Source organism: Halichoerus grypus, chromosome 1, assembly GCF_964656455.1.
Source record: "Halichoerus grypus chromosome 1, mHalGry1.hap1.1, whole genome shotgun sequence".
Classification (NCBI taxonomy): Eukaryota; Metazoa; Chordata; class Mammalia; order Carnivora; family Phocidae; genus Halichoerus; species Halichoerus grypus.
In genome coordinates, this window is record NC_135712.1 from 209,587,621 (window position 1) to 209,730,662 (window position 143,042).

General features: G+C 40.7%; 7 protein-coding genes, 2 long non-coding RNA genes, 1 other non-coding gene and 2 pseudogenes across 12 annotated transcripts; 9 read left to right on the forward strand and 3 right to left on the reverse strand.

Moving 5' to 3' along the window:
* The first annotated feature begins 258 nt into the window (after nucleotides 1–258).
* On the forward strand, nucleotides 259–3,048 carry LOC118552867 (zinc finger protein 639 pseudogene; annotated as a pseudogene).
* An 840-nt stretch (nucleotides 3,049–3,888) lies between these two features.
* On the forward strand, nucleotides 3,889–19,680 carry LOC118552899 (zinc finger protein 426-like). Its single transcript, XM_078055879.1, has 8 exons — nucleotides 3,889–3,993; nucleotides 4,230–4,300; nucleotides 11,641–11,688; nucleotides 12,164–12,249; nucleotides 13,095–13,221; nucleotides 13,812–13,892; nucleotides 14,775–14,857; nucleotides 15,317–19,680. Exons 3-8 carry the CDS (start codon nucleotides 11,664–11,666, stop codon nucleotides 16,583–16,585), a joined length of 1,671 nt encoding a protein of 556 aa, XP_077912005.1. The 5' UTR covers nucleotides 3,889–3,993; nucleotides 4,230–4,300; nucleotides 11,641–11,663; the 3' UTR covers nucleotides 16,586–19,680.
* A 1,600-nt stretch (nucleotides 19,681–21,280) lies between these two features.
* On the reverse strand, nucleotides 21,281–32,492 carry LOC118552902 (uncharacterized). The gene is made up of 2 exons (XR_013441565.1): nucleotides 31,986–32,492; nucleotides 21,281–21,807 (listed from the first exon to the last, which is right to left on the reverse strand). It is a non-coding gene; the product is annotated as an uncharacterized LOC118552902 (long non-coding RNA).
* A 143-nt stretch (nucleotides 32,493–32,635) lies between these two features.
* On the forward strand, nucleotides 32,636–33,176 carry LOC118552903 (uncharacterized). Its single transcript, XR_004925732.2, has 2 exons — nucleotides 32,636–32,952; nucleotides 33,048–33,176. It is a non-coding gene; the product is annotated as an uncharacterized LOC118552903 (long non-coding RNA).
* A 2,868-nt stretch (nucleotides 33,177–36,044) lies between these two features.
* Nucleotides 36,045–42,623, reverse strand: ZNF177 (zinc finger protein 177). The gene is made up of 5 exons (XM_036119658.2): nucleotides 42,538–42,623; nucleotides 41,801–41,927; nucleotides 41,264–41,356; nucleotides 40,685–40,767; nucleotides 36,045–40,146 (listed from the first exon to the last, which is right to left on the reverse strand). Exons 1-5 carry the CDS (start codon nucleotides 42,568–42,570, stop codon nucleotides 39,040–39,042), a joined length of 1,443 nt encoding a protein of 480 aa, XP_035975551.1. The 5' UTR covers nucleotides 42,571–42,623; the 3' UTR covers nucleotides 36,045–39,039.
* On the reverse strand, nucleotides 42,538–71,062 carry LOC118552901 (zinc finger protein 559-like). Of its 3 annotated transcripts, none has more exons than XM_036119662.2 (6): nucleotides 71,001–71,062; nucleotides 65,966–66,028; nucleotides 65,273–65,353; nucleotides 64,492–64,618; nucleotides 63,290–63,372; nucleotides 42,538–42,623 (listed from the first exon to the last, which is right to left on the reverse strand). In XM_036119662.2, exons 2-6 carry the CDS (start codon nucleotides 65,966–65,968, stop codon nucleotides 42,552–42,554), a joined length of 366 nt encoding a protein of 121 aa, XP_035975555.2. In that variant the 5' UTR covers nucleotides 65,969–66,028; nucleotides 71,001–71,062; the 3' UTR covers nucleotides 42,538–42,551. The 3 variants fall into 3 exon arrangements, with proteins under 3 accessions (XP_035975555.2, XP_077912034.1, XP_035975554.2); XM_078055908.1 differs by lacking the exon at nucleotides 42,538–42,623 and adding an exon at nucleotides 56,069–59,174; XM_036119661.2 differs by lacking the exon at nucleotides 42,538–42,623 and adding an exon at nucleotides 61,579–62,754.
* A 6,125-nt stretch (nucleotides 71,063–77,187) lies between these two features.
* LOC118552906 (uncharacterized) lies at nucleotides 77,188–90,530 on the forward strand. Its single transcript, XM_036119663.2, has 6 exons — nucleotides 77,188–77,731; nucleotides 81,517–81,606; nucleotides 82,546–82,672; nucleotides 85,447–85,545; nucleotides 86,067–86,250; nucleotides 86,602–90,530. The coding sequence occupies exons 2-6, from the start codon at nucleotides 81,559–81,561 to the stop codon at nucleotides 88,058–88,060; spliced, it is 1,917 nt and encodes a 638-aa protein (XP_035975556.1). The 5' UTR covers nucleotides 77,188–77,731; nucleotides 81,517–81,558; the 3' UTR covers nucleotides 88,061–90,530.
* A 9,767-nt stretch (nucleotides 90,531–100,297) lies between these two features.
* On the forward strand, nucleotides 100,298–106,786 carry LOC118537633 (olfactory receptor 7E178-like; annotated as a pseudogene).
* A 1,119-nt stretch (nucleotides 106,787–107,905) lies between these two features.
* LOC118537637 (small nucleolar RNA SNORA62/SNORA6 family) lies at nucleotides 107,906–108,060 on the forward strand. The gene has a single exon (XR_004918221.2). It is a non-coding gene; the product is annotated as a small nucleolar RNA SNORA62/SNORA6 family (small nucleolar RNA).
* A 6,749-nt stretch (nucleotides 108,061–114,809) lies between these two features.
* LOC118537632 (olfactory receptor 7E24-like) lies at nucleotides 114,810–115,793 on the forward strand. Its single transcript, XM_036095269.1, has one exon. The coding sequence runs from the start codon at nucleotides 114,810–114,812 to the stop codon at nucleotides 115,791–115,793; it is 984 nt and encodes a 327-aa protein (XP_035951162.1).
* Nucleotides 115,794–123,585: 7,792 nt separating this feature from the next.
* Nucleotides 123,586–129,640, forward strand: LOC118537631 (olfactory receptor 7E178-like). The gene is made up of 2 exons (XM_036095268.2): nucleotides 123,586–123,695; nucleotides 128,576–129,640. Exons 1-2 carry the CDS (start codon nucleotides 123,586–123,588, stop codon nucleotides 129,516–129,518), a joined length of 1,053 nt encoding a protein of 350 aa, XP_035951161.2. The 3' UTR covers nucleotides 129,519–129,640.
* Nucleotides 129,641–140,699: 11,059 nt separating this feature from the next.
* LOC118537636 (olfactory receptor 7E178-like) lies at nucleotides 140,700–141,686 on the forward strand. The gene has a single exon (XM_036095273.2). It carries the CDS (start codon nucleotides 140,757–140,759, stop codon nucleotides 141,684–141,686), a length of 930 nt encoding a protein of 309 aa, XP_035951166.1. The 5' UTR covers nucleotides 140,700–140,756.
* Nucleotides 141,687–143,042: the final 1,356 nt, after the last annotated feature.

Sequence of the window (143,042 nt, forward strand, 5' to 3'; positions counted from 1 at the left end):
TGCCCTACATTGGGCTCCTTGCTGGGCAGGAAGTCTGCTTGAGACTCTCTCCCTCTGCCCCTCCCCAAGCTCTCTCTATCATAAATAAATAAAATCTTAAAAAAAAAAACTAGACTTCTTCACCTATATAACACTTAAACCTTTGTACAGGGGGCCTAGAAGGCAGGGCGTGAGGCACGCAGGGGGGAGAGGGGCTAGGCTGGGGCAGTGCCCAGGAGCATAAGGGTCACAGTACTGCAGTCCTGGGGTCCTGGCATTTTTTAGCATCTGTGAAAGCTTCCTCATAATTCATTTCTTCTCACTACAGTATTAAGAATTATACCAAATTGAAAAGATATGAATGAATATCCTAAAACAAGAAAAAGTAAGACATTAAACTCTTCTTGTTACTCAGATTCCTCTGGAATAAGCAGAATTGCAGATGGATTCAATGGAATTTTTTCTGATCAGTTATAGTATTTGTTCTATAAGAAAACCAGACTAAAATATTTTGACAAGAGGATGACTCTGATACAGAGACATCAAATGATTTGCCAAAATTTGCAGATGGAATCAAGGCCAGAAATAGAAATCCTAACTACCTGGTTCCCAGTTCTGTACTGAGAATTCTAGACCACACTGTCTTTTGTGAAAAAAAAATCTGCTGATACTGAAATCTGTGATGAAGAGTGTGACTCACCTGAATCGGTCAACAAACAAACTCAAGAGGAGAGTCCTAGAGAAGTTCACACTGCTGAAGATGTTCCAATTGTTGCAGAAGTGCATGCAATTTCTGAAGAGTATGATTTGGAGACAGAAAACAATTCCTCTGAGAGTCTCCAAGACCAAACTGATGAGGAGCCACCAGCTAAAGTTTGCAAAATTCTTTTTTTTTTAAATTTTTTATTGTTATGTTAATCCCCATACATTACATCATTAGTTTTAGATATAGTGTTCCATGATTCATTGTTTGTGCATAACACCCAGTGCTCCATGCAGAACGTGCCCTCCTCAATACCCATCACCAGGCTAACCCATCCTCCCAACCCCCTCCCCTCTAGAACCCTCAGTTTGTTTTTCAGAGTCCATTGTCTCTCATGGTTCGTCTCCCCCTCCAATTTCCCCCCCTTCATTTTTCCTTCCTACTATCTTCTTTTTTTTTTTTTAACATATAATGTATTATTTGTTTCAGAGGTACAGGTTTGTGATTCAACAATCTTACACAATTCACAGAACTGACCATAGCACATACCCTCTGCAATGTCTATCACCCAGCCACCCCATCCCTCCCACCCCCCACCACTCCAGCAACCCTCAGTTTGTTTCCTGAGATTAAGAATTCCTCATATCAGTGAGGTCATATGATACATGTCTTTCTCTCTTTGACTTATTTCGCTCAGCATAATACCCTCCAGTTCCATCCACGTCGTTGCAAATGGCAAGATCTTATTCCTTTTGATGGCTGCATAATATTCCATTGTATATATATACCACATCTTCTTTATCCATTCATCTGTTGATGGACATCTTGGCTCTTTCCACAGTTTGGCTATTGTGGACATTGCTGCTATAAACATCGGGGTGCACGTAGCCTTTCGGGTCCCTACTTTTGTATCTTTGGGGTAAATACCCAGTAGTTAAAGTTTGCAAAATTCTTGACAGGAGCCAAGCTTTGAATGTGCCGGCCCAGCAGAAGCGGCCTTTACTGACTAATAGCAATGACTTCTGTAAATGTGAACTTTGTGAGTTCAACAGCAAATATTTTTCTGCCATAAAGCAGCATATGATGCTGATGCACAAAGATACTGATTCAAATGTGTGTCGAATTTGCAAGGAAAGTTTCTCTACTAACATGCTTCTGATTGAACACACCAAACTGCATGAAGAGGATCCCTGCATTTGTAAATACCGTGATTACAAAACAGTGATTTTTGAGAACCTCAGCCAGCACATTGCGGACGCCCATTTTAGTGACCTTTATTGCTGTGAGCAGTGCAATGTACAGTTATCTTCAAGCAGTGAACGCTATCTACGTTTCCAGGAGCACAACTGTGATGAATAGTACTAGTGCCTGTTTTGTAAACATGAAACCAATGATCCAGAAGACTTGCAAAGCCATATGGTAAATGAACATGCATGTAAATTAACTAAGTGCTAAGTATAACAATGGAGAACATGATAGTACAGTCTCTTAAGCAAAACTGCCTTTTTTGGAAAAAGATTTTATTTATTTATTGAGAGAGAGGGCACATGGGGGGGAGGGGCAGAGGGAGAAGGAGCGAGAGAATCTCAAGCAGACTCCCCACTGAGTGCGGAGCCTGACACGGGCTCAATCTCATGACCCTGAGATCATGACCTGAGCCCAAAACAAGAGTTGGACGTTTAACTGACTGAGTCACGCAGGCACCCGCAAAATTCCCTTTGACAAATGTAAAAACTTCTTTGTATGTCAAGTATGTGGTTTTCAGAGTAGAGTTAATATGAATGTTAACAGGCATGTTGCTATTGAACATACTAAAATTTTTCCTCATGCTTGTGATGACTGTGAAAACAGCTTTTCAAGTATGCTAGAATATTGCAAACATATAAATTCACATTTATCTGAAGGGATTTATTTATGTCAATACTATTAACATTCAACAGGACAAACTGAAGATCTTAAAAGTTCTTCTAGATTTCAAGCATTCAGCTGACTTACCTTATAAACATAGTGACTGCTTGATGAGGTTTGGAAATGAGAGGGAATTAATAAGTCACCTTCCAGTCCATGAGACAACTTAATTATTTTCTTTAACTTCCATAATGTTGGTGTAAACTAATAAATTTGACATTTTTGTTGATGTTAAAAAAACAATTAAATGTTTGTACAATTAAAGATGAAACATTATGGGCGCCTGGGTGGCTCAGTTGGTTAAGCGACTGCCTTCGGCTCAGGTCATGATCCTGGAGTCCCTGGATCGAGTCCCGCATCGGGCTCCCTGCTCGGCAGGGAGTCTGCTTCTCCCTCTGACCCTCCCCCCTCTCATGTGCTCTCTCTCTCTCATTCTCTCTGTCTCAAATAAATAAATAAAATCTTTAAAAAAAAAAAAAAAAAAAGATGAAACATTAACATTGCAACAGAGATTATCAATTCAATCGATGCATAAAACACATTTGATGATGCGCATGAACAAGACGTGTCTTTTTATTGATTAACAACTGACATACAGTATTTGATTAGTTTCAGGGGTACACAGTGATTTGGCATATACACACGTCATGAAATGGTCACCACAGTAAGACTAGTTAACAGCTGTCACCATACAAAGAATGGTGAAATGTTACATTGACTATATTCCATATGTGGGTACATTACATCCCCTGTCTTAATTATTTTATAACTGGAAGACTGTACCTCTTAATCCCCTTCACATATTTCGTCCATTGCCCTCTCACTCCCCTCCCCTAAGTCTTGAATAGATGGGATACCCAATCGTGTTTAAAAAGATCTTTATTTACTGCAAAAAGGCCACCCAATAACACCCAAGATAAAGGCCTAAAAACGGGATCCTAAAAACCGGATTCTCGGGCTTACCGATATGGGACGACTGTAAAGGCTCTCTAGGACGTGCCCGGAGGGAGGCAGGAAACCTTCCACTGAGCAGGCTGTGGGGTTTGTCCAGGGGGTCCTCCCACCGCCCAAACTGGAGCTGGGCTTCGCCCCACCCACCCCGGGCCGCCCCCGCGCACGGGTCGCGCTCTCCGCCGGTAGTCGCGCCCACATACCTGGTTCCAATCCCAGCCGTGTCCTCCGGGCCGCATCCGGGCCTCAGACCAAGCGCCCAACCCAGCCGCCCACCCCAAGCCGGTGAGGGAGGGAACAACAGCTGGGCGGTCTGAAGTGGAAGCCCCGCCCCTCGAGCCCCGGCAGGAAGCGGAAGTGGCGTCACACGCCCGCCGGGGTCTCTTCCGCTGCCTCTTCTGTGCCGCGTTCAGCGCGTCGGGATGGTAGTGGTCGTCCGTGGGCCGGCTGTGGTGAGGGCGGCGTGAAGGGGAGGGAAAGAGGAGGGAATCCAGGGTCGGGTTTAGTCAGGGTCGCCGATGGGCCTGCTGAGGGGCCGGGTCGCTCGGTTCGCATCCGCCTAGATCGCCCGAGAGGCCGCGGGGGCCGGCGGTTCCCGCCCGGAGCCGCTATGGACCTGCTGTCAGGGCGCTTCCGTGGGGTCTTTGTATCCGCTGTGCAAGCAACCTTTGTGACTTTTCTCCACAAGGACAAGAATTTCAGCTGTTGGGAGTGACCCAGAGTCCGCCCCGCGTCCTCGCTCTTTCGGGGACCTGCCTGGTGAGTTTTGGGAAAGTTGGTTCACAAGGGCCTGTGTTTCCTTTTCGTGTGGAAGAGAAGGTTTCGTCTGAGAATGTGGCTTTGTCACGCTGGTCTTTGTTTTGGACACACTGTATCTTAGTAGGAAGCTAATGTGCTTTGTCGGATGTCTGCAGTGTGCGTGTTTCAGGAGCTGGTTATACACACGGACACCGCAAGCCTCTGTACTAAAGGGAAAGTTTTCACCTACCTTAACATCCTTCCCTCCTGAACCCGTCCATCCCCACCAGGTTTCAAACCAGGGGACTCTTGGAGAGAAGAATGGAGGCTTTACTACCCCACTTGTAGAATAACTGAATTTCACAATTACAGGACGTTTGGATTAAGTGTTATTTTCCCGACATTTTTGTTTCGTAAGATCTTAAACCTAAAGGAAATGTAAATACTACTGCTATGAATGTGCGTCGAAGTAAATTCACCCGTTTTCGCATTTTGCATGGTTGCTCTTTCTGGATAGAGAAATGTATTTTTTAGTGTACTGTTTGAGAGTAAAAAGGAAATAAATTGCAGGCATGATACTTGTGAGAGTAAAAAGGAAATAAATTGCAGGCATGATACTTGACCTTTAAATACTTGGTAATGTATCTCCTAAAGATAAGGACCATTTTGCTACTAAAATGATAATACATTGATTTCACCCAAGAAAATTAAAAATGTTATCTAATATCTGCTCTGTAAAAACTAAAATCCTATACATTGTTTCAAAATACGTTTTTGAATGTTTTTGGATGTAGGACTTGGGTAGGGTTTATATATGACAATATATATGTTTATGTCTCTTAGTTTCTTTTAAGCTAAAGCAGAGCTGTTGTTTCTTCATAATACAGACTTGGAAGAGTCACATGCTCTTTGAGAAACACATACTTTTGATATTTGTGATTTTATTTCCATGATGTGTTTAAATGTTTTCTTTATCTTGTAGTTCTGTAATATGGTAATTGGGTCCGGTACAGAGGTTGGTAGACTTTTGTCAGAAAAGGTCACGGTAGTAATGTAGCTGGGGCTCAGGGATGCAAGAGCACCTGTCTCTGGGGTTCTAAAACAGACCAGGTTCGGCCACTGGTCACTGACAAAATCAAAGGCAGAGAAACGAGTGGTGGTGAAACAAGATAGAAATATATGTCAGTGAGGCCAATACCAGAAAGAGAGCGAACTAGTATCTCAAAGATGGTTGCCGAAGTTCTGAAAATACTTCGTTTTTTATAAGGAACATGTGGGACAGAAGTCAGTGCGTACTTGCAGGTGAGCAAAGATCAGGTCAGTCATTGCCTTGGAATCAATCACATGGGGTCTTGCTGGCCCAGGGTAGTCCTTAAAGCTTGAGCAGGAAGTTTCAGTTCCCATCAGAGATGCTTTGCCCTTTTGGATTTTTGTCTGAGTTAAGAGATGAGCTGGAAAGAAGACCTTAATCAATTAGAAAGTTTGAGGTCAAAATGGAGGTAGTTGCAGTCCTCTTTCAGTGACTACATTATGATTTGTTGGCCATAAGGCCTGCAATTACTCAGCTCTGCCTTTGTAGTGCACAAGCAACCATAGAGCTTAGTAAATAAATGGATATGGCTTTGCTCCAATAAAATTTGATTTACAAAAACAGCCCTGTGATTTATAGTTTGCCAGCTTCAGGTCCAGAGACTACAAAAGATCTTTCACATACTATCTTGTGGGTGATATGTACTCCATATTATGCTGCATAAAGGAGTTATAAATGTACATCAAGTCATTTTATCTCCCTCACAGTCTATAGTAACTACTGCTCAAATTTAGTTAAAATCTCATGAAAATCAGTTACCTAAAGACTAAATTGTAATGTTACCCTGTAATGACTTGTATATTAATGAAAACGGGAAGGATATAGATGCAACTAATCTTTTGAAGCATTAAACCTTGCATTTCCCCCTGCAGTGTTGGTATTGTTTCTGGATTATTTTGTCCAGTGGTGGGGAATTCCAGGATCCTCCTTTTAGCTTTTCCTACCATAATGGTCCTTACCCTGTGGGTCAGAGATAAGGAAATTCTGCCAGTTGCCAAAAAATCCAATTATATATTTAGGTTTTGGGGAAGGAAATAAATATAGGGTGGGTGCTTGCTGCAGCTGGTCCAGTCTGAGTTCATTGAAGTTAAGACTTTTTAAAAAAATCACCTGACTACCATAAGCCTCCACTTTGGTGGTGTGCCACAATGATATTTTGGATCCTCAGGAATTAGTGTCCTCTTAGAGACTGAGTATTTCCTTTTCCCCCATGCATAGTCACTTGTAAATGACTGTACATCCCCTTATGAAGAGTCTGTAGGAAGGTTTATAGTATGAATAGTGATGATGGTATGAAGGAGTTCTTAGTTTGTGATATGGCCTATGTCTGGAAGTTGGGTAGGGGGCTCTGACTTTCCACTGTGGTCAGTCAAATCAGAGTTTTGGTTACTGTACTTGAAACTACTTGTTACAGACATCAAATAAAATTCTAGTACATAGGTTGGCAAACTGGACCCTGGGCCAAATCTCGCTCTCCACCTGTTTTTGTAAATAGAGTTTTAGACAAACCTAACCATATTCATTGGTTTACATATTTTCTATGGCTTCTTTGAACCCACAGTGACAGACTTGAGCATATATAGCACAGAGACTATTTGGCCTGCTCTGCCTAAAAAGTACTGTATGGAGTGTAATACTCTGCTGTAATAGGCTGCATATCTCTTTCATTGCAAGGGACCAATTAGGCTGGGATCAGTGAGCCACCACGAGAGGTCTCTGCAGGCCAAAGCACTCTGATTCCTGTTTCATTCCCACTGCTCTTGGTGGTTCATGTGCCCTCTTTGTCTTCGGCAACTAAGTGCCGCCTCCTTGATTTCTGCTACTCTGGCTTCTCATCATCCCCAGTGAAATCAGGGAGTTTATCTCAGTGATGGTATAGCCCCTACAGTCATACCTCACCTGTCATGGAGAATAACCACAGAGGCCTCTAGGATGGAGGCCGTCCACTTATCCGTCTCTCCATACCTTTGTGGAGAATCTTCTGTTCCCTCAACGTAGAATGGGGAATGGGGCTGTATATCACACAGGATAAATCCAGTGCTACGTTGCTATCTCCCTAGGATTTGCTCCTTCACATTTTGTTGTGGAAGTTCTGGCATGTGAACTCATTACTGTAGGTCACCATTGAGTCTCTGGTATCAGCCAAGCAAGTAAGCTGTTAGAGCTTTCCCTGGGTCCATGAGATAGTATATATTAAACCCAGACTGTCTAATAAGTGCCCCCATGTCAATGAATTTGGCCCAGTTTATTGTTATATTCCAACCTTATGGGTCTGGCATGCTTACAGTTTATTCCCCCACAGGGTACTCAGGTTTCTTCTATATATTATCCTAGTTGGAACTATTTTGTTGTACAGGCTATTTTATCTTGCACTGTGTTGTATCCCTGTTCCCCATGACTGTGAATTCGTTGTCACTGGGGGCAGTGGTTTGGGTGGATCTTGAAGAGAAGGAGCATTTCCTTCTAAGACTTCTGCCCCAGGTGAGATTTCCTCAGCATTTTTAAGCAGAGGAAGGCTCATTTCAGAAACCAAAGGGCAGGAGACTTCTGATAAGGGAGAGTTAGTATCTTGTGGATTCAAGATTGTAAGTTTCATCTTTGTCTGACTCAGTGTCCCCATTCGTTTTCAAGTTCTCATTCTTCCCGTATCAGTGCCCTAATTTTCACATGAACAACTAGTTGATGTAGACACTCTAATTGTGGTTGTAATTTTACCTGTGAATTAAATTTCGTGTTTGATTTTCAACTGTGTCAGTCATGTGGCCACAAGAAATGTCCTTTTTAAGAGCTGTCTTGAGGCTTTGTGGTTATCAGACCTTGGTTTGAGCTTGTCTTAGTAAATCTGAGCAGGCCATTTTCTGTGCAGCTCTAGTCATAAGAATCTATGTCTTGGGGCGCCTGGGTGGTTCAGTCGTTAAGCATCTGCTTTCGGCTCAGGTCATGATCCCAGGGTCCTGGGATCAAGCCCCACATCGGGCTCCCTGCTCGGCGGGAAGCCTGCTTCTCTCTCTCCCACTCCCCCTGCTTGTGTTCCTTCTCTCGCTGTGTCTCTCTCTGTCAAATACATAAAATCTTAAAAAAAAAAAAAAAAAGAATCTGTCTCTCAGCACAATCTTTGTAGTCATCGTTAGTGAGGTAACAGCATTCACTTGGATTCCCAAGGCAAGTGCTTCTGTGTACATCTTCAGAGTGAGCCATAGGTCAGAGCTTGATTTTCATAATGCAGCTGAGTGTCTTTCAAGGAGCTCAGCGTCTTGCTCCAGACCAAAGACTTGATGAAATCAACCCTCAGATCTCATCTTTACATGTGTATCTCCTGCAATCACTGTCTGTTTCAATTCTGTATAAGTCTGGGTCTAATCAGAAGACAAAAATCACTCCTTGATTTCTTGATATACATGGGAAGAATAACATAAAGATGTAAAGAGCACTCTGTTAGATCCTAGAGTTGAACAGTAATAAGGAAGGTCAGATTTATAGGGATGTCTTCTCCCCAAGATTGGGTCATATCTTATTTGCAAGGTATCATTGCAGTCCATTGATTGTAAAGAAGTTGGCTGGGTGTCCTGCGGCAGAGGTAGTCAGCAGGCATTGGACAAACATTTGAAAATCTCTGGATTGCAGCCAAGCCATGTCTGGTGGGCAGACACATCAGGTATCCATGGGAAATAAGTATTCAGTTTGCAGACATTCCTGGCTGGTGGGTGAGTGCTCAGAAGACTGAGATCCCCACACACTTACATTCCAAAGAGCTCTCCAAAGGAAAGTGGATCCTTATGTCAGACAACATTGTCATATAAAGCATTACTAGAGATAGAGCAGTTTACAATAGAAGATTCAATATCTCCAAGATTATACAATTTCAAAGTTTGTATGTACCCCCACAATATTGTTGCACGAAATATAAACCAATGCTTGACAGAAATACAAGAAGAAATGGACATTTCTGCACTTCCTCGGGAGTTTTAAGACTTTCTCCCTTATTGTTTCTCTAAACAAGAGAAAATTGTCAGGATATAGATTTATAAATGATGTGCGTACTGCTTAACAACATATCTAGTAATTGACAGAAATCAGATAATGATCGTCTGGAATGAGGGTGAGGGAATGAACTAGAAGGGTGAAGGCTTTTTGGAGAGATGAATATATTCTCTGTCTTCCTTGTACTGCTCATTATATGGGTAAATTTGTCAAAGCTCATCCTCAGAATACTTAAGATCTGCGCATTTCATTGCATAGCACTTTTCATCTGTAGAATGAAGTATCTTGCGTTGTGAGGGTTAATTTGGCTTATGGTAATGAAACTGGAACTTCCAGCATTTGTCATCATTTGGATACCATTCTGTAGATCAGCATTTGGGCTGCTGTTCTCTGTTCAATTTATTAAAGAGAGTCAATAATTTTTTTTTTTTTTAAGATTTTCTTTATTTAACAGAGAGAAAGAGCACAAGCAGGGGGAGTGGCAGGCAGAGGCAGAGAGAGAAGCAGGCTCCCCGCTGAGAGGGAGCCTGATGCGGGACTTGATCCCAGGACCCTGGGATCATGACCTGAGCCGAAGGCAGTCGCTTAACCAACTGAGCCACCCAGGCGCCCGAGTCAATAATTTTCAACATAGGAGTTGTCCTTTAGACTGTATCAGATTAAAAGATTAAAATAAGAAGGAAGCCTTATTAAGAAAGGAATAAAAATAAAATAAAAACTTGGTGAAAAACAGAAGTGGTAATATGAAAAGGAAGTTCTGTGGAAAGACGCCTAAAATAGATCATTGTAAAGGACAGTGATTTGGCATTGCTCCTTTGCCAGGGCAAGGGGCAGTGGGCAAACCTTGATTGCTTTGAGCCTCAATCAAGACCCTCCTGAGGCTGTTGAATACTTAAAGAGTCTTCTGAGTTTTGTAAAATCCTTCCAGCATTATTTTTCTTAAAATTTTGGGTCCTATTTAGAACAGCCTATGGTTATTTTCCTTTTTCTGTCATTACATTACCCAAGAAGCAAACCACAATATTTGTGTTTGTATATAGGATACTCTTTATTTTCTCACCTATTTGATTTTTTGCTCCATAAGCACTGATAAACAGAGGTGTTCATTAATAATTGAATATCTTGTCCCTTTGGAATGTTGGGCCATTAAGCCCTGGGACGTTTTCTGTATATATCACTGTTTTCTGCATAGTGCCTAGCACAGGACCACAATTTCTTAATTATTTGTGGAAAGGACAAAAGAATAAGCCTGTTATGATAAATTAAAAGGAGGCGCAGGGCCCCAAGCCACTCTAAGCTCCATGAAGTGAAGCTCAAGGGTGTTAACCAAATTAAACACTTCATTTTTCTCCTCTTCATAATATCCAGCAGTATTGTAGGCCAGTGCTGGCCAATGGAAATATAATGTGTAGGCCAAGTATATGATTAAAGCTTTTCTGTAACTGTAATAAACAAAAAACAAGGAAATCATATAAGTATTTCAGTATGTAACCCATATAAAAATTGAGGTATTTTAAATTCTTCTCATGAATTCAGAATTCATTGGACACAAAATTTTCATCAGATGTATTTTATGTGTTTGAATCATGTAATAAATAGAGTTGAGAAAATAGATACATTTAAGTTTACGCAAACATTTAAGTTTTCTAATAAGTAAATTTGCAAAAAGTTTTAAATTTAAAATTTAATTAAAAATAAATAAAATCTAAAATCCTGTTTTACTAACTGCATATCAAGTACTCAATAGCATATGTGGCTTCTGGCTACCAAAATGGACAATGCAGGTCTAGAATGACGTCTGATCATATTTGGGAATAAGAACCTCAGGATCTCAAACATTTGAGAGAAGCCTATCTGCATTCAATTGTGGATCTCTTTTTTCCTTAATTGGATGGTACTGGACCAATGATTAGTAAAAATCTAGCTTTATCAGCTATTAAATAGGGCTAATGATACCTATTGTAAAGGGTTGCTATGATAATTAGGTGAGCTGATATACATACAGCTCCTAGTGAGACGGACATCTGTCATGTATCTATCGTCAGGAAATGGTAATAGCTATTACTGACTTTCATGCCAAAGGTTATAACATTTTTAGTGAATTTCCTATATATCATCTACAGAGAGAGCGCTAATGTATGATGTTTGATAATGGATTAGTAACGCTTGCTGATTAATGATTGATATGAAAAGTACTCTGGGTAACACTGTCAAAAGTAATGAAGATTGCCATATTTACTTAGATTCTTAAGTTGCACTGAACTGATCTTGGCATCAAATTTCTCATCAGGCAAATTTCATCACTCTCCCAGGATGGCAGCCATTGATCTGACCCACGGTAATTCATTGTTGATTCTCATTTTCAGAGGATTCTTAAAGGTCACCCCTACACAACATAGGGCCTAAGCAGTCAGGCTGCTGGTTCACTTAGAGCTGAAATATGCCAGAGAATGCTGTTATCTAGGTCAGCTTGCTGGTGTGTGTGCTTTGGGACTTGGTGCTGCATAATCCCATTGATGAGTTTTATTATCTTGGGCAAATAAAGAATCGGATTTCCTAGGGATTAGGTTTCCATACCTGTAAAATAAGCTGATGACCCCTTTCCTCATGGGCAGTATGTCTGACACGTCCCTTTTATGGCTCCAGGTGAGGCAGGGCTACTCTGATATTTTATCCAATAGAGTGTGTATTTATGTGAGATTTCTTGAGTGTGCAGGGATATATGGGAATCTCAAACTAGGATGGAATGATTTTTCAGGTGGGTGATTCTGGTCATGCTGCATTCTAAGTATTCTTTTTTTTTTTTCTCCAAGATCTTTCTGGAGATCCTTTTTGTCTTCCTGAGGAAAACACAGAGGCAGAAAGGATGGTGGCTGTCTGGCTGAAAAATTATCAACAGGTAGTAAAAAAGCGTATCAATCAACAGAATGCCGTACTTATATCCACCAGGTGGATACATTCCTTCTAGGTACATCTGTGTCCTGAGCTTCCTAAAGTAAATAAACCCCACACAAGGACTGAATCCCCAGTTGCATTTTCCCTGGAAGTGGAAACTCTCATATTGAAAAGGATTACTCTGAAAATAATCTTAGTATTTCACTAATCACCTATGAACCTCATGGATACCAGGTGCATATTTCCACTTTGCTATGTGCTCTGACATGGTAAGGAAGGTGTTAAGTATCTTTTTCTCAAGGAATTTAGTCATTCTGCACTGTTTATCAAGGATCTTTAGTGTGCTCAGAAGTCTACTGCAATAGAGGGAAATAAGAACTACTACGGTTTTGCTGAGATAAGCTCAAAAGCTTAAAAGGTGCCATTAAAGCCATATGAGTGGAGATGAGCAGTGAGTGAGTTTATTTTATTTTTTTTTATTTTTTATTTTTTTAAAGATTTATTTATTTATTTATTTGAGAATGAGAGAGAGTGAGTACATGAGAAGGGGGAGGGTCAGAGGGAGAAGCAGACTCCCCGCCGAGCAGGGAGCCCGATGCGGGACTCGATCCAGGGACTCCAGGATCATGACCTGAGCCGAAGGCAGTCGCTTAACCAACTGAGCCACCCAGGCGCCCGAGCAGTGAGTGAGTTTAGATGGGGAGAAGAGGACCTAGGACCATGGAACCGTGGGAGGATAATGAGAAATCTCATAACCCTGCATAGGTATTGAGTCTCCTGTCCTTATTCTCCCGTGAACATTGGTGGAGATGTTTCTTGTCTCAGGCCAACATGGGTGTGATGGTTTAGATTGCAGTGACCTTCCAGGATGTGGCAGTGGACTTCACCCAGGAGGAGTGGCTATTACTGGACCTCACTCAGAGAAACCTATACAGAAACGTGATGCTGGAGAACTATCAGAACCTGGTCGCAGTAGGTGAGGCTGCCAACATTCCAGATACGTGTCATATACTTTATGTGTTTCCAGCCTTGGTGATGCCCTCTGAACATAACTGGAAAAAAGAGATGCATAGTCCCTACACTAATGGGTTATAATCTGCAGTGGGTGTTCTGTAAACGTGGCCATGAGGCCAACAGCAACACCGTCACTCTGTTTGGAATTTATATTCTTAGATGTCACTTTTGACATTCTGAATTATTAAGCTGGGGTTGTTGCCCCATCTTCTGTGTTTCAGTAAGCCATCCTGATGATTGTGAGGCACTCCAACATTTGAGGACCACGCTTCTAGTGGTTTCCCCGTCAGAACAAAGATCTCCTTTCTTCATCTCCTTTATTTCCGATTTGAATAAATACCTTTATGCTCTGTAAACATGTGCATACGTTCAAATTTGGCTTTCAGGGGTTAAGAGATAACTACTCTTTTGTCAGAAGGGGAGTATTTGCCTCTTTTCGTCCTTTCGGGATAATTTCTCTGCTTTCATTAGAAATAAAGTTTTGGATTCATCGGAAGCTTTGTCATCTCTTGCATAAGCCTCTCCTGTTAATGTGCCTTTTCCTGTGGACAGAATATCAACTGTCGAAACCTAAGCTGATTGCTTGGTTGGAACAACAAGAGCTGAGGACAGTGGAGAAGGGAGTTTTCCAAGGTGAGTGTTGTTATTAACAAACTTAACTGGTCAACCTATAGGAAGGCATCTTTGCAACTTTAATGTGTAAAATTTTTAAGATACATTTGTCTTAGAGGGCTAAAGCCATTTATCTCTGATGTTTTTGGATATCTTCACCTTCCTTCACTCTTTTACTTAAAATTTCTGTGATCGCACAAATGACCTGTTCTAATTCTTCTTTAAGTTTATAATTTTTGGGGCACCTGGGTGTCTCAGTCATTAAGCGTCTGCCTTTGGCTCAGGTCATGATCCCAGAGTCCTGGGGGAAGCCTGCTTCTCCCTCTCCCACTCTCCCTGCTTGTGTTCCCTCTCTCGCTGTGTCTCTGTCAAATAAATACAATCTTAAAGAAAAAAAAAAAGTTTATAATTTTGGTGTATCCTCCTTGTCCAGGTATTTTTCACGTATCTACTTGATCATATGTTACCTTGATAATATTTTGTTACTGTTTGACATGTTTTTCAGAAAATTATTTTTTAGTACTAGCCACTGAAGTCTGTCCCTGCACACCTATTGTCATATTTTTCCCATAAACAAACCAGTGAACCTTTTTTTTCTTGTTATTTCACCATTTTTAATATGAACATAAAGAAAACTTGTCTTTTTTTTTTTTTTTTTTAATTTTATTTATTTGAGAGAGAGACACCGAGAGAGGGAACAGAAGCAGGGGGAGCAGGAGAGGGAGAAGCAGGCTTCCCGCCAAGCAGAGAGCCCAATGCGGGGCTCGATCCCAAGACCCTGGGATCATGACCTGAGCCGAAGGCAGATGCTTAACAACTGAGCCACCCAGGCTTAATTTAAAATTGTTTAGCCTATGATTTCTTCCTGCAAATATTTAAATTTGTGTTTTTGTTTTATTTCAGAATGGGAAACACAACCTCAAACAAAAGGGTCAGCATCTCACCAGGATTTTTTTGGAGGAAAAACAGCCATTGAAATACAAAAAGTAAGATTGATAGTGACATTTCTTATATTCCACATTCAAAAAAGATGGATGGTCCTGTTATAAAATTCAATGCAAGTTGAGATATTTGAGACAAATGGCATCCACCAAAGACAAAGTAATTCAGAGATACTCTGAATATGATGATTTGCGATTTATAATCCAAATCTATCTTGAAAATTGTTGCTCCCGAGATGCCACAGGTACACATTCCCAGATACATAACTTGTTATTGAGTCTTTAAACATATTTGCGAAATTTTAATGGAATGATCTTAAGAGTAGATGGCATCAGTTTTTGGTAGAAGAGTTCCCTGGTTTAACTTGAAAGACATCAACAGGAACTGTATTTATGTAATGAAAATGCTAAGAGTCATCATCATCATGTTTCTTGCATTATAAGGTTGAAATTTGTAATCAGTCTGAAAATCCTATCATCAACTTTCATCCCTTCCATCAACAGGAAAGGACCTACCATGGAGCAGAACTCTCTGACTGTGATCAAGGTGGAAGAGTCTTGAGAAAATATTTAAACCTTAAGACCCACATGAGAACTCAAAATAGAGGGAACAGTTTTGAGTGTAATCAGTATCACAATGGCCTCCTTAATCTGCAAAAGAAAAACTCTACTAGAGAGAAACTTTCTGAGTTTAATCAGTGTGGTAAAGTCTTCAGCCGGACTGCACATGCAGTGTATGAGAGAACCAGCGTGGCAGAGAAGACTTTTGAATGCAGTGACTGTGGGAAAACGTTCATTAGTCGTTCACACTTTCAGGCACATAGGAGAACTCACAATGGAAGAGATTTCAATGAATGGAAGCAATTTATAAAAGCTTCAGTTTTCTCAGCAGGTCAAAATGAGCATGTGCAGACACACGCTGCTCAAGAACCCCATGAATGTAAACAATGTGGGAAGTCTTATGCAGATTCCAAGTGCCTCAATAATCATATCATTCGACTTCATACTGGAAGAAAACCCTTTGAATGTAGTGAATGTAGGAAAGCCTTCACTACATCTTCACGCCTTTATGTGCATTTGAGGATTCACACTGGAGAGAAACCCTATCGATGTAAAGAATGTGGGAAACACTTCCAGTGGCCCTCACTCCTTCGTAAACATGTGCGTACTCACAGTGGCGAGAAGCCCTATAAATGTAAGGAATGTGGAAAAGCCGTCAGTCGTTCTTCAGTTCTTAATGAACATTTGAGAATTCACACTGGAGAGAAGCCCTATAAATGTAAGGAATGTGGGAAGCACTTTGCTTGGCTGTCAGTCCTTCGTAAACATGTTCAAACTCACAGTGGCGAGAAGCCCTATAAATGTAAGGAATGTGGGAAGGCCCTCAGTAGTTCCTCAATTCTTAATGAACATTTGAGAATTCACACGGGAGAGAAGCCCTATAAGTGTAAGGAGTGTGGGAAAGCCTTCACTAATTCCTCACGACTTAGTGTACACTTGAGAATTCACACCGGAGAGAAACCCTATCAATGTAAGGAATGTGGGAAAGCTTTCGTTTGGCCCTCAGTCCTTAAAAAACATCTACGAACTCACAGTGGAGGGAAGCCCTTTGAATGTGGTGAATGTGAGAAAGCCTTCAGTAATTCCTCATATCTAAATGAACGTTTGAGACCTCATAGTGGAGAGAAACCCTTTCAATGTGGTGAATGTGGGGAAGCCTTTAGGACTTTCTTATATTTTAATAGCCATTTGAGAAATCACTCTCGAGAGTAGCCCTATGAACGTAAGTACTGTGGGAAGGCTTTCACTAGTGCTCTCATCCTGATTTGACATTTAAGCATTCACACTGGAGAGAAACCCTATTAAAGTAAGGAGTATGGGAAAGGCTTCACTTGGTCTTTCAACCTTTATAAACATACAATTCAAAGTAGAGAGCGATCCTTTGAGTGTACGGATTGTGGGAAAGCCTTCACTACTTGCACATTTGAAGTCACACTGGAGATAAGCCCTATGAATGTAAACACCGAGAGAAAGCCTTCACTGTTTCCTTAGGCCAGTCTCAACATGTAAAAATTGATACCAGAGAGCAACCCCTTGAACGTAAGGAACGTGAGAAAGGCTTCACATCATAGTCATGACTTAACGCCTAAAAATACACAATAGATTGAAGACTTACGTACGTAATAAGTTTGACAAGGACTGTTATTCCAGTGCATTTCAAAAACGAAGCCACGTTGGAGGGAAACCATATGAGTATGAGGAATGTGGAAAGGTCTACAGGTGTCCCAATACATGAAAGAACTCACTAGTTAGATGCCTGTGAAGTTAAACAATGTGGGAAAGCAGTTAGAGTCTTCTACAAACGGTGCTGGAGGAACACAGTGAAGTTGTTTAAGAGCCATTTGGGACTCAACTTACAGGCTGGCTTCATAGATCTGTTTTGAACATGTGCCACTCTGCCCTGACCAATTTTGGGAATGCTCTGGCTTTCTGCCCAATAGCAATGCTAGTCCAGTCTAGTTTCTATACCTGGTTTGCAGCCTGGCCCCATGTGGAACTACTACCATTAGACTTAATGTTATACAAACCACCTGGATCCTCTAGGTATATGACGTCGTCTAATACTGTGAAGATGGTGAACATGTGAGTCCGTTCACTCCTCACGGAGTCCATCTACAGTGCCTCATGCTGGTGAAGGGGGAGGATATAGGTCTCTACATTTCCTGAAAATGCTCTTGTTTCTCACACCTGATCTTTCTGGGTCAGAAAAGACTTTATAAACGGTGAGGTTATACACCCTGATCTCATAGCCTTGGAAAGAGAGCAACACACCTAGTACTAGGTTAGAAAATACCTTTAACCTTGGGCAGTACATGGAGAGGCTAGGAACAGAGAATATTCTCTTTGTTCCCAAATCACCACAGCCTGGAAGAACAATTATGTCCTTTGCCTGTGTTCAGAAACAGCTGCCCCTGGCATGTGACGTGCTGGTTCGTTTACATCACTTCAGATGTATGAGATGGGAAACCTTGTGAATAGGACAGGTCCTGATACTCTATGATGCCCCACTGGCAGTTCTTGAAAGTGGCCTTTGGATAGAGACAATCGATCAGAACCTTGTTTCAATTTTGAGTTAACACATTCAGATACTTGTAACACTTGAGCAGCCTTTAGTTATGTCATGAGTGGCCTTGGAGGCTACAGCAACTTACTGTCACTTCCCTTCTGGCTTAATCGAATCAGTGGAGTACACACCAAATCAAGTTTAGTGATAACTCCTGATCAGACGTGACCTGGATGGGGCACTGGGTGGCTCAGTCGGTTAAATGTCCGACTGTTGATTTCAGCTCAGGTCTTGATCTCAGGGTTGTGAGTTCAAGCCCTGCATTGGCCTCCAGGCTGGGCGTGGAGCCTACTTAAAAAGTGACCTGGGTACATTCCTGTATGTTTGTGTTTGAAGGAGATTGGGAGATGAGGTGATTCTCTTGAGTATGGGTGTAGTCTTAACTGCACTGTGTGTATGGCAGTGTATAATACACTGACATTGATTATCTCAAAACCCACAAGTCCTAATTCCAACAATCTGGTACCCTCATCAGTAACATCTGTGTGTGTCAGTAACAATGCCAGCTGACTTTTGTCTCACTGGGATTCTCTTTTCATACTCTCGGATTGTCTCCTCCTTAATAAGAATGTCTTCTACATGGGGAAATATGAAGCATTTTCCACCTGTGGGTTTCACTGCTCTGTGATCTCCTTTTCCTATGGGAGAAGCCTGGCAGTCTAGCTCAGTTCTGCTGGAACCATTCTAACTGCAGAAGCTCGATTACCTCAGTGATGTGCACTGTGGTTACACCCATACTGAACTCTTCATCGACAGCCTGGGCAACAAGGATGTGATGGGGGTCCTGGGAAGACTTCTCTGCCTAGGAGAGATGGTCCATGATGGGCCACTGGCCTCAGAACCAAGAGGACCTCGTGGACCCCAAATGCAAATATTGTGAATTTAAGTTTTCTGGTTATTTTTCTCTTGTAATAGATATGTTTATTTTCCTCTATTCCCAAAGCACCTATGACTTGCTTCTATTTATCTTTGTATTTGTTTCTCAGCAACATCTTCAGTAACTACTTTGTTACCTTTCTTCCCTAATTATAGCACCAAATTTCTGTCTCGGTCAGATTTCCTATAGCCATTCCTCAGATGCCCAACATTAGATATGAAGCACTCACATCAAATGTGGCATGGTTTTCTCAAAAATCGTCCTCTGAAGTGTTGATGTTCACATTCATTTACTTGGGTGTGTTTTTTACATAAGTGGAATGAAAAGGGTACTTCAGTTGTAATTGAAGCGCTTGCCATATCAAAACTGTTCGTGCTGTTTTACATGTATAATTTTATGGAATTACGACATTTCTTGGAGATATTTTCTCATTTACCCCATTTTTCAGAAAAAGTTTGTGATTGCAGTGGATTCTACCTGGGACACACTGACATGATTTTGAACTTCCAGTGTAGGAATCTAGATTTGAGTGGTAGTTTGCTTAGGTGTTTTTATGTGGCATATTGCATAGGGTAAGTGACATATTGCCTCATTCTTTGCCTTCTGTCCTCTTCTTTCATTCCCTCTTTTCCTTTCTTATCTGTTTAATTGCACCTTTATTTTCCATTACTGCCAACAAGACCCAGGTGGAAACTACTTTTCTCAGTGCATGACTGGCAGCTGGTGGAGAGAAATTAGAACAAAAAATGAATGTTTCATGGGTAGAGTATCTGTTTGGGAATATGAAAACATCTGGAAATGGATAGTGGTAATGGTTGCACAAAAACCAATGCACTTGATGCCAACTCAATAGAATTGTACACCTAAGTGGTTTAAAATGGTGAATTTTGTTACATGTATTTAAACACAAAAAAGTGACAAAATAATGGAAAGAGATTGTGATATCTTTAATCCCATAATGTAATTGATAATTGCTAGAAGTTTTTAGAGAAATATTTTAATATTAGCCCTCAACAGTCTAGACCACAAAGGAATCCAGAAGGACTTGTGTCCATCTGGTTCCTGGAGGTGGGCCTGCTCACTTTGGTCTCCCTGCCGATCTTGAAGCAGCCCACAACCCAGGTGCAGACACTGAGCCATGAAGTAGGAGGAATCCTGCCCACCCAGGAGAAGACTCGCCCATCAGTGCCCTAAGGCAGGCCTACAGAACTTGGGTCATGGATGTGGACCCTAAGTTAGCCTTGTGACTTGGCTCCAGTCCCTCTCAGGTGTGGTCTGGGGCCATTTATGCCTGCCAAGTGACATGTTAGGACCCCTACCTATCCACAAAACCAGAAATACTACTGCTGTCTTTGGACCCTGAATTGATCCCTTATCCTAGTCTCAGCCCTACTGACCAGGGTCCTGGAGTGATACCCTTTCTGACCAGGGTCAAGACAAGGTCAATTGCCCTGGTAACAGGATCGTGTACCATAGACTCCAGTGCAGACCTGGCAGCAGCCAGGTCTGGCCTCAATCCCACTTGACTGTGATTCTAGAGGCAAAACCCATCAGTCCAGGGACCTGACATGAGACCGTTTTTATCCATGAAAACGGTCTATACAGTCTGAAAGAGATGTTTATTCCTTCAATTACAGACACATGAAAGCCTAGTTGCCTGCAGACATGGCCAGCAAGCCATTAAGTAGCCTAAGGTGAGCTGACAGATGAAGGACTTTTCTGTACTGATGTGACACTGTAAAGACTGGAAGAGTGGTTACTCAAATGTGCAGATATAAAGAGGCAATGATCACAAGAATTAGGTAAACATGATACCACCAATGGAAGTACCTCGAGCTGAGCACCTACAGTGGTAGACGCAACAAACATTACCAAACTTCACATATTTACCACTAAATATTAAGACTTTCATAACACTACTATAATCAAAACTGTGATGAGCATAAATGCAATACTAGTGCAGAGGCATCTAGAGACTGATACAGGAATTTATTAAAGTTAGAATTTCGTATCTGTAGGTCAAAAATCATTTATAATTGGTACTGAATCAATTGGCCATCTTTTCTGGGTAAAAGAAGGGATTGGATCCACTACCCCACCCCACATGTTAAAATATATCCTATGAGGGCGCCTGGGTGGCTCAGTCGTTAAGCGTCTGCCTTCGGCTCAGGTCATGATCCCAGGGTCCTGGGATTGAGCCCCGCGTCGGGCTCCCTGCTCAGCGGGAAGCCTGCTTCTCCCTCTCCCACTCCCCCTGCTTGTGTTCTTGCTCTTGCTGTCTCTCTCTCTGTCGAATAAAATCTTTTTAAAAAAAAAAAAATATATATATATATATATATATATCTCCTATGAGGATTAAAGAGTTCAGTGCTTTTAGATGGATTATATTTAAGAAGCAAACTATAAAATCTGTATATAATTGAGAGTTTGAAAGGACTTTTAAAGCAAGTTAAGAAATCCAGATACAATTATTTTTTAAAAATTTATTTGAGAGAGAGCACACATGGGGTGGAGGAGCAGAGGGAGAGAGAGTCCCAAGCAGACTGTATGCTGAGTGCGGAGTCCAACTCAGAGCTCAATCCCACGACCGTAAGATCAGGACCTGAGTTGAGACCAAGAATCAGATGGCCAACTGACTGCACCACCCAGATGCCCCTCCAGATACAATTTTTAAAAACACTTCTTTGCCTACATAAAAAAGGATTTGTGCAGTAAAACATGAAACACTAATGTAGCAAAATAGATATCAATTCAGTAGATGCATATAAAACATTTAATGATGCCCATGAACAAGTCTTGATGAAATATGTTTTAAATCAGCGTTTTAGGGGCTCCTGGGTGGCTCAGTCAAGTGTCTGACTTGGGCTCAGGTCATTATCCCAGGATCCTGGCATCGAGTCCCATACTGGGCTCCCTCTCAGCGGGGAGTCTGCTTCTCCCTCTCTCTGCCTGCCATTCTGCTTCCTTGTGATCTCTGTGTCAAATAAACAAAATCTAAAAAATAAAAAAATCAGTGTTTTAAAATATATTTATTAACTGTACAAAGACAGTCCACTCAAAATCACAGTAAACATGGTTAATGGAGTAATTTTAGAACCATTCTTGAATAAAGGAAGAATGCCCAGTGTCAGTGCTTTTTCGCAAAATGTGAACAAAAATATGAAAGATTTACAAAATATCATTACATTGAAAGCAAGGAATCAATGATTAGAGTTTACCATTGTGTCTAACATAAATAAGGGGAAATAAAGGCCTATATACGAGGTTGATGGAATAGGGGCAATATACTAGTTTACGAATTAGGGGGGAGATAAATACTGAGAAAAATGAGATGCTACACATAAACCCATATTAGTAATTATATTATGGGCTAATGTTCCAAATGAAAGAAAAGGATTTGAAAATATTTCAAATAGATAAGCTCCACATACAGTATGTACAGGGAGTTTAACAAATTAAGGAAAAACAAGCTGATATAACTATAGTACTTAACCAACTTCATGAAGTAGGAAAGTAGGGCCTTTATTCCCCTCTTGCTCAGATGATGAGGAAACCTCTTGTAGAAGAAATTTCATTACTGCATTGCAGATACTCAGCCTGGCCACCATTGTTTCCCTCTCCCAGAAAACCATGACTCTATTAAAATGTCATTCCCATTACCAAAATTCTTGAACGTGTGATTTGATTATTCCCTTTCAAGGTGTTAAGTTAGCCTGTCACTATCTCAAGGATGTTGGCAGAGGAGCTGAGACACTGACATCAGGGACAAAGGCCATAACTGACTCATGGTATGGCCAGTAGCATGAGCATCAGCATGTGTAAATTGGCTCCCTTTGTCCCCGTCTCTCAGGGGTTCCAAAGGGCCCAGGTGCTGAAGGAGAAGAATGCTAAGCTTGTAGAACCTAGTGTATTTGAAGTAGTAAGCGAGCCCGCTCTTTATCTTAATGGGAGAGATGATCTCATCTCTCAAGTTTCCACACTGCAAAGACCCATCTAACAAATGGCCCAGGGAAAGAGTGATCAGGGATTTACATTTTTCCCAGGTAAAAAAGTGAATGAGAGCAAGAGAAAAAGGTGCACAGATAATATCTACTGAAGCTGTAAGACATGTAGGAAACTTGCTTTGGATTATCATTACAATGGTTTCATTAAGCCTCAAAGAGTGTCATCAAGCAGCTGCACTCTGATGGCCACACATGACATAATCCAACCCAAAGCTGCTTGGGCATCAGAGCTGTATGAATTTGTATCACTGAGGCTGTTTTCACAGCACATGGTTGGAATGACAAGCACAGAGCCAGACCCCATCACCGTGACACCTGTTGCTTGAGCTACAAAGATGGTAGGGTTGTTTTGCCAGGCTGTGGTGTTGGATGTAGGGGTGGAAGAGCACATTCATTATTCTTACCCTCTTGCCGCACAACTTGAGTAGAAGGGCCTCCCCAGTTAGTAGGGTGGTGTTCATAGGGCATGTGCTCATGCCGCCTCACGTTACTAGCTGTAATCTCACCTTTTCTCCACTCATCCCATGCTTCATCCTGAGATTTCATGAGATAGGATCGGGTGAGAAAGGGACACAAGGTCTTCTTTGCAAAACTGACAGACACGTTTTACATCCCCTACCCTGGCCAGTGTGATTCAGTGTAGATGGACTCGATGTGCAGTTTTAACAGTGATGCAGGCCCCACGCTTGAAATGTAAGACCATGCCAATCCAGTAAGAGAATCCAGGTGGGTAGAAGACAATAAAGTGTGACTCGTGTAGGCCCACTTTTGGGCAGGTTGCAAGGTGGGAGGTGCAGCAACTAGACTGGCCAGGCCAGGCCAATCAGGGCAAAGATACATCATGCCCCCAGAAAAGGTTGGGACACAATGATGAATGTTTAAAACAGATCTTACAACCACCCACAAGGCTAATGCCTGTCAACAGACATAAGATTCTTGTTTTTAAAAAGATTTATTTGAGAGAGAGAGCGTGAGTGAGCACGAGCTGGGTTGGGGGAAGGTAGAGGGAGAGAATCCCCAAGGAGACTCCCTCCTGAGTGCAGAGCCCAATGCAGGGCTCAATCCCAAGACCCATGAGATCACGACCTGAGCTGAAACCAAGAGTCGGATGCCCAAACAGCTGAGCCACCCAGGCGTCCCAGCAGAACCTAAGATTCTGACTCAGTATAATTTCCAGCATTCCATACCATTTCTCTTGAGTGTGAGTCACTTTGTTTATTAAGGATGAGGAATTATCTAATGTAAAATAACAAATATCTTACACCAATGGAGCATACTACACAATGAGATCACAAGTGAACATTGAGGAATTCAGGAGATGTTTTCCCACATATCCTATAGAAGATTCTCTGCACTGCAGGATCTACCACATTTAAGGAACGTATTTCACTGAGGAAACAGTCAAGTGCTCTAGATGTTTCTTATAGCACGGCTTCACTGTGAGAGCTAGCATACTGGGTTTTCAGGAGATTGATGTCTTTACCACAGTCTTTACACATGGAGACCATTCCTCCAGTTTGTTTCTTTCCGTATCTTCAAAGTCAGTGGGAGTATTGAGGCCTTTAGCACATTCCTTACATTGATGGGATTTCTCTCCAGGGTGAGTGCTTTCATGACAGTTAAAGGAACTGGGGAGAACTGCAGGTTGTTCCAGTTTTAACATTTATAAGGGTGAATTTTCATTTATTTAATATTAATTGGAATAATTGGAAGACCTTCTTAAAGTATTTACACTCTGGGTTTCTTTGCATGTATTTGTTTTGAAAGGCACATCACTGAGAAATGTGTCATTTATAGTGTTTCCCTCCTGTATGCTTTTTTTTTTTAAGATTTTTTATTTATTTATTTGACAGAGAGACACAGTGAGAGAGGGAACACAAGCAGGGGGAGTGGGAGAGGGAGAAGCAGGCTTCCCACGGAGCAGGGAGCCCGATGCGGGGCTCGATCCCAGGACCCTGGGATCATGACCTGAGCCGAAGGCAGACGCTTAATGACTGAGCCACCCAGGCGCCCCTCCTGTGTGAATTCTTAACATGTTTAAGTTAGTCTTGAGGAAAAAGTAAAGGCTTTTATGCATTCCTTATATTGAAAGGCTTCTCTCTAGTGTGAGCATGTCTGTAAATGATAAAGTATGAATAACAGGCAAATGCCTTCCCCCACACACTACACTTTTCTCCAGCGTGATTCTAAGATGAGTATGATTTAAGTAGCAAAGGTCTCCCACATTTGTTATATTTTCAAGGCTTCCCAGGGCACCTGGGTGGCTCAGTTGGATAAGAGCCTGACTCTTGGTTTCAGCTCAGGTCGTGAGCTCATGGGTCTTGAGATCAAGTCCTGTTTTGGGCGCCATGCTCAGCATTGAATCTGCTTGGGATATTTTCCCTCTTCCTCTCCCTCTGTCCCTCCCTCACCCTAAAATAAATAATCTTTAAAAGGCTTCTTTCCTGAGTGTGATTTTATATGTTCAGTAAGGCTTGAGGATGCACTGTAGGCCCTCCCACGTTCTTTATATCCATAGGGTTTTAATCCAGTTTGAATTCAAATGGATTAAAACATGAATAATTTTGGAAGGATTTTCTGCATTCCTTACATTCAAGTTACTTCTCCAGAGTGCAATATTTTATGTTTACTAAGAGAAAAAGAACTAATGAAGGTTTTCCCACATTCCTTACATTTATCAGGGTTTTCTCCAGTATGAATCCTTAAAGGTCTTGCTACTTTTGAGACATCAATAAAAGCTTTCCTGCATTTCTTACACTCATAGTATTTCTTTCCAGTGTGAGTACACATGTGAGTGATAAAGTGGGAACTGGCAAATGCTTTCCCACACACACTACACTCAAAGTTTCTCTCCATTGTGAGTTCTGAGAGGATTCATAAAACGTGAGGAAGTAGTGAAGGCTTTCCCATGTTTGTTACATTTAAAAGGCTTCTCTCCAGTGTGAGCTTGTGTATGTTCAGTAAGTTTTGAGAATGCAGTATAGGCTTTCCCACATTCCTTACACTGGTAAGACTTTATTCCAGTGTGAATTCAAATGTGATTAAGACATGAGGAATTTTTAAAAACTTTCCACATTCCTTACATACAAAGGTACTCTCTCCAGTATCAGATTTTGTATGTCTCTTAAAATTGGAAGATGTAATAAAGGCTTTCCCACTTCCTTACATTTATAGGGTTTCTCCCATGTCAATTCACATGTATACATAACAGTTTGCACACATGGAATATTTTCACCACATTCCTCACATTCATAAATCTGTTAGCATTGCAAGTTTCTTCATGCACACTCGTGAAGAACAGGTGTCTCACCTTCCTTGCTTTCATGGACTTTCTTCTCCATCATGAGTTGTCATTTGTGCTTTGAAGTAGGATTGATCATGGAAGGTCTTCCCACTGTCACCGCATGTGAAGGCTTTTTCTTGGGTGCTGTTTTCCAGTACAGAATATTTGGAGTCAGGTAGATGGGTTTTTCTGTATTGATTAAACCCAGAAAGTCTGTCTCCATTACAGGTTTCCTTCTGCAGAGAAAGGAAGCTTTTTCCATATTCCTTATCCTTGTAAGTGTTCCCTCCATTTTGAGTTCTCCTGTGTGTCTAAAGGCATGAGCATTCACCAAAGTCTTTTCCATGTTGCTCACAGAGTTCCCATTCAACATGGCTTCTTGCCTGTCGGGGAATGCATGAATGATGCTTCAAAGATTTGAGACTCACTAATTGATCCTACCCATCTCAAAATAGAAATAGCATTACCATGCTGATTAGGATTCTTATCATTTCCAGTGCATTCATACACCTCCTGCCCTGTTCATTTCTTTCTAGCTGGATGGACTCCTTCTGCCAGCATGATGGGTCACCTCCTATAATCCTAAAGGGAGTCCTTTTGTTTCATGGTATTTTTTAAAAATTCAACATCCATTTATATATGTGGGAATGAATACTTGTGGGAATTGTGAAGTGACAAATTTCAAGGTCGGTTTAGTATATCCCCAGATTCATCACACTGAGAATAGCTCACAAGAAACATTGTTTTGTCTTTGGAAAATGTCCCTTATCTCAAATATCTATCACTTGGGCTAATGTTCCATCTAAGGAAAATCTCAATCTTTTCCAAGTGTGGAAAATAAAAAATATTGCTTTATAAACTTAGTGATTTTACTGTTCCTCTCCTATTGGATGTTTTTTCTCCCAAAATATCCTGCTGAATTACTGAATGTTTGGTTTTATGCTGTATTTCCTGTTTGAAAGTAAGAGAGAATAATATAAGAAATTATAGAAATAAATGTAGGTTAAAGGAGTTAAAAATAGTGAGGTTCATTTGAATTTATTACAAAATTAAACATGCCAAAAAACAGTACAATAGATTTGAAGTTTGGCTATGTCAACAATTTAGTAATGATATTAAGGAGTTGGTGAAAAAAAGGACTCTGTGAAATTAAACACCATGATTCTCTTCTTGAAGGGCAGCATGGCCCACAGTGCCCTTCCCTGGCTACAGGTGACAGAGGACCATGGTGGCAATGTATGGCAGCAGTGTCTGTCTGTGTGGATTTACTTGAATGCAGAGAAATATTCAGGAATTTCAAGCTAGAATGGAATGAATTCTAGTCAGGTGAATGTGGCAAGTATAGTCACCTCTGGTGTTCAGTCTTCTTTTCTACTAGGTTTTCCTTCTAAGGACATGTTCTTATTTCTCGAAACAAGGACAGCGGCAGAAAAGATGAAGACTGAGTGTTTAACAGGTTCTTCTCAGGTAAGAAAAAAGTTTGTCCTTCAACAAAAATGACATAATACATCCACCAGATACATACATTTCCTTCTAGGTAGACCTGTTTCCACAGCTTCCTAAAGGAACAGAGCCACTCTGAGCCCTGATGAATTTTCTCACAAAGTGGAGTCTATCAGAATGAGAGAATACCAAATAATCTCAGTATTTGCATTTCATAATGGTGACTGCATGTTATTTTGGTGCTTTGACATGATGAGACTGAAAGTGTGCATTCCTCAAACAGTTTATACATTCATCGGTGCTTACGGGTGTCTCTTTTCTCAGGAGTTTGCTGCAAGAAGAAAATTGGACAAGAGCTTTTAGACTTGTATTAAGTTTATGCCTTAGAGGTTTCATTAAAGCCAGGACTGAAGTATATCAAACATGAGTGAGTTCCCAACAGAGAGAATAATATTTAGGACTGTTTTCTGAAAGGTATATGCAAACAAAACTCCAAAGGCCAAAGGAGATGTAAGACCAAAGGAGGCGGACAAGTGTACTTTGATGAGAAATGGTTTATTAAGAAGACTCACAGACAGAAGTGTCCCATGGGCAGCCACAAGACAAAAAGGTCTCCACAACCCCATGACCCTTAAGATGTGTTATTATAGCCCTAGAGGCTGAGAATACATGCTGGGGTACCACACAAGAGGAGAATGTTTCAGAATGGATGTGTGCCATAGTCATATCTCCAGGGCAGGTCGAGGACATTATGCCCTGAAGGTATACTGAAGGGGGTGGTTAAACAAAGGGGAAATAATTTGGGGGTTGCTGTGTGCAAGAAGAGCTGAAGTCACAGAATCGTCCTCAAGGACGATTTGTTCAGGGGCACCTGGGTGGCTCAGTCAGTTGGGCATTTGCCTTTAGCTCGGGTCATGATCCCATGGTCCTGGGATCAAGACCTGCGTCAGGCTCCCTGCTCAGCGGGGAGTCTGCTTCTCCCCCTGCCCCTCCCCTTGCTAGTGCTCACACACACGCTCTCTCTCTCTCAAATAAAATTGAAAAAAAAAAAGGGGGGGAGAATCTGTCCAAGATGGCACATTAGCCTGGTTCATGCAAGGAACACTGTGCCTTGGGGAAAATTAATAAGAGAGACTGTGAAACCCTCTATTGCCACTGGGTCTCCCATCTTCATTCCCCAGTGAAGACTGATGGAAATGTTACTTTAATTAAAGCCAGCACATATGTGAGTTTAGAATTTAGTGATCTTCAATGATGTGCCTGTGGACTTCACCAAAGAGGAGCAGACTTTACTACACCATCAGGGAAACCTACAGAGATGTGATCTGGAGAGTCATGGTTTCGTTTCACAGGTACATGCACTTAGGCCTTGAGTAATGGGACTCTTCCTTTGTGAAGGCAATAAAATGAATGAGATTATGCAGCAACTCTACCCCATGTACACATAACAGGAACCTGACATACAGAAGAGCATTCTCTGGCCCACTCCAGCTCCTCTTAGATGAACCAGAAGCACTGCTCAGGCTCTGACCTCAGGACTCTATATTGTGCAGGCAGAACCTAAGGCAGAATCTCTGAAAAAGGGCATTAACAAGGACTTATCATGGGACATACCCCAGGCCATCATCCTGCAAAGCTAAGGGTGAAATCTGCTTGAATGATGCACTGTGTAAACCAAGATCATTTCAGAGCAGCTTAGGAATATAAGTGGATAGGGCCATCTCCATCCCTCTGGAGATCAGGTTATTTGGAGTTGGGTTCATATTAACTAATAAAAAATATTGATTAGTAATGGTTCAACAGGATCAATTACTTTTTCTGTGCAGATGACATGCATGAAAGCTGCTTAAACATGGTGTACAGAAGATTATTAATATCAACTGCCATTAACTGAGGACCATTATGTATCAGATGTCTCACTAGGAGTTTTTAGCTCACATATATGTGCGTGGAAAAATTTGTATATCTGAATCTACTTTTTTTAAAAATGATTTTATTTTTAAGTAATCCTACACCCAACATGGGGCTCAAACTCACAACCCTGAGATCAAGAATCACTCGCTCTATCCACTGAGCCAACCAAGCACCCTTCCCCCATCTTTTTTTTTTAAAAGATTTTAAGTATGAATCTACTCTTTCAACTGTAATGATCTAAACACAAATCAAGTATATCTGATAAATATTTAGTGTCCAATAAATTTTTTTTTTTAAGATTTTATTTATCTGACAGAGAGAGACACAGCAAGAGAGGGAACACAAGCAGGGGGAGTGGGAGAGGAAGAAGTAGGCTTCCTGCCGAGCAGGGAGCCCGATGCGGGGCTCGATCCCAGAACCCTGGGATCATGACCTGAGACGCTTAACGACTGAACCACCCAGGCGCCCCTGTCCAATAAATTTTTAACTTTGAAGAAAATAATGCAAAATATCTCAATTTTTGGTACTGAATGCATGCTTTTAAAATATTAGCAAAACCAAATTAAACAACACATTAAAGGGATCAAACACCACGATCAAGTGGGATTTATCCAGGGAGGCAAGGGTGGTTCCATATCTGCAAATGAATCAATATGATAAACCACATTAAAAAATGAATAAAAATCACATGATCATGTCAAAATACGCAGAACAAGCAATTGACCAAAATTCAATACCCACTTATGATAAAAACTCTCAATAAAGTGGGTATAGAGGGAATCTCGATCAAAAGTCCAGCGGCATTTTTCACAGGAACAGCACAAACAATCCTAAAATTTGTATGGAACTACAAAAGACTCTGAATACCCAAAGCAATCTTGGGAAAGAACAAAGCTGGATGCATCACATCCTGGATGCCTGATTTTAAACTATACTAGAAAGCTATAGTAACCAAAACAGTATGATATGGGCACAAAAAGACACATAGGTCAATGGAATAGAATAGAGGGCCCAGAAATAATCCCATGCAAATATGGTCAATTAATTTATGACAAAGGAGAGAATACAATGGGGAAAGGAAACGGTGTTGGGAAAACTGGACAGCCACAGGTAAAAAATGAAAATGAACCATACACAAAAATTACCTCAGAAGAGACTAAACACTTGAATTTAAGACCATAAACCATAAAACTCCTAGAAGAAAACAAAGGTAGTAAGCTCTCTGACACACTGGTCTTGGCGAGGAGTTTTTGGATTTGACACCATAAGCATAAGCAACAGAAGCAAAAAGAAACAAGTGGGACTACATCAAACTAAAAAACTTCTGCACAGCGGAAGTGGTCGTCAGAGGTGTGGGTGGGGTGGAGAAAGTGGTGAAGACCGTCAAAAAGGACAAACTGCCAATTATAAAAGAAGTCCCAGGTACATGACTATCATTACTATGAGAGATTGTAGTAACCCTGCGTTGCATATTTGAAAGTTGCTGAGAGAGAAGAGCTTAAAAGTTCTCATCACAAGGAAAAGAAGTTCTAACCACGTGTGGTAACGGATGTTAACAAGACTTACTGTGGTGATCATTTCCGAATATAAACAAATATTGAATCTTCATGCTATACACCTGAAATATAAGGTCATGTCAATTAGATCTCAATTAAAAAAAAGAAATTATCAAAATGTGTGACTTTCTAAAAGAACTATGTGACTTTTCAAAAAGACAACGGAGAACAATAGCCAATGCTGTAGGTTAAGAGACTAAAAGACAAAAAATTGCCATATATAATCTTTGATTGCATCTTAGATCCAAAAACACCCAAAAGCTTATTTTGGAACAATATGGAGGATTTCAGTTTTGTCAGAGTGGACAGAGGACATTATTATTTCAAATTTTCATGGGGGAAATACTACTATTGTGGTTTTATTAGCACAATGTCCTTCTCTTTAGCAGATGCATCACCAAGTATTTAAAAGCCAAGTATCCTGCCCGCAATTTATTTTCAACTTACCCTCTCATACCGTTCACCAAAAAATGTACTTATTTATTTATCTAGAGGGCAAACATGCAAAATGCTAGAAGTGGTTGAATCCCCTCAATGGAAATTCATAGTACTGTATGTTCATATTTTATTTAGGTTTAAGATTTTTCAAAGGAAAAAATATATTTAGTCTAAATATCCTGTTCCTGTGAAGTTCAATTATTCCAGAACTAGGACAAAAAAGCCTCCATCGGTTTTTGTTAGAGGCCTGTGGTTTAGAGTTTTGCGGGGCTGTAGTCTTACGAAGTTCAGAGGAAGAGACAGGTGAGTATTCTTGTTCCTCTTTAGTAAACAGACTTGTGGTCTACTTATGCTTCCACTTCTCTGCAGAAATACGCACACCATAGACACCTAAGTATATTAACTTCCTACTTGAACGTAACGTGTCAAAAGTAAAGAACGCGCAAAAATAAAGCCAAACCGGCAGGTGAAACATTCCTTTGCCCCCAGTAGGAAAACGGGCCGGTCGGAACCAGGCCCCCGCACAGTGCTCACCGCATGAGCCGGAACCGCGTGGTCGGGGAGGACGCGAGGACACGGCCGGAGTCTACCAACTCGACCGGCGGAAGCTCTTTTCCCCCCGGAGAAAAGTCACAGAGGTTGCTTTGCAGGCCACTGAAGAGGGAAGCAGTCTAGGAACCGACCCCCCGGAAGCGTCCTTACATTTCCCGGTCCAGCTACTCCCGAGGACACTCCCAGCGGAAGACAGCGGTGCGCGCCGGGTCTCTTTCTTAAAGTTTATTTTTTTTTTAAGTCATCCCTACACCTAAGGTAGGGCTTGAACTCACGACCACAAGATCAAGAGTGGCTCGCTCCACCGACTGAGCCCGCCAGGCGCCGCACGCGCCAGGTCTTTAAAGAGCAGGCTCCTGGGAGGCCCGGCACAACCCGGTCCTTCCCTCTCATTCGCGTTGACCTCCAGCAGTCGGCCTGCGCGGACCCACAGCCAAACCGAAACCAGGCCAGCGGCGGAAAAGAGCCCGGCGCCTCCGTGACCCCACTTCCGCTTCCTGCCTGAGGCCGGAAGGGGCGGGCCCCCGCTTTCCGGCCGTCAGCCCGATCCGACCACATCAGGCGGGAAAGCTCTAGTTTTCTCCCGCGTGGGCGTGGGCGTGGGCGGGTCGGGGTGGGCCAGGCGCGGGAGCCGGGGACGGAAGGGGGCCCGGAGACTTGGCGGAAGTTAGAACCAGCGCCGTGGGCGGGGCCTACTCCCGAGGGCGTGGCTGCAGGTGGGAACAGACCCAGTGTCTGTCCGGACTGCGGAATATTTAAGCTGGAAGGGCGAGTGTGCGGGTGGGCTCTGACCCCACGACAAGCACGGGAGAGCTGCCTGCCCCTCCCCTTGTTCCTGGACCCCTTACAAGGATTCTCCCCTATCTGACGTTCTTGCCAGTCCCTAAAGTCTAGCTCCTCCAGTCAGTCCCTTCTTTAGGTCTTTATTTGGGCACCATGCTAAACTCCAGTAAGTGATTCCTTTGGATTTTCAATGTAATGTCATTTTCTGCAAATCTATTCCCCCCCTTCTAATGTGTAATTCTCTATTTATTTTTGAAATAGCATTGATACCGGGCATTCTTCACTTCTCAGGAATACATCTGAAGTTTCTCCAGTAATCATGTTCTCTGTGGTTGCTGGGGTTTTCAGTGGATGGCCTTTGTGGAGTTAATAAAGATGTTTAAACCCTGATTTTAATAAGACATTTTATTAAGAATTGTTCATGTGCATTATCAAATGTGTCTTATGCATCTATTGATAACTATTTTTGCTAGGTTGTTTCATGTGTTGCTGTACAAAATACTAAATGTATGTAGCCAAAGAATCTGTTTTTTAAAAGTAATTTTTTAAAATTTTATTTATTTGAGAGAGAGAATGAGCAGGGGGAAGCACAGAGGGAGAAGCAGACTCCCCAATGAGCAGGGAGCCTGACATGGGGCTCAGTCCCAGGACCCTGAGGCAGCGGTCTAACTGACTGAGCCACCCAGGCACCCCCAAAATAACTTGTTTCTTGCCTTTAAATGTCTTCAAACTGTATACCGAATTTGTTTCTTACATTTATTAGACATTACCTTTTTTTTTTTTTTTTTAAGATTTCGTTTATTTATTTGAGAGAGTGAGCGAGAGAGGGAGAGAAGGAGCAGGGGGAAGGCCAAGAGGGTGAGGGAGAAGCAGACTCCCCACTGAGCAGGGAGCCCGTGCTGGGCTCAATCCCAGGACCCTGGGATCATGACCAGAGCTGAAGGCAGACGTTTAACCAACTGACCCACCCAGGTGCCCCTATTAAAGACATTTAAATCTTTAATCCTGGTGGAGTTTATTTGGCCATGTGGTGTGGGGTATTGGATCCGATTATTTTCTTTCCTCCAGAAAAGATGGCCAGTTGTGGTACCACTTACCAGTAAACTTTTCTTGACCTAGTCATGTGAAATTCCATCTTTATTAAATAAATTCCTATATATGCCAGTATACGTTTCTAGACTCTTCTGTGCCAGTAATACTAATGCCCATATCATACTTTTAAAAATTATAATATCTTAATATTAAGTTCTAATATTTAGTGGTAAAAATATAATGGCAGCTAATATATGTTGCACCTTACTGCTCTAGGTACTTCAGAAACAAGAAATTTTTTATGCTTCTAATGATGCAGCTATACCATGGTTTTTTTTCTTTTGTTTTTTGGAACAGCTTTATTGAGCTATAATTCACATAACCTACAATTTGTGCATTTGAAACTTTAACATTCAATTTTTTTAAATTCCAGAGTTGTGCAACTAGGACAATTTTAGAACTTTGTCACTCCAAAAGAACCCTTTGGCTGTCATAATCCCATTTTCCTCCTCTCTTAATGTGTAGGTAACCATGAATGTACTTTCTGACTCTATAGATATGCCTTTTCTGGACATTTCATGTAAATGAAATCATAAGATCCTTTGCCAATAGCTTCTTTTCACTTAGCATGTTTTCAAGGTTCATATGTGTTGTAGTGCATATCATTCTTTTTTATTGCTGACTGCTATTCCATCCTATGGATATACCACATGTTATTTACGTATTTATCAGTTGATTCACATTTGGGTTGTTAACATTTTGTGGGTATTATGAGTAATGCTGCTCTGAACATTCACATATTTTTGTGTGTGCAGACATATTTTAATTTATCCGGGGTATTGTTATTAGTCAGAATTCTCCAGAAAAATAGAACATACAGCCCTTAACTTTTTATGGTGAGCTACACACATACAATGGACATAATATACATTATATGTACTTATTATATGCACACATATAAGTTATATAAGAAACTACTTATATAACTATGAAGGCTGAAAAGTCTCACAATCTACCACCCCAGTCGAGAGACCTATGAAAGTAGGTGGTGCCATTCAAACACCTGAGAGCCAGGCTGCCAACGGGGTAGATTTCAGTCCCTGTTTCCAAGCCCGAAAACCAGGAGCACCAAGAGCAGGAGAAGATCACTATCCCAGTTCAACAATCAGACAGAAAAAGAGAATTCAGTCATCCTCTGCTTTTTTGATCCATTCAGACCCTAAATCAGATTGGATGATGTCCACCCATGTTGGGGAGGGTGATATGCTATGCTCAGTCTATTGATTCAAATGCGAATCTCCTGAAACATGCTCACAGACACCAGCAGAAATGACATTTAATGAGATATCTGGGTATTTCATGACACAGTCTAGTTGACACATAAAATTACCATAGGTATCTACCTAGGAGTGGAATTGCTGGGTCATATAGTAACTATATATTTGACGTTTTGAAGGACTACCAGACTGTTTTCCAAAGTGGCTGCACCATTTTACACTCTATCCATCAGTGTATGAGTTCCTATTTCCCAATGTCACTTGTTAATTTTTGTTTTCACGTATTAGCTGTCCTAAGTGGTGAGAAGTGGTATCTCCTTGTGATTTGGGTCATTTTTCTACTGACCAGTGATGTTGATGACTAGTGGTATCTTTTCATGTATTTGTTGCTATTTGTTATGTCCTTGGAGAAATGTCTCTTCCAATCTCTTGTCTATTTTAAAATTGGATTGTCTTTTTATTGTTGAGTAGTAAGAATTCTTTATATGTTCTTTATAGAAGTTGCTTTTTGCATATATGAATTGCAAATATTTTCTCCCATTCCATGGGTTGTCTTTCACTTTCTTGATGTGTCCTTTGGAGTACAAAAGTATTTAAATGCTGATGATTGACCTCTGAAGTACAAAAGATCTTAATTTTGATAAACTACAACTTATCAATTTTTTCTTTGATTGTAAGTTGCTTTTGGTATCAAATCTAAGAACCCATTGCCAAATTCAATGTCAGGAAGCTTTCCTCCTATGCTTTCTTCTAGGAATTTTGCAGTTTTGTCTTAATGGAAAGCAGTAACATTCCAGCGGTTCGTCACATGCGTCTAGCAGTGCCATTCACACAGTCCAGGAACTCTTAACTGCTCTTTACTCAGTTAACAACCAAAAGATAGATATAGTTATTTATTTATTCTCAAGTTTTGAAATAGGCAAAATTGAATTATTAAGTGGAGAAGCCATAGAAATAAGCACCTCTTTATTAGTTATGTTTATATAATAAGTTTTAAAACTTAGGCCAGTTTTAACACATATTGAGCCATATTAATTATTTTAACTAAGTGTCCACAGAATCACATTTTATCAAGGAATAAAGCCAAACACCTTTATTTATTTTTCATCGTTGTCAGGGCATCTATGCTTCAGATGGGATATTTTAGGGCAATGGGTACAACAACTATGGGAAATTTAGACACGACTACAATTGCAGTGAGGTACACCTATTTTCCTCTATCTTAATTATTTTTTTATGATTATAGGAGAAATAATGTTTAAATTTAGTGGGGTCCCCAGGTATAACTATCATTTGAGCCCTAGTATTGATTACAATTTATGAAGCCTTGTCAATTAGTATATTTTAACAATATTATGTTTAATTTAGAACTTACATTGTGAAGGCTTAAAAGCCTTAGTGCCCCTTTTATCTTTTTGGTATGTAAATTTTTAATATATAAATTGTTACATATTTGTTATATATATAATTATATATAAAACTTGTTATGTAAGTTTTTAACATAAACTTTTATAAACTAGGTTTTCAGTTGGTTCAAATTATGGATCTTTGTTTTAATTTAGTTTTGTGTGCATTTTATAATTTATATATATACATCTGTATTAAATGTTACAAATGTATATAACTTACTTTACCTTTTATTTTCTCCCTTGTATCTATGGATTTATTTTTCATTGTTGTTTTTAAATTAGTAAGCAATTGGAGACTAACATTATGTTTCTTAGACCTGACAGTTACTTGGTACAGAAGATTTAAAGCTCCCGCTCTTTGGGAAGGGAGGGGTTACTTGTAGCCACATAAAGCCCCTGCAGTTATACTTTTTTTCTTTTGGTCTTTCATCTTTCCCCATTTTTTTTCTTTAGGTATTTACCTATAAACTCCTGAGTCCTGAGTGGACCTTTGCTATGTGCAGTGGCCTCCCTTTCTAGACTGTCCCTTTCAACCTTAGAGGGACTGGAGTCTCTCTCCAAAAGAGCAATGTGGGGGAATCCCAATTTTATAACATTTGGTTCTCATGATGCTCTTACATGCTGACAGGCAGCGGCACTGAGAGCCCGTGCACACCGACCAGGAGATTTACAAATTGGTTTGAGTTGAGAAACCTCCTGAGGTTTCTTAGGGAGAGCAGGGAAAAATGTTCTTACCCTTTTCCCTTTTTCATGAAACATGAAACCAGGTAGGCAGGGGAACAAATCACCACAGAAGTAAAGCAAGGAACAACAGAGACGTATGTGCGGGCTGCTGCTGTCTTGGCAGGGAAGGCTGCTGAGGACCTCCTGCTCTCTTTGTCTCCCACAGGAGATGTAGTGGCTGAGGAGACCCCCTTGGTGTTGCAGGGAACACCACCACATAGTGCTGAGGAGAGAGGTAAGTTGTTTCTGATCGTCCTTACATACTGGTAAGGAGAAAATGTTAAAGGCGAGGTCAATAGTTTGCATTTATACCAAGTGAATTATAACATTATTAGGGAATAAAAATGGGCACTATATACGAATGAAAGGACAGGAGTGCCTGGGTGGCTCAGTTGGTTGAGCGTCTGCCTTCAGCTTAGGTCATGATCCCAGGGTCCTGGGATCGAGTCCCACATCAGGTTCCCTCCTCAGCAGAGACCCTGCTTCTCCCCCTGCCCCTCATCCTCCTCGTGCTCTCTCTCTCTAATAAATAAATAAAAATAAAATCTTTAAAGAAAATATAAAATGACTACATTTGTATGCATCTGGCTATAGTGCCTCAAAGTGAGACAGAATTTAAAAAAACAATCCGACTGCCCACAGTGATAGTAACACATTTAACATACCTCTCTCAATAAAGGGCAAATGAGGAGAGAAGGTCTGTAATGATACAAATTTTAAAAACACAAAAGATTCATCTGTCAGACACACTGATTACACAAATAATTACAGAATAGGCACTGTTTTCAACCACACTTAAAGGATTCATAAAGCTTGACCACATATGAGATGTTATCAGCTAACTGAAATCCCTTGTAACAGAAGCTTCCCTCCAGATGGTTTACATCAGTTAGGAGTTTATTTTTCTTGGGTTAGATGAAGCCCAGAAATAAGCCACCCAAGGTTGATACAACTAAGTAATACTGTATATCCCTGTTGTATAATCAGTAGCCTCTGACTATCATCCTCTTGGTCTATTTTCTAGGAAAGAAAAAGAGATGAAACACAGGGCGAATGGTGAAGATGCCAGCTGAGATACTCCCACTGCCATGGGCTTTTTTAGAACCCACCAGCAGTGACCTCTGCCTGTGTCTCACTGGCCAGAACCAGGGGCTCACGGGCACTCATGGCGGCAAAGAAAGTTGAGAGAGTTCCTCAAAAAACTGTCCACACTACCAACTTGAATACAGCTGTAGTTCTGTTACTTTAGGAAAGGGAGGGAGGAATGGATCCGGGGATACTTGTCGTATCTGACACACTGGGCCACACAGCAAGTCTCCGACAACTTTCTGTTTGAATGATGTCCTACAGAATCTGTATCATGAAGACCACGCATCTGTGTATAATCCAATTAAATTAGAAATCTATAAAAGATAACTAAAATATGCACAGTCTGCACATTATAAAATACATTTCTAAATAACCTATAGGTCCAAGACACCTTGATGAGGATTGGACAACATTTAGTACTAAATCATGATGAAAACATTATTTATCAAAACTTTTGTGATGTAGGTTAAGGGGAATTTAGAGTGCCATATAACCTTTAATACTCATCAGTTAACAAGCTGTCACACTTTCAGGATGAGACACTCACTGATAAAGACAATCACAGGAGGATAACATTCGTAAGATTGGTCCCAGTATAGCGTAAGTCAAGAATTGTGCCTGGGCTTTCTGCATGGGTCACAACAGGGCTGCTCTCCAGTGTGAGTTCTAAAATGAGGAATGAGGTGTAAAGGCCCAATAAAGGCTTTCTTATAGTCATTTCACTCATACTTTCTGCCCTGTATGTATTCGCTTGTGCATTATAAGGTTAGTGCTGGTGCTGAATGCCTTTCCACACTGAACGCATTGATAGGGCTTCTCTCCCGTGTGAGTTCTCACGTGTACCCTTAAGCACGAGGAATTCCTAAAGGCCTTCCCACATTCTTTACACTCATAGGTTTTCTCTCCAGTATGAGTTCTCTTGTGCACAATGAGGTAAGAGCCTGTGCTGAAGGATTTTCCACACTGACTACACTCGTAAGGTTTCTCTCCAGTGTGAGACCGTGTGTGTTTCTTAAGGGATGACTGATCGATGAAGGCTTTCCCACAGTCACTGCATTCATAGGGCTTCTCTCCAGTGTGGGTTCTCATATGCTTCTGAAGGGATGAAGGAACAGTGAAAGCCTTGCCACATTCCTTACAGTCGTAGGGTTTCTCTCCAGTGTGAGTCCTTTTGTGTACATTAAGATGAGAGCTCTGGCTGAAGGATTTTCCGCAGTGATTACACTCATAAGGTTTCTCTCCAGTGTGAGATCTCACGTGCTTTTTAAGGGAAGACTGAAAAATGAAGGCTTTCCCACAGTCACTACATTCATAAGGCTTCTCTCCAGCATGAGGTCTCGCACATTTCTGAAGGGACAAGGAGCTGGCGAACGCTTTCCCGTGCTCCTTACATTCTGAGCTTTCCTCCATGGTACATGTTGTTTTGTGGACACCAAGGGAGGCTCTTTCTCCATGATCACAGCATTCACAGAGTTCCTCTCCAGTAGGTATTTGCACATGTACTGAAAAGGAAGGGTGTAAGCTGAAGGACATAAGACATTGATTACACGCATGAGATTTCTCTCCTTTGAGACTCCTTAAGTGTTTCCTAAGGGATGCCTCTTGATTGAAAGTTTTGCCACAATCATTAAACTCATGAGTTTTCTCTCCACTGTGAGTACTTACATGACTGCTAAGAGTTGAGGTGTGGCCAAGGTGTTTCCCATATTCTTTATATTTGTAGCATTTCTCTCCCTCACAATATCTTGTATGTGTAAAATGATAGTTCTTTCTAAAGAATTTTCCACAATGATCAAATTCCAAGGGTTTCTTGCCGGGTTGAGTTGGTGCCTGCAGAACAAGGAGTAAGTGGTGACTAAAGACTTTCTCACTTTCTTTACACTCATGGGAATTCTTTTCTGTGTGGATTCTGCCATACATAGGAAGTACGTGATTATGACTGACATTTTTACTATTTTCAGTGCATGTATGTGATTTTTTTCCCCTATTAGTTCCTTCAAGTTGAATCAACTGAATGCTCTAACCCAGGACTCCATCATTCCTAACAAAGGGCATCCTAAATACAAAGTTTTGCCAATAATGAGTGAAGAATGAATTAACTATGTATTAAACACTTAACACTGGAATCACATTTACATAAATGTTTACTTTTTGGTGTTCTCTGTGGGGCAGCAAGTGTTGAGCTTGGTTGAGAGATTTCTCTAATTTTATGAGATTCAGGAAGACTTTCCTGAGACAGCTTTCTGGTGAGTGAATGCCACCTGCCTCTCTGTCTTGCCTCATTTGGAAGCTGGTACTTTAACTCAATGGCATTCAAAGACTTCTCCTACTGTAAAAAAAATCAGAAATCATTCCTGGTGAATCTTACCGTTTTTATGCCATTGCAAGTTTTTCCCCCAGGAACATTCTGCATAGGAATTCCATCTTTTGATTTCAGTTGAATATCCCAGTCTGAAATTGAAAATTTTTATAAGTATTGGGATAAAAAATAGGGATAACAGAAAAAAGGAGGTGGGCACCCTATGGATTTGTTTTCAGTAACACTAAATATGGAAAGGAAATGTGAACAAGAAGATGTAACCTGTGACCAGAGGAACAGTTCCAGGAACTTGGCTCTGGGAAAAGATGCCAATGATAGGAACAAGCAATGGAAACGGGAAGTATTTTACTTAGAAAGGATTCTGGAGGTTTGAGATAATAGGAGAGTGTATTATCTTGAAAGCAAAGTAGAGAAAATGGAACAAAAAGTATTCAAGGAAATGTCAAATTGAAAGAGGAATTAAAACAGCTTTTTCTGAGACCACACGAAAAAATGTGAATGAATGGCGAGATGGTGAAAGATGGAAAGCTCACATAATGGCCCAGTTCTGCCACACACTGACAGTCCCAAATGGACCACCCCTCGCCATGCCTGCTCCCTAATGACTCCTTTCTGCCTGGGGCTCACCTGTACAGGCACCTGGGAGAACTGCCCCCTCCTCTGTCCCCAGCACTTCCTGCTCCACCTCCATGATCAGACTGTGTTTGCAGAGAGGATACCCTGCTCGTGGAGAAAGACATGTGAGGTGGGGGAACTGTGAAGGAGACAAGAAATCTGTCCATGAAACTGACTCTGATACTTTGATATTAAGGGATTCTGAAGACAGGCAAATACAACTTCAGGAGTGACCAAAGAATCAAATCCGAGCTCTTTTACAAGATCCCCCAAACAGACACCTACGTATGCCCTATCCACAGGGAACTGACCCTCGAAATCCAAGCCCAAGAGCAGACACATACTGCAAATTACCTAAATCTTGTAATAATAATGAAATCAGTGCACTTTTACAGGAAGCCATGAGACTGCCCCACAAGGGCTGGGGCCATTCATTTTGTGTTTACCATGTATTGTCATTCTTTTCACGTATCCTGGAACAGGATATGTGAGGAAGGACCATCTGCTGCATGAAGAAATGAGAAAATGAAGGAATGAGGCCAATCTTACCCACGGAGGCCAGGTTCCTGTAGTTCTCCAGCATCACATCTCTGTACAGGATTTTCTGAGCAGGGTCCAGCAGTGCCCACTCCTCCTGGGAGAAGTCCACCGCCACCTCCTCAAAGGTCACTGAATCCTGAAACGTCACACACATTGTGGCTCAGGCAAGGCCCATCTCTAACAATGTAGCAAAAGAATGGTGGGGGAGGCCGCCAGCACTGGGGAAGGAGACCAGCACACAGCAGGTTCACATGTGCTTCAGAGGCCTCCCATTATCTGCCCCAAGGCTCAGTTCTTGGAACTCTCTCCTTTCGCTCTCTCTGCCTAGACCATCTCATCCAGACTCATGCTTTTAGCAGCTTGTCTAATATATAGTTGACCTGATCTGTGCACCACTAGGACTCTTCCAGTCTTAGTCAAGATCGAGTATAGATTGACTGTACTGCTGGATGAGAAAAATACTTGGAAAATGGATGATTTTCCTAGTGAAAAATCTCTCTCGTCCTGCATAGCACCCAGCAGAATATGGAACTAATAGTCAACCTGGAGGAAGATCTGGGAAAAAAAGAAATTAACAAATGTTGTAGTAATAGAAGCCTTTCCTAAGGCATTTTTGTCTCGTTCTAAGAGGCCCAGAGAACTGGGGAAGCTTGAGGCCAGTTCAGTTGAAGCTGTACGTCAGGGGCAAGAGATCTGTCCTTTGGGAACAGCAATGTTTTTTGGAAACAGAGTAATTTTCTCTATACCTGTGACCAGGTTGTCAGCAATCCTGCAGCCATTCTTCCTCTTGTATGTCTCCCTTCTTACCAGACAGGGTTCTGAACAAGCAGACCTAGAGAATAAAGAAGTCATGAGAGTCTAGGCTTAACAGATACTCAACACTTACAGCCTAGAAGTTTCCTCATACTAGCTTCAGAGGGACCACACACACAAAGTACAGTTCCCTGTTAGGATTTTACCTCCCTATCCAAGAACTAGGAATCAGGAATACAGTATGCAATTATTTTTAAACTTTTTTTCCAGACTGAACTACTAAAAATGTCTACAGTCAACAGGCACTGAGGAGCAATGTGCCCCCCTAGTACCAACATGCCTCTAAATGTCATTTGCCCATGAAAGAAACCAGGGCTCATTTGAGAAACAGCTGAGTCCAGTATAGAACACAAAATGTTCAAGGTGAGTCTGGAACATCATATAGCAGAAAGCAAGAAACCCATTAAAGGCTAATGGGGTTGTGTCAAAAAGACACAGGAGAAAACTTAAAAAAAAAGGGCTCCCCCTGGCTTAAGATGGAACAATTTAATAAATAATGACTGCAGTGTGTTGAAATCATCAAATCTAAAACAAAATCATGAGTTCATAACGATATTTTAAAAAAACCCTAATGATCAGTACTGGAGGAGGCCAGGATATCAACTCATAATTCTGAAAATTCTAAAAGGAAAGAATCAAGCATATATCCCTCTCTCCTTTGTGAACAATATTTTATGATTGCTGAACTGTTGTGATGAGGCAAAGTTCTTCTTTACAGAAGAATCATACAAGCTTTATAAGAAGCTTCATTTATTATAAAGAAAATGCTAGTCAGAAAGTCACCATTTCGCAAGCACTAGTAAATTAATGGATCATGGCAACGACAATTAACAGCTACTAAATTATTAGGTGGAAAGTGAATGGGGATGTTTACTTTTAACTTTTAATTTTGAAAAAACTTTCACACTGAAAGAAAAGAAGAATGGTGTGAATATGATGAACTTCCACAGACTCTTCACCATTAAAATTTGCTTTCTCTCTCTACCCCTGTGTTCCCTCTCTGCTTCAGCAAGAATGTTGAGAAGAATCTATTCAAGGGGAAACAGAAGATGTCATGAACCTTTCCTCCATATATACTTCAGAGTGATGCAGGAACTTGGACATTCTCTAAGGTAACCACAACGAGCAAAATCAGGACTGTTTAACATGGATTTAATATTACTCTGTAACATACACTCCATATGCAGAATTTCACTAACTGTCCAATAACGTCCTTTATAGCAATCACTTTGTAAATTTCTCATATGGGACCATGCCCTCAAACCATGGTTCTTTACTCTTCTTTGATCTTTGACCTGTCCTTCAGCCTTTCAACTTTCAAGATATGAAGAGTCCAGGTCAGATGTTTGACAGACTCCACCTCAATTTTGGCTTGTCTGATGTTTTCTCATGATTAGATTCAGAAAGTTCATTTTTGGATGAAGGATTACACAGCTGATGCGTGTCCTTCTCAGTGAGCCACTTCAGGAGGCATATGATCCAGTCTGTCTCGTTACTGGTGATAACTTTAATCACGCGGTTAAGGTGGCATGCCACAGGTTCTTCTACTAAGTAATCGTTTTCTCCTTTTGTAATTAATAAGGACTCTTATTAACCAGGGGGCAAATGAAGACTGTATAAACAAGATGGAGAGCTTTATAAAGGAAGGATCAAGCTGACACTGGAACCAACTCATAAATTTTAACATCACAAAGTAGGTATCTGGATCGCACGGAAGTTCTGATATGATGTAAGAAATAGCACCAATTGTGAAGTACTTTTGCCAAAAAACCCTGATAAATCCTTTCATGTAATTAGCAATTTATAGAAGAGAAGGAAGAGGAGAAACTGAGGGACAAGTTAAAAGGACATCGTGAAGCTATAAACAGCCAAACCCAGTCTGGGGGACAGAGAGGGAGGACTACCGGCAAAGAGACTGGTTGAGAGACATTAAACAGCCCACTGCAGCATGTGGGCCTTTGATTCAGACAACACCAACTGTAAAAACACATTTTGAGACATTTTGGGGGAACTGAACACAGACTGGGTATTAGACGATACTGGTAAAGAGAAAAGCAGCCCGACATCCAGGAGCTGCCCTGGTACTGTCAGCTAGGTGTGTGCATTCTCCCGTTGAACATAAGCAACTTCACAGAATGGCAACAGCAGACAGGGCCGCTCCATGACCATGACATAGTAAGACAAAACCACGGCCATTCTGTAATCATGTCTGAACACAAACAATACATAAACATTATCTAGGCCTCAAAAATGAACAAACATCCCCCTTTCTGGGCAACGTGTGCCACTGCTGCTTCTTTAGAAATCAGTTACAGCTTCCCCCTTGGTGTAGTTTTCCTTCCTTCTAGGTAAGCTTTACTGATAAACCCAATCACAGACCCAGAACCCTCCCCCAAAAGCACCTGGCACGAGCCCACACCCTCTGACAGGCCCCACGGCGCACAATGCTGTGCATTCTGCCCTCCTGCAAGGAGTGATAAACCCAACTTGTGGAACTATATGTGTGGCCCAATTTGTTTAGCCAAAGACCACTGGAAATATCAAGAAATACTGTTCATTTAGAGGGATGTGATAAGGTATTGAGATAATGCTAAAAACTTCCTGTTAAACGTTTTTAATTGATGGGATTGCCTCATTAGTCTCTTAATCTGTAACAGTTCTCCTTGAAATTTTAGCTTAAATTTAAATAGCCACATGTGGATAGCATATTAGACGGTCAGGCTATGATGATCAAGATAGGTAAAATATTGATAATTATCAAAGCTGAGTGTTGATGACATAAGGATTCACTATACTGTTCTATTCTCATGTGCTTGAAAATTTCGTCATGAAAAGTTTAAAAAAAATTTAAAAGAAGGGGGGGCGCCTGGGTGGCTCAGTTGTTCAGCTTCTGCCTTCGGCTCAGGTCATGATCCCAGTGTCCTGGAATCGAGCCCCACATTGGGCTCCCTGCTCAGCGGGAAGCCTGCTTCTCCCTCCCCCTCACTCCCCCTGCTTGTGTTCCCTCTCTTGCTCTCTCTGTCAAATAAATAAATAAATAAAATATTTTAAAAAATTTAAAAGAAGGAAAAGATAAAGACATTTTTAAGTAAAGACCTGAGAGAGTTTACCCATCAAAAGACCATCACTAAAGTAAATTCTCAGTATTCCAGGAAATGGGAATTTGTGCAACATTTTGAAATGTTAAAAAAGTAGACTGAACAAAAATCAAATGGGTAAAACTAAGTGAACCTTGATCATATAAAATGGTAATAATAGTATCTAATTTGTGAGATGGAAAAGCAAGCTAGAATCCTAATACTGAATAATAAAAACACATAAATTTGGAGGGAGGTGATTGCAGTTTTATGTTCCTTATATTCTTGCAGGAGGGAATAGAGATGTTGATTAGCTTCTGACTTTAAGTGTGCCTAATAAGATAGCTAGGGTGACCATTAAAGGAATGGACTCAGCAGGTTTAACTCACAGTCTAGAAGAAAAAATGGAATGAAAAAAAAAAAACACCTCAATTATCCCAAAAGTAAGAAAAATAAGCAGGGAAAAGAAACAAACAAAAGAAGCAGGTAAAATAAAAAGCACAGTGCAAGACAGTAGAACATATTGATATCAATAATCACAATGAATATACAGGTAAATGGATTAAACTCTACAGTTTAAAAGCAAAGACTGACATGTTAGGTTAAGATGAATTCCAGCTCTATGCTCTTTCATGAGATGCATTTAAAACCAAAAGAAGGGCACCTAGGTGGCTCAGTCTGTTACACATCTGCCTTTGGCTCAGTTCATGATCCCAGGGTCCTAGGATAGAGCTCTGCATCAGGCTCTCTGTTTGGTGGGGAGCCTGCTTCTCCCTCTCCCTCTGCCTCTCCCCCTGCTTGTGCTCTCTCAAATAAATAAATAAAATCTTTAAAAAAAAACACAGAAAGACTGAATCTCAAAAATAAAAATGATACACCAAGCAAATATTAACCAAAATTGTTTGATTTCACAAATTTTTTTTTTTAAATGTAGGCTCCATGCCCAGTGTGGAGCCCAACATGGGGCTTGAACTCACAACTGTGAGATCAAGACCTGAGCTGAAATCAAGAGTCGGACACTTAACCGACTGAGCCACCCAGGTACCTCTGATTTCACACCTTTTAAAACAAAAGGCAGGGTGCCTGGGTGGCTCAGTCGTTAAGTATCTGCCTTTGGCTCAGGTCATGATCCCAGGGTCCTGGGATCGAGTCCCGCATCGGGCTCCCTGCTCGGCAAGAAGCCTGCTTCTCCCTCTCCCACTCCCCCTGCTTGTGTTCCTGCTCTCGCTGTCTCTCTGTCAAATAAATAATAAAATCTAAAAAAAAAAAAAGGCATTATGAAAGGCAACTACATTAGAATATAAGGTTCAGTTCACTAGGAAGATATAAAGATTCTGAAGTTGTGCACACTCACAGTCTCATCAAAGCTAACAACATTAAAGGAGAAATAGACAAATCACCATCAGTGTCAAACACTTTAACATACTGTCAGTGATGCAGAGATTAGTGGTAAAAAAAAAAAAAAGAGGATATAAAGATTTGAATAGTAAAATGAACAAGCTTCACTTAAAACACTTACAAACACTACGTTCAATAAATGGAGAATACACATATTTTTTTCAATCACACGTGGAGTGTTTACAAAAACTAGCTCTCTTCCTATAATATACAGCTAGTCTTAAAGCTTTCAATTTTAGTATATGTGCTGCTGACGTGAGCACTAGTTTTAAAACTTTCAAAGGATTTATATACAGTTTTGTTCCTTGACCAAAATGAAATTCAGTTAAAAAAGAAAACTATTATGTTGAGCCATATGACACTGCCATTTCTTTTTTTTTTTTAAGATTTTATTTATTTATTTGATAGAGAGAGAGCGAGTACAAGCTGGGGGAGCCGCAGGCAGAGGGAGAGGGAGAAGCAGGCTCCCCACTGAACAAGAAGCCCAATGTGGGGCTCAATCCCAGGACCCTGGGATCATGACCTGAGCTGAAGGCACACGCTTAACTGACTGAGCCACCCAGGTGCTCCAACACTGCCATTTCTATAGGTAAAAAAATGGTGGAAAGTTAGCATGTTCATATGGTTCGATCTAATATGAAAAGCCATACATTTGGAGTTTAGAGAACATCATCTTTATGAATAACTCATGAATAAAATATATAATAAATTAAATTGGAAATTAGAAAATACATCCTATGGTTATCGATCAGTTCTAAGTACCAAAACTTGTAAGCTGCAGCTAAACTAGGCCTTAGGGAAAAAAAAGCAAGCTTCATATACTTACATTAGAGAGAAATGAAGTTAAAAATTAATGTTTCCAGTTTAAGAATTTAGAGGAAAAAAAAATCCCAAAATAAAAGAAGAAAAGTTAAAGGAAGGAAAGAGAAAAAAATGAACTAGAAAACAAAAAGTAGGGGCGCCTGGGTGGTGCAGTTGGCTAAGCAGCCAACAACTCCTGGTTTCAGCTCAGATTATGATCTCAGGGTCGTGAGATCAAGCCCCGCCTCGGGCTCCACACTGAGCACAGAGTCTGCTTGAGATTCTCTCACCCTCTCCCTCTGCCCCTCCCACTTGTGCACTCTTTCTCTAAAGTAAGTAAATAAATCTTTAAAAAAAAAAAACCCCAAAGTAGAGATTAATCAAGCAAAAAAAATGAGGTCCTTTGAAATTAATGAAATAGGAAGAAGTCATGCAGGATTATTCAAGAAAAGAAGGGAGAAGGCTCAAAGAAAATTAAGAAACACCGCCCCCCACAATTATAGACACTACAGAGATTAAACATATAAGATATTATGATTAACTTTATGCCAATCAAGCTTAAAACTCACAGGAAATAGATAAATTTCTTGAGAAATAAAAAAATGACTCTACAGAAACAAACAAACCGAGTAGTGCTAAAATTACAAAAAATGAACTAGGCGGTGATGGCTATACAACATTGTGAATGTGATTAATGCCACTGAATTGTATGTTTAAAATGCTTATAATGGCAAATTTTATGTTTTCATATATATGTATATAATACACATATGTACATAACACATGTGATATACACGTGTATGACATATACACATGCGTGTGTATACAGCATGTGTTTATATGTATAATAAAAATATATATAATAAAATATATATGTTAATATATATTATATATTTTAAAGTAGGCTCCACATGCAGCATGGAGCCCAATGTGGGGCCTGAACTCACAACCCTGAAATCAAGACCTGAGCCAACATCAAGAGTCAGACACCCAAACAACTGAGCCACCCAGGCGCCTCTTATGTTATATATATTTTTCATCACAATAAAAAAATGCAGGAAAAAACCCAAAATAATCTGGGCTGTTGCTGACCTGCTCAGAGAGATTCAGGCCTCCCCAGCCCCAAGAACTTACTGCCTGGACAGATATCTTAATCAAAACAAAATATAAAACAAAGAAAAAAACAAAATAAAGATCTAGGCATTTAAATTTCCCCACAAAGAAAACACCAGGCTTGGGTTGTATAAGTCAGTTCTGCCATTCAAAGAGGAGAGAATTCCAATCTGACTCAAAATTTTCCAGGGATCAGACACACTTATGAAGACTCTGGTTAAATCACATATTTGTATATTACTAAACATTAGTAGAGATAATAACTTACTGAATCTATAAAGCAAGAGTTATATATTTAGGTTTTATTTAGAAATTTAGGCATCATGCAAAACTCCAGAATTGTGCATGACCCAAATGTCATGTTTGCATTTTGGTTATTCTATTACAATACCTTATACAATTACCACAAGGGAGAAAGGAGAAGGAGATGGACACGCCTCTTTTATAAAAAATTTACAAAACAGTTTGACTTAATCAAAGGGATTACCTTGATTAAGGGTATAAAGGGAAGAAGAACGTTCTTTGTGACTGGTATAATATTGACATTAAGCATTACACGGCCACAGTAAAAAAACAAAATGCTAGGCCAATCTCATTAATAAACACAAATAACCTAAAGTTCAAACCAAATACATCAATAAATGACAATCTTAATATATCAGAACCAAGTTGAGTTTATCCCAGGAATACCAGAGATGCTTATTAGAAAATCAATTAATATAATTTGTTTTATTCATAGATCAAAGGAGAAAACCATGATCATCTCAATGAAAGAGTGTTTTGTAATAGCCAACATTTCACATAACTTAAAAATAATCTTAACCAACTCTACTAAAAAAACACAATTCAAGGGGCACCTGGGTGGCCCAGTTGGTTGAGCATCCAATTCTTGACTTCAGCTCAGGTCATGATCTCAGGGTCCTGGGATGGAGCTCCTCCCCTGCCCTCAGTGGGGAGTCTGCTTCTCTCTCTCCCTCTCCCCCTCCCTCTCGCTCATGCTTTCTCTCAAATAAATAAAACCTTTAAAAACAAAACAATCTTAGTAAATAAAGAAAAGAAAGAACACAAGTAAATGTCTTTAACTGGAAAATGTATCAGAACTTAGAACAAACAGTAACTTCTAGGGATAAGCTGAGGGCCTTTGAAACATGGAAAAAGACAGTGGTGACTCCTCTAGTCAAGTTTGAAGTCTTAGCCAGTGTTGGATATTAGGGAGGGTTGGGGAGAAATGCAGGGTGGGGATGGGGGAACAAGGATAGGGAGACATAACAGATCGGAAGATTATAGAGGAAGAATAAATCTGTCATTATTCACAGAGGATATGACCGTTACGTAAACATCCAAGAATCTACAGGCAAATTATTTGAAAACCAAAGAGGTCTGCAACTTGCTAGATGGAAAATAAACACTCTGAAGCTTCAAAATAGAACAAGGCTGGGGCATCTGGGTGGCTCAGTCCTTAAGCGACTGCCTTCGGCTCCGGTCATGTTCTCAGGGTCCTGGGATCGAGCCCCGCATCGGGCTCCCTGCTCAGCGGGAAGCCTGCTTCTCCCTCTCCCACTCCCCCTGCTTGTGTTCCCTCTCTCCCTATCTCTCTGTCAAATAAATAAATAAAGTCTTAAAAAAAAAAAAAAAAGAACAAGGCCCATGGACCAGGGCGGTTGGCAGTACCTAGAAATACTACACACGACCCAACAACTTTACCTCTAAAAATCGACCCTGGTGTAGGAATGGGAAGAAACACGCACAAGCCCATACAGAGGGGAACAACTCAATCGTCAGTCCACAGGGACTAGGATGTATCCCCAGAACTCCAAGCGGGGGTGGGGGGGTGGGTGGTGAGGAAAGATCTTTGAACTTACGAGTATTTCAAGGCAATGCCGTTAACACAGAAAGTGAAATACAGAAAAGGGCATTTTCTTGTGGAAAAATAACTAATTCGGGGGAGAATTTTAAAGAGAGGCGTACAGGGGATGGGCTGAAGACCTCCCAGTAGCACCCTGACCGCATCTCCCCACCTGCTTCCTTTCGGGGCCCGACGGCCGGGCCGCGGATGCAAGGGGGTCGAGGCTCAGGGAGGACAAGCAGGGACACCCGGGGGCCCCGGTGCGGAAAGGCGCGCGATGAGGCCCGGAGAGAGTGCCGTGACCCCGGAAGAGCTGGTGCTGGACACCGTGCCCTTGACCCCTCCCCAATCCCGCACAGCAATCTTTAACCCGCATAACCACACCTGGGCTACAGCCAGGCGAAGTAAACCGCCAATGGACAAAAAAGCGGGTCTCAGCTTCCGCAGCGGCCCCGGAAGAGAGCACCCGCCGGACGCACTTCCGCTTCCGGCCACGGGTTGCTCGTGGCCGAGGCGCTGCTGGGTAAAAGTGCAGAAGTAAGTTTTTTATTCCCTCAGAGGAAGGGGAGTGCTCCTGGCGGGCTCCGTCCGTAGGGTATCCCACATTTGACCTCGGGTGGTGAGTTCACGCCCCACCTTAGGTGCAGACATAAAAACGAGTAAACGGGCAACGCGAAGCGCTGAGCAACTTGCTTTTGATCGCAGAGCCGTCTTTGACGCTATAAGACCTACCCAAGGGGAAAAAGTAGTTTCTCAAGACTGAAAAAGGGGCTGAGCGGCACAGGAAAAGGGGCCTAAACCTCACTTCTAAGCCATTATGGATTCACCTGTGAGGTCACTGCCCCTCCTATCTTCCTAACCAAAGTAAGTCCCCACCGAGGTCGGACTCAATTTAAACAATTATATCCTGGTATTTAAAAACAAAAAGCAAAAATTAAACAACAAAACGTTGGGTATCAATCATCGGTTTAAATTACCCACCAAAAAATGGTATTTTATTAGGGCCCCGAGAATTGACTTAAATCTGCATAAACGGAGTCCATGATATAAAAGTGAAAATCCCAATCTGGTAGAGAAAAAGGTGGATATTACATCCTTTGGGGTTGTTGTTCCTATATTTAGACACTCCAAAACTCACGATTTAAAAAAGCTCCATAACCCCCTTTGTGACTTTTCCTGACACCCCCATGAATAAAACATCTGCCTAGACACAGAAGGATTTAAGAATTAAGAGAACCATTATTAATATTATTTAATGAAACTACCCAGTAGTGTGGAGATCTGTGGTTAAAAGAAATCTCAATCCCTTCGTGGTGGGCTGTGCTTCTCAGGCAGAGGGCTCCATAAAATGCCTTCCAGTAAACAGAAGGCCCTTTAAGTGCTAGGAACCTAAATACTAACATTAAATTTATAGATTAGAACCATGTGTTTAAAACAGAAAAATTTCCAGCACCTGACTAGCTCAGTTGGTGGAGCATCTCAGGGTTTTAAGTTCCAGCCCCATGTTGGGTGTAGATTAAATAAACTTAAAAAAATTTAAAAATGTAAAATTTTCAATCTATATTTCCCCCAAAAGAGATTTCAAGGAAGCTAGGGTCTTTTCTTTACCACATAATGAGCACAGCCTTACAAAGTTCTAGCTGAACTGTGAGGACGTTTACACACTTTCATTGACCAAGGACTCTTGTCTTTGGGCACAAAGCAAGACATTTTGAGACAGAAGGAAAACGCTCACTAGCCCTCCCGAGCTCCACTGGACACACACACAGCCTTGGCCAATAACTCTGCCCTGGCCATCATTGTTTGTGCACTGCACTGGAAGCCTAGAGCCTTTCGTTCCTAGAGGAAATGACAAAGCTGCACGTACAGATGCACAGATCAGGTTGCTTGTTCACAGAAATGCAGCCTACGGCGCCTGGGTGGCTCAGTTGGTTGAGCGACTGCCTTCGGCTCAGGTCATGATCCTGGAGTCCCGGGATCGAGTCCCGCATTGGGCTCCCTGCCCAGCAGGAAGTCTGCTTCTCCCTCTGACCCTCCCCCCTCTCAGGTGCTCTCTCTCTCAAATAAATAAATAAAATCTTAAAAAAAAGAAATACAGCCTAGAAAAGAGCTCACTAATGAAATTTGATTCTATCGTTTAACAGTTTTTGGGGGGATGAGGGTTGGAAAAGGAAATTCCAGAGTCAAATGGTCCAGAAATTCAGTTAGTTGAATGTCTTCTCACAACTGGATCTGCTCCCTGCTGCCACAGTGAACCCTAGGCCCTCACCTCAAAGCTCTTCTACTCAAAGGACTACCAAGGGCTGATCCTACCTCCCATGGCTACAAACATTTGGGGCAGGGCACTAATTTTTATATCAAAGATAAACAGAGGGAACCCACATAGATGCCTTCAAGGTGCCAAGCAGAACCTGGGGACATGAATGGGGTTGGCATAAAAAACTACTGCACCAGATGTGAATTTCCCATTCGCATGAATCTCATTTGAGAACTAACTAATAACACACACTTCTCTCACTGGGGCCCCTAAGGGCTTTGACAGTCCATCCAGATTTGGGGTAAGCAGGGTAGAAATGCTGGAGATTTCCTCACAAGCATTATAAAAAGCCATGTTATTTATACTAGGCCACCACTGGCTCATACAAATACAAGAACACTTTGTGATGCACTTGCCTAAAATCCTTACGCTCTTATAGCAAAAAGGACCTCAAATTGAGAACAGGCTTTCAATCTCAATGCGTAGCTCTTCTTCCATTAGAAATGTCTGCATTTGTATTTCTGGTTTGTGCATTATTGACCAAGTTTTCAGATTTAAAAAAAAAATGACTACTTTAGGATTAAAAAAAAGTCCCTCTCACCATTTATACCAAGATCAAAACCTGGCAAAATTGTACCACATATGGGTTAAGAGCAGAGACATTTTTCAATACAAATTCCCAGAAACTAAGGATTTCAGGGTTCCAAAATTAAAATCTCTAGCTTCATTAAATGCCTGTGTATACTTTTAAAAAATTATCTACCTGCCCTTGCCAAATGCTAAGTTTTTTACAATAGACAAATGAAGATTTCTTTCTTTTTTGATGACCGCAACAAATTTTTCATTTTCTTAAAATTTCTGAAAACCAACACATATAACTGTGATAACCTGAAATTAAATCATTTGTACAGTCACAGGTGCCAAAACAGTGGAGAAAAATTAACATCCCTTCTATTTGTGGCTGTGAATTTGAAGAATGATTACTAACAAGCAAAATGAGAAGCAAAAAAGTCAGTCTTATTCTGATATGATTTTACTGTGATTTAATAGGTCTCTGGTGCCAGCCATGGTGGTATTCAGGTTCATTTTGGGATCTGCAGAATAAGTGGCTTAATAATAAAATCCTGTGCTTAATTACTGTCATGCTTATATTCTGGAATATTTGATGTCTAACAAGACTGTACACAATGTGCATGTGCAATCAGATGGATGAAACTGCCTGTGTAATTTCCACAATGAGAGGGGAAAGAAACAGGAGGAGTAAAAATAAGGAGATAAAAATTATTCATTAAAATTAATCAAAAAACTCAGAAAAATTATTCAATCACAGTTGCAAAACCATAGGTCAGTCTTCACTCCTATCAAGGTCCAGCCTACGACTATCTATCACTTCTGCCAAAATGCGTGTTTCACATTCTTTACAATTAGTACTTGGCCACATTTTGAAAGCGAGGGCAGATTCAGTTCTGCTGGCAGTTCTGGGTCAGCTGCAACATCAACAATGGGTTTCTGTGTGGAGATATCTGTGTTCCAATTGAACTGTGAGTTCTCTGCTGAGGGGAACACAATAATTCCGAAAATCTGGCCACTTGTAATATGGAACCCAGAGGAACAGAATTTGGCTGCTGTTAATTCTGGATGAGGCCAGAAAGCCTGGAGTCAGTGGCTGGGGTTACTCTGTTAGCTTTAAAAACTGGATGGTTTAAAGTGAAACACTGAGCTAGAATCCACCAGAAATGATGGTGGATATTTCATGTCATATAAATCACATAAGCAGAATAAGAACAGTGGCTCCCTCAGAGTTGTAATGAAGATGAAGTGACTCAATCCATGGAAAGCTTTCAGGGCATTTCGTGGCATGCAGTAAGTGCAAAATAGTTGGGAGGTCTCACCAACCCTTGAGTCATAACTGTTATAAAACTTAACTGTTATAAAGTTTCCACTGACATTTGGTAACAATCATTTGCCTTATTAATGATCTCATTTAGCAAAAGGAAATGAGGCTTAGGAGAGGCTTAGGGAAGCACCCCAAACACATGGCTCAAAAGCAACAATGGCAGGACCCACAGTCCAGCAGTCAGGCTCCAGTCTGAGCCCTTAACACCTAGGCTCTACTTGGGCAAAAAGCAAGTCAAATTCTGAAGCACCCTGGAATTTTCTCAGTTAACTGTCTAGACCACTGAAGAGACTAATCATAAAAAAGAGAAAGAGGGTAAGTCTGTTATGGTTATTATTGCTGTGTAACAAACTACCCCAAACACAGTGATACATAACAGCAGTTCTCAAAATGTGGTTGCCAAACTGAAGGACCCCAAGACACTTTCAGGCAGTCTGTGAGGTCAAAACTATTGTTATAGTAGTTCTATTATTTACCATTTCATCACGTTGACATTTATATATATGATATAAAAGCAATGGTGGGTAAAATTGCTGTCACCTTGGCAGAAATCAAGGCAGCGGCATCAGGTGCCACAGTCATTGTATTCTTCGTTGCCACATACTCATGATAAATAAGAAATCCAGTTTTCCTGGGCGCCTGGGTGGCTCAGATGGTTAAGCATCTGCCTTCGGCTCAGGTCATGATCCCAGGGTCCTGGGATCGAGTCCCGCATCGGGCTTCCTGCTGGGTGGGGAGCCTGCTTCTCCCTCTGCCTCTTCCTCTCTCTCTCTTTCTCTGACTCTCATGAATAAATAAATAAAACATTAAAAAAAAAAAAAAAGAAATCCAGTTTTCCTTAAAAATGTCCTTGAGGCAACAGAAAAATCTGGAAAATGTATATATCTGCAACCATGATGTTGGCAGTTTCTCAACATTTACAAACCTTTCTGCTATGATCAATAGTTATATTAGTGCATGATGCTTCATAATAAAATAAGTCAACATTTGAAAAATATGCATAATGTAGTACACTATTTCCTATATGAGTTAACACATGATGGCACAAAATCACATACAGGTAAAATATCCAAAGTGCAAGAAAAATCAATGGATTTTAATGTAACAGAACAGGAAAAGTTCACTGATAGAACTTCATACTCCACAGTGCAACTAAATCTTTAAGAAACTACCATTAGTTGAATTTTGGCAAAGTATCAAAGAGCCAAAATTATATGAAAATACTTTTCTTTTCCAACCATGCATCTCACTGAAGCTTAATTTTCTATATACATTTCATCTATATACATTTCATCAATTTTATGGCAAAAAATTGAATGCAGAAGCATGTATGAGACTCCAGCTGTCACCAATTAAGCTAGAAAAAATGATTTATAAAAATTTTTTTGTAAAGCTTGTCATTCATCTGATAAGGAAAAAAAATAATGACACCTGTTAAAGATGGTAAGGCAGACTTTTTTCAGCCATCGAGATAGGTACAGGGACCACTGCAACAAGACTTTACAGTGGGGGAGAGAATGGGCTCAAGTTCAAATACAGCATGGTAAGTGGGAACTTATAGCCAAGAAGCAGGATAGGGGTCAGTGGATGGAAAATTACTAAGAGGAAACAAGAGGGGTTAGGAATTCTGGCTGAACTGACCTAACAATCTTTGCTGAAGACAGGCCAGGGTGATTAGAAAGCACCTGAAGGATGGTGGAGGATAAGGGAACTCTTGCTAAACTGACTTAGCAGGGCTCTTATTAAAACTGGATTTTATAAGGAAGTGCACAGATGGACCCAGGAAAAGGTTCAGGAGACTTACTAAAGTTTGGTCAAGAAGAGACTCTCACTTCTCACATTTTTTGTTTTCATTTTGGAAAATAGTAATTTTCCTAAGTAGGTACATTATGAAATGAATTATAAATATTTGAAACATCTGTCTTAACTTCTAATATGTCAAATACTCATAGATACAATGCCCATAATAGAGCATTTTGGATGCTCAATTTTAAGGAGTATACAGGAGTCCTGAGGTCAAAAAGTTTGAAAACTGCTGGTGTGGACCCACCACCATTTTATTATTTTCACAGATCATGAGTCAGGAATTTGGACAAGACACAAAGGGAATGAATGGATTGTCTCTGCTCTACAAAGACCAGGGCCTTATCTGGGAAAACTCACACAGCTCAAGATGACTCCAAAGACAAGGGCCTGGAGTCATCTGGAGACTCACACATGCATCTGGTTGCCTTCCTTGAAATAGCTAGAGGGCTATTCCTCTAGCTATTGATGGAGTTTTATAGACCTAAAATGGAGTTTTATAGACCTATTTCATCTTGCTCCACTGTTGAGAGGAGCATCTCCATGTAGCCCCTCCATGTCACAGCATAACTGCTGGTTTCCAAGGGAAGCATACCAACTGGCAGTATCCCAACAGAGGAAGATGCCAAGATAACCAGGAGGGAATTGCACGGTCTCTTATGACCTAGATTGGGAAATCACATGGCATCATTTATATTGTACTCCTCTAGGGGAAAGTCAAAAGTATGCCCAGATTCAAGGGGAGGGAACGGTGTCAAAGAATTTTGGGGCCAAGTTTTAAAATCATCAGTCTGCCACAAATTATTTATATACCTTCCACATACACAAATAGTCACCGCCTATTAAAACCATGCCAAAATCTTGTGCCCATAGTATCAGACTCAAGTTCTATGTCCAGAATCTTGACATCTAAAGTCTGGAAAAGACTGCTTGGTTTGAGTATGTTACTCTTGAAGATTTGTGAAGTAAAGAGACAAGTTATTTACTCCCCACACACACACCATATATATATATTATTTATATATATATATATAATTGTGAGAGGAGGAAAGGATAATCAGAATAGACATTCATATTAAGAAAGGCGTGGGAGGTGCCTGGCTGGCTCAGTCACAAGAGCATGCGACTCTTGATCTCAGGGTTGTGAGTTCAAACCCCACACTGGGTGTAGAGATTACTAAAAAAATAACCTTAAAAAAAATAAAATGCTGGCTGCTTATCATTAAAAAAGGAAGGAAGGAGTGGGAGGAATGGGAGGCCTACTATAGCCAATGATCCATAGCAATTCTGAAAGACAGGAATATCTTGTCTATTCCTTTAAGGAGCAGTACTGCATCATAGGAATGATTCTCTGTGGAGTTCTGCTACCTGAATCATACTTGTTTTCCCATAGGACCATATTTTTAATGGAGTCTTATAGACCTATTTCATCTTGCTCCCTGCCCAAAGTTTTTGGATTCAAAGGTCTCTATTCACTTTAAGACTTTTTTTTTTTTTTAAACAACAGTTTTAGGTTCACAATGAAACTGAGCAAGGTACAGAGATTTTCCATATACTCCTGCCCCCACAATGCATAACCTCCACCATTACTAACATTTCACACCAGAGTGGTAAATCTGTTACAGCTGATGAACCAACATTGACATATCATCACCCATAGTTCCTTAGGGTTCACTTTTTGTGTTGTGCATTCTAAGGTATGGACAAATATAGAATGATATATTCACCATTATAGTATCATACAAGGTATTTCACTGCCTTCAAAATCCCTTGTGCTTTGCCTATTCATACCCCAAGCTGCCCCTCCCCCAACCCAACAACCACTGATCTCCATTGTTTTGCCTTTTCCATGATGTCGTAAGAATTGGAATCATACAGTATGTAACACTTCCAGATTGACTTCCTTCATTTAGTAATATGCATTTAAGGTGCTTCCAGGTCTTTTTAAGGCCTGATAGTTCATTCTTTTTAAGTGCTGGATATTCCATTGTCAGGATGCGCCAGTTTATTTATTCGTTTACCTACTGAAGGCATTCATTCACCTATTGAAGTTTTGGCAATTAGGAATAAAACTGCTATAAACATTCATGTGCAAACAAACAAAACAACTCTGAAACACCATGCATGTGTTGGTTTTTGAATGAACTTAAGTTTTCAACTTCTTTGGGTAAATACCAAGGACCCTGGATACTGGATCATTTGGTAAGAGTACATTTAGTTTTGGGGCGCGTGGGTGGCTCAGTTGGTTAAGCAACTGCCTTCTGCTCAGGTCATGATCCTGGAGTCCCGGGATCGAGTCCCACATCGGGCTCCCTGCTAGGCGGGGAGTCTGCTTCTCCCTCTGACCCTCTTCCCTCTCGTGCTATCTCTCATTCTCTCTCAAATAAATAAAATAAAATCTTAAAAAAAAAAAAAAAAAAAAGAGTACATTTAGTTTTATAAGAAACCACCAAACTATTCCAAGGCAGCTGTACAATTTTGTTTTCCCACCAGCAAAGAAGCATTCGGTGCTGTCAGTGTTCCAGATTTTGGCCATTCTCATAGATGTGTACTGCTATCTCATTTTAATTTGTATTTTTCTGATGACATGATGTAGAGCATCTTTTCATAAATGCTTATTTGCCATCTGTACATCTTCTGTGGAGAAATGTCTCTTAAAGTCTTTGGCCCATTTTTGATAGGCTATTTCTTACTGTTGAGTTTTAGGAGTTCCTTGTATATTTTGGGTAACGGTCCTTCATCCAAATGTGTCTTCTGCAAATATTTTCTCCCAACTTGTCTTCTCACTCTCTTGACAAGGTCTTTCAGAGAGCCTAAGTTTTTAATTTTAATGAAGTCCAGTATATCAATTCTTTCTTTTACAGATCAAGCCTTCAGTTTTATATTTAAAAAGGTATTGCTACATCCAAGGACATTTAGGTTTTCTCCTATGTTACCTTCTAGGAGTTTATAGTTTTGTATTTTCCACTTAGGTTTACAATGCATTTTGAGTTAATTTTTGTGAAGAGTGTTCGGTGTCTAGATTCATTCTTTTGCATGTGGATGTCTGATTGTTCCAGCATCATTTGTTGGAAAGAATTTCCTTCACTCCCACTGCCTTTGCTCCTTTGTCAAAGATCAGCTGACTATTTAAGTGGGCCTATTTCTCAGCAACCTGTTCTGTTCCATCAATCTGTCTATTCTCTTACCACCACCAGCCGTCTTAATGCAGCTTTATATTAAGTCTTGAAGCCAGGTAGTTTCAGTCCTCCAACTTTGTTCTTCTCCTTCAATATTGTGTTGTCTATTCTGGGTCTTTTGCATCTCCATATAAACATCAGAATCAGTCTGTCAATATCCACAAAATAAGTTGCTGGAATTTTGACTGGATTGAATCTATTAGTCAAGTTGGGAAGAACATCTTGACAATACAGAGTCTATCCATGAACATTAAATACCTCTCCATTTATTTAGTTCTTTGATTTCATTCATCAGAGTTTTGTAATTTTCCCCATATAGACTTTGCACATATTTTGTTGTGCTAATATAAATAGTATTGTGTTTGCAATTTCAAATTCTATTTGTTCATTGCTAGTGTACAGGAAAACAATCGATGATTTCATGGATGTGTGTATGCATCAAAACGCAGGTCATACACTTAAAATATGTAGTTTATTGCATGGCAATTATACCTCAATAAATCTGTTCATTAAGAAAACCAAACTCAATAATAACAAACCAAAGACTCTAACAAGAAAAAAGATATTTGAACATACATTTCACCAAAGATAAATGGATGACAAGTATGTGAAAAGATGTTCAACATCAATGGTCTTTAAAACTATTGGTCTACTTTAAGACACACACACAGAGACAACTCATTTAAGTAAAAATGGTTTTCTTTTCCAGTGTAACTTTTTTGTATGCAGTAAGTGAAGATTTGTACTCTAAAACTTTCCCAAATTTCTTACACTTTTAGGTTTTATTCAAAAATCTTTTGTAATAAAACAAAACAAAAAACCTTTTGTAACAAAGGTTTTTCATTTAAAAAACCCTTTTAGCACTTCAATTTTTATAAAAAAAAAATGTAAGATATTTACTGAAAGCACTGTTTTTACATTCACACAGAATCTCTCCAATGTGATTTATTACATGTAACATAAATTAACATGGTCTTTTCCACCTTCTCTAGATTTATAATTTACAGTTCCTCTCCAGTGTGAATTATGTTTCCTAATAACAAAGAATAATCAAAGGCTTTCCTATATCCCTTTCACTCATGGGATCTCTCCTAATGTGTGCTTTCATGTTTTCCCAAAGTGGGGGATAAGAATTAAAAAAAATCCTACACTTTTTACATTTATAAGATTTTTCATACCTGCGAAATCAGAGCTGAATAGTAAAGTATAAGGCAGAGCTAAAGCCTTCCTACATTCCTCATTAATAAGGTTACCTTCACTATGAATTAGTATATGTTTTCTAAGAGAAAGTATTAAAGGCTTTCCCATATTCTTTGCAAGCGTAAGCTTCGCTCAAGAGTGAAATCTTATACATTCTGTAAGGCATGAAGTAGTAAAGGTTTTCCCACATTCCTCATCTATATATGCCTTTTCCCCACTATGAGTTCTTAAATGTTGAATAAAGTATGTGGACTGAGGGACACCTGGGTGGCTCAGTTGGCTAAGTGTCTGCCTTCAGCTTAGGTCACGATCCCAGGGTCCTGGGATCGAGTCCCGTATCTGGCTCCTTGCTCAGCAGGGAGCCTGCTTCTCCCTCTGCCTGCTACTCCCCCTGCTTGTGCTCTAACAAATAATAAATAAAATCTTAAAAAAAAAAAAAAAAAAAAGATATGTGAACCGAGTAAAGGCTTTCCCACAGTCCTTACATTCAAAAGGTCATCCAGCAGTGTGAGTTCTCATGTGTACTGTAAAGCCTGATGAAATAGTGAAGGCTCTCCCACCCTTTTTACATTTACATGGCTTTTCTCCAGTATGTGTTATGTCGACTAAAGTGCAAAGAATACCTAAATGACTTCCCATATTCCTTACATTCAAAAGTTCTTTCTATACTGTGAATTCTTAAAGGTTTTCCCACACTGCTTACAATTATAGGGTTTTACTCAAGGGAGTTTGCATGTGACTTTTAAAGCAAGATGAGTTACTAAAGGCTTTCCCACATTCCTTACATTCATAAGGCTTCTCTCCAGTGTGAGTTCGTGTTTATAAGACCTGAAGAATCGGTAAAGGTTTTCTCACATTTACTACACTCATATGGTTTTTCTCCAGTGTGAACTCACATGTGAATATTAAGTTTTGGGAAACAAGTAAACTCTTTACTACACTCCTTGCAAACACAGTGTGTGTCTCTCATATGAAACCGTATACATTTAGCAAGATTTAGGGAACAAGGAAAGGCTTTCTCAAATTTCTTACATTCCATAGGCATCAGTTCACTTTGAGTTCTTAAATGATGAATAAGACAAGATCAGATAAAGGTTTTCCCACTCTTTAGATTTGTAGGACTTTTGTCTATTGTTCATTTGCATATACTCAAAAAGGCCTGTAGAATGAGAAAAAGCTTTCCTACATTCCTTAAAGGTATGTGGCCTTTCTCCACTATGAATTCTTACACATTCTCTAAGGTGTAAGGAAGAAGGAATGCCTTTCCCACAGTCCGTGCATTTACAGGGTTTCTTTCGAGTATAAGTTTTCTCACAAACAGATGTGGATTTTGGCTAAAAACTGTTTCACCACTGATTACACTTAGGAGGCTTTTCTCCATCATGGGTTTTGTTGTATAGATTAAGGGCAGAGTTCTTTGTGAAGGCTTTTACATACAAGTACATACATACTTGTGAGGTTGCACTCACAAGTTTTTTCCTAATGTGAGTAATCTGTAAATCTTAAAGCAGGAGTGTTCACTCAAGGCTTCTTCCCAATGGTTAAAATTAAACAATTCCTCTCCAGTATGGCTTCTCTCCTGTTGATGAAGAGATTATGATGACTTACAAAAGTTTTTCAGCTTTATTACATTCAGAGATCCTCCCCTCTGCCTTGAATTCTGTTCTACTACACAGGAAACAAATCAGTATGACTGAAGATTTTGTTTTTTCTTCCATTTTCACTGCATGCAATGCATGGTTCCAGACCTGAGTGCTTTCAAGCAGAATGATGTGACCATTCTGCTAAAAAGTTCTGTTGTAGTCTTTACTTTCACAGGGATTCTTACAGAGTTTAGTTGATAACTGACTGAGATGAAATTACTTATCCAAAACTGTATCTAAATTATGTATATGGAAATACTGAGTGAACACTGTGTGAATATATCTCGGGGAGTATATAAAGGGTTTGTCAAATTCATAATGCTCAGAGACTCTGTGAGAAACAGTTTTGTTTGGGATGAATAACACTAGCCCCAAATGTCTGTTATGGTTATCATGTTGCTTTTCTATCTTATGGAATTTCCAATCTTCCACTGGTGTGGAAGGCAAGGAATTACACACTGAGAATCTTACCATTTCTACCACACTGGGTGTTTTCCCCTGCAAAATATTCTGCTGAGGTGCTGACCATTTGGTATTAAGACAAATCTCCCAATCTGAAATAAGATTAAAAAACACATTAAGGTCTTGGAGAAATAAATGATGGAAGGAAAGTGTTAAAAAAATAAAGGCCGATGTCTACTTACTTTCAAAGACTGACTTAAAATATAAAATAAAAAGAAATGAATACACAGAGATTGAGAAATCTGACTACATTAAGAGTCTGGCAATGATAAGGTGCTGGTCAAGTTGGTAGGTGATTTCCTAAGAAATGATTCTATAAATGTTGAGACTGATGGTGAACAGAAAGCAGCATAACCAGGAAAGCAAAGATGAAAGAAAATGAATAAAGAGCTAAATGCAAAATTTAAAGAAATAGATCTTACTGTCAGGCCAAAAGGAAGTTTCAGAGAAGTGGATGAAAGTTAAAGAGAAGTCTAAAGTACCCAAGGAACCACAGAAACCAAAGGCACCAGCATTCTCAGGAAAAATCCATCTTCAAAAGCTTCCTATTTAACATTTCCAAACAGACCACAGTTCCTAGATTCCTGCTGTTTTTCATAAAGAAATCACCTCTCCCTTTTCCCTTACTTTGCAAACCCTTCCCACCATCCTCCACTCTCCTTTTTGTTCCACCTGAAAGATCAGACCTGGTCTGCACAGCTGGTACTGGCTCTCAGAGAAAGAAGCTTGATACAAGAACATGTAAGGGATGACAAATAATTCCATAAATCAGGACCCCCCTCCAGGGATACCAAATACTGTCAGGTATAACTTGAGAAACAATAAAATGTTCGTGACAACTTTATCAAACCAATAAACTTTGTTTTTCAGACCAATAAACTTTCAAATGAAACTAAAATGCGAACACATACTCTCTCATTGTTCACCAAAAAGGGTGCCGATCTTTCCCCTGAAGCCCCGGCTCAAACTTGTATTTCGAAACATTTTTGAAGTCCTAAGCCTTTCAATCCACAGAGAAAATAAAACCAGAACAACAAACAGATCTTCATTTTCAAGAGGAAGCCACTTCAAGGTAAGATCTACAAGAACAGAAACAATGTCTGCTCTTTTTACCACTGCATTGCCGTTAGTCAGCACAGAGTCTAGAATACAGTCATTTAAGAAAGATTTGTTCCAGAAAAAGCTAAATGAAGACATGGCACCAACCTTACCTATTGCAGCCAGACTCTTGTAGTTCTCCAGCATCACATCTCTGCACAGCCTTCTCTGAGTTTGATCCAGCAAAATCCACGCCTCCTGGGTGAATTCCACAGCCACATCCTCAAAGGTCACTGGGTCCTAAACCATCACAAACATCCCAGCATCAGGCAATTGCCATCTAAACCCATGTTCACTGGAGAAAGAGAATGGGAGACCCAAAGCTTAGATAGCGTTCCACGTTCTCCCATCATCTCTCCCAGGGCTTGATGGTCCTCATGCCCATTCTCCTCTCTACCTGGACATACTCACTGGTGACCTCATCCAGTCATATAGCTTTAAGAGCACCTCTTTTACCCAATTGAACGTATCTCACCACAGCTACATTGTTCATTTTTCTAGTCTTATTCTTCTCTATGGACAGGACTTACCATAATCTGAGCACATTACAGACACAATAAATGCTGGCGAATAAATGAATCATTCCTCCAGCGATAGCACAAATTCTGAGAAACACATGTCCACTCCCTCACAGTGTATCATAGCACACTAAGAGCACACAATCAGCACAGATGAGAGCTAGACTGAATTAGTAAGTACTGGGATAACAGTATCATCTCCCTATGTCATCTGTCAACCACATAAAAAATCCTGAAACCTGAGGAAATTTATCTGGGTACTCAGTCCCTAGGCAGGCCCTATATACATAAAGAAACTCTGTTCCACTAGAAGAAAACGTGTCTACCTGGTAGGAAGAAGCATGTACTTTTATAAAAGAATAAATTTCCTACTTACCTGAGAATAATTTGTCAGACACCTGGTCACTATCCTTTCCTCTTCTGACTTCTCCTCACAAAGGCAGAAAAAAAAGGTGACCTTGGGGAGAAGAAATAAAACCTAAGAACCCAAACTGCCCAAAATTCCCACTCAGGCTAGAAGCTACTCCATACTAATTCTAAATTGACACACCTGCTGTTGCCATAAAATACCCAAGCAGACTACCTCATCCTCATCTGAAATCAGAAGGGTTTTGAGCTTTGGGAGGAAAAATTCCATTTTACAGAAAAAGAAATTTAAAGTCCAGAGAGCTAAAGTTGTTTTCTTTGGCCAACAATAATGAATCTCATCACGTGATTAAGCAGACTCTCTCCCACAAAAATACCCACCCCTCCTTCCCAAATCCCAGGACGTAGACATCAGAATGTTCTTATCTACTTAAGCCCCCTCCTGGACAGTACAGAAACAGGTCTGCTTAGACACTGACCACAAGACAGGCTGTTCACAAGCCAGGTAAAACAGTCTGACAGGAGCATCAACAAGGACTTACCACAAGAGAAAAGATCAATGGCTGGCATCCTGTGGGTATGACAGTAAAACCTCCCTGAACCCTCTTGTTCCCAAAGTCCTTCAAGACAGTGTCTGATTTTAGTGGAGATAGGTCAATCTCAATTCCTCTTGATTAAGTAGCAGTGGAGTCTTGCCACACACCATCAGTCTTTAAGCAACAGGTAGTACTCAGCTGTCATGAAGCATCATTCATTAGTCAGCTCTCTGTAGAAGATGAAGTTACATTACATGAAAGCCATTAAAAATTGTAGAGTATACCACATGAATATAAATAACAATCGTCAGTTACTGAATACCTATTATGTGCCAGAAGCAGTGGTAGCTCATATGATTATCAACATGGTGATTATTACTGTCATTCCACAGCTGAGGCAATCTACATGGATATAGAAGTAGTCACTGGCCCAAAATCACCAATTAGGAAGAGCCAGAGTCTGAATACAGGTTACTCTAGCTCAAAAGCCTGAACTCCTAAGGTTATTGTTATTTGCCAACATACCTGGACGATTATAAAATGGTGTGCAAGAAATGATTAATTCAGCAGGTCTGGGTTGCTCAAATCCTGCACTTTCCTGAAAAAAGCCTGTCTTCAGATCTACTCTTGGCGGGGCTTGTGGGAGACAACCTGAGTCCATGGAATACCCTGCCTGGTAATGTCTGAAGCCTTGGGCCACACAGTTACCAGTTGGACGAGATAGTTTATGCTAACAATGTGATTTATGGTGAACATCTGTTTTTATATGCCCGAGTCTTTGGGCAATGTTCTAACAGTTTGAACTCAGGCTGGAGCCTAAGTGGCTGAAGTCAGTGGTACATGCCTATGGGACTGACCCACAATGAAAACCTGGACACCAAAGCTCAGGGACTATAGACTGAATGTTTGTACCTCCCTGCCTCTTCATACATTGTCACCTAATCCCCAGTGTGATGGTTTCTGGAGATGGGGCCTTTGAGAGGTAATTATGGGATTAGTGCCTTTATAAGAGACCCCAGAGAGCTACCTTGCCCCTTCTGCCATGTGATAACACAGTGAGAAGACTGCCTTCCATTAACCAGTTAAGTAGGTCCTCACCTGACACCGTATCTGCTGGCATTTTGATCTTGATTTTCCCAGCCTCCAGAACTGTGAGAAATTTCTGTTGTTTATAAGCCACCCAATTTATAATATTTTTGTTACAGCAGTCCAATTGAATAATCTAATGTACCGGGTGAGCTTCCTTGGTTGGCAATATTTCACATGCGATGTTACACATTATTACTAGGAATATTAAGCAATGCCCATTTGACTGCACTGGGAAAAGACACTTGGATGCTTGTGCCTGGTTTGTTTTGGAATTAATCCCATGTGTCTTATCCCTTTGCGGATTCTGATCTGTATTCTATAAACTATAATGGTGGGTTTACCAGCATGAGTCTTGTGAGTCCTACTGCATTGCTGAGCATGAGGGTGGTCTTGAGGATCCCCAGCCCAAACGGTTTATTTAATTCAGACACCTTTGAGCTCCTCCAGCTGGCAAAACCACATAGGCCCAGTTGCCTTCCTTCAAGTCCTTATATCAGCTTTTGCCTTCATTCATTATGCAAATTTTTACGAAGGTCCTTCCCTTTGCTACATAATACACTGTGCACTGAGGAGAGCACAGTGTAATTAACAGAAAATGCCCCATACCTTAGATTTTTCACATTCCAAAGGGCTAAGCAGATACTAAACAATAAATCTGTATTCTATTAGTTGGTGTTAAGCGCTAGGGAAAAAATATGAACAGATAAGGAATATTATCCTCTGCCTTCCCCAACACACACACACATACACCCAAGGATTTTTCTTAGCAAACTCAGAACTAGCTCTGCAAAAGATAAAGACAGAATACAAAAACAACCATTTCAGAAGGCTCTTGAAAAACTGGCATCTGACTTGCCTAAAAAGTGACATTCAACTTTTGACCCAAAGCACTAGAACAATTCCATGGTAAACAAAATAAACTCAGAATACATTTCAAATACTGCTCTACTTCAATGGCATATCAGTTTAGAAACACTCATGTAGGAGATCTGACCAATCCCAAGTCCTACCAGAGGGTATAAAATGTTGAGTAGGTGGAGTGCTAAATCAGACTTTGCCCAAAGTTTATCTACTTTTTTCCTAAAAAAACCTCTTAGTTCTTTTTTTCATTAAATCTGCCTTTTAAAAATTCCTTCCTTACTTATACTTTTATTTTTTTTATTTATGCTTTATGTTCATTTTGTTGGTCTTTTCAAATACCTGGAAATTACAGTTAATTTTTCAAACATTTTATTGAATTACACATTCAAACAAGTGTAGAATTACTAGTGTACAGTACGTTATCATGAAATTCTCCACCCTGAAGCACTCATATGCCTCATCTAAATTACTCCTTTCTCCTCAAATAGAAGCACTATTCTGACTTCTAACACTGTAATTTTGCCTGTTTTTGAACTTCATATAAAATCATACGATATGCATTAATTTGTGTCTAGCGTCTTCCATTCAACATCCTACTCAACATGCTTCTCCCTCTCCCTCTGCCCCTCCTCCTTGCTTGTGTTCTCTCTCAAATAAATAAATCTTTTTTTTTTTTTTTTTTTTTTTAAAGATTTTATTTATTTATTTGAGAGAGAGAGAATGAGAGACAGAGAGCATGAGAGGGGTTAGGGTCAGAGGGAGAAGCAGACCCCCTGCCGAGCAGGGAGCCCGATGCGGGACTCGATCCAGGGACTCCAGGATCATGACCTGAGCCGAAGGCAGTCGCTTAACCAACTGAGCCACCCAGGCGCCCTTCAAATAAATAAATCTTAAAAAAAAAAAAAAGTACAAAGTGAACTGGGAATTTATTTTAAAGACTAATAGGGTTTAAATACTAAAAGGATTCACGCTGAAGGGACACAGGATTCAAAAGGACTACCCTTGGGCAAATTTGGGACAGCTTGAGCATCAAAATAATAGTGAATGAAAGAAAAGTCCAAGAATATATTGTGATACTCCAAAAAGAAAATAGTAGAGAGGACAGGGGAGGTGGGGAAAGAAAGCTGAATAGCTAAAGAATGGAGAAGGAATGACAGGAAAAACACTATTTTGTAACACCCCTGCCCCCATGTAAAAACAGACTGAGGCAAAAACTGACAAGTGATGTGAAACCCTTGGATGAAAGGCTGTTAGGAGGGGCGCCTGAGTGGTTCAGTCGTTAAGCACCTGTCTTTGGCTCAGGTCGTGATCCCAGTGTCCTGGGATCAAGCCCCGCACTGGGCTCCCTGCTCTGCAGGAAGCTGCTTCTCCCTCTCCCACTCCCTCTGCTGTGTTCCCTCTCTTGCTGTGTTTCTGTCAAATAAATAAAATCTTAAAAAAAAAAAAAAAAAAAAAGGCTGTTAGGAAACAGATTCCCCTGTTGCCAAGTACCACCCAAGGATTACCTCAAAAATATAACTATGAGAGAAGTGCACCTTGACTCAATGCTTCTCATTCCTAACAATGAGACAACTTGCACTTACCTGCTTCCTGATACAATACAAAGTATACAGAAACGTTCAAGTGTCTAAGTTTGCAGTCTAACCAGGCAAGCACTGGCTGGTTCTTTGGGTACTGTGAACATGAAATGTGGCTAGTGTGACTGAGGGACTAGATTCTTAATTGTATTTACTTTTAATGAATTAGAATTTAGAAATAAAATTGATTCAGTTACTAAAAAACTTTTCAGTATGTTTGAACAATCTGGGTTTGGAGATCTTTTTCTACAGCAAAACAGTAAGAGCTAAATACAGATCAAGAATTTCCAGTGAAGACTCAGCATCCACGCTGAGATCCAGTGTACATACACACTGGGTTCCAGCAACTTATCACAAAAGGAAAGAAATGTAAAATTTCTCATTAATAATTCTCTACTAACTACATTAGTCATTAATTTCACTAATTTATACTGATAACTGGGTAAGTTGGATTAAATAAGACACACTAAAAATAATTTCACAGGTTAAAATTTTTACTTTTTTAAAGACTTTATTTATTTATTTGACAGACAGAGAGATCACAAGTGGGCAGACAGGCAGGCAGAGGGAGAGGGAGAAGCAGGCTCCCCGCTGAGCTCGGAGCGGGAAGCGGGGCTGGATCCCAGGACCCTGGGATCAGGACCTGGGCCCAAAGCAGACGCTTAACCGACTGAGCCACCTAGGCGCCCCTCAGGTTAAAATTTTTATTTGTTTACTAAAAATTATAAAAAATTACATCTGTACTTCACAATATATATAGTACTGCTCTAGACCCAAGTCTCCTTTACAAGAAACAGACAAGTTAATTAAATGAAATCCCAGGAAGGGACGCCTGGGCGGCTCAGTCCGCTAAGCCTCTGCCCTCCGCACAGGTCAGGGTCCCAGAGTCCTGGGATGGACTCCCACATCAGGCCGCCTGCTCAGCAGGGAGCCTGCTTCTCCCTCTGCCTGCTGCTCCCCCTGCTTGTGCGCTCTCTCTGACAAATAAATAAATACATGAAATCACAGGAAAACAACATCATATGGGAATGCCAACATTTTACAGTAAAATTCTCCTGGAACGTTCAAGAACCAAAACTATTTTTTTTTTTTAAATGCAGGCAAACATTTTAGGTAAAAGGGATCAGAGAGCTAAAACAAAATGCGATTTGCAAATCTTGTTCGGATCCTAGCTCCCAAAAAAATCCCGACAACTCTAATAGATACTTTCGGAAAACTGGAGAAATTCTACTTCCTGGAGCTGTTTTTAGTAGAAGATTGTCCTGATGCATGCTTACCATTAAGGGGTGAAGTGAATGTCTGCAATTTACCATTGACTGGTTCATCCTAACAATACATATGACGAGACAAAATCTTAACAATTAGTGAACGTGGATGAAGGTTCCACGGATGCTCGTTTCATGGCCGCTGCATATTTTAAGGATCAATACCCGAAAGAAAAACCCACCTGTCCAAACTCATGTTACTTTAGGTCAATTCAAGTCCAGCTAACGGCAGCGGGCCAGCCTCGTCCTTCCCCTCAGAGACTCCTACACTGGAAGCGCCGGGCGTTGGCAGGCTCCGCCGCGCTAGGTTTTGTACTTCGGCGAATTCATCCACTCCTGCATCTATCTGTGTCACACACACGTGCTCCCTAAGAACCTGCAAAGGTCCCTCTCTCCAGCGGAGAACTTACCGAATTTCAATAACCGACACCCACAAGTGCACCGCGTGCCCGCCTGCAGGAAACACAACCGCCAGGCTGCCGGGGGCGGGGGTCGCAGGAGCCGGAGTCACCACGACCAGAAAAGGCCTGGCCGGCACGCCTCTCCCCGGGGCTACCGTCGCCGCCCCGGGGACCCGGCCGGCCCCGGCTCTTGGAGGAAGGGACCTTCAACCTTGCGCCTCCCCCTCGCGGTCCTTCCTTCCCGCGTAGGCGCTCCAAGGCCGGCCGCTGAGAGGGGAGGACTTCCCCTCAGACGCGGGAGTGGCGCGCGGCCAAAATGGCCGCCGCCCTGCGCATGCGCTTTTCGGGTCTCCGCGAACCGCTCAAGGGGCGGGGCCTCGCGGGAAGGGAGGGCCGCAGATGCCCGTTGTGCCAACCAACTGGAGGAGGAGAGATGCCGTTTTCCTCCCGCGGGAACGAAGCGGGCCGCTGGGTCCGAAGCGGCTTATTTTCCTCCCCAGCCCGTGCTCTTACATGTCTTAACTGAATAAGATTTGCTTTCAAATCTTGGTGCATACGTGAACGCATCATACTCTTCATTGCATAGCTTGTTGCACGTTTCCGGTGGAGATAATGAATACAATCGCTGCATCGCTGCATCGCTGCACTCGAGCTTTTCCTATGGCCACATAAAGTCACTATTCATGATTCATTTTTTTTCAATATAGTTCAGCCTCCTGTCTGTGATTCCCCTTAACCTGGGAAGGGAGCTGCAAACTGCACCTGAGGAAAGAGGGAGAAAACGCTACAACAGCACCTCAGTCTACTACGCTGGAGGTGAAGAGGTGACCCTAAGTTTAAATAAGATGGTTTGTCTAGGGGCGCCTGAGTGGCTCAGTCCTTAAGCGTCGGCCTTCGGCTCAGGTCATGATCTCAGGGTCTTGGGATCGAGCCACGCGTAGGGCTCCCAGCTCCGCCGGAAGCCTGCTTCTCCCTCTCCCACTCCCCCTGCTTGTGTTCCTTCTCTCTCTGTGTCTCTCTGTCGAATAAATAAATAAAAATCTTAAAAAAAAAAAAAAAGATGGTTTGTCTAGATGTGCAGCTGAGGCTACTGTCTTCTTTACTGGGTTAGGAGAGCAACTGTCATGCCTAACGGGCCTCTGATTTCCATTATGATTTTGACTTAAAAGTCTAAGAGCTTGGCCATCCCTTTCAAGTACTAAGAAAAAGAAAAGCGCTTACTATAATTTGGGAGACCCAGAGTGGGAAATTTCTCCATATTAGCCATGGCAGAGCATCAGGGATGTCATTAGTCATGTCATAGAAGGAGGCAGATAATTACATTAAGTTGGAAATGGACAGTCTACAATAAGTCTTAGGAATTCTCTAAATTGTCTTTTGGTGAAAGGGGAGGGAATTCTGAATTGCTGTAATTCTTCTTGGCTTGAGGGATTTGTTTCCCTGGGATATGTTAAGGACTAGGTAGTGAACCTGCTATTCTGATAGAATTGTAATTTATTCTCAGAAACTCTGAGAAACCTTACTAAATGCAGTCAGGAGGCCAGAGGGGAAACTCTTACAGGATACCACTCCTTAATCACTATAAGAATTATCAATTATACACTCCCCAACAGAAGAATCCTCAACGGGAAATTACATTCCCCAACAGAAGATGTACATTGCATCTCCTATAAGAAATAGACTTCCCCAGCAACTCAGTCAATGAGAAACTATCATCACCCTGAACTCTTCCTTTTCTCCAATGGACTCTTGTTCAAAACAACCCCTCCCAACTTTCTCCTTCTCCAAAAAATAACGTTTCTCTCCTTTGTTTGTTGGACTAGTGTATGGTTTTTGCTGTAGGTTGTTTGTCCCAAATTGCAGTTCTCTGCTATTCCCAAATAAACCTTTGTACACTTTCCCTAGCTCCTTCCTTTGCTCCTCCTGGGAGATCGGAAAGTGTGTGTAGCTGACACACTGCTCAGAGAAAAATGCAGCCAATGAGATAAGATAATGGAAGACAACAAATGTTTTTAAAAACTGCAGTAAAGGGGCGCCCGGGTGGCTCAGTCGGTTAAGTGTCTGCCTTTGGCTCAGGTCATGATCCCTGGGATAGAGCCCCGAGCCCCCGGGCTCCCTGCTCGGCGGGAAGCCTGCTTCTCCCTCTCCCACTCCCCCTCCCCCTGCTTGTGTTCCCTCTCTCGCTGTCTCTCTCTCTGTCAAATAAATAAAATCTTTAAAAAAAAAATAAAAACTGCGGTAAAATTTAAACTTACCACTTCAGTCATCTTTAAACGTACAACTCAGTGGCATTCAGTATATTTACAAAGTTGTCCAACTATCCCCACTGTCCATTTCCAAAACTTTTTTATCATCTGAAACAGAAACTCTGTAGGGAAACAAATATTTTTAAGAGATCTGGCCAATGTTTCGGTCTCCAAGATCTTTGGAGGTGGGAAAGTGTGAGTTTAATTGCAGTAAGACGAGGATGCTGAATTTGTAATGACACAGTAAAATTCTAAAAAAGTCTCAATCCATAAACTTCCTCTCCATGCCCCAAGGTAACCTCTGAAATGGACGTTCACATTTAGACACTTCAAAGAACCTCTAGGGAGAAGCAGCCTCCCTTGATACTGAACGTGAATTAACAGAACAAAATTAACTTTTTGGGCACTAATATGATTCCCTTTGGCCTCATCCTATTATTATTGGCCTATTTTGTATATTTCCCACATACGATGACAGTGTTCTAAACACTTTAGCACAAGTGGTAATGAACAATTGTGTTACCTTGGACTTCCTGCTGGCAGCTGAAGCAGGATATGTTCAGCTGCCAACACCTCTTGCTGCACCCAGTTTAATGATTTAATTGGCTTGGCTCTGCATGGGGAGCCTGGCTGAAGTATATCCTCCACGTATCCCTCATCACCCTACTGGGAGTCATGGTCCTGGTCAGTTTTGTCTGAAGTTCCCTAAAACAACAGAATCAGGGGCACCTGGGTAGCTCAGTCAGTTAAGCGTCTGACTCTTGGTTTTGGCTCAGGTCATGATCTCACCATCCTGGGATTGAGCCCCGTATCAGGCTCTGCACTCAGCACAGAGTCCGCTTCAGGTTTTCTCTCCCTCTCCCTCCTGCTCACTCTCGCTCTCTCTCTCAAATAAATAAATAAATACAATCTTAAAAAAAAAAAGAACAGAATCAATTCTGGTATAAGCCCCTATGGGTACAATTAATTACAGTATCTGTGTTAGCCTCCTAGTGCTGCTATAAGAAGTTACCAGAAACTTAGTAGCTTAAAACAAAACAAATTTATTATCTCATAGTTGTGAAGGTCAGGCATTTGAAATGGGTCTCATTGGGCCAAATTCAGTGTGTCCAGAGGGCTGTGTTTCTTCTGGAGACTCTAGGGGAGAATTCGTTTCCTTACCTTTTCAGCTTCTAGAGGCTGTCTCCATTCCTTGGCTCATGACCATAAATCACTCTGATCACTGCTTCCATTCTCACACTTCTTCCTCTGACTCTGACCCTACTGCCTCCCTCTTTCACTTATAAAGATCCCTGTGATTACATTGGGCCCACCTCAATAATTCCCCCGTCTCAAGAACCTTAATTTAGCCGCACCTGCATAGTCCCCTTTGGCATACAAAATAATACATTCACAAATTCTGGGGATTAGGACATGGACATCTTTGGCAGGGGCATTATTCTGCCTACCACAAAACAAACAAACAAACAAACAAACAAACAAACAAAAACCATCTAAAAAGAACTCTTAGGTAGACACATGAAAAATAGGGGGCCAGAGTTGTAGAGAAATGACTCTGCTGTGGCCCCCTTGCATCTTTGTATCTATCCACATAGGTCATGCAGGCAAAGGCTTGACCTGTGGCCAATCTGAATGTTGGCAGAATGCCCTGTGATTCTCCCAGAACATGAAAGGATAGAAGGCCTGTGAGGAGCCTCCATGAGGCCATCTCCCACTCACCTCCCCCGGGAAACTGTCAGCAGACAGTTTCTCATTGCCTCCTAGGTTCTGATGAGGTAAGACGCTTTTTGCCCTGCCCCTTCAGAAGAGAAATGCAGAATATAAAACTGCTTAGCTGCAGTCTAGATTGGGCTCCTTAGCTATGGGGAGGAGGCACAGTCACAGAGTACAGGTTAAAGTTGATGGTGATTTGTGGCTAGCGTTATCTATTTAGTCTAAGGGGATTCGTTCTACTTCCTGGGTATTGGAAGCAGGTCCAAGTTTGTCCCACAGTGCCTTTAAGAGAGCACAGCACGGGGGTGTCTGGGTAGCTCAGTTGGTTAAGCACCTGCCTTTGGCTCAGGTCATGATCTTGGGGTCTTGGGATCGAGCCCCCGTCGGGCTCCCTGCTCAGCGGAAAGTCTGCTTCTCCCTCTCCCTCCTACCCCTGCTCATGCTCTCTCTCTCAAATAAATAAAATATTTAAAAAAAAGAGAGAGAGAGAGAGCACAGCATGTGGGCTGTGGGAGAGGATGCCTTTCTCTCCTGTGAAACTTTTATTGAGTAGAACATATTAGCCAAATTTATAATTTCGGCTCAAATGTCATCCATTAAGGCAGTGATATCTGGTAGGAGTGCTCTAATGAAGGGAATAATCATGTTTAACTAGAGTCTATGGTCAGTGTCATTTATGCTTAGTGGCTTTAAGCACAGGCTGCACCAGGAACTAAAAGGTGAAATGGCAGGAATCGGTGTCCCTTCTTTCACTAAGTCAGCGAGGATGGCCTGAACTCCTTCAGCGCCTTTCTCAGATGGTAGTTCCTGCAGCATATTGACCACCTCCGCTGATAAAGGAAAGTTAACTAGTTCTCAACGGCTGGCGCCCACCAATAGCAAAAGCTTTCAACTTGTTTCATGAGGTTGGCTCAGCAGGTCCCATTTCAGTAATGGGAAAAGGGACTGTCTGGGAGGAACAACCAGGACAGAATCATCTTTTAGCAAAAGTGGGCCAATTTTACTAGTTAAGCTGATAATCGTTAATCCTCCTCCCAAGCCATTCATTTCCTGGGGTTGGGGAGAGGGAGTGCTTTCTTGGGGTAGGACCTTAATCATAGAGATGCTGTGTATTTCCTCCTCCAAGAAAGAGCCCTTCCTTTTTTTGCCTTCCCCTTTTGCCTTTTTGTCTTTTAGTACTTTTTGGAAGGTCACTGGCAAAGCAGAGGATAAATTGTCTCAGTTCTTACAGTGGTGACACTGTACTTTTTTTTCCTCTTTTCCAGCAGAGGGGACCAGTCCTTTTTTTCCAGGATCCTGCATTCTGTCATGTCTCACCTCCCCCAGGAGTTTGGGCTCTTTCTTCCTCTGGGTGGCATCCTGGTAAGAAGCTGTGGTAAGCAGAACCCAACACCCATCTTGTGGTTTAGAACATTCCTTCAGTAAAATAGCCACCTTCTTTGGGCTCCTGGGAAGGGCAGGGATATAAACGTCTTTGACTTTACTTTTTTTTTTTTTTTAAAGATTTTATTTATTTGGCAGAGAGAGCACAAGCAGAGGGAGAGAGAGGGAGAAGCAGGCTCCCTGCTGAGCAAGGAGCCCGATGTGGGTGGGACTTGGTGGGATCATGACCCGGCCAAAGGCAGCCGCTTAACCGACTGAGCCACCCAGGTGTCCCTACTTTTTTTTTTTTTTAAGATTTTTATTTATTTATTTGAGAAAGAGAGAGCACAAGCAGGGGGAGGGGCAGAGGGAGAAGCAGACTCTGCTGAGCAGGGAGCCCGATGCGGGGCTCAATCCCAGGACCCCAGGACCGTGACCCAAGCTGAAGGCAGACACCTAACCGACTGAGCCACCCAGGCACCCCTTGACTTTTAGTTACTTTAAGTAATGTTTTAGCTGGCTGGGCCCAAGAATTGGAGGTCTTGATGTTCCTTTGAGGAGGGGCTGGAATGCCATCCTTGACAGCAGATCTGAGAGGGACTACAGCTAAAGCCTGCTAGCTGTGCTTAGGAGACCTGCCATCTCTGCCTTATGGGCTCATTAACTTGTTGTAGCAATCCCCAGGGACATGGACATCCTCTTGGCTCAGAGTGCCCCAAAACACCAGCCTGGTCATAGGGACCTCCTCTTACCCCAGCCCATGAAGGGGTCAGGGGCAGGTCGCCGCTAGTCTTTAACTCTCAGCTCCCGAAGCCCCGCCCCTTACGCTGTGCGCGGATCAGAAACCGGAAGCAGAAATGCGCTCTTGCGCGTGCGCGAGTTGGCGGCCATATCTCCGCGATCCTCCCCTCGCGTCTGGGCTAGTGTTTTGCCTCAGTTCGGCGCGTCCTTCCCGGCTCGGTCAGACCAGCCTCAGGTCCGGCCTGCGGGAGGGGGAGAGGTAGGCATTGGGAGGACCGCCGCCCTGGCCGTGCCCCCTGCCCCCGCCGGAACCCAGCGCCGGGGGCCACCCCCGGCCGCGGCTCGTCCCAAACTCACTGAATCCGGAGCTCTGGGCTGCGTGCAGCAGCCGGGTTGAGTCGGCTGCAGGCTAGAGTTAGAAAACCACCCTCGTATGTAATCGGCCTTCCAAAGCATCCTTTGCTGTCTTTTCGGAAAGTAAAAGCATCCCTGCCATTCGGTCACGGGGACGAGCGCCTCCACCTCGTCTGTACGCTGGTCAGTGGATTTCGGCGTGTTCGGTGAGCACGGGGTGACATTTGCCTCAACTCCGTTCCCATCTCCCCTCCTGGTGCAGGAGATATTTCATCCGTGAATTTTACCTTGCCTGCGGGCATCAGTTTGATACATTATATTCAGGTACATAAATGTGAACTGATTACTTAGTATCTCTGTAACCCCCTTCATCGTCGAATGCAGCTATAAATTTTAATCATTTATCTGTAGATGATTTTGAATTTCACACCGAGAGTGAGATCATGTGCCATTTTCAGCGTTTTCTCTTTTATTCCTGTACCGTGCATTCTTTTTTATTTCTTTAGTGTGTTTGCTAGGACCTCCACTCCAGTGGACAGACAGTACTAGAATAGCATATAATTTGCATCCTTGCCTTGTTCCTGATCCCAGAGGGAATTATTCTATCATTTCAGCATTTAAATAGGATGCTTGTGGGGCGCCTGGATGGCTCAGTTAAGTGTCTGACTTTTTTTTTTTTTTTTTTTTGAGAGAGAGCGAGGGGAGGGAGAGAGAGAATCTTAAGCGGACTCCCCGAGCCCCACCCCGATCTCTGGGACTGGATCTCACAACCCTGAGATCAAGACTTGAACCTGGGGCGCCTGGGTGGCTCAGTTGGTTAACCGTCTGCTTTTGGCTCAGGTCATGATCCCAGGGTTCTGGGATCGAGCCCCGCGTCGGGCTCCCTGTTCAGCAGAGAGTCTGCTTCTCCCTCTGCCTCTCCCCCTGGCTTGTGCTCTCTTTCTCGCTCACTCTCTCTCAAATAAAATAAAATAAAATAAAATCTTAAAAAAAAAAAAAAAAAGACCTGAACCAAAATCAAGAGTACCGCGCTTAACCGACTGAGCTACCCAGGTGACCCCAGTCATAATGTCTTGGTCTCAGCTCAGGTCTTGATCACAGGGTCGTGAATTCAAGCTCTGCTAGGCTCCACACTGGGCACTGAGCCTCCTTTAAAAAAAAAAAAAAGATGTTTGCTGTAGGTGTTGTAGATGATAATTATTTTTTCCTAATTAAAGTTATTCTCTAGTTCTAATGGGTTAAATGATCAGCAATGGATATTGATATAGATCGTTAACTATTTTGTATCTAAGAGGAAGAGCCATATGATCTTTTAATATTAATGTGATGATTATATTAATTGAGGATTTCATTTTTAACCACCTTTCATTCCTAGGAGGAAATGAACTTGGTTTGTGATTATACCCTCATTATTCAATTCTTGACTGTACTAAAACTTTTATATTATTTTGCATTCATATGTGTGAATGAGAGCTTTCCTGTTTTGTTTTGAGTTGTACTTTTTTGGCTTGGAAACACTCAGGAAAACAGTATTTTCCATCCCTACAATGGAATTATGAATCCTTTACTTATTTGGTGAAGTTGCCTGTGAAACAATTTGTAATTCATATTTCCTTTGTGGGCATGTTTTAAACTACTGTTTTGTTTTTTTTTTTCTTTTAGGATTGGATGTAATCAAGTTTTGTATTTATTTTAGATCATTGCCAGAAAGTTGTACTTCTTTCTAGAAATTCATTCATTATATGTACATTTTCGTGTATATTCTCTTAACATTTTTGTTGTATTCTCCCTTCAACATCTGTGATTATGACTCATTCATAACTCTTTGTCTATGCTCTGTTGTTAAAATTGCTAAAGCTTTGTTGATTTCATTAGTTTTCAAAGGACACATTGTTCATTTTTATGATTCTTTTTATTAGTTTTTTAAAAATATTAATTTTGTCCTATTTTCATTTTTCTAAACCTTTATGCTGTTCTTTTTCCATCCTTTAAGTTAATGGTTAGCCCACTCATACTGATTTTATTTTCTCTGGGAGTTGATGATATTCATATAAATATGTAAATATATGTACCACACCAACTGTGGATTTCCAGTGTTATCTGAAACACTTCTTTTAATTTTCTGCTTCTTCCCGGCCACAAAAGTAGTCCTAACTGGCTAAAAATAAATGTGTATGTGCCTCTTTATCCCGGTAATGTGCTGCCTTATTATGTATCATATACCACACCTGATACATTTTGTTCATTTACTGCCCTCCCTCAAATGATTATAACATCCATGTCCTTCAGGATTTTTCTGTTTTGTTCAGTGCTGTATCCCCTGTGACTGTATGTAGTGGGATTGGGGTAAATATTACCTAAGTAAATATGAAATGAAGGAGCAAGAGATAGGGGCCTTAAGGGAAGTGTCCTTGCTCAAAAAAGGGGGCTTAGAGGCACCTGGGTGGCTCAGTCGTTAAGCGTCTGCCTTCGGCTCAGGTCATGATCCCAGGGTCCTGGGATCGAGCCCCGCATCGGGCTCCCTGCTCCGCGGGGAATCTGCTTCTCCCTCTCCCACTACCCCTGCTTGTGTTCCCTCTCTCACCATGTCTCTCTCTGTCAAATAAATAAATAAAATCTTTAAAAAAGGGGGGGGGGGCTTAGTCTAGAGGAGCTCAAAGATAAAACATTTATTTATTTATTTTTAAGAGGAATTTATTTATTTATTTATTTATTTATTTATTTATTTATTTATTTATTTATTTCTCCCCCCCAGAGAGGAGCACAGGGAGAGAGACAAACAGACTTTGCACAGAGCACAGAGCCTGATGCAGGGCTTGATCTCTCGACCCTGAGATCATGACCTGAGCTGAAATCAAGAGCCAGACACTTAACCAGCTGAGCCACCCAGGCGCCCCAAGATAAAACATTTAAATAGAATACTTCATTTGCCTACTTTCCGTAGTGCACAGCAGGGTTCTAGGCTAGACTCTGGTAATGTTAGTAATAAGGGCCTCACTAACAACTATATTGTAAGGTATATGTTCAGAAATACACTCATTGGGAGTTTAGGCTTTGAAGACAAACAGGCCTGCATTCACACATCTGTCTATGTAATACGCCCTGTGTTACATACACCTCAGCAGCTTTCTGACTCGGTAACATTGAGTGTATGGTTAATTGATTCTCAGATTTCTCAACTATAAACTGGTTGTAATAATACCTGATTTGCAGAGCTTCTATGAAAGAAAAGCTCTTTGCAAGATCATTCTCACATCATGGTTGCTTAAATGGCACGTTATTAATTTAGTAAAGAATGTTGTGATTTTTTCAGTTTTAAAATATACTACTTGATCCACTGCATGGAAAAAACTGTTGTGTTTTCATTATTTTAAATTTATGTAATAGAGCTGCAGATATTACTATCGGAGATGACATGTTGCTAACTTCCCTTCAGGTATTCTTGTTCTGCTCTTCTGTACTGTGTAGGCACAATTTAGGATGAGAGTCACAGCATGGCAGTCTTCCCTGCCTCCTACATGTGGAATTCAGTCTGTTGATGCTTTTTCGCAAAAATCAAGTTTCAGAGGCCCTGCAGCCCACGGAGGGGAGGGTTCAGTGGTCAGGGGCTGAGCAGTAATTCCTGTTAGCTGCCAATGGTGCAGAAGTAAGAAATACGGGGAGTGGAGCCCCCAGAAGTTACATCTATAAATGCTTTTTTTGGATTTGACACAGTGTCAAAGTTATGGTTGTAGGCATTGTCTGCTGTTTTTTGTTTGTCATTATCATGGGAAAACTGACAGCTAAACTTTTTTAGATTTCAGTTAACTTAGAACATGGGACTCAACCTTTTTTAACCTTTTTTTTTTTTTTTAAATTAGCAAGGACCCCAGCAATGCTTTTTTAGCTCTAGAGGAGATAAGATTACTCCATCTCCTTACAAGATCAGTGTGTATTTGGTTGGGTGTCTTGGGGGTATGCTTTATACGTGTGTGTGTGTGTGTGTGTGTGTGTGTGTGTGTTTTGAGGGGAGTGATCCCTCATAACGGATATGCTGCAACATCCAGGCTCATGAGTTGTGGAAATTGTGGGGAGACCTGGATTCTCGTGTTTTCTTTCTCCTGCCTCAGCTCTAACTTCTCAGTACTCTTGACTTTCTTCATGAAGGGAACATGGAAGAAGAAAGAAAAGTTGCAGAGTTACAGAAAAATATGACACAGGTAAGTAGGAGCTAATAATTCTCCAAAAGAATTTTCCATTCCACCAGGTCCTTGACCTCCTAATTGTTTAGAGCAGTTGTTAGTGATCTATTTCTCTATTGGGCCACATTGTAAGTGTCTTAGGCGTTGAAGGCTAAAGAGTTTCTATTGCAATTAAACCGCCAATTTAGTTTGAAAGCAGCCACAGACAGTACATAAACAAATGTTTTATTGTGTTCCAATAAAACTTTACATAAGCAAATAGTAGGCTGGATTCAGCCCATGTGCTATAGTTTGCTGACCCCTGGCCTAGAATACAATATGGCCAGCTGTGGGCCTGAGGTGAAATTTATATTTCTGCAAGCTCCTGGGCCTCAGGTTTGTGGGAAGATAGATAGATAGATAGATAGATAGATAATGAAAGAAAGAAAAGAAAGAAAGAAAGAAATAAAAAGAAAGAAAGAAAAGCTCCCTGTTCCTCAGTGTGTTTTTATGCATTTAAACCTCACTTGGATTTGACCCAGTCTTTCATGTTGTGCTGAGTGCTGTGCTGGGAAAGAAGGAAGCAGGTGAAATTGTTTGTGTAACAAGGAATTGCTGGTGTCCGTGCGGAAATTATTTCATCTCTAGAGCATTTCTGTCATTTCTTGTAGGCTCTGGACTGTCCTGGATCATAAGATTGGAAATGGTCACCATCAAACTGTGCAAGAGATAAATTTGGTGTTTTAGAAGTGTGGTTAGATACATAGACTGGATGGGGTCAGTTAGGAAGGATGTAATGGGTATAAAGAGAAAGATCTGGTGTCTGAATTCTAGGGTAGATGTTGGGAGACCATAAAATCTTCAGAACTTCCTGTGAATTGATTCTCAGTTTCCCAGTATTAGCAACCTCATCGATCTTCCTGCACACGTGGGGAGAGTGGGCACCTTTCTGAAAAGAATATATGTGGGATGTTTTAGGACTCTGTGGTCTTTGAGGATGTGGCCGTGGACTTCACCCAGGAGGAGTGGGCTCTGCTGGATTTTGCTCAGAGGAGCCTTTACAGAGATGTGATGCTGGAAAACTTTCAGAACCTGGCCTCCCTAGGTAAGAAGGGCAACGTTCCTTCATTTAGTTGTTTAGAAAACAATTTTACTAATTGACCTTGTTCTAGGATTTAGGCTGAGGAATAGGAATGAATTGGTAAATAAGACCGACATGGTCACAGACCCCAAGGAACTTTAAGTCTAGTGGCTTCACCATGAAAATAAACATCTGTGTAGTGAACTGCCTTTTTCTTTCTCTTGTGGTTAAAAGCCTTGAGGCTTATTAAGTGTTGAAAGTGCTGGCATAGACTTCAGGGGTCACTTTGGGCCTTAGGGAGGTTTATGGTTTGGGTCCTTATGGGAATTTTAATGATGTCAATGGTCTTTACTCAGAAACATACATGTAAACAAGAGGAGGGTTATTACACAGTGCAGGGAGGGAGAACATATGACATGGGGAACTGTGGTGTGTCTCAGAAAGAAGGTGTTAAAAAGTACATATTACAGGGTTTGTACTTTGGGTGAGTGATTTGGGGATGGGTCTGTGGAAGTAGGCTGTATTGGTTTCCTAGGCCTTTCATAACAAAGTACCACAAACTGTGGATAAAAACAGAAACGTATTTTTTCACATTTCTGGAGACTGGAAGTACAAACAAGGTGTCAGTAGGACCATGCTCCTTCTGAAGGCTCTATGGGAGAAATCTCTTCCTAGCCTCGGTGGTTGCCAGCAATACTTGGCATTTCTTAGTTTGCAGTGATATCATTCTTTTCTATTTTTTTAAAGATTTTATTTTTAGGTGATCTCTACACCCAATGTGGGGCTAGAACCCACAAACCCGAGATCAAGAGTCGCATGCTCTACCGGCTGAGCCCGCCAGGTGCCCCATGCAGCTAGATCATTCTAATCTTTGCCTTTGTCCTCACATGGCCTTTTCCCCTTTGTCTCTATGCCCCTCCCTATAAGGACTCTAATCAATGGATTTAAAACCCACCCTAATCCAGTATAACTCCATCTTTACTTGATTATAGCTACAAAGACCCTATTTCCAAATAAAGTAACATTCTGAGCTTTCAAGTGGACATGACATTTTGTTTTGATACACTTACTTTTTTTTAGAGCAGTTGTAGATTCACAGCAGATGTGAGTGGTAGATACAGAGACTTCTCGTGTGTGCCCTGCTCCCATATGGGTACAGCCGCTTCCACTATCAGCGTCTCCTACCAGAGTGGCACATTTGTTACAATTGATGAACCTGAATCGACACATCATCATCATCATCACCCTGAGTCCATAGTTTATACATTAGGATTCACTCTTGGTGAAGTCATTCAACACAGAATACATTCTGTGGTTTGGACAAATATGTAGTGGTATACATCATTATAGTATCATTTAGAGTAATTTCACTGCCCTAAAAATCCTCTTTGCCTCATCAGTTCATCTCCTTCCTCGCTAACCTGTGGCAACCACTGATCTTTTTATTGTCCCCGTAGTTTTGGCTTTTCTAGAATGTCATATAGTTGGAATCATACGGTATATAGACTTTTCAGTGGTTTCTTTCACTTAGCAATATGCATTTATGCTTCTTTCATGTCTTTACGTGGCTTGATAATTCATTTCTTTTTAATTCAGAATAATATTTCATTGTCTGGGTGTACCGCAGTTTTATTCATCCATTCACCCTCTGAAGGACATCTTAATTGTTTCTAAGTTTGGGCAGTTGTGAATAAAGCTGCAGTAAAACATGCATGTGCAGGTTTTTGTGTGGACATGTTTTCAGCTCCTCTGGGTAAATTCCAAGGAGTGTGATTGCCTGATCATATAGTAAGATTAGTTTTGTAAGAAGCTGCCAAACTGTCTTCCAAAGTGCTGTACCATTTCGCATTCCCCCCAGCAATGAATGAGAGTTCCTGTTCTACAGCCTTGCCAGCATTTGTTGGTGTCAGTGTTATGGATTTTAGCTGTTCTCATAGGTGTGTGGTGGTTTTTCATTGTTTTAATTTGCATTTTCCTGATGACATATGGGACTATCTCTTCATATGATGTTTCCCTTGAGGAATTTCATAGTTTTGCATTTTACATTTAGGTCTTTGATCCATGTGATCCATTTTGGGTTGATTTTTGTGAAGAGTGTAAAAGTCTGTGTCTAGATTAATTTTCTTGCATGTTGATGGCTAGTTGTTTCGGTCTCTTTTGAAAAGACTGTCTTCTTCGCGTATTGCCTTTGATCCTTTGTCAAAGATGAGCTGACTATGTTTATGTAGGTCTATTTCTGGGCTCTCTATTCTGTTTCATTGATCTGTTTGGACATATATTTTCAAGGGACACTGTTCAACCCAGTCCAGGTGGTCACTTTAGATTGGATGCTGACAAAAAGAGGTAGAAATTTTATTATTGAGTATTTTATGGGTGGCACAGTGACTTTTTTTGGGGGGGGGTCATCCTTAGATTAAATTATGTAGTGGCCTTATTTTGTTTAATTTTATCATGGTCTCAGAGTAATCTTGTTTAAGATTGGTATTCTGTGAGATTATTAATGTGCAATAGGAGAACGAAATATCCTGGCTGTATCAGACCAGCTTCTAATATTGAAGTTTAGGTAATGAATATCACATCAGTTCTAGAAATCAGAGGCTGTGTCATTGTCTGTGTCATTGTCTACTCCCCCATCCTGCTCCTGCTTTAAAAAAACTTTTGACAAACATTTTGTAGAAATTCAGTTTTCTCTTGCCCATAATTACAGTATCAGAAGAGCAAAATTTTGACCCTGTCTCATGGAAATGTTTATGGTTCCTCATTGTTTTCCCTCATGATAAGCCTTTCTGCATTAACAGGGTATCCACTGCACACACCATATCTGATCTCTCAGTGGAAACAAGAGGAGGACCTGGAGACAGTGGAAAGAGGACCTATCCAGGGGGAGCACCAGGAAGGCAAGAATCCCTGGGAGAAACTGTCCTGGTTGGGGGATATTACGTTTGTAAAAATCAAATAAAAGCAAAACAAAACTTTGCTTTGTTTGAGGGGTGTGATCTTCTAGATACCTTAGATTACTATTTTGACTTTTTATCAGTATTCTCACACTTTCCTTGTTCTTGGGAAAGACAGTCCATATTTCTTCTTGTAAGTTAGTATTTGGTCATGTGCATTTTAGGAAGGAACTGGTTCCTTTTTGTTTTGTTTTCCTTTTTAGCTTTTATTTAAGCCATCTTTACAACCCGCATAGGGCTCGAACTCATGACCCCAAGATCAAGTGTTGCATGCTCTTCTGACTGAGCCAGCCAGGTGCCCTTTGTTCTCCTAATAATACCTTATTTGTGTTACTATAAGTCTCAGTCTTCCTGGAATTATTTCTTGCTTACAATTTTGACCCTGTGTATATTACCAAAGTCCTGAAACAGCTACGTTGCCAGAAGTCCTTTTCCTTATAGGTGCCTTTGCTTTTTTGTTTCAGGTTTTGAGATTCAACTTAAAACTAATGAATTAGTAGCTCCACAAGATATTTATGGACAAAGAATATCCAGTGAACAGAAAATAGTAAGATTCAAAAGGAATGATTCTTGCTCATCCATTTTACACAAAAACTGGGAATACCATGGTATTTGTTATCAGAACAAAAACCATGAGAGACATTTGAGGTGAGTGCCATTCAAAAAAGAAAAAGTCATGCCTCTGGAGAGAATCTTAAAATGTCATAAAACTTAAAAAACGTGTACCTAGAACTTGGTCAAAAATTGTGATTTCGTAAAGAATTTTTCTAAGATTTTTTTCCCCAAAAATGACATTGAGATCTTCAATGTTTGACACATAGTTCAATTATAAGCAATTACCAGAAAAATTGTATGTCAAAAAAACCTCAGTGATAATATTGGCTATTGTAGACCCTTCTGTGAGGACTTTGAACTTGTAACTTGACAGGGCAGAAAATGTAGTCACTGAAAATGATAAAAGTATATTTATTACTAATAATGTGCTTTTATTTTTAAAAGAAGTCCAGTTGTGGAGACCATCTATGAATGTAATGAAGAAAATCAGTGTGGACAAGACTGCAGCCAAATTTCACATCTTAATATACTCAAGAGAACTACTGAAGTGAAGTCCTATGAATGCCATGAGTGTAAAAAGGCCTTCATGGATCATTTATCCCTTAAGAATCACATCAGGTCTCACACTGGAAGCAAACCCTATCAATGTAAAGAATGTGGGAAAGCTTTCCATTTTCTTGCTTGTTTTAAGAAGCATGTGAAAAATCCCACTGAAGGGAAACCTTACGAATGTAAAGAATGTACAAAAACCTTCGGTTGTTCTTCCTTCTTTAGGGCACATATGAAGATTCACACTGGAAAGACGAGCTATGAATGTAAGGAATGTGCAAAAACCTTTAGCTGTTCTTCATCCCTGACAGAACACAAAAGGATTCACAGTGGAGATAAGCCTTATGAATGTAGGGAATGTGGGAAGGCGTTTAGCTGTTCTTCCTCACTCTCCAAACACAAAAGAATTCACAGTGGAGATAAGCCATATGAATGTAAGGAATGTGGGAAGGCCTTTAGTTCTTCTTCTCACCTTATAATACATATAAGAATTCATACTGGAGAGAAGCCTTACGAATGTAAAGAGTGTGGGAAGGCCTTCAGCGAGTCCTCAAAACTCACTGTACACGTCAGAACACACACAGGAGAGAAACCCTATAAATGTAAGGAATGTGGGAAAGCCTACAATTGTCCCTCCTCCTTAAGTATCCATATGAGAAAACACACTGGAGAGAAACCCTATGAATGCCTGGAATGTGGAAAAGCCTTCTATCTTCCCACTTCCCTTAATACGCATGTGAAAAATCAAAGTAGAGAGAAACCCTATGAATGTAAGGAATGTGGAAAAGCCTTTAGTTGTCCCTCATCCTTCAGAGCACACGTGAGAGATCACACTGGAAAGATACAATATGAATGTAAGGAATGTGGGAAGGCCTTTAGCCGTTCCTCATCCCTCACTGAACACTTAAGAACTCACACTGGAGAGAAGCCTTATGAATGTAAAGAATGTGGGAAAGCCTTTATTAGTTCCTCCCACCTTACAGTACATATAAGAACTCACACTGGAGAGAAACCTTATGAATGTAAGAAATGTGGCAAAGCCTTTATTTATCCCTCAGCTCTGAGGATCCACATGAGAACACATACTGGGGAGAAACCCTATGAATGTAAGGAATGTGGGAAAGCCTTTCGCCATTCTTCATACCTTACTGTCCATGCAAGGATGCACACTGGCGAGAAACCCTTCGAATGTCTGGAATGTGGGAAAGCCTTCAGTTGTCCCTCATCCTTTCGAAGACATGTAAGAAGCCACACTGGAGAGAAACCATATGAATGTAAGGAATGTGGGAAAGCCTTTGTGTGTCCTGCCTACTTTCGAAGACATGTGAAAACTCACACTAGGGAAAATGTATAAACGGTGTGAAATGTGGGAATGTCTGCAAGGCGTTTTCACCTCACAGCATATCTGGAACGTTGTGGAGATGCGCCATGAATGTAAGAAGGCAAGAAAGTGTTGCGTATCTGTTTGATGACTTGAGAACTCACAGCTGAGAGAAACCTGTGTCCGTACACCTTGTGGGAATGCCTTCGTGTCGGGAATGTCACTTCTGGCGTGCAAGAAAATTCACACGAGAAGCACGGATCAGGGCCTCACCTGTAAAGTGGACTGCTGGCTCATTGATAATCGGTTTCTGTTTTCTGATACGAATATTTAAGGTGATGAATTTTCCTCTAATACCTTTTCAGCTCTAACCACATTTTATTATAGGTACTTTTATTTCGGCCAAGATGTAAATGTTCTTTACGTTACAAAATCTTTTGGACCCATAGGGGATTCAAGGTGTTTTTCAAATGCAGGCAGGAGTGGTCTTTTTTTTTTTTTTTTAATTAGTATCTAATTAATACTCACTGTTCTCCAGGTGTGCAGTATCACACCTGTTATGGTATCAACACTTTGGTATTTGTAATTTCTTTTGTAATTTTTTTCTTGTAATTGGTCATTTCTAGTATGGCAGATACTGGAAACTGCCTACCCAATTTTTTTCCCTTTTTTTTCTTTTTTTAACTAAAAGAACCTAAAGTTTTTGAGGTAATCAGTTTTTATTGTTAAAAGCTTTTTCTGTCTAATAATCCATTTTAACAGAAATTAATAAGGGCAAGTTCTCAAAAGAAGAGTCGCATCTAATACATTGTTTTTGTATTTTCTCTGTCCTTGCTCATGGCTAGGAATTGGACCCAGTGTTTTGAGTTTAAAAAGGGACCTTGTGACAAGAAAGCTAGAAGTAAAGTTGGTTGAGCTGGCTTGTGTGTGTTAATTTGGACATGGTTGGGACTCCATTTCTCAGAATCATTTCCTTATCCAGTCCCAGGTTAGAGTTGTCTGAAACAGAGTTTGCATGAGAATTGGAAGGCAGCGGGAAGAAGCTATTATTCTTTGTTTAGTGGGGCCATAGGATGGAGACAGACACATAGGGGCCTGGTGAGCTTCAGTGTCCGGCTCATTTTCCTGATGATCGGACCCACCAATCAACACTAGCTTGAAACAGAACATTAAATGCTTTTACTTCAGTAAAGTCAGAGGCAGCAGCTCCATAGACCTTTCCATAAGTTCCTCCATCACAGTCATACACAGCTTCTTAGGTTTTCTGGCAAGTTCCAGCATTGTCCTTTTGCTGATCTGACAGTCCCTCTGGCACATCAACTGGCTCTATAGAGGTGGCCCCATTTTGGAGCAGGATTGTTATTTGTGTAGTGCAATCCCATCACGTCACTTTGCTCAAGGGGAAGGACATCTGTGCAAATCCACTGGCATCTCCAGCAAGCAGGGCTGTGGACAGTAAGGAAAATTAGGTATAAGTGAGGTAAGCATCAGACAGGGCATCGTCCTATTTTAGTGGAGGAAGATTTATATTTGACACCTTCAGATTTTTCTGCTTTTTTATTTGAGAAAGATGAAAGTTCTTTGGTCTGTGCTTCTTCGGGTACATCTAGCTACACTTTTCCCTTCCATTATATTTCCCGTTTATTTCTGAAAGTAGACCTATGCCACTTTCCCTTCATCATTTTCTGCTGTTTTAGTAAAGCATATATACGCTACTGTGCACGACATGTGCTAATCTTAAGTGTATAGCTTGATGAAATTTCACTTATGTACGTACCCCGGTAAACAGAACATTCCCAGGATTCCAGAAAGTTTATTTATCTGCCTTCTCAATAATTGCTCCACAGAGGAAACCGCAATTTGACTTTTATTCAGTTTATTAGGTTTGCTTCTTCTTGATCTTCTTGATCTTTATGTAAGTGCTTAAATACAATATGTACAATTATATGTTTGGCTTCTTTTCTCAGCATGATGTCTAGTTTGCCTTTTAATCACTCTTTTTACTGACTTACACTTATTTCTCTCGGTATATGTTTTGTTTGTAGGAATGAGATCACTGACTCATAGGGTAGACTTTAGCTTTAGTTTTAATAGGTATTCCAGTTTTTCAAAAAGGTGGATTTCACCTATCATCCTAAAAGCAATGCATGCAAATTCCAATTGTTCCACCTAGTTGGCCAGCCCTTTCTAATCTTAGGCATCCAGCAGAGGACATGGTAATATCCTGCTTTAGTTTTAGTTTGCAGTTACCTGATATGTAGTGATGGTAAATGCTTTTTTATGTGCTTATTGGCTATTTGGATATCTTTTATGAGGGCACCCTGTTGAAGCATTTCACCCATTTTTGGTTCCTTTTTTATTTGAAGGGTTTCCTTCTAGTTACTTGTCTTCTATTGTATGTATGTGTATCTCTATGTCTAGTTACATACATATATATAAAACCATGTGTTATATATCATATATTCATAACTTACGTAGATTATATATATATATATATATATTGCAGATAACTTTTCCCCGTGTCTGGCTTGTCTTTTCACTCTTCTCATATGTATAAGCTATAAAGGGAATTTATTGGTTTGATTATTGAAGAAGTCCTTTGGGGATGGCTGGGATCCTGGGGCTAAAAAGCTGTTATCTGGATGAGTTCAGTGTCCGTATCTTGGCTGTGCATCTTCTTACATTTAGCTATTCTTCCTGGCAGGCTATTTCTCTCTACCGTAGTTCCCAGAAGATCCAGGCTGCTTTCTTTCTAGGTTGAAGTCTCAGGGAGAAAAGAGTGATAGTCTTTTTGAACAACTCCAGTATGATCATTATAATAGGATCTGATTGGCTCACTTGCCAATAGTTATCTAATCACTGTGGCCAAAGGAATGTAATACTCTGATTTGTTTAGGACTGGCTCCTGTGCTCATCCAGAAACCAGAGTAGAGTTTGCACCAACTGAATCAGAGTGTGATGTGTACGGAGAGGGGAGGAGGCAGCAGGGGGCAAGTCGGGTAATATTGTCAGCTGGCATGTTGTGCTTACTAGGGTCTTACAACAGGAGGGAACTGAAGTCTGGTAACTCAGCAGGGGCTGAGTAGTTCTAGAAATCCTTTCAGAAAGGTTAGGTGCCATCTGTTAACATATCTTTAGATTGCTAAAGATGGCTTCTCAAGCTTTATGTCGCTTCGCGGTACATTTAGAAATCTGGTAGTGAGACTTAAAACATTTTTATTCTCTAAGATTGTCCTGCCTTCTCTATTCCTCATTTGTTTCTATATTATTTTTAGAACATCCTTATCAATTTTCACAAATATGCTGAGAGTGTGCTTGGAATTGCATTGACGATGCCCTTACCTGAATGAAATTGACATCTTTACAAGATTGAGTCTTCCAATTAAACATAATCATCCATTTACCTAGGTTGTCTTTAATTTCTCTCAACAGTGTTTTGTAGTTTAATTGTAGAGGACTTGAATATCTTTGTTTAATTTATTTCTAGGTATGTGGTATGTTTTGCTTTGTAAATATTTTTATTTATTTCCTGTTTAATTTTTTAGCTAGCATGAATTGCAATTTCTTTTTGTACATTGATCTTTTTATCCAGTGACATTTATAAATTAAATTATTATTACTTGAATTATTCAAATAGTTTGTGGATTATTTTGGATTTTCTGTGTATAATCCTGTCAATAACAAAAGGAAGTCTTACTTGATTTCTAAACTTCATCTTTTTTTTTTTTTTTTGCCTCATTGCTTTACAGTGATGAATAGAAATGATGAAAATGAACATCTTTGCTCTGTTCCTGATCTTAGGGGAAAATGTTCAGTATTTCATAAGTATAATAATAGCTGTAAGTTTTTCATAGATTACTTTTAAAAACGAAGAGAACTGTTTTATTCCCAGTTTGCCAAGTTTTTTTTTTTTTTAATTGTGAGTGAATATTTTATCCAGTGCCTTCTCTGCATGTATCATGGTCTTTAAAAAAATCCTTCAGTTTGTTAATGTGAATTACTACATTCCTTGATTTTCAGATGGTAAAACAACATGTCTTCCTGGAATAAACCACATTTGGACGTGGTATATATTGGCTAATTAGCCTTCTCATTTTGCTAGATTCAGTATATGACTTAAAAAAAATTATTTCTCTGTTAATTAGAGGTTTGTCTTGTAATTTCTTGTCATGTACTTGTCTGTGTTTTGTGTCAAGTTTATATTGCCCCATAAAAGGAGTTGGAAACTGTTCTGAAAGACTTTCTATAAAATTTGAACCAGTTTAGTCCTTATATGTTTGGAACAACTCACCAGTCAATCTGTCTTACGGGTTTTCTTCACAGAAAGCTTTTGTAAGATAGTGTCACTGGTGAATGACACCAAATATAAATAGAAGATTATTCAGGTTTTTTAATTTGTTCTTGTGTTAGTTTTGCTAAATTGTATCTGTCCATTCCATAACTTTTCAAATGTGTTGGCATAAATTTTATTCATAATATCCTGTAATTCCCTTTTAATGTCTGAAAACTGTCATTATATCCCCTTTTCATTTCTGATATTGGTAATATATATGTTCTCTTCCTTTTTCTTCATCCTGTTAGGGATTTAGATATATTAATTTTTTCAAAACACCAACTTTATTCTGCCTTCTGATTCTTTAATTTTTGGTTTTATTCCCTTCTATTCTATTTGGGTTTAATTTAATTCTAGCTTTTGAGGTAGATGCTTATATCAGTGCCTGTTCCTGCTATGCTTATAAACCTATCCAATCAGAACTTTCTGCCATTCACATTATCAGTAGCAATGTGCTCAAGATATATGCAGAAAAATACTGTTTCTGTGCCTGTTATCTTAAGGTCACGGGGCTTCCTTGGTGGAATGGGAAGAAAACTGGACTGGGAGTCAAGCCACCTGATGGTTTTCACTTTCCAACTCTACCTCTGTGACTTTAGAAAAGTCACTTAAGCCTTCTGGTCCTGAATTTGGTGTGTGTATGTGTGTTTAATTTTTTTTTTTATGAAATAATTACAGATTCACAGTAACCTGTGAAAAAATATGTGTGGGGAAATTCCATGTATCCATCACTCAGTTTTCCCCAGTGGAAATCCAAGAGCTTACTTAAATTTTGCCAGTTTGAGATGCATGTGTGTGTGTGTGTGTGTGTGTGTGTGTGTGTGTGTGTGTGTGTTTCTTTGCAGTTTGAACACGTGTAGATGAATGGACCTACTACCATGATCAGAATACAGAACTGTTCCATCACACAAAAGAACTCTTGGGCACCTGGGTGGCTCAGTCGGCTAAGCATCTGCCTTCAGCCCAGGTCATGATCCCAGTGTCCTGGGATCTAGCCCACATCCCACGTCGGGCTCCCTGCTCAGCGGGGAGTCTGCTTCTCCCTCTGCCCCTCCCCCTGCTCGTGCTCTCTCTTGCTAACTCTTTGTCTCTCAAATAAATAAAAAGTAAAAAAAAAACACCTCTTTAGTTACTTGGTATTCAGACCCAAACGTCTCCATCACTAGCCCTAACAACTACCAATATGTTCTCCCATCTGTATAATTTTGGTTTTTTTCAAGAATGTTATGTAAAGAAACCGTATAGTATGTAACCTTCTGGAGACAGACTTTTTTTTCACTCAGCATAATCCCCTTGAGATACATCCAAGTTGTTGTGTGAAGCTGTGTCCTTTTTTTATTGCTAAGATGTTAACCATGGGTTTTCTTGAGGTGCTTTTCATCAAGTTAAGTTCCCCTCTTCCTAGTTTGCAGAGTTAAAAAAAAAATCATGGATATAGGTTTTGGGTTTTGTCAAATGCCTTTTCTGCATCAATTGATATGATCATGCCTGCTGATATGGTGGATCACACTGATTTTCAGATAATGGACCAGCCTTGCACATCTGGAATACGTCTCCAGTCGTGGTGTGAGATTCCTTTTATACATTGCTGGATTCAATTTACTAATAGTTGCTTTTTTGTTATTTTCCTCAATTATAAAATATATTTTAAGGCTAATATATTTTTAAAAATCTGTATGGTGTTAAAAATAGACAAAGAACAAGAAATAAGTTTTTGTGTTTAAGGCAGATATATTATCAACATCGGCCATAAATCAAAGTCATTCAGTACCATCAGATGCATATAGGAGATGCTACTGGAGTGGCTGGGGTGGGGGCAGGGATCACATCATTTCTGTGGGGTCAGAAACACTTCCTTCACTGCCTCAAGTTTTTATACTGTGGAAGAGTTTAGAGGACGAAGGTTTGATTCAGAGATGATTTGAAGAGAAGGGGGCTGGTTTGGTTTTATGTAAAGAGAAAAGGCTAAAAAAAATATTTAACATTTAATGAGCTTTTATGCTGTGTCATTCACTGTTTTAATGTCCATGTATTAACTTATTTGATCAGCACAAAATTTTATGAGGCAGATACTTACATCAACATAATACACATGGTGAAATAGATTCATAAATGAGCTCAAGTAATTGCCCAGAATTACACAGTATGTGGAGGAACTATGTCTGAATCCAGAACCCAGGCTTTTTTTTTTTTTTTTTAAGATTTTATTTGTGAGAGAGAGAGAGAGGGGCAGGCAGGCAGAAGGAAATGCAGGCTCCCCACTGAGCAGGGAGCCTGATTTGGGACTCAATCCCAGGACCCTGGGATCATGACCCGAGCCGAAGGCAGGCACTTAACCCACTGAGCCCCCAGAACCCAGGCTTTTTAATACTACACTCTACTGCCTCCAGGGATCAAAGCATTCTGAAGAGTCAGGACAGGCAGGATTGGGTGTGGTTGAATGGGGAACTCATAGGGTTAGGTGGGGCTTTGGGCAGCATTCTGGTGTAACCCTCACTTGGCATCTTTTAGGCAAGCACCAAGTATCTTCTCAACTATCTGTATCATATGGCTCCCTGTGTTATGGAAGGAGTGTGGTTACCAGGGAAGAAGAGAATCCAGTCAATAAAGTATGAAAGACCAAGATTGCTTTATCTTTGAATGCAGAGGACACATTCTTAGCATTATATAAATACTGATAGCTTGATTTGACCAAAAGGTTTATTGACTGACTGTGTCAGGCACGATTTGAAACACTTTATAGCTGCAACGTGTTTACTCTTAACAATGACGAGTGATTTCAGATAAAATAATTCTACTCAAAAACAACTATGAAACAGAATAAAGAAGAGTGCTAGATAATGGAAGTATACAATTTAATTGTTTTCTTTTTTTTTTTTTTTTTTAAAAAGATTTTATTTATTTATTTGAGAGAGAGAGAGCACATGAGAGGGGGGAGGGTCAGAGGGGGAAGCAGACTCCCCGCTGAGCAGGGAGCCCGATGCGGGACTCGATCCTGGGTCTCCAGGATCATGACCTGAGCCGAAGGCAGTCGCTCAACCAACTGAGCCACCCAGGCGCCCTACAATTTAATTGTTTTCTAATATGGCAATAGAAATCAATTAGCAACAAATGAAGCCAATAATGTCACTCAAATTAGCAAAGAAAAAAAATTACCAAGGAATAAACTCCATAAGGAATTAGAAGTACTTATATTAAGAAAAGAATGAAGTTCTCCCTGCAGACATATAAATGTACAAATAGGGAGGTCTTTTCAGGTTCTAGCGTGGGAAATGTTAATAAGGATGCCGATATTCCTGATATTATTTCATCACCAATGCTATTTCAATAAATCAAAATTGCAATAGAATTTTTAAGTGGAAATAATCTTTACAGAAAGAGCCTCCCTTGTGGATATGTACCTAGAGGAGGCCAAGTGAACTCCCCTCTGCGAAGAGGGGGCACTCCGAAGTCATTGAGCTGGACCAAGGGCACTTTTTCCTCCTATGGTTCTCCAAGATTGTGAAGTCTTCGGGGAGTGGAGTTCATGGACCAGTTCAGCTAATTATGAGCTCTGCATCCACATCTCCGGGCCACAATTCCATAATCAGCCTGTGTTTCCAGCCTTTCAGGCTGCCACTCCCTGTCTAGTGGGCTTCATACCTGTGTCTCCTCCCGGAGTAGTAACCTCCACCAGGAGGCCTGGCCTGAGTCTGTCTGTCTGCCATTCCTTGGTACAGAGCCTCAGCCACTCTTGCTCACCAGGCAGGAGAGGGGCAGCCCCCTTCCTCCTTGCTCATGCAAAGTCACAGTGCAGCCAGTGAGCGCCATGGGCGACAGCGGATGGAGGAGGGGCTGGGGGAGCATTGTTTCCTTATTGTCAGGCAAGCAGGACATTTGGGTTAGACAGATGGCAGGGTACCAACATGCAAAGTTTTCCCTCCAAGCACTGTGAAGTTTATGTTCCTGGTTCTAGTGAGAGTCTAAGAACCCTCATTCAGAGTTCCGCTTTCCTCCCCCACTGGTTCTAGCTCTACCATGGCGGAAACCGGTCTCTGAACTGTTGCTGAGCCCTCCAAAATTATGAAGTGATGAGGATGATGAAGACCTTAAGCATGATATCATTAACTTTCATTGGCTTCCTACATGGCAGGCTCTGAGCTAAGTGTTCTGTGTAGCTTGTTTCATTTCATCTGCATAACCACCACCCTCTAAGGAAGAGGACTGCACATCATCGTCATTTTACAGATGAATAAGGGAGCACAGCATTTAAATATAACTTGTATTAGGTCATGAGGTAAAATGGGTATGAATTCAGATTTGAATCCTCACATCCAGACTCCAGACACAGGTCATCTAGCCATTATTCCCTCCTACCAACCCAGTCTGTCATTTCACCTGCCAGGTCACTTGGCAGGTTTCCGGTAGACCTCAACGGGGAGTAATGAGTACCCCTTCCACCAGCTAGACTATAGTAATAGAACGTAGGAGGGCAGCTGAGATCAAGATAGGGATCATAGAAGGGTCAGCCGATTATAGTTTAGGGCATGTCTCTCTTTTTTCCCTGCTCCTACATTTTCCTTAAACTGTCTTCTTTCTCCTTCATTCTAGTTGCAAGGATTAAACAGTATAGTGGAAGCCATATATGTGATGAATGTGTATAGAAAGTTCAAAATAGACTTCAGATATTATTAATAGGCTAGTTTCATATTATTTGATTAAAATATCCTGTGATCTGAAGGTACGGATTTCCCTAGATCTTTGACAGGACATTTTATTTTGTCCTTATATACATGTAGATACTGAGTGGAGGGAAATACTGAGTCTCATTTCTGATTTCTCAGAGCCTATTCTATCTTCGGCACAGAGTAGGCAACAAAAACAAAAAACATCTCTGTTAAACATTAAATAGCCCCTTAATTTTTTTTAAAAGATTTTATTTATTTATTTGACAGAGAAAGACACAGTGAGAGAGGGAACACAAGCAGGGGGAGTGGGAGAGGGAGAAGCAGGCTTCCTGCTGAGCACGGAGCCCGATGCAGGGCTCGATCCCAGGACCCTGGGATCATGACCTGAGCTGAAGGAAGATGCTTAACGACTGAGCCACACAGACGCCCCATAAATAGCCCCTTAATATGTTAAAAAAACATGTGAGTTTAATCAGTCATCAAATGCATTAAAATGACTGAGCAATTTAGGGAGAATTAGGACTTCTATATCAAGAATCTGGTAGTATTTCCATTTTCTCAGTTAATATTTGTGGCTCTAAGAATGAACTCTACTCTTTTAACAAATTTTGAAGTGCTCATATATTACCATTGACTTTAGGTACAACATGGTACATCTCTAGAGCTTATTCGTTTTGCTTGACTGAAACTTTATGCCCTTTGATTAGGAACTCTCCATTTCCCCCTCCTGCCACCATTCTACTCTAACTCTATGAATTTGACTATTTTAGATAAATAAATGGAATCATGCATTATTTATCATTGTGATTGGCTTATTTCACTTAGCATAATATCCTTAAGGCTCACCCGTGTTGTTTCATTTTTTTTTTTTTTTTTTAAAGATTTTATTTATTTATTTGACAGAGAGAGACAGCGACAGAGGGAACACAAGCAGGGGGAGTGGGAGAGGGAGAAGCAGGCTCCCCGCTGAGCAGAGAGCCCGATGCGGGGCTCGATCCCAGGACCCTGGGATCATGACCTGAGCCGAAGGCAGACACTTAACGACTGAGCCACCCAGGCGCCCCCCGTGTTGTTTCAAATGACAGAATTTCCTTCTTTCTTCAGGCTGAATAGATATGTAGTATAATATATATATAATAGTATATACTATACAAGTATAGTAGTATATATACAGAATAATAGTATATATATACACTTTTGTATATATATGATTTGCATTTCTTTGATGAATAGTGATATTGAGCACCTTTTCATATACGTGTTAGCTATTTGTATATCTCCTTTGGAAAAATGTCTATTTAAGTCCTTAACCCATTCTTAAAATCAGGTTATTAGTTGTTTGTTTTTGTTTACCATCGGGTTGTAGGAGTTCCTTATATATTTTGGAGATTAACCAATTATTGGACATATGGTTTGCAAATGTTTTCTCCCATTCCATAGGTTGCCTTTTCACTGATGAGGAACCTGAAGTGCACTGATTTACCACAGGTCTTAAATTGTTGCTAAGATCAGATGGAATTGTGCCTTTAAATCCCATACCCTTTCTATTATCTGCAGTGCCACTCATATCAAGGATATTAGCACCACTCCTAGATAGCTACTCTGGACCTTCCTGGCCCCTTTCCATCCAGGTTTTCCCCTCTATGCATAGTGCTAATTGATTAGTAGCACTCATTCTAAATTTTGAAGTTTGATGAGGAAAAAGAAAGTGTCACCTGGTTGGAGAATGTTAAATGAGATATCAACAGTAATATTAATGTATTAGGATTCTCTAGAGAAACAGACCTAACAGGATATGTATATATTTACATAGAGAGAGATTTAAGAAATCGGTTCACGTGATTATGGAGGCTTGCTAAGTCCAAATTTTGCAGGGTAGGCTAAGCAGGCAGGAAACACAGGAAGAATTGCAGTTCAAGTCCAAACACAGTCTGGTGGAAAGATTCCTGCTTCCTCCGGGAGGTCAATCTTTGTTCTATTAAAGCCTTCAACTGATTGGTTAAGGCCCACCTACATCATAGAGGGTAATCTGCTTTACTCAAAGTCCACTGATCTAAATGTTAATCTCAGCCAAAAAATACTTAAAAATACTACCAGATTCTTGATATAGAAGTCCTACTTCTCCCTAAAGTGCTCAGTCATTTGAATGCATTTGATGACTGATAAACTCACATGTTTATGTATGTTAACTTAAAAATTAAATCTGAGTTTTTTTATTAAGATGTATGAAACTTGTGGGCGCCTGGGTGGCTCAGTTGGTTAAGCGACTGCCTTCGGCTCAGGTCATGATCCTGGAGTCCCAGGATCGAGTCCTGCATCGGGCTCCCTGCTCAGCAGGGAGTCTGCTTCTCCCTCTGACCCTCCCCCCTCTCATGTGCTCTCTCTCTCAAATAAATAAATAAAATCTTTAAAAAAAAAAAAAAAAAAAAAAAGATGTATGAAACTTGAAAGTCAGAAGGAGTACAGGCGCTATCCCTCCTGAGAAGTGGAAGGCCTCAGACCCTACAAAGGACATTTACTTTTCCTATGATCTTGGCCCATTAATATTAACAAGCCCTCAGAGATTGGGAGAACACAGACCAATTTGGTTAATTATGAGCTCTGTGCATTGAGCTCTCAAGCCCACATAACTGTAAATAATTGGCTTTTGCCCTGCAAACTTTCAGTTGGCCAGTCCCAGCATGGTTGGATCTGTGTGTGTGTCTTCTCTTCCCAGAGTCAGTGTACGCAGCAAGGGGTCCATACCTGACTCTGTCTTCCTGCCCGTCCTGAGAACAGAGCCTGAACCTTCATCACTCACAGGCATAAGAAGGGTGATGGATCATCATTTCTTTGTCATGCCCCAGCATAGAGGCCCCACAGTCCAGTGAGTGATATTGGAGATACTGGATACAGGAACAACCAGGGGAGCACTGTTTCTTCATCATCAGGACAAGCAGGATGGTTGGAGTAGCAGGGTGGAAGGGCACCAGTATGCAGGTTCAGCTCAGAGGCCTGTGAAGTTTATATTCTTGGTTCTGGTGGGAATCTGAGAATTGTCATTCAGAGTTCAGCTTTCCTCCCACACTGGTTCTAGCTCCTGTAGGAATCTCCCTCACCAGAGCAGGAAATAAGTCCCTCTAAACTGTCCCTGGGAATCTGAGAATTGTCATTCAGAGTTCAGCTTTCCTCCCACACTGGTTCTAGCTCCTGTAGGAATCTCCCTCACCAGAGCAGGAAATAAGTCCCTCTAAACTGTCCCTTAAACATTCCACAATGACCATGAAAGTGATGATGAAGATGAGCAGGGGAATGATGCCCGATGACCACATACAGGATATCATGAACCTTTATTAAGGATTCCAGTCCTGGGCTCTGAAATAAGTGCTGTATGTAGACTGTTTCTTTTTACCTGCCTAGTCACCCCTAAAATATATGTGTACACATTATTGTTCTTTTACAGATGAGGAGAGCATTATAGCCTTTTAATGTAACTTGTCCCCGGTCATGGGAAAGAATGGGATGAAGCCAGGTTTCAGTCAGTCTGACTCCAGACACGGTGCACCTGGCCAGTATTGTCCCTTTGCCAATGCAAACAACCGTTTTGCTTCTCTGGTCATTCCATCCATGCACTCTCTGCTCACTGTGTTCTTCTCTTTGGAGGTTACTGGTAAACCACAGTGGTGCGCTGTTGGTGCACAACTATAGGAATGATGGCTGAAGATCGCTGGCAGGGATCATAGAAAAAGCCGACTCATGACCGTTTAGGGTAGATTTTTCGTGCACGCCTCTGCTCCTGGATTTTGCCTCAGCTGTCCACTTCCTCTTCCATTCTAGTAAGTTAGTCCTTCTCCATTTCAAAGGGAGACACAACGTCAATGTCTCAGGTTCCACCCACACTCAGGAAACCAGAAACTATTAAAAGATGTACAATAGATGTGCTATTGGTTAAGACCTAAGGATCTCTGCTTTAAAATTTCTGAATTTTAACAGTAAAGAAATTAACTGCATGTGCCTCAGATCCCCAAACAATTTTAAGTCCTATCTTCTCTACTTATTATCTAGTGAGCTGGAGCAATTTCTTAGTATCTCTGAGCCTCAAAATTGTCATCTGAATTGATTCTTAGTTGATGCCACTCCACTAAGTAAGGACTAAGTAGATATGAATACTACCAATGTGGTTAAATATGTGATGGATGCCTACAGTAAGGGCAAAAAATTTAGATATTATTATTGATAATATTGATTAATATTGTTAATACCAACTTTTATACCCTTCAACCAAAATATCCTGTGATCTGATTGTTTGGTTTTCTTTTTTTTAAAAAGATTTTATTTATTTATTTAACAGAGAGAGACACATTGAGAGAGGGAACACAAGCAGGGGGAGTGGGAAAGGGAGAAGCAGTCTTCCCGCAGAGTGGGGAGCCCGATGAGGGCCCGATCCCAGGACCCTGGGATCATGACCTGAGCCGAAGGCAGACGCTTAACGACTGAGCCACCAGGCGCCCTGATTGTTTGGTTTTCAATGGCTTTCTGACAAAAAATTTAATTTTTATCCTTATACAAATTAAGTACTGAGTGCTTGGAAGGAAATGACTGAATCACATTCATTTCTGATTCCCCAGAGCTTATATCATCTTTGGCACAGAGTAGGCAACCACCACAACGAAACCCCCAAATATGTTAAATATTGAATAGACCCTTCTTTGAGTCACAGGAACAAAGCATAGTCAATATGGCTTGTGCACACGAGTGCTTTCCTGCCTGTGCCTTCATCCATTTTAGGGACAAGAGATCATATAAAATAGCACTTGTTTGTATCTATGTCATAAACATTCAATAGGATCTTTTTTTTTTTTTTTTTAGTAGGCTCCATGCCCAGCATGTTGCCCAACACGGGGCTTGAACTCATGACCCTGAAATCAAGACCTGAGCCTGGGATCAAGAGTCGAACACTTAAACCAACTGAGCCACCAGGCAGCCCTCTATTATTTTCTATTTAATAGCGTCTACAACATTCAGTTATTCAAAAATCATCACAGTGATTTTCATAAGTATGAAAAAGAAAAGGCAGAATGAAAAGGGGAAGATAAATTTTACTGTGTAGGCTTAGACACCTTTTAGGATTTCCAGTGCCCTGAGACAAGAGAGCCTCCAGATTCTCTGCCATATAACCCAATAAAAGTTATTAAAACTTTCTTAGGATTGCATTTCATCAGTAAACCCACAAGAACAATAATGATTCAAATTCTGGTTACCGGGGCGTGTGGGTGGCTCAGTCAGTGACGCTTCTGTCTTGGGCTCAGGTCCTGATCCCAGCGTCCTGGGATTGAGCCTCGAGCCTCGGTTCAGGGCTCCCTGCTCAGCGGAGAGTCTGCTTCTCCCACTTCCTCTGCCCCTCCCCCCTTATGCTCTCTCTCCCTCAAATAGATAAATAAAATCTTAAAAAAAAAAAAAAGCAAAAAAACAAATTCTGGTTACAAAACAATGACCTAATATTTATTAAGTTCCACTTTAGATGGAATTTTAGATGCCACACATCTCTGGAGATGGCTGTTAACCTTTTGATTTCCAGAGAAGTGAGGCCAGCACAGACAGGTTGAGGGATTTACATGTCTTCCTGTGAATTAGGGTACTGGACCAGTGATTTTCAGGAGCACTTATGGCAGTAATATGGTGGATCATAGGACTTCCCATGAATAGTAATGCACTTTACAGCCCAGTCTGAAAATCCGAGATATGGAAATATTATTCCCTATGTAAGATGGGAATTTTTATATGGAGCTATCACAGAATGACTATTATTAGATACTTGAGAAATATTCTGATTCTATGCTTTAATAATAGCATGTAGTTGATAGCAACTAATTTTTCTACTGGGAAAACAAATGTAGGCAATAAGTAGTGAAATTGAACTTGCATTGATTTTTATAACACAAACAATATCCTCCATGCAGATGTCATATGGAAATTCTCACCTGCATGATATGCAGAAAGGCAGAAGGATTTTCAAAGGGTTGTTGAAATAAGGAATTGATAAACAAAATGAAGTTATTTCCTCAGTTAATACTATGTATCACTTAAAGTGTTATATCTAGATTTAAACACAATGTTGTAGTAAACAAGAACACTTTATATGCAGTGTGCCTAGTAATATACTATTTAGGTAAATTTTCAAGAAGACGCTTTGTAAACACATAAATAATAACATTATGGAAACGCCAGAAGAAAATATACTCACCTAATTAATGACAGTGATTGCTTTGGGGGACAGGTGTGCAGGGCAATGGGATCATGTAGGGATTTAAAGAAAGCTAAAATTTTATCAGTAATATTTCAAATCTCTATAAAATATGAGTTTGGAAGCAAATATTGGTAAATGCTTATATTTTAATATAGCTATTGGGTATTCATTATAGTAATAATAGGTAATATTCATTGAACATATTCAAAGTGCCCAGCAATATTTTAAGGCATTGTTCTTGACCCTGGCTCTAAATTAGGACCACCAAGAATCGTGCATGTAGAGATTATTATTTAATTGGCTCTAGGCAGTACACAGGACATCAGTACATTTTACAACATTAACGGGTAAGTATAATAATCAACTAGGATTGAGAACCACGGGTCCGAGCACTTTATGTTTTATTTAATTTCTCCAAACACTCCAATAAGGTAAGTTCAGTTATCTCCATTTTACCAATGTAGAAACTCCCCATGTGTTTGTTATGTTCATCTTTGTACTTCTCTCTTTTGCATTTTTCTCTGAATTAAATCATAGTGTGACCTGTCAAGAGAAATGAATATCAGAGTTGCCTTCAGGGAATTGATTTAAAAATAATTGTATTTAGGAGCACTTGACTGGTTTAGTTGATGGAATGTGCAACTCTTGATCTTGGGGTCATGGGTTTGGTTGGGTGTGGAGATTGCTTAAAAATAAAATCTTGGGGCGCCTGGGTGGCTCAGTTGGTTAAGCGACTGCCTTCGGCTCAGGTCATGATCCTGGAGTCCCGGGATCGAGTCCCGCATCGGGCTCCCTGCTCAGCAGGGAGTCTGCTTCTCCCTCTGACCCTCCCCCCTCTCATGTGCTCTCTCTCTCCTCTCATCCTCTTTCTCAAATAAATAAATAAAATCTTTAAAAAAAAAAATCTTAAAAAAAATAACTGTATTTAAGGAGAATTGATTTTATTATTTATTTATGTATTTCTTTATTTATTTTCAACAACATGGATGGACCTAGAGGGTATTATGCTAAGCAAAGTAAGTCAGAGAAAGACAAATACCATATGATTTCACTCATATGTGGAATTTAAGAAAAAAATAAATGAACAAACAAAAAAGACAAACAAACAACCCCCAGACTCTTAAGGGGAATTAATTTTCAAAAGAATGAATAATTAAGGAGAATTCTCCCTGTTTCAGTAAAGATTGAAGTTAAGGAAGCACAAGAAGGTTGGATTTCAGACCTGGTTTGGGGGGCCTTGTAAGCTCCTAAATTCCTCTCTATAATTAGAGAGTTGGATTTCATGAGGACGCAGCGCTTCCAAATGTTTAGGATTAGAAATATATGTAAGCACTTTTACCAATACCAAAGCACTACAAAATAGAGACCAAAAGCAAAACAAAACAAAACAAAACCCCAAAGAGAGTGTCAAACACCAGTGTCAATTTCCCTGAGATTGTGTAGGGTTGATATTTAATCCTGCATAAACTGAGAGATAGGAAGAAAGTATTTTTTAAAAGTTATTGTTTAATGATCCACAGGGGCATTGTACACGAATACCATCTACTGCGTCACTGACACTGCATGATTTTGTGCATTTAACCAAAGCATACTTATCAAAATTTGAAGTCTATCAGGTCACAGTTAAGAGTTATATTTGAAAAGACTAAAAAGACAACCCACATATTTGAGGGAGCATGTATTTCCATGGAGGAGAGATGTTGAAAACAGAGTGATGAAAACCCCTGAAGATAATTAACATGTTAAAAAAACCTTTCTGATTATAAACATTTTATTTTATTTTATTATTATTATTTTTTTAAGATTTTATTTATTTATCTGACAGAGAGAGACACATTGAGAGAGGGAACACAAGCAGGGGGATTGGGAGAGGGAGAAGCAGGCTTCCCGCGGAGCAGGGAGCCCGATGCGGGGCTCGATCCCAGGACCCTGGGATCATGACCTGAGCCGAAGGCAGACGCTTAACGACTGAGCCACCCAGGCGCCCCAAACATTTGATTTTAATTTAGAATGTCAATAATGTAGTTCTAGCAATTATACAGTTTATCAATATTCTAAAGGGAATTTCTTGCACTTATTTGAATAAAATAAGGCTGCTTCTAAGTGTCCTTTAATTAGAATGATTTTTTTCCTTAAAGGGAGAAGAATGTTTCTTATTCGGTATGTTTCTTATTCGGTATGTTTCTTTAAGAGTATTTTATGGTGATCATGTATTTATCATTTATCTCTATATGTTCTTGCTCCTCTAACATTCTTCAGTTGAGTGTCTTTAAAGTGTGTATAGAGAGATGTGAATAACACAGAAACCAATGAGGAAACGGTTCTAAGAAAATTGGATTTGAGACACAGAAATATTGCTGAACGCACCGGAGGGTATGGCCCCAAGTGTGAATATTTTACTTGTGAATTGCTCGAATACGCAATAGGGACACAGTGCTGACTGCCCATTTACTTGATTCACCTTTCCAACCCTCTTTTCTTTTTCAGAAGGTGTCCAAGCTACATAGAACTACAAAATCTAACAAGGGTCTCAGAATTCTTCCTCACGGGACTCAGATGATCCAGAACTGCAACCCCTTCTCTTTGGGCTGTTCCTGTCCATGTATCTGGTCACCGTGCTTGGGAACCTGCTCATCGTCCTGGCTGTCAGCTCTGACTCCCACCTCCACACCCCCATGTACTTCTTCCTTTCCAACCTGTCCTTGGCTGACATCGGTTTCGCTTCTACCACAATCCCCAAGATGATCGTGGACATCCAAACTCAGAGCAGAGCCATCTCCTATATGGATTGCCTGACTCAGATGTCTTTTTAAATGATTTTTGGATGTTTGGATAGTCTCCTCCTGGCTGTGATGGCCTATGACCGGTTTGTGGCCATCTGTCACCCCCTGCGCTACTTGGTCATCATAAACCCCCTCCCCCCACCGTGGCTTGTTGGTTTTGGTGTCTTTTTTCATCAGCCTGTTGGTCTCCCAGATGCACAATTCCATTGGGTTGCAACTTACCTACTTCAAGGGTGTGGAAATTTCTCACTTCTTCTGCGACCCTTCTCAACTCCTGAACCTTGCTTGTTCTGACACCTCCACCAATAACATAGTCATGTATTTTGTTGGTGCCATCTCTGGCTTTCTCCCCATCTCAGGGATCTTTTTCTCTTACTATAAAGATGTTTCCTCCATTCTGAGAGTCCCATCCACAGGTGGGAAGTACAAAGCCTTCTCCACCTGTGGCTCCCACCTGTCAGTTGTTTGCTTCTTTTATGGAACAGGACTTGGGGTGTACCTCAGTTCAGCTGTTTCACGTTCTCCCAGGAAGGGTGCAGTGGCCTCGGTGATGTACACTGTGGTCACCCCCATGCTGAATCCCTTCATCTACAGTCTGAGGAACAGGGACATCAAAAGGGCCATGTGGAGGCTCTTCAGCAAAACAATCTAATCGCAGTACCTGTGCCATCCATTTGGAGTGTAGGTTGGAAAATGCGGCAAAACTAAGCACCTAGACCTGCAAATCCTACCTCTCTCATCACATCATTTCTGTAGTTGTCATGGCTTTCATTTCTCTCCTTGCTTAACATCTGAAAATTGCTTTTTTTCCTATGTCTTAAATGGGACTGAGGGAGAATTCTGGAGTCCTTTGTATATCATAATCACTGCATGACAGAATCCTATTGTATCTATGGAGACCCTGTGCTTTATCATTGGTGACCCAAGCAACCCAGAAAGATGAGCAATTCTCTTTTTATATATTTAAAATTCACATTTTTTCCACAGTTCTTGTGTATTTTCCATACAAATTTCTTATCTATCCAATTGGTTTATGCAGGTTATGTGGGAGGATGCATGTCACTGGTTCTCAAACTTGGTATTTATTTGTTTATCTTCAAGTATAATTAACATACAGTGTTATATTAGTTTCAGGTGTACAATATAATGATTCAACAATTCTATACATTTCCCAGTGCTCATTAGGATAATTGTACTCGTTTTTAAAGATTTTATTTATTTATTTATTTGAAAGAGAGAGAGTGCTCCCGCGCCCGTGCGTGCATATGCACGTGCACATGAGCGGAATAGGGGAGGGTCAGGGGGAAGGAGAAGCAGACTTCCCGCTCAGCGGGAAGCCCAACTCCAGGCTCAATCCCACCATCCCAGGACCCCGGGATCATGACCTGAGCCAAAGGCAGACACTTAACCGACTGAGCCACCCAGGCACCCCAAGATAAGTGTACTCTTAATCCCCTTTATATATTTCACCTATCCCTCCGTCCATCTCTCCTCTGGCAATCACCAGTTTGTTCTCTGTATTTAGAAGTCTGGGGTTTTTTGTTTTGTTTTGTTTTGTTTTTGTTTTGTCTTTTTTTTTTTCTTTGTTCATTTGTTTTGTTTCTTAGATTCCACATATGGGTAAAATCACATGGTATTTGTTTTTCTCTGACTTATCTCACTTAACATTATACCACATGTGTCCATCCATGTTGTTGCAAATGGCAGGATTTCATTGTTTTTTATGACTGAATGATAATCTATTATATTATATATTCCATTATGTATATACACATGCCACATCTTCTTTTCTTCTTTATCCATTTATCTGTCAGTGGACACTTGGGTTGCTTCCATATCTTGGCTATTGTAAATAATACTGCAATAAACACTGCACATTGTTAGAGCTTGGAGCTGAGGCCTCTGGCTGGCCGATGAACTCACAAGTGTAGGTGGTGTGCTACAGGAGGGGCAAGTCTTTTTGCTAACACCACAAGGGTCTCTGGCCCAATGAGTGGAGTTTGATAGTCATTCTTGCTACAAGTATAATTCAGATAATTCAGATGTGTCAGCTTTAAGGAGAAATCATTTTTTAAATGGTCTGTGTTTTCTTTTCTCCATATTTCTTAACTGCTTGGGCCTCACACGTTACTGGGCCTTTTCGATTTTCAGAGCAACTTGATGAATCCTGCTATAAGGTCCTAAAAAGGGAGCTCACTCACTGGGTCTGATGTGGTGGATGCTGGCCAGGGAAGTTCTGCGCATGCGTGGCACCATTTCCCGAGAACACCCGTGGGAGGTCATGCCTGATCTCTACTTCTACAGAGATCCTGAAGAGATTGAAAAGGAAGAGCAGGCAGCTGCTGAAAAGGCTGTGACCAAGGAGGAATTTCAGGGTGAATGGACGGCTCCAGCTCCTGAGTTCGCTGCTACTCAGCCTGAAGTCAAAGACGGGTCTGAAGGCGTGCAGGTGCCCTCGGTGCCTATTCAGCAGTTCCCTACTGAAGACTGGGGCGCCCAGCCGGCCACTGAAGACTGGTCTGCAGCTCCCACTGCTCAGGCCACTGAATGGGGAGGAACAACCACTGAGTGGTCTTAAGCTGGTCTTCCACAAAGGCAAACAAAATGGAAATAGAAATGGAAAAGGTTGACGGAAAATAAACAGTTTGTAAAAGTCGAAAAAAAAAATACTGCAATAAACATAGGAGTGCAAGTATCTTTTTGAATTAGTGTTTTCACTTTCTTTGGGTAAATACCTAGTAGTGGAGTTACTGGATCATATGGTAATTCTATTTTTAATTTTTTGAAGAACCTCCATACTGTTTTCCGCAGTGACTGCACCGATTTGCATTCCCACCAACAATGTAGGAGGTTTCCGTTTTCTCTACATCTCAACACTTGTTATTTCTTATGTTTTTTATTTTAGCCATCTGACAGGCATAAAGCAATTTGCATTTCCCTGATGAATAGTGATGTTGAGCATCTTTTCATGTGTTTGTTGGCCATCTGTATGTCTTCTTTGGAAAAATGCCCAATTTTAGTTGAATTATTTGGGGTTTTTTTTTTTTTTTGGTGTTAAGTTGTATAAGTTCTTCACATATTTTGGATATTTACTCCTTATTGGATATATCATTTCCTCTACACTCATCTTTAGCAGTGATTCTAATATCTCATCCCCTCTACCCACTATGCTGACTTCAGTTTAATAATATTTTTGCTACTGTCCAAATATTTTAAAAGGCCCCAGTACTCACCTCCTCCCTCTCCAGTACACTTCTACTCACTTGCCATTTGGTCAAGGACGCTCTTCATGGGAGAGGGAACTTGAAATTGGAAAAGAACAAAGCATATATCACATTTTACTGCACAAACATATATACTTTTGATTTTCCTATTCTATGTCCTGTTAATTCATCTTTATCATGACCCTAGTTTCCTATTCCCCCTACTAATGTCTTTATACACTGTACTATGAAATAACTTCAGTCTAATAACACATTTTTGCTATGGACTAAATATTCTAAATGCTTTCACACCCCATATCTCCCTCTCTTATCTACCTCTACATATCTGCCATGTGCTCTCCACTAGAAATAACCTCTGTCATTTATCCACACACAGGTAGAGTCCTTCCCTCCATATCCAATTTAATTGGGTATACACCAAAGTTTTCTTCATATCACTTAGTGACAAACCAATCTCCATATTCCTCAGCAAAGAGATCTCTGAGTCAGGAAAGATGCATAGATAGGACTTAGAAAGTTACAATGTACCACTATCCACATCTCAGTTTATCCATGAGAAAAAACAGATAAACCCAAACCACAGTTTATTTATGTTTTCAAGGGCTGAGAACCCACAGAAATCTAAAGAAAATATACTCTAGAGCGAGTTGATTCCTTTCTAGTTAGCAGAAATCAGAACCACTGGAGACATTTGTTAAATTTGGCCATGGAATGGCTACAAATTGGCTTATTGTTGGTGGAGGGGCTCTCCTGGTATAACAGAAACCAGGGAGTCTATTTGAGACTGAGTCACCAGAAGCAGTAAAGTGGGGTCTGCAGAAGTACCCAATGGAGAGGAAGTTATACCCATTTGCCAATTTGTGTGCTAGGAATTTTTGTAGTGTGACAAATTCGGGACTATATTGGAAAGCAGACAGATATGACATGAGTCTTGAAGTGCTTGGAGCACAAAGTTCTTATAGAGGATGAGACTTGTGTGGTGGGCAGTACCTGAGATGCTCCCAATGATCCCCAACTCCTGGTTTTCTTGCTCTTGTGTATGTCCCTCCTATTGAGTGTGAAATAGACATAGTGACTTGAATAGAGTGGGAAAAAAAATCTCGCTTTCTTCCTGCTACCTCTCTCTTGCTCTCTTGGTTGCTCATATTGATGGAACTCAATTGTCATGTTATGAGCTGCCCCATCAAGAGGTCCATGTACCAAGGAACTGAGGGAATTCTCTGGCCAATAGCCTGCAAACACATGAATCCTACCAAAATCCTACCAGTTACCAAAAAAATATGTAAAAATCAATAGTTTTCTAATACCAATGTAATTCAATTAGAGAAAAAACAGAACTGAAGTCTGATTCAAATTAGCCAAAAAATAAACAAAACAGATGAACATAGGGGAGGGAAGGAAAAATAAAATAAGATAAAAATGGAGAGGGAGGCAAGCCATAAGAGACTCTTAACTATAGGGAACAAATTGAGGGTTGCTGGAGGGGTGGTGGGGGGATGGGGTAATTGGGTGATGGGTATTAAGGAAGACACTTGTTGTAATGAGCACTGGGTGTTATATGCAATTGATGAATCACTAAACTCTACCTCTGAAACTAATACTATACTATAAATTAACTAACTTGAATTTAAATAAAATTTTGAAAAAAATAAATAAAAATTGGGGCGTCTGGGTCGCTCAGTTGTTGGGCGTCTGCCTTCGGCTCAGGTCATGATCCCAGGGTCCTGGGTTCAAGCCCCACATTGGGCTTCCTGCTCAGTGGGAAGCCTGCTTCTCCTTCTCCCACTCCCCCTGCTTGTGTTCCCTCTCTCGCTGTGTCTCTCTCTGTCAAATAAATAAATAGAACCTTTGAAAAGAGAAAGAAGAAAAATAAATAAATAAAGAAAAATAACCAGTTAATCTCCAACATATAAAATGCCAACCCAAGTAAGTGCTAAGGAAATGAAAATATGAAATTATCCTTAGAGCAAATATTAACTGAGAAAATGGAAATAGTATCACATTCTTTGTATAGAAGACCTAATTCTGTCCCAATTTCATGATTCATACAATGGTTTTACAGATAGCAAAATCACACATCAAGTGATTCAATCGAAAAAAAAAAAGTCTGATTTTTATGTTAGGATCCTACAACTTGGAAGTAAGAAGCAAGGAGTACAGCTGAATTTCTTCCTGAGGAGAGGAAGGACCCAGACCCTTCCAAAACATTCACCTGTTTCCCTTCCCTCTTCTATTAACATTAGCAAGTCTTGGGGCATCTGGGTGGCTCAGTCGATTGGGTGTCTGACTCCTGCTTTTGGCTCAAGTTGTGATCTCAGGGTCATGGGATGGAGCCCAATGTCAGGCTCCATGCTCGGAGTGGAGTCTGCTTGAGATTCTCTCTCTCCCTCCCTAAGCCCCTCCCACTGCTCTCTCTCTCTCGAAAAATAAATAGATAAAATCCTTTAAAAAAACACACAAAAAATTATCAAGTCCTCAGAGGTTGGACAACATGGACCAATTGGCTAATTATGTGCTTTGTGCATTGAGCCTCCCAAGTCATATAATTGTAAATAATTGGCGGGTGCCTCCAGCTTTTTAGTTTGACAGTTCTAATAGAGTGGTTCCATACCTGTGTCTCCTCCCTTTGTGGCCATCTGCATCAGAAGGTCTCAGCCAAGTCTGTCTTTCTGCCAGTCCTAAGGAGGGATTCTGAGCCTTCATCAAACACCAGACAGGCGATCAGTACTCCTTGGTCATGCTCCAGCAGAGATGCATCCCAGCCCAGTAAGTGCTGAAGGAGACAGTGATTGGAGGAGGGACTACCAGGAGCCTTTTTTCCTCCCCAACAACATGAACATGATGATACGGGATAGACAGTTGGGAGGGCATCAGTATACAAATTTTCAGATGAGAGCCCTGTGAAGTTTATTTTCTTGGTTCTGGTGGGGGTGTGAGAACTCTCATTAAGAGTTCTGCTTCCACTCTTACTGGTTCTGGTCTGGTTGGCATCTCCCCCACCATAGCCACCAATGGATCTCTTTAACCTTTTCCCTAAGCTACTCCAAAATGATCATGAAGGAGATTATGATGATTGGAAGGAGGAGGATGACATTGACCATTAACCACAGCATAATGTACTTTTATTGAGGGCTTCCTAAATACCAGGCTCTGAGGTATGTGTTTTATGTACCTTGTTTGACTTCATCTGCATAATCTGTCCCAAATTGTAAGTGCACACATTATTATTATTTTACGTAAGATGAAAGGAGTGTAGCATTTTATGTAACATGTGCCAGGTCATGAGTTAGAAAGGGTTGATGCCATATTTGAATCTGGGCATCAGACTAGTCTTCTCCCCTGCCAACCCAAAATGGTCATTTCACTCCCTCTGGGGGTTTCTGGTAGACCACTGTTGGAGAGCAGTAGATAGCACTTCCTGCGTCAACTACAGGAAGAATGGATGAGACCACAGGCAATGATCATAGAGTTGGCACATGATTATTTAGGGGAGATCTCTCTCTCTCCCTCTCAATCTCTCTCTCTCTCACCCCATTCCTGGATTTCACTTCAACTGTTCACTTCCTCCTCCATCCTTTTTTTAAAAAAATATTTTATTTATTTATTTGAGATAGAGAGCTAGCAAGAGAGAGAGAGAGAGCAGGAGCAGGGAAGCAGAGGGAAAGGGAGAAGGATCCCCACTGAATAGGGAGCCCAACATGGGGCTTCATCCCAGGACTCAGGATCATCCTGAGCCGAAGGCAGACACTTAACCGACTGAGCCACCCAGGTGCTCCCCTCCTCCATTCTTATAATCAGCCTACTCAATCACAAAAGGAGACATAAAGTCAGAGTCTTGGGGTCCATTTCTAGTCAGGAAAACAAAAATGGTTAAAAAATGTTCTCATGGGGCGCCTGGGTGGCTCAGCCGTTTAGCGTCTGCCTTTGGCTCAGGTCATGATCCCAGGTCCTGGGATCGAGCCCCACATCGGGCTCCTTGCTCAGCAGGGAAGCCTGCTTCTCCCTCTCCCTCTGCCCCTGTTTGGGTTCCCTCTCTCGCTGTGTTTTTCTCTCTGTCAAATAAATAAATAAAAATCTTAAAATAAAAAAAAGTCTCAGATGTGCCTGTAGTTAAAACCTTTCTACCTCTGCTTAAAACTTTCAGAAATTCTGGAAACAAGGACGTTCAGAGAATGACAATTTAATTTTGAACCCTGTCTGCTCCCCTTATTAGTGTGCTATGGGGCAAGTTCTTGGTATCTCTGAGAATTAGGGTTGTCATCTAAGTTGATTCCTAGTTGATACAGCTCAACTGAATAAGGATTAAACAAATAACAGATGCCTTCTATGCAATAAATATGTGATGAATGCATAAAGTAAGGGCAAATTAAAAATTTTTAAGATTTTATTTTTTTATTTGAGAGAAAGAGAGAGAGAGAGAGCACAAGCAGGGGGAGGGGTGGACGGAGAGGGAGAAGCAAACTCCTCACTGAGCGGGGCTCCATCCTGAGATCATGACCTGAGCCAAAGGCAGATGCTTAACCGACTGAGCCACTCAGGTACCCCAAGTTCAAATTAAATTTTAGAAATTTTATTACTAATAATGATAAAGCTAATTCTCATGTCATTGGACTTAAATATCTGGTGACCTGAAGTTATGATTTCCCTACAGCTCTAACAGGACATTTCACTTTTGTTTATACAAGTACATCTTTAGCATATGGAGGGAAACAACTGAGTCTCATTTATTTCTGAATCCCCAGAGCCTATACCTTTTGGCACAGAGGAGGCATCAAAATTTAAAAAATCTCAGTTAAATACTGGATAGATCTTTCCATAGTCCACAGAAACAAAGAAGAAACTATCTTCATAGTCATCAATGTTGTATGACTACGTGCACTTAACTAAAACAAATTTATCAAAATTTGAAGTCCGCCAAAGCCAAGGGTAGGAATTATATACTAAATGACTTTTAAAAGACAACAATAAAAAATTAAAAAAAAAAAAAAAAAGACAACCGACATTGGGTCATCACTTATTTCCATGAAGGAGAGAAGAAAGAAAATCAAAGAATGATAAACCCATGAAGATAGCTAACACAAAAAATATTTTCTGATTATGAACATTCAACTCTAATTTAGAATCCAGATTACACAGTCGTGCCTTTCATGGAGTATTTATAAATATTCTAAATGAAGAGAATATCTAGCATTGCATTTGAATAAAATATTTTTAACTGCTTCAAAATTTCTTCAAATTAGAATGATTTTTTTTTCTTAAAGGAGGAAGGGTATTTATAATTCTATGGTTTCTCTTAAAGAAGAAGTTTGTGTTTACTATGATTGTGGATTTGTTATCTCCTATATTCTTGGTTCTCCTTCAGGAGAGTTTCTTTAAGGTAAATGTGTATAGAAAGAGGTGAATAATGCAGAAACCAATGAGGAAATCAGTTCTAAGAAATAGGATGTGTCACACTGAGAAATATTGCTGAAGGCACTAGGGTATATGACCGCAAATGTGAATATTTTATTTGTGAATTGTTTGAATACACAGTAGGTACACAGTGTTGGATGCCCATTTGTTCCATTTTTCCAACCCTCTTTTTCAGAAGGTGTCCAAGCTACATAGAACCACAAAATCTAACAAGGGTCTCAGAATTCTTCCTCACGGGACTCTCAGATGATCCAGAACTGCAGCCCCTTCTCTTTGGGCTGTTCCTGTCCATGTATCTGGTCACCGTGCTCGGGAACCTGCTCATCGTCCTGGCTGTCAGCTCTGACTCCCACCTCCACACCCCCATGTACTTCTTCCTTTCCAACCTGTCCTTGGCTGACATCGGTTTCACTTCTACCACAATCCCCAAGATGATTGTGGACATCCAAACTCAGAGCAGAGCCATCTCCTATATGGGTTGCCTGACTCAGATGTCCTTTTTGATCCTTTTTGGATGTATGGATGGTATGCTTCTGACTGTGATGGCGTATGACCGGTTTGTGGCCATCTGTCACCCTCTACACTACTCAGTCATCATGAACCCCCACCTCTGTGGCTTCTTAGTTTTGTTGTCTTTTTTTGTTAGCCTTTTGGACTCCCAGCTGCACAATTTGATTGTGTTACAACTTACCTGCTTCAAGGATATGGAAATTTCTAATTTTTTCTGCGACCCTTCTCAACTCCTGAACCTGGCCTGTTCTGACACCTCCACCAATAACATAGTCATGTATTTTGTTGGTGCCATCTCTGGCTTTCTCCCCATCTCAGGGATCTTTTTCTCTTACTATAAAATTGTTTCCTCCATTCTGAGAGTCCCATCCACAGGTGGGAAGTACAAAGCCTTCTCCACCTGTGGCTCCCACCTGTCAGTTGTTTGCTTATTTTATGGTACTGCTATTGGAGTGTACCTTGGATCAGCATTGTCGCCTTCCCCCAGGAAGGATATGGTGGCCTCAGTTGTGTATACCATAGTCACTCCCATGCTGAACCCCTTCATTTACAGCCTGAGAAACAGGGACATCAAGAGTGCCCTTTGGAGGTTCCTCAGAAGAACAGGCTAATCTCAGTATGTGTGCAATCCTTTTTGAAGTGTGGGTTGAAAAAAATTGGCAAAACCAAACACGTAGACCAGCAAATACTGCTTTCTTGGTCACAATTTTTTTCAATATCATGGTTTTCATTCCTCTTCATGTTTCATATATGAATATTACTTTTTTTTATTTGTTTTTAATTGGATTGGGGGAGTATTCTGGGATGCTTTGTACATCATAATGAATGCATGAGAGGTTCTTCTCAATGACCCCGGTATCCAGGTGAGATGTAGAACTCTCTCTCTCTCTTTAAGATTTATTTATTTATTGGAGAGGTGGAGGAGGGGCACAGGGAGAAGGAGAGGGAGAGAATCTCAAGCAGACTCCCCACTGAGCTTGGAGCTTGTCACAGGGCTCGATCCCACGATCCTGAGATCATGACCTGAATGGAAACCAAGAGTTGAATGCTCAACCAACTGAGCCACCTAGGTACCCCTACAACTCTCTTTTCATATATTTAAAATTTATATCCTTTTCCATGATTTCTGTGTATTTTCCATACAAATTTTGCATCTCTCAAAACTGTTTATTCAGGTAATGTCTAAGGATGCCATTTACTGGTCCTTAACCATGGATTTTGTTAGAATTTCCTGAGGAGTCTTATAAATAATGACGACTGGGTCTCATCACCAGAGATTCTGATTTAGTTGGACAGGTGTGTGTCTAGGTATGAGGATTTTTTAAAAACACCCAAGAGAGTTTAGTTGTCTTTACACTCTAAAATTAAGTAAAGTTCACTACTCCCTCTAAACCCCTAAGCCCTTGGTATTTATTGGCTTCCATCTGTCACCACATTGCTCCATTTTTTGCTTTGTCCTGTGGTAGCTATTTAACCAACTAACTACACTCAATTCTCTTTATTAAAATAATTAGCTTGATTTCTTTTTTTCTATATATATATTTATTTATTTATTTACTTATTTATTTATTTAAGAGAGAGAGAACGTGAATGGACAGAGGGGCAGAGGGAGAGAATCTTAAGCAGACTCCAAGCTGAGAATGGAGACCAATTGGGAGCTCGGTCCCATGACCCTGAGATCATGACCTGAGCTGAAAACAAGAGTCAGACGTTTAACTGACTGAGATACCCAGGTGCCCCTGATATCTTTTTTCTTGACCGAACCCTGAATGTTAAATTATAACATGAGGAGAAAGATGTGTTATGAGTTGCGTGCAGTTGGAATATTGCAAAATGAGCTCATAAAATAAAGGTGGTTTTATTTTTTATTTCTTAAAGATTATTTACTTATGTATTTGAGAGAGAGCATGAGAGAGAGAGAGAGCAAAGAGGGAAGAGGGTCAGAGGGAGAAGAAGACTCCCCTCCGAGCAGGGGGCCTGATGCGGGACTCCATCCTATGACTCTAGGATCATGACCTGAGCCGAAGGCAGTCGCTTAACCAACTGAGCCACCCAGGTGCCCCGACTAAGTCACAAATTTCATCATAAATAAATTGTACTTTGTCTTCATTTTTTTTTTAAAGATTTTATTTATTTATTTGACAGAGAGAGACACAGTGAGAGGGGGAACACAAGCAGGGGGAGTGGGAGAGGGAGAAGCAGGCTTCCCGCAGAGCAGGGAGCCCGATGCGGGGCTCGATCCCAGGACCCTGGGATCATGACCTGAGCCGAAGGCAGATGCTTAACAACTGAGCCACCCAGGCGCCCCTAGTTTGTCTTCATTTTTAAAAAAATCCTCAGCAGCCAAGGTTTATGTTGTCAGCAAAGGTGAGCCCTTTTCTTTCTCTAGTAATGGCCTGTTTAGGACTTCACTTGGTTACCATGCTTCCTTGTCTTTTGTCATTGATAAATCAGTCTTTGAGCTCCATTTGGTTCTTCAATATGAGTATCCATCTTTCTTTAAAAATGTCATACATAGTTTTTTGGTAGTAATTTTGGTTCTCTGAAAACCTGTCCAACTAGTTTAATTTACCCTGCCTTTTATCTCTGAGGTAAATCACCTACTAACTACATTGATAAGGAACTTTGATATTGGAGAAAGGCATGAAATTGACAGATGATGAAGCCAAAACAGTTAGCGGGAAGTTACCACCCAATAAAAATGACTACATTTCTATATTTGCATATCCATTTATTTAAACCTAAGTGATAGCCAAAGAACCTTGTTAAGAGGGAAGGTAATGTTGCCATTTGATGTCAAATGGTAGACTCTACCCAGAGGTAGTGCTTTGGTTTTTGTTTGTTTGTTTTTAGATTTGGATTTGGAAGAGTGCATAGGAAAAGACTGGAAGATTCACACAGCCATCCGAATGTGGTGTGACAATTCTTGACTAGAATAGGAAACAGAGATAGTAGAAAAAAATGTGGGATAGGAAAATACTCCACTGCCCACATATAGGCTCAAAAATTTGAAAATTTTAGCAACTCAAAGTTCCTTTCTGAGCCCCAGAATTCTCAGCAGCAAATTAGGGGCAATAAAGCTTATCTTCCAAGGCCATGCAGTAATTATATATAATTGTGCCATGGTTCAGTCAGATGGTAGTTTCCCATCAAATGGTAAATCCTATTATAACATTAAGGAAGTTAATTTAAATAAGCATTCCAGTAATTTATAAGTAACCTGATGTTACAAACTGTGTGGCTTTGAGTATGATACATAACATATTTCTATTTAAATTTCTCATCTACAGAGTTATGACAACAAGACCACTTAAATGAAAGGCTGGTTGAGAAGATATCATCGAATGTGCTGAATATAACATGATTTATATGTAGTAGGAGATCAACAAGGGCAAACTGTCATAACCAATTATTAACAGGCCAGTGTATAGTTTGAACATATGGGCTTTGTAGGCCAAAATTTGATTTGCAACATCAGCTCTTTTTTAAAAAATATTTTTATTTATTTGACAAAGAGAGACACAGCAAGAGATGGAACACAAGCAGGGGGAGTGGGAGGGGAAGAAGCAGGTTTCCCGCTGAGCAGGGAGCCTGATGCGGGGCTCAATCCCAGGACCCTGGGATCATGACCTGAACCGAAGGCAGACGCTTAACCCACTGAGCCATCCAGGCGCCCCCAACATTAGCTCTTCTAACGCATTAGCTGAGTGCACTGGGATATATTTTTTTATAACTTTTGTGGCCTCTAATCCTTCATTTTAAATGGTATTTAGCTGAAAGCACTCTAGGATTAAAAAGACAATATGCACATGGTAAGAACTAACTAAATATAGATATCATTATCATCATCATCTACCCTGTGGTTGATAGATTTCTTATTCCAACTTTATTGAAATATAATTGATATGCAACATTGTGTAAGTTTAAGATGTACAATGTGTTGATTTAGTACACTGATATATTGCAAAGTGATTACCACCATAGAGTTAGCTAACACTTCCATTATGTCACACAATTACCATTTCTTTTTTGAGAACATTTAAGATCTACTTTCTTAGCAACTTTAAATATATAATACAGTATTGTTAACTACAATCATCATGGGGCGCCTGGGTGGCTCAGTTGGTTAAGCGACTGCCTTCGGCTCAGGTCATGATCCTGGAGTCCCGGGATCGAGTCCCGCATCGGGCTCCCTGCGCGGCAGGGAGTCTGCTTCTCCCTCTGACCCTCCCCCCTCTCATGTGCTCTCTCTCTCTCTCTCAAATAAATAAATAAAATCTTTAAAAAAAAAAAAAAAAAACTACAATCATCATGCTGTACATTAGATCCCTAGAACTTATTTATCTTATAACTGGAAGTTTGTACCCTTTAACCAACGTATCCCTACTCCCCCGCCTCCAACCCCTGGTAACCACTTTTTAACTTTTTTTCTGAGTTTGGCTGTTTTAGATTCCAAATATAAGAGATATCATGCAGTATTTGTCTTTCTCTGACTTATTTCACTTAGCATAATGCCCTCAATGTCCATCTCTGTTGTAAATGGCAGAATTTGCTTCTTTCTTATAGCTGAATAATATTCCATTGTGTGTGTATGTATATATGTCATATCTTCTTTATCCATTCGTCCATTGATGGACACTTGGATTATTTTTATATTTTGGATAATGTGAATAATGCTGCAATGAACATGGGAGCACAGATAACTCTTTGACATCCTGTTTTCATTTCCTTTGGATATATGTCAAGAAATGAGATTGCTGGATCATATGGTAGTTCTATTTTTAATATTTTGAGACATCTACATGCTGTTTTCCATCATGTTCATACTAATGTACATTCCCACAACAGTGCACAAGCGTTCCCTTTTCTTCACATCCTTGCCAACATTTGTTTTATGTGTCTTTGAAGATAGTCATTTTAACAGGTATGAGTTGATATCTCATTGTGGTTTTGCTTTGCATTTCCCTGATGATGAGTGATGTCAAACACCTTTAATATACCTGTTGGCCATTTGTTAGTCTACTCTGGAAAATTGCTTACTTAGCTCCTCTGCCCATTTTTACTTTTTTCTTCTTTTGCCATTGAGTCGTGTGTTCTTTATATATTTTGGATATTAACTTCTTATCAGATATATGATTTCCAGATATGTCTTCCCATTCTCCCATTCTGTGGTTGCTTCTTCATTTTGTTGTTTCTTTTGCTTTGCAGAAGCTTTTTAGTTTGATGTAGTCCCACTTCTTTATTTTTGCTTTTGTTGCTTGTACTTTTAGTGTTCTATCCAGGAAATTGCTGCCAGACAATGTGAGGGAGTTTTTCCCCTATGTTTTCTTCTAAGGGTTTTATGTTTTCAGGTCTTTAACCCATTTCAAGTTCATTTTTGTGAGTGGTGTAAGATAAGGGTCTAATTTTATTCTTCTGCATGTGATAATCTAGTTTTCCTAACACTATTTTTTGAAAAGAGTATCTTTTCCCCACTGAGTGTTTTGGCTCCCTTGTCAAATATTAGTTGACTATACATGCAGGGATTTATTTATGGGCCCTTGACTCTGTACCATTTGTTTCTTTGTCTATTTCTATGTTAGTACCACACTTGTGGCTGATATTGATAGTCCTTATACTCCTTCCTTGTTTCTAGCTGTGTCTATATGTGCAAGATTTACCATTCTCTGGGTGCAGTATAACTGAAACAAGTCCTTTGTACAGTGCACTGAAAGGCTGGGTAAGATGTTCACTCACCCTACTCTCCCTTTCCTGCTGAGGGGAACTCTTCTAGCTGGGGAGTTCCCTCTTGGTGCTGAGCAGTGTAACTGGGGGGATGGAATGCTGCAGGCAGAATGAAGCTGTTCTTCCTTCCCTTTTGTGTGGTTATTCTCAGGTATTTTGTTCCACTGTTTGCTGAAGTTTCTTAAGTAGACTTCTGAACTCTTCCAGAGCTGTTTTTTGGCAAGGATAGCTAATTATTGATCTCTGTAGGGGGGACAGAGGCCGGGGTTGCCTTCTTCACTATCTTGCTTTAATTGATCTCTCTTTGCATCAGATAATGACAGATCAATCTCTGAATTACTCATCAAGAGTCCTCTGAGCCAGGAGAACCACATGGGTAGGATGTGGCAGGTTGCAAGGGACTATCATTTACATACAATTTATTTTGGCAACCAGAAAAAACCGCACAGGCCAAAATCACATTTATTTAAACATTAGGATTTGTGAACACAAAGTAATCTAAAGAAAATACATTCTGGGGGCAAATGAATTCTTGTCGGTGTACAGAAATCAGAAACCACAGGGGATATTTGTTGAATTTCAGCATAGAATGGCTACAGCTTGGTGAGTTGTCAATGGAAAGACCCTGGTGATAGAAGAGAAACTGCATCAGCTTCTCCTGACTACATGTCCTAAAGCAACATGGTGGGATCTGCAGAAATACCAAATCAGAGGCAATTTCTGCCCACAGGTCAGATCTTCCGCAGGGGAATTTTGTTGAGAGCCTTTTAGTGTGATGGATTGTGGACTGTGTTGGGAAACAAAGAGACATCTCTAGAGTCTTGTGGTGTTTAGAGACCAATTTCCTGGTAAAGGGCAAGGCCTGCACGGTGGGAAGATTTTCATGCTCCCACTGACCTCCACCTCTTATATTTATGCCGTTGTGGAGACTTATCCCCTTAAGTGTGTCCTGGGTTAGTGACTTGTTTCCAACCAACACAACATGGTAAAACTGATGAGATGTCACTTCTGAGATTAGGGTGCAAAAAGACTCCTGTCTGTTGTTTCTCTATCACCTGTCTGCTTATTCTGATGGAAGTCAACTGCCATGTGTGAGCTTCCCCATGAAAGACCCATGTGGCTGAGAACTAAAGAACACCTCTGGCCAACCGCCCACAAGGGACTCCATCCTTCCAACAGCTATGTGAGTGGGCTTGGAAACAGGTCTTCTCCCACTCAGACTTTGAGAGGACCACTGTGGCTCTGGCTGACACATTGATTGCAATCTTGTTAGATACTCTTGTTTATTTAAGAGAAGTAGCAAGTTATAAAAAAGCACATAACAATTAATATTGTTCTAAATACATACATACATCAATGAAAGAAAATCTAGGACTTGGGCTGTCATTTAAATAAGGGAAAAAACTTTAAAAAGGGAAATAAGAAGTTCCTCTTAGAGACATAAATCTTAACTCAGAAGATAGAAATAGTTTCTGATTCTTGTTATAGAAGACTGAATTCTCCCTAATTTACATGATTGCTGTAAAGGATTTGCAGATGTCAAAGTCAAAAAGTCATAAATTAAACTGAAAAAAAAAAAAAAAAGGACTCGGTACTTTGTGTTAAGATCCTCGAAATTGGAAATCAGAAGCAAAGTGTACAAAAGTAGGGACCCGAAAGGGTACGTGCACTCCGATGTTTATAGCAGCAATGTCCACAATAGCCAAACTGTGGAAAGAGCCAAGATGTCCATCAACAGATGAATGGATAAAGAAGATGTGGTATATATATATACAATGGAATATTATGCAGCCATCAAAAGGAATGAGATCTTGCCATTTGCAACGACGTGGATGGAACTGGAGGGTATTATGCTGAGCGAAATAAGTCAAACAGAGAAAGACATGTATCATATGACCTCACTGATATGAGGAATTCTTAATCTCAGGAAACAAACTGAGGGTTGCTGGAGTGGGGGGTGGGGTGGGAGGGATGGGGTGACTGGGTGATGGACACTGGGGAGGGTATGTGTTCTGGTAAGCGCTGTGAATTGTGCAAGACTGTTGAATCTCAGATCTGTACCTCTGAAACAAATAAAGCAATATATGTTAAGAAAGAAAAAAAGAAGAAGAAGAATGTAGCAGGAGGGGAAGAATGAAGGGGGGGAAATCGGAGGGAGAGAAGAACCATGAGAGACGATGGACTCTGAAAAACAAACTGAGGGTTCTAGAGGGGAGGGGGTTGGGAGGATGGGTTAGCCTGGTGATGGGTATTGAGGAGGGCACGTTCTGCATGGAGCACTGGGTGTTATGCACAAACAATGAATCATGGAACACTGTATCTAAAACTAATGATGTAATGTATGGGGATTAACATAACAATAAAAAAAATTAAAAAAAAAAAAAAAGAAGCAAAGTGTACAGATGAGCTTTCTCCTAAGAAGAGAAAGGGCCTGGACCCTTCTAAATACATCCACTTTTCTCCTTTTCTTCTTCTGTTATTAGGAAGTCCTCAGAGATTGGGGTAACATGGACCAATTTTGCTAATTATGAGCTCTGTGCATTGAGCTCTCAAGGTCATACAGGAATAAATAATTAGCCAGTGCCTCCAGCCTTCCTGGCTACCAGGACCATTAGGCTGCATACTATCTTCTCCTCCCGGAGTTATCATCTGCATAACAGGATTCATACCTGACTCTGTATGCCTGCCAATCCTGAAGACAAAGCCTCAGCCATCATCATTCACCGGGCAGGAAAGGGGGGTGGATCCGAACTCCTAGTCATGACCCAGCAGAGGTACAGCACAGACCAGTGAGTGCCCAGGGAGATGGTGGATGGAAGAGGGACTGCCGGGAACTGCTTCCTCATCAGCTAGACAAGCTGGGGCTGGCCAGATGGGAGGGCAGCAATATGCAAAGTTTCAGCTCAGAGACCCATGAAGTTTATGTTCTTTTTCCTGTTGGGGATATCAGAACTCTCATTCAGAATTCTGCTCTCCTCCAACACCATTTCTAGCTTCCATATGCATCACTCACATGAGAGCAGGAGATGGATCTCTTCAAAATGTTCCCTAAGCGCTCCAAAATGATCATGAATATGATGATGGTGATCATGGTGGTGATGAGGAGAATAAACCGTAATATAAGACTTTATTGAGGGTTTCCTTGTGCCAGGCTCTGAGCTTTGTGCTATGTAGCTTTTTAATTTTCATTTGCATAATCAACCCCAAGATAGAGGTGCACAGTTGAGGAAAAGAGCACAGCATTCTTACTTAATTTTTACCAAGTCCTGGGGTAAAAAGGGGATGAAGTCAGGTTTGGATTTGAGTAGCAAGACCCTATTCACAAGGCATAGTGTGTGGGGAATATCTTTCCATACAATTTAGTTTCATGGGGCTAATGAGCCCTTGAAACGTGGGAGGTCCAAACTGAGATGTTCTGTCAGTATAAACTACCAGATATTTTGAAGTTGTACAGAAAAGAATATAAAATATCTCAATTTTGTGTATTAGTGAATTATAATATTTTGGGGGTAGTGTAGTAAAATTTGGTATAGTAAAATTTTTTATTTTTATTTTTTTAAAGATTTTTATTTATTTGAGAGAGAGACTGAGTGAGAGAGAGTGAGAGAGAGCATGAATCGGGTGGGGAGAGGGAGAAGCAGACTCCCCACAAGCAGGGAGCCCCTGGGATCATGACCTGAGCCGAAGGCAGATGCTTAACTGATTGAGCCACCCAGGTACGCCTAAAATTTTTTATTTTAAATAAAAAATATTTTATTTATTTAAATAAAATATTAAAACAAAAACCCCCAAAAAGCAACCAATGATGCAACCTACCTTCCCTTTCTCTTTCTAGGTCACTCCAGGCAGAATACCAGCAGGGAAACAACTGAGCCTCATTCATTTCCTTTTTTTTTTTTTTTTTAAGATTTTATTTATTTATTTGAGAGAGAAAGAATGAGACAGAGAGAGAGCATGAGAGGGGGAGGGTCAGAGGGAGAAGCAGACTTCCTGCTGAGCAGGGAGCCCGATGTGGGACTCGATCCCGGGACTCCAGGATCATGACCTGAGCTGAAGGCAGTCGCTTAACCAACTGAGCCACCCAGGCGCCCGAGCCTCATTCATTTCTGATTCCTCAGTACCTACACTGTGGTTGGCACAGTGTAAGCAGCTAATATACATCTGTTTATATATATTAATTATATATTATATATTCTGAGCTGAAACTTTGCATATATATATGCATATCTATATCATCTCTATCTATCTATCTATATAACACATTGATTACCCTTTGTTAGTTCACAGGAACCCAATGTAGTCAATATGGCCTCCATACACTGGGGGCTTTCTTGCCTGAGCTTTCATTTCTTCCAGGGATGTTTTGTATGACTGATGAAAGAGATTCAGTGGTTTCCCTCCAAGCACTCTTCCAGGGTGACAAATCAAATTCATCAAACCCTGAAGAAGGGGCCATGGGAACCCTCAGTTTTGTAGCCAAATTGCATAGACGTTGGCTAGAACATGAGGAACCTACTACTTGCGATTGGCATCTGAAGTGGGGTGGGAGCAGTCTTGTGAGCTATCCTGTGGGATTTGATGCTCCAGGCGGATAGTGTCAGAATTGAGTTAAATTGTAGGACATTCAGCTGATGTAGACAATTGCTTAGTGTGGTGGGGAGGGGAACCCCACACATTTGCTGACCAGAAGTTTCAGAAGTGAAGTATTCTGTGTAAAAGTAAAGGAGAAACTCAGGAGGTGAAAAACTGGGTGGGTTTTTCCTATACAGTGCCAAAGACTTAATTCAATTTTAATTTATTACTCATTAGGTCGGCGTGTCCATGCCCACTGTGGGGTCTTTGAGGGCAAGGTAATAGTTTCAGTGGTGAAGGTGGAACATGTTTGTTCTCTGTTCTTCTGTTCAAGAACCTCCCTACGATTCTAGAGGGCACCTTGTTTAAATTTAGTGGGATCCCCAGCTATTACTGTAATTCGAGTCCCAGTAGTGATTGAGAACATGGAGGTTTGCCAATTGGTGCATTTCAGCAGATATTAAAGTTAATTCAGAACCGATGTTGAAGAGATGTAAAAGCACCTATTTTTTGTTCTATAAATTCTTCTAATATATTTCAGACTTCCAATTGGGTCAAATTGTATACCTCTATTTCAGTTTTTTGTTTCTTAACCCCATATGTAAGTGTCTTTCTTTCTCTTAATTTTTTTTTCCCTTTTTTTATTTCTTTGTTTTTTATCACTGGATATATTTCAAGGGGGGTCCTCTCTATCCTGCTCATATTTGTAAATTTCTTACTCCAGACAGCCTCAAGCCAGATCTTCAGGGTGAGGGACCTCCTCCAAGATGATGATTGTTTCATAGGGTTTATATACCCTGTGCTTAAATCAGGTTTGAATTAATCCCTTTACTGTAATACAGGGGTGCTGTGGATGTTTCTTCCTATAACCCTGAGGATCTGGATCTTTGTTGCAACAAAGGTGTGGGCAATAGGAACAGCAGGGGTATTGAAAGGTCCCAGCCTGTTTTTAGGAGTGCAGACCTGAGCATGACAAACAATGACTGCTTTTCTTCTCCTTCTCCTTCCCTTCCTCTCCTTCTTACTCCTCTTCTCCCTCTCTCTCCCCTCCAATGACATTTTTTCATGAGCAACCACCCAATGGACCTAGATCTTGCACAGGGTATACTCTTTCCCCTGAATGTCCTTAGAGGACAATGCCTGGTTGAAACACACAACCAATCAGGGTAAGAGCCTTTCCTTGGCCCTAGCGTCAGTCACAGCTTCATTCGAAGACATATGGATAGGTCTGGGCCAAGACACAAGACCCAGGGCCACATTAAGAAAAGACCTAATACCATTGTCCTGTCTCTAACAGCCAAGTAATTATTGAAACTTCCAAATTAGGTCATTTAGATCTATAAGAAAGGATTGGAAGGGCTTAAGAAATGCATCACAGTGCAATCCAGTCCAGAGTGCATGCTTCATGCTTGCCATAAGGCAACATAGCCAGTGAGCAAGCCAGAGCAAGAGAAGAAAGACCTTATATGGTGGTGGTCATTGTCTCATGCCCCACTCACTCAGATAGGACACTCTGCAGAAATAGGATGGACTCCTATTCAAAATTTGGCTTGGATGTCGAGGCTGATAATGCCGAAGGCGGTCGCTTAACCAACTAAGCCATTCAGGCACCCAAAATGAGAGTTTAAATAAAGGAAACAAGTATGCAGGTGGGTATAAAAAGTTTTATTCCTAATATGAAGACCTCCCTGTCTAGAGAGAGCATTGCAGTCCTTCTACACTGGTCTGAAATGCTTGTGAGGTTTGAATGTCTCACTGTCACCAAAGGAGGAAGAACCCAGGCTTGTTTGCTTGCTTGCTTTTTTTTTTTTTTAATTGAGATATAATTGACATAGAATTATATTAGTTTCAGGTGTACAATATAATGACTCAAAATTTATATATTACAAAATGATCACCACAAATCTAGTTAACATCCATCACCATACATAGTTGCAAGATTTTTTTTCTTGTCATGAGAACTTTTAAGATCTACTCTTAGCAACTTTCAAATATGAAACACAGTATTATTAACTATAGTTACCATGCTGTACATCACATCCCCACAACATACTTGTTTTATAACTGGAGGACCCCGGCTTTCTTATCAGCTAGCCCAGATGTCAGGCAGATGGGGTTAAGAGAGCAGTATGCCTTAAACTCTGTTAGCAATCAAATATCACACACAAAAACATGGGTCAGACACTTTATTACATAGATCTTACAGGGTGTTTGTAAATAGTTCAAATCAAGATAATTAATTTCTCTGCATTTAGACAAAATAAAATACTTTTGACTGCTTAATAGTGTCCTTTAATTAGAACAATTTTTTTTAAGGGCAAAAGATATTTCTTATTCCTTTTGTTTCCTTTAAAGGAGGGGACTGATATGTTAGTGTGTTTATGGATTTTTAAATCTCTAAGTATCCTTGCCCTTCTAATTTCTTTAGCCTAGTCTTTCCAAAGTGGATGCACATAGAAACCAGGCCGTTAGGGGCGCCTGAGTGGCTCAGTCATTGGGCATCTGCCTTTGGCTCGGGTCATGGTCCCAGGGTCCTGGGATCGAGCCCCGCATCGGGCTCCCTGCTCGGCGGGAAGCCTGCTTCTCCCTCCCCCACTCCTCCTGCTTGTGTTCCCTCTCTCGCTGTGTATCTCTCTGTCAAATAAATAAATAAAATCTTTAAAAAAAAAGAAACCAGGCTGTTAGAGACAGGATGCACAAAGAAAGTGAATGGAGCAAAAGACAATGAGAAAAGAGTTCTAGGAAGAATGTGTTGCCACAACTGAGAAATTTTGCTAGATTTTCCTCAAATGTGAATACTTTATGAATTGCTTGAATCCAAAATATAGACAAACTGATGGATACCTGTATCCTTGTTTCCTTTATTTAAACTCTCATTTTGGGTGCCTGAATGGCTTAGTTGGTTAAGCGACCGCCTTCGGCTCAAGTCATGATCCTGGAGTTCTGGGATCGAGTCCTGCATTGGGCTCCCTTCTCAGCAGGAAGTCTGCTTCTCTTTCTGACCCTTTCCCTTCTCGTGCTTTCTTTCTGTCTCTCTCGAATAAATAAATAAATAATCTATTTTTTAAAAAATAAATTCTCATTTATTTCCCTAAAGCTGTCTCTGCTATGTGGAACCCCAGAATCTAACAGGTGTCTTGGAATTCCTCCTCCTGGGCTTCTCAGATGATCCAGAACTGCAGCCTGTAATCTTCAGCCTGTTCCTGTCCATGTATCTAGTCACCATGCTGGGGAATCTACTGATCATCCTGGCTGTCAGCTCTGACTCCCGCCTTCATACCCCCATGTACTTGTTCCTTTCCATCCTGTCCCTGGCTGACATCGGTTTCACTTGTACCACGGTCCCAAAGGTGATTTTGGACATTAAAACTCATAACAGAGTCATCTCCCATGTGGGCTGCCTGACTCAGTTGTCTTTTTTTAATCTTTTTGGCTGTTTGGACAGTGTACTCTTAACTGTGATGGCCTATGATCGGTTTGTAGCTGTTTGTTATCCTCTGTACTACCGAGTCATCATGAACCCCCGCCTCTGTAGCCTGCTCATCCTGGTGTCTTTTTTGATCAGCCTTCTGGACTCTCAGCTACACTGCCTCATGATGTCACAACTTACCTTTTGCGTAAATGTGGAAATTCCACATTTCTTCTGCGACCCTCCTCAGCTCCTCAAACTTTCCTGTAATGATACTTCCACCAATAAAATAGTCATGTATTTTCTTGGTGCCATCTTTGGTGGTATTCCAGTCTCAGGGATCCTTTTCTCTTATACACGAATTGTTTCCTCCATTCTGAGAGTCCCATCCACAGGTGGGAAGTACAAAGCCTTCTCCACCTGTGGCTCCCACCTGTCAGTTGTTTGTTTATTTTATGGAACGGGTCTTGGGGTGTACCTCAGTTCAGCTGTCTCACGTTCTCCCAGGAAGGGTGCAGTGGACTCAGTGATGTATGCTGTGGTTGTTCCCATGCTGAATCCCTTCATCTACAGCCTGAGGAACAGGGACATCAAGAGGGCTTTGCTGAGGCTCCTCAACAGAAGAGCCTAGTCTTGGATCTTTTTTTTTTTTTTTTTTGGTCTGTTGGTTAGAAATGATTGCAAAACCAAATATATGGTATGAGCAAGCATGCCCCTTTGGTCATATAATTTTGTAGCTCATGGTTTCCATTCCTCTTGTTTTGAAATATCTAAATATTTTTTATCTTGGCACATCTTTGATGGAATTAAGGGAGTATTCTGGGACCCCATGTATGTCAAAATCACTGCACAATTGTATCTTATTGTACCTATGGAATCTTCTGTATTTGTCACCTATGACTCAGGCATCCTGTAGAAATTCAAACTCTCTTTTAAATTATATTCTCTGGAATACTACTCAGCCATCAAAAAAATGAAATCTTGCCATTTGCAACAGTGTGGGTGGAACTAGAGGGTATTATGCCCTGAAGGGAATTATGCTAAGTGAAATAAGTCAATCAGAGAAAGACAATTACCATATGATCTCACTGATATGAGGAATTTAAGAAACAAAACAGAAGATCATAGGAGAAGAGAGGAAAAGATAAAACAAGATGAAACCAGAGAGGGAGACAAACTATAAGAGACTCTTAATCATAGGAAACAAACTGAGGGTTGCTGGAGGTGAGGGGTTAGGAGGATGGAGTAACTGGGTGATGGACATTAAGGAGGGCATGTGATGTAATGAGCACTGGGTATTATACAAGACTGATGACTCACTGACCTCTATCTGTGAAACCAATAATACATTATATGTTAATTAATTGAATTTAAATTAAAAAAATAAAATATATTCTCACCCATTTTTACTGTCACATCTATTTCCCATAATACTTTGGCTTTGATCAAATCTATTGATGCAGGTGTTTAAAAGAATGTATGTCACTGGTCCTCAATCTTGGCTTCATGTTTGAAGCATCTGATATGCTTTAAAAATCCTCATGCCTGAGTCCCACCACCACCGATTAAGATTCAATTGGACTGGAGAGTAAAAAGAACATGAACAGTTTTTTAACAGACCCCAGATTGGTCTAATGTGCAGCTAAGGTGGAGGACTATTGAATTTTGTCAGACCTTTCATTCAAAGATGACTTTCTTGTATGGGTCCTTCATTGTTCATGGTCAAACCCTGAACATCGCAAAGTGATCAGAAATCAGAAAGGAGGAGATAGGAAAGAGTTTTCCATAGCAATAGCCAATGTGATCTTTCCCCTCATATTCTTGGTAATATTTTTTATGTATCTTCTCCCGCCACACTCTACAGCTGGTTCACTGTGCTGGATATTAAGCTATTGTTTTCTGCTCTAAACTTACCCTTCTATACTTTAAATTGTGATGCTGTGGTAGGGGCTGAGAATCTTTAAATCACTGCTCTGATTTTCCTTCTGGCTTCTCTTTAAGTTCTTCTAATAATGGTAATAAAGATCACATGCACTAATGCCCAATCTTTTCCCCATACCTCTTACCATCCATCTTCCCCATACCATCCCCATGGTGTTGTCACTATATTCTACAGCTATGGCTCTGTTACCACATTTTTCCTTTTGTGCCTTTCATAGAAGTATTTAATCATACCTATACTAAAATTACCTTCATTAAAATAACTAGTGTGGTTTCTCTTTTATTGATTGAACTCTGACTGATCAATCATAATATAGGGATTAAAGCTACATTGTGACATGCAATGGGGAGATTGCAAAGTGAGCTCAAGATAAAAAGGTGACTGTAATGAGAAATCTTGTTCAAGGGCATACAGTTGAGGTTTCAAGTAGTGGTGATATTTCCAGTTCTAATTGTGCCAATAGCTTATTAAGTCACCAGAGTCATTATGGATACATTTAACTCTATCTTCATTTTCATTACTTAAGGATAGCAAAGGACCATGTCCTCAGCAAAGGGGAGATCTTTCCTTTCACTAGCAACCACCTCGTTAGGATCCCACTTTGTCAGCATGCTTCCTTCTCTTCTATCATGATCAATCTGTCTTTGGGTCCTGTCTTCTGCTACACACCCAGGATCCCATGTACATATCATTCTTTCCTTTACAGATGCTACACATAGTTTCTCAGGTAGCAATCTGGGCTTTTTGAAAAGCTGTCTAGGGGCGCCTGGGTGGCTCAGTCGGTTAAGCATCTGCCTTTAGCTCAGGTCATGATCCCAGGGTCCTGGGATCAAGCCCCGCATTGGGCTCCCTGCTCCTCAGGGAGCCTGCTTCTCCCTCTGCTTGCTGCTCACAACCCCTGCTTGTGCCCTCTCTCTGTCAAATAAATAAATAAAATCTTTGAAAAAAAAAATAAAAGAAAAGCTATCTAATAACTAGTTTAATTTGCTCTGCCTTTACGTTAAGCCAAATGGCCTGCCAACTTCACTGACAATGAACCGAGTATTGGATTGGCTCTTCCTACTACAGTGACTTCAGTTTAATACTAGACTTTCTTCCTGTTTGAGCATTCTAAAACATATCAACACTCACAACTCCTTCTCCAATCCTTCACTATACTCCTGTCATTTGGTCATTTGGGCTCTCTAAAGTTTTCCTCTGCCATTTATGCACACACACATAATTAGCACAATTTCTTACATACTCAATTTAATTGGGTGAAGACGACATTTTATTCATATCAGTTAATGAGAAATCAAGCTCTGAGTTTGTCTTCCAGTCAGGCCTTGAGATTAGACTACATCCGTCGCCCACATTTTGAATGTAGAGATCTCTGAGAACCTCTGAAGTATTTTTTTAAAGATTTTATTTATTTATTTGACAGAGAGAGAGACAGCGAGAGAGGGAACACAAGCAGGGGGAGTGGGAGAGGGAGAAGCAGGCTTCCCGCTGAGCAGGGAGCCCGATGCGGGGCTCGATCCCAGGACCCTGGGATCATGACCTGAGCCAGAGTCAGATGCTTAACGACTGAGCCACCCAGGCGCCCCACCTCTGAAGTATTTAAGCAAACGATCAAGTCAGCAGATAAATATGTAAAAATAAACAGTTGTCTAAGCTAATAACATACATCACTGGACAGAAAAATTAAAACCTGGGGTGTTTTTCAAAACAGCAAAAAACATACATCTCCAATGTATAAAATTCCAAACCCCAAACCAACACTGTAGAAAGAAAAAATAGAAAGTTCCCCTTAGAGACATAAACTTTAACTGAGAAAATAGAAATTCTGTAAGATTCTTGGTATAGAAGACCTAATTCTCCCTAAATTACATGATTAAGTCAATGGCTCTACAGATGTAAAAGTCATATGTTGCTTTCTGTAGTTGAAATGTGTCTGAATTTTACGATGAGATAAATAACTTGGAAGTCAGAAATGAGGAGTAGAAGTCAGCTTCTTCCTGAGAAGAAGAGGGGTCTAGATACCACCCCCCACGCAGTATATTCACTTTTCTCCTTTTCTTCTTCAATTAATAAAGCAAGTCCTTAGAGATTGGGAGAGCATGGACCAATTTGGCTAATTATGTACCATGGGCTTTGAGCCCTCAAGGTCAAACAACTGTAAACAATTAGCCTGTGGTTCCCAGCCTTTTAGTTGCCAGTCCCAGTTCAGTGGGCTCCATACCTGTGTTTCCTTCTCCCAGAGTTGTCTGCTCCGGGACACCCATACCTGCATGTCTTCCTGCCAGTCCTGGAAGCAAAGCCTCTATCCTCATCCAGCTCCAGGTGGTGGAGAGGCAGCCAGATCTGCATTCCTCAGCCCTGCTCCAGCAGCAGCAAGTACAGTGGGAGGGACCGAATGCAGGAGGGACTGGGAGAGCATTGTTTCCTCCCCATCAAGACCACTGGGACAGTTGGGATAGCCAGACAGAAAGGGACCAAAATGCAAAGATTCAACTCAAAGCCCTATAAAGACCTAGTGTTGTTGGTTCTGGTGGGGATCCTAGAACTCTTACTTAGATTTCTATTTTTGTCTCATGCTAGTTCTATCTCCCTTGGGCATCTTCCCCATCAGAGCAGGAAATAGGTCCTTCTTAACTGCCCCCTAAGTCTTCCAAATGATCATGTAGGTGATGATGATGGTGATGATGGAAAGATATCGGTAACCACAATGTTACAAACTTTTACCTTGGGACTCCAAGTGCGAGACACTGAGATAAATTTTCTACATAGCTTGCTACCTTTTATCTGTATTACCACCCCCTGAAAGACAGCAACATCCGTTATCATCATTTCAGAGTTAAGCCCTGCGTCGGGCTCCCTGCTCTGCAGGAAGTCTGCTTCTCCCTCTCCCACTCCCCCTGCTTGTGTTCCTTCTCTCGCTGTGTCTCTCGCTGTCAAATAAATAAATAAAATCTTTAAAAAATAAATAAATAAATAAAAAGAAAAAGAAAAAGAATGGGTGGAAATCCTAAAATATGTCTCAGTTCATGCAATAAGATTTATCTCCCTTTCTCTTTTTCTCTCTTTTAATTTTCATCTTTATGAAAATCTCTAGTAATTTTTAAACATAGATTCTATTAAGTGGAAAATGATAGGTCTCTTAGAAAATCTGTGGCATAGATACACACAAGCACTGTTTTATTTTTCATCTAGATCTATGAAATGTCATTGGAAGGAAGAGAAGCACCCAGTGCATGAAAGCCACGTTAGACATGTCTATGCCCTGTTTCTGAGAACCAAAGAAGGGTCTATTCAATATTTAACAGAGATCGCTGTTTTCCTTGCAGCCTACTCTGTGCCAAGCAAAGTAAAAGCTCTGGGAAATCAGAAATGAATGTGATTCAGTTGTTTCCCTCCAAACACTCAGTACCTGCATAAGGACAAAAAAAAAAAAAAAAATGTTCTCTCAGGATCTAGGAAAAACTGAATCTTCTGATTCAGATCATAGGATATTTTAGTTGGATAGATGGTGCTTAGCCTTGATAATGACAACAACAACAGCGACAACAATAATAATACCTAAAATTTACCTTGTCCTTACTATAAGCATCTATCACATATTTAGTCACATGTTCAGTGCTCGTCTTAATTCTTTTTTTTTAAAGATTTTATTTACTTATTTGAGAAAGAAAGACAGAGCGAGAGAGGGACCACAAGCAGGGGGAGTGGGAGAGGGAGAAGCAGACTCTCCGCGGAGCAGGGAGCCCGATGCAGGGCTCGATCCCAGGACCCTGGGATCATGACCTGAGCCAAAGGCAGACGCTTAACGACTGAGCCACCCAGGCGCCCGCTCATCTTAAGTCTTACTCAGTGCAGTTGTATAAACTGGCTCAAAGACATTAAGAACTTGCCCAGTGTCATACAGATGAAAAGTAGAGCAGATAAGATTCAAAATTAAATGGTGGGTCTCTGAGGCCCATGCACTGAACTTGTTTGCTCTGTTTCCCTGCACTTCAGAGAATTTAAGCAGAAGTCCAGAGGTCTTTTCCAAAATTGCTAAGATAATCTTTGAACAGTTTCTTATTTCCTAACTAAGAATGGAATCTAACAACCTGACTCTGTATCTCCCTTAGAGATCAAAAGGGCTTAAAATATAAGAATGGGGTAGGAAGTGGAATATGAAGCAAAGTCTGAGAGCAGGGGCAAGAAAGATAGCAGCCCTGAATTGTCACGAGCTGACTCTTTATGGTCTCCACCTTCATCTCAGCCATCTTTTTCAGAGTTAAGGATAGGAGCACAATATTTTTTTCACCTCCTGATTTTATTTATTTATTTTTTCGTCAACCCACCTTTTAAAAAAAGTTTTTATTTAAATTCCAGTTAGTTAACATACAGTGTACTATTAGTTTCAGTTGTACAATCTAGTGAATCAACACTTCCATACATTACCCAGTGCTCATCAGGACAAGTGCCCTCCTTAATCCCCATCACCTATTTCACCCATCCTCCCACACACCTCTCCTCTGGTAATCATCAGTTTGTTTTCTATAGTTGAGCCTGTTTCCTGGTTTTCCTCTTTCTCTCTCTTTTTTCCCCTTTGCTAGTTTGTTTTGTTTCTTAAATTCCACATATGAGTGAAATCATATGGTATTTGTCTTTTTCTGACTGACTTATTTTGCTTAGCATAATACTCTTTAGCTCCATACATGTCATTGCAAATGGCAGGATCTCATTCCATGCATGAGTCGATGGACACTTGGGCAGTTTCCATAGTTTGGCTATTATTGATAATGCTGCTGTAAACATCAGGGTGCATGTATCCCTTTGAATCAGTATTTTTGTATCCTTTGGGTAAATGCCTAGTAGTGCAGTTACTGGATCATAGGGTAGTTCTATTTTTTTTTTTTTAAAGATTTTATTTATTTATTTGACATAGAGAGGCACAGAGAGAAAGGGAACACAAGCAGGGGGAGTGGGAGAGGGAGATGCAGGCTCCCCCTGGGAACTTGATGCGGGGCTCAATCCCAGGACCCCAGGATCATGACCTGAGCTGAAGGCAGACGCTTAGCAACTAAGCCACCCAGGTGCCCTGGGTAGTTCTATTTTTAACTTTTTGAGGAACTTCTATACTGTTTTCCAGAGTGGCTGCACCAGTTTGCATTCCCACCAACAGAGCATGAGCATTCCTTTTTCTCCACATCCTCACCAACTCTTGTTTCTTGTGTTGCTGATTTTAGCCATTCTGACAAGTGTGAGGTGATATCTCATTGTAGTTTTGATTTGCATTTCCCTGATAATGAGTGACGTTGAGCATCTTTTCATGTGTCTGCTGGCCATCCATATGTCTTCTTTGAAAAAATATCTATTCATGTCTTCTGCTCATATTTTAATTGGATTATTGGTTTTTTGGGTGTTGAGTTTTATAAGTTCTTTATATATGTTTTCGATACTAACTCTTTATCAGATATGTCATTTGTAAATCTCCCATTCTGTAGCTTGCCTTTTAGTTTTGTTGATTGCTTCCTTGGCTGTGCAGAAGCTTTTTAAGTTTTACCAGGTCCTGGGATAGATAGGGGATGAATTCAGGTTTGAATGCAGACAGTGAGACTGTTCACAGGGTACCTAGACAGTATTCTCTCCTGCCTACCCAATTCACCCTGTTACTCCAGGCAGAGACCTCCACTCACTGTGCTCTTCCCTTTAGGGGGTTCATGCTAGAAGACACCAGAGAGCCCTTGGTGTCACTTGCTGCATCAACGATAGAAAAGATGGCTGAGGGCGCCTGGGTGGCTCAGTTGGTTAGGTGACTGCCTTCGGCTTGGGTCATGATCCTGGAGTCCCTGGATCGAGTCCCGCATCGGGCTCCCTGCTCAGCAGGGAGTCTGCTTCTCCTTCTGACCCTCCTCCCTCTCATGCTCTCTGTCTCTCATTCTCTCTCTCACAAATAAATAAAATCTTAAAAAAAAAAAAAAAAAAAAAAGAAAAGATGGCTGAGATGAAGGTGGAGACCATAAAGAGTCAGCTCGTGACAATTCAGGGCAGCTATCTTTCTTGCCCCTGCTCTCAGACTTTGCTTCATATTCCACTTCCTACCCCATTCTTATATTTTAAGCCCTTTTGATCTCTAAGGGAGATACAGAGTCAGGATGTTAGATTCCATTCTTAGTTAGGAAGTAAGAAACTGTTCAAAGATTATCTTAGCAGGCGCCTGGGTGGCTCAGTTGGTTAAGCGACTGCCTTCGGCTCAGGTCATGATCCTGGAGTCCCTGGATCGAGTCCCGCATCGGGCTCCCTGCTCGTCAGGGAGTCTGCTTCTCCCTCTGACCCTCCCCCCTCTCATGTGCTCGCTCTCATTCTCTCTCTCTCAAATAAATAAATAAAATCTTAAAAAAAAAAAAAAGATTATCTTAGCAATTTTGGAAAAGACCTCTGGACTTCTGCTTAAATTCTCTGAAGTGCAGGGAAACAGAGCAAACAAGTTCAGTGCATGGGCCTCAGAGACCCACCATTTAATTTTGAATCTTATCTGCTCTACTTTTCATCTGTATGACACTGGGCAAGTTCTTAATGTCTTTGAGCCAGTTTATACAACTGCACTGAGTAAGACTTAAGATGAGCGGGCGCCTGGGTGGCTCAGTCGTTAAGCGTCTGCCTTTGGCTCAGGTCATGATCCCAGGGTCCTGGGATCGAGCCCTGCATCGGGCTCCCTGCTCTGCGGAGAGTCTGCTTCTCCCTCTCCCACTCCCCCTGCTTGTGGTCCCTCTCTCGCTCTGTCTTTCTTTCTCAAATAAGTAAATAAAATCTTTAAAAAAAAAAAGAATTAAGATGAGCACTGAACATGTGACTAAATATGTGATAGATGCTTATAGTAAGGACAAGGTAAATTTTAGGTATTATTATTGTTGTCGTTGTTGTTGTTGTCATTATCAAGGCTAAGCACCATCTATCCAACTAAAATATCCTGTGATCAGAAGATTCAGTTTTTCCTAGATCCTGAGAGAACATTTTTTTTTTTTTTGTCCTTATGCAGGTACTGAGTGTTTGGAGGGAAACAACTGAATCACATTCGTTTCTGATTTCCCAGAGCTTTTACTTTGCTTGGCACAGAGTAGGCTGCAAGAAAAACAGCGATCTCTGTTAAATATTGAATAGACCCTTCTTTGGTTCTCAGAAACAGGGCATAGACATGTCTAACGTGGCTTTCATGCACTGGGTGCTTCTCTTCCTTCCAATGACATTTCATAGATCTAGATGAAAAATAAAACAGTGCTTGTGTGTATCTATGCCACAGATTTTCTAAGAGACCTATCATTTTCCACTTAATAGAATCTATGTTTAAAAATAACTAGAGATTTTCATAAAGATGAAAATTAAAAGAGAGAAAAAGAGAAAGGGAGATAAATCTTATTGCATGAACTGAGACATATTTTAGGATTTCCACCCATTCTTTTTCTTTTTCTTTTATTTTTTCTTTTATTTTTTTTTTTTTAAAGATTTTATTTATTTATTTGACAGCGAGAGACACAGCGAGAGAAGGAACACAAGCAGGGGGAGTGGGAGAGGGAGAAGCAGGCTTCCTGCAGAGCAAGGAGCCTGATGCAGGGCTCGATCCCAGGACCCTGGGATCATGACCTGACCCGAAGGCAGATGCTTAACAACTGAGCCACCCAGGCACCCCTCTTTTTCTTTTTAGAGAGGGAGAGGTGGTTGGGGGCAGACTTGATCCCACAACACTGAGATCAGAACCTGAGCCGAAATCAAGAGTTGGATGCTTAACAAATGGAGTCACCCAGGCACCCCAATTTCTACCCATTCTTCAGTGAATTTCCTGGGACATGATAGGCTTCTACCTCTCTGACATATAATACAGTAAAAGTCATTAAACCTTTCTTAGGATTGGGTTTCATCAATAAACCCACCACCCCAATAATAATGCAAATTCTGATTTACAAACCATGACTGAATATTTATTGGATGCAAATCTCTTTTAGGTGCCACATGTATCTTGAAATGGATGCTGTTCTCCCCATTTCTAGATAGGGGATACCAGGACAGAGAGGTTGAGATGTTGACATATACTTTAGTCTGATTCCCATCCCAGGGCTCTGTGCACTCCACCAGTGTGGAATGATTGCTTTCTTTTCAAACATGCTTTAGTTCCAGATGAGTAAACAGAAACAGGACCACCAATTCCTTCTCTTGGGATTTTGTGAGTTCATCTGTGAATTAAGAAATGGGGTAAGTGGTTTACAGGGGCCTTTACTACATGAATATTATAGATCATAGGATTTTCTATGAATAGTAATGCATTTTGCAACCTATTTTGGAAATCTGTGATATGAAAATATTATTCCTTATACAAGATAGGAATTTTCATGTGGATCTATCATGGAAAGACCATTGCAACACAGACTCCAGGGATCTTTCTGATTCTATACCTTGACAATAAAAGCATGAAGTTGATTTTGTCCTCACTTTCTGTTAGGAAAATAAATGTAGATAATTAATAGTAAAATTGTACATATATTGATTTTTACAATTCTATCATCTTTTATGCTGATATATTATAGAAATTCTCATTTGTGTAATATGGAGGTGGGCACAAGAATTTTATTAGGAATATTGAAATAAGGGTGCCTGAATGGCTCGGTCGGTTAAGTGTCCAACTCTTGATTTCGGCTCAGGTCATGATCTCAGGGTCCTGAGATGGGGCCCCACATCGGGCTCTGCGCTCAGTGTGAAGCCTGCTTAAGATTCTCTTTCTCCCTTTACCTCTGCCCCTCCTCCTGCTTGCACTCTCTCTCTCTCTCTCTCTGTGTCTCTTGAAATAAATAAATAAAATCTTTAAAAAACAAAAAGGGAATATTGTAATAAGAACATAAGAAATAGTGCTGAGGACAACAGAGAAAGGGAGGGAAAATTGAATGGGAAGAAATCAGAGAGGGAGGTAAACCATGAGAGACTTTGGACTCTGGGAAACAAACTGAAGGTTTCAGAAGGGAGGGGGGTGGGGAGATGGGGTAGCCTGGTGATGGGTATCAAGGAGGGCACGTGTTGTGATGAGCACTGGGTGTTATATGCAACTAATGAATCATTGAACACTACATCAAAAACTAATGATGTGCTATATGTTGACTAACTGAACATAATAATAAAAAAAGAAATTAAAAATAAAATAAAGTTTATCTTTCAGGTAATACTATGCCTCATTTGAAGTGCTTGAAATAGATGTGTATACTTCACAGACACTTAAAATACATTACTGTGGTAAGTGAGAACTCAGGAAACAACATGTGCATTATTATAGTATTAAGTAAACTTTTAAAAAACCTATTTATGAATACATAAATCAATACTAATATTATGGAAACATTGAAAGGAAAATATATCTACCACATTCATGACAGTGTTTGCCTTTGGACAACTGAAGTGTAGGGGAATGGGATCATGCAGAGAAAGCAAGAAAACTCTTCAATTTTTACTGGCAACAAATATGAGTTCTGAAGCAAGTATAACTAAGTATTTCTATGTTTATATATTTATATGTTTCTCTAACATTCTTTGGCTCAATGTCTTCATAGTGGGCATATATAGAAACAGGTGAATAGCCCAGACACCAATAAGGAAAGAGTTCCAAGAAGAGTTTACAATTGAGGAATGTTGCTGAAGGTAATGGGATGTATGCTCCATAAGTGTGACTACTTTACTTGTGAATTGCTTGAATCAAAATATGCACACTTAGCTGGGTGTCTCTACACTTGTTTTGTTTATTCAATGTTCTTTTCTTTTTCAAGAGATGTCCCACCGGCATGGAACCACAGAATCTAACAGCTGTCTCAGAGTTCCTCCTCCTGGGCTTGAATCAAAATATGCACACTTAGCTGGGTGTCTCTACACTTGTTTTGTTTATTCAATGTTCTTTTCTTTTTCAAGAGATGTCCCACCTGCATGGAACCACAGAATCTAACAGCTGTCTCAGAGTTCCTCCTCCTGGGCCTCTCAGATGATCCAGAACTGCAGCCCCTTCTCTTTGGGCTGTTTCTGTCCATATATCTGGTCACTGTGCTCGGGAACCTGCTCATCATCCTGGCTGTCAGTTCTAACTACCACCTCCACATCCCCATGTACTTCTTCCTCTCCAACCTGTCCTTGGCTGATATTGGTTTCAGCACCACTACAATCCCCAAGATGCTGGTGAACATTCAAACACATAGCAAATCTATCACCTATGCAGGCTGCCTAACTCAGATGTCCTTTTTTTTCCTATTTGGGTGTTTGGACAATCTACTCCTGGCTGTGATGGCCTATGACCGGTTTGTGGCCATTTGTCACCCCCTGAACTACCCAGTCATCATGAACCCATGCCTCTGTGGCTTGTTGGTCCTGGTGTCATTTTTTAGCAGCCTTTTGGAATCTCAGATTCACTGTTTGATGGTGTCACAACTTACCTTCTGCACAAATGTGGAAATTCATCATTTCTTTTGTGATGCACCTCAACTTCTCCACCTTGCCTGCTCTGATACCTCCATCAACACTATACTAATGTATTTTATTGGTGCCATTTTTGGTGGTGTTCCATTCTCAGGGATCCTTTGCTCTTATACCAGAATTGTTTCCTCCATTCTGAGAGTCCCATCCACAGGTGGGAAGTACAAAGCCTTTTCTACCTGTGGCTCTCACCTGTTGGTTGTTTGCTTGTTTTACGGAACAGGTCTTGGAGTGTACCTCAGTTCCTCCATCTCCCCCTCCCCCAGGAAGGGTGCAGTGGCCTCAGTGGTGTACACTGTGGTCACCCCCATGCTGAATCCCTTCATCTACAGCCTGAGGAACAGGGACATCAAGAGGGCACTGTGGGGGATGATCAGCAGAACAGCCTAATCTCAGCATCTGTCTTATCCCTTTTGGTTCATAGAACTGGAAAATGCAGCAAATCAAATATGCACAAGAAATTCTGAATCTGCAGCCACATGGTATACCATGTACCTATATGTACCTATGTCTATGTACCTATATGTACCTATATGGATCTCTGCTTTTTGCTTACACGATTATTCCTGTTAGCATAGCTCTAATGGAATTGGGAGATTATTTTGGACTCCCCACTTAAATCATAGTCCCTGCAGGATTATGCATATATCTGTATACCGCTCTCACTTTCTTTATGCATTGCCTAAGACTCTTGGTCATGAGCAGTCTTGCTTCTATCATTGCAAAATAATCACAGCTCTCTCAAAATAATCACAGCTCTCTCTTTCTTGTTATTTTCCTATGATTCCCTCCCCTATTTGTTAGGAGGATCTAAATCCTACATTAAGGACCAAAACATCAAATACATTTTTGTGCCTTAATGAGCTTGGTCAGATATATGTATATATTTTTAAGTAGGCTCCACAACCAGCGCAGAGCCCAACACAGGGTTTGAACCCATGACTCTAAGCTCAAGACTAGAGCTGAGATCAAGAGTCAGATGCTCAACCCACTGAGCCACCCCGACGCCCCATCTTGATCAGATTTTTGAGCGAGTAGGATATTTAATTTCCTTTTGAAACTGAAAGGGGACCCTATTAATATTGAGTTTGAATAAACAGTTATCAAGTTTCCTGGGACTTCCCTAGGAAAACTGGGATATATGATTCCCAAGGAGTAGATGGGAGAGGAACCACCAGAGCAGAGGTGATCCCAATTTTCCTGATGATTGTTTTTCCTATTCCATCTAATTTCTCCTCAATCATATTACATAACCAGACACAAAGGGACAAATACTGTATACTTCTACTTATATAAGATGCCTACAATAGTCAATTTCACAGAGACAGAGAGTAGAATGGTGGGAGCCAGAAGCTGGGAGAGGGAAAGATGGGATTAGTGTTTAATGGGACAGAGTTTCAGTTTGGGAAGGTGGAAAAGTTCTAGAGATGTATGGTAGTGATGGTTGTGAATGTACTTAATACCACTGATCTATACACTTAAAAATGATTAAGGTGGTAAGTTTTATGTTATTTTTCCACAATTAAAAAAAAAGATCTCCTGTCAGGAATAAGGGACATGTTGCTTCAAATGTTGGGTGTTTCTCAACCCTCGGCAATCAACCCCTATAGGGATCTGCCTCAGCAAGGTCGTGCCTCCTTCCTGGGGCAGCCCACATCCGATAACTGTTTGATGTGGGGGTGTAAACGTTTGTACCTTTTGCCCTAATTCCAGCCAACTCTAAGAGATCATCTTAGCTCCAGAGCT

What these genes read in the sequence shown, in the direction of transcription:
- LOC118552899 (XM_078055879.1), top strand. Translation starts at nt 11,664, where the DNA reads ATGGCAGCCATTGATCTGACCCACG. An exon ending in TCAGAACCTGGTCGCAGTAG is followed by an intron (nt 13,222 to 13,811) that starts GTGAGGCTGCCA and finishes TCCTGTGGACAG; the next exon opens with AATATCAACTGTCGAAACCT. An exon ending in CAGCCATTGAAATACAAAAA is followed by an intron (nt 14,858 to 15,316) that starts GTAAGATTGATA and finishes TTCCATCAACAG; the next exon opens with GAAAGGACCTACCATGGAGC.
- ZNF177 (XM_036119658.2), bottom strand. Translation starts at nt 42,570, where the DNA reads ATGGCTGCAGGATTGCTGACAACCTGGTCACAG. An exon ending in TGCTGACAACCTGGTCACAG is followed by an intron (nt 41,928 to 42,537) that starts GTATAGAGAAAA and finishes GTGACGTTTCAG; the next exon opens with GATTCAGTGACCTTTGAGGA. An exon ending in CTTGCAATGGCATAAAAACG is followed by an intron (nt 40,147 to 40,684) that starts GTAAGATTCACC and finishes CTTGTTCTGCAG; the next exon opens with GCACCAACTCAACCCGGCAA.
- LOC118552901 (XM_036119661.2), bottom strand. An exon ending in GTCTGACAAATTATTCTCAG is followed by an intron (nt 64,619 to 65,272) that starts GTAAGTAGGAAA and finishes GTGATGGTTTAG; the next exon opens with GACCCAGTGACCTTTGAGGA. An exon ending in CAAGAGTCTGGCTGCAATAG is followed by an intron (nt 63,373 to 64,491) that starts GTAAGGTTGGTG and finishes ATCTTATTTCAG; the next exon opens with ATTGGGAGATTTGTCTTAAT.
- LOC118552906 (XM_036119663.2), top strand. Translation starts at nt 81,559, where the DNA reads ATGGAAGAAGAAAGAAAAGTTGCAGAGTTACAGAAAAATATGACACAG. An exon ending in TCAGAACCTGGCCTCCCTAG is followed by an intron (nt 82,673 to 85,446) that starts GTAAGAAGGGCA and finishes CTGCATTAACAG; the next exon opens with GGTATCCACTGCACACACCA. An exon ending in AACCATGAGAGACATTTGAG is followed by an intron (nt 86,251 to 86,601) that starts GTGAGTGCCATT and finishes TATTTTTAAAAG; the next exon opens with AAGTCCAGTTGTGGAGACCA.
- LOC118537632 (XM_036095269.1), top strand. Translation starts at nt 114,810, where the DNA reads ATGCCCATTTGTTCCATTTTTCCAACCCTCTTTTTCAGAAGGTGTCCA.
- LOC118537631 (XM_036095268.2), top strand. Translation starts at nt 123,586, where the DNA reads ATGCCTGCCAATCCTGAAGACAAAGCCTCAGCCATCATCATTCACCGG. An exon ending in CAGAGGTACAGCACAGACCA is followed by an intron (nt 123,696 to 128,575) that starts GTGAGTGCCCAG and finishes ATTTCCCTAAAG; the next exon opens with CTGTCTCTGCTATGTGGAAC.
- LOC118537636 (XM_036095273.2), top strand. Translation starts at nt 140,757, where the DNA reads ATGGAACCACAGAATCTAACAGCTGTCTCAGAGTTCCTCCTCCTGGGC.